We start from the raw sequence: 121,055 nt of genomic DNA, 5'->3' as shown, positions 1-121,055 counted from the left end.
GGACGCCCCTGCTTATTATAACAGCGTAGCTTCGTAGTAAAAGAGTGCGGGTACTAGACTGGCCTGCCTGTAGTCCAGACCTGTCTCCCATTCAATATGTGTGGCGCAATATGAAGCGTAAAATACCACAATGGAGATCCCGGACTGTTGAAGAACTTAAGCTGTAAATCAAGCAAAAATGGGAAAGAATTCCATCTGAAAAGTTTCAAAAATTGGTCTCCTCAGTTCCCAAAGGTTTACTGAGTGTTGTTAAAAGGAAAGGCCATGTAACACAGTGGTAAAAATGCCCCTGTGACAACTTTTTTGCAATGTGTTGCTGCCATTATATTCTAAGTTAATGATTATTTGCAAAAAAAAAATGTGGTTTCTCAGTTCGAACATTAAATATCTTGTCTTTGCCGTCCATTCAATCGAATATAAGTTGAAAAGATTTGCAAATCGTTGTATTCTGTTTTTATTTACGATTTAAACTGTGCCAAATCCACTGGGTTTGGGTTTTGTAAATAAAGCAGGGTTAAAAGATTTCAGTTAGGGTATAAGTAGTCTACGTTTTCACCATAACTGTGATTTTTTTATTGATTTTTTTTACAAAAACCTTGCTATCAAATTTTAATATTGTTTCATCCCTATTACATTGTTTCAGTTTTCATTCGGTTTGGTTTTGGAACGAATTAACACAACAAAACCGTATTGGACGTGCCTAGTTGTGGCCACCGAGCGCTGTAATAGGACAGTTGTCATGGTTACGGTGCCTCCCTCAACTGGTAGAGGCAGTAGCAGTCTCCACGGAGGCTCTGCAGGGAGGACTTTTAGGAAGACGAAAAGCACCGCAGACAAGACGGAGAAGGTGTGTATGTGCAAGTCAGTGGAGCGACGTCGATAGCAGTGGAAAGATTGACAAGCAGAAAAGCTGCATCACAACAACACTAAAAATACGGAAAAAAAAACACAATGAACGAGGGCGGTGAGTTCAAGGAGATAAACAAAACTGATAATATGAAGAAGATGCGGCACCACAGGGGAAATGGCTTCAATACTGCATTTAAAACTACATCTACACTTGTAGACCCGTGCCTGCTTTGAATGATGTCCAATACAAGAGCTGCATAACAAACTCAGTCCTTAGTTTGCAGCAGTGCACAAATGTTCTGCAGCATAAGGAGAGCCAATACCCTTCTTTTGATATTAAAAACGCTCCAAGTCAGTATTTTTCAACCTTTTTTGAGCCAAGGCACATTTTTGGCGTTGAAAAAATGCGGAGGCACACCACCAGCAGAAGTGAAGTGAAGTGAATTATATTTATATAGCGCTTTTCTCAAGTGACTCAAAGCGCTTTACATAGTGAAACCCAATATCTAAGTTACATTTAAACCGGTGTGGGTGGCACTGGGAGCTGGTGGGTAAAGTGTCTTGCCCAAGGACACAACGGCAGTGACTAGGATGGCGGAAGCGGGAATCGAACCTGCAACCCTTAAGTTGCTGGCACGGCCACTCTACCAACTGAGCTATGCCGCCCCAGCAGAAATCATTAAAAAAAACAAAACTCAGTTGACAGTAAAAATGTCACGTTTGGAACGCATTGTGATGCGCGTTGAGTCACCCCAAGATGCAAATGGACAAAGATTGCAGGTAGGAGCTTGGTTTAGTAAACAAATGAAAACACTGGTACAAAAACGACAAAGAAAAGGCGTGCCGAACGCACAGGGAGCTAGGCTAACACTTAGCAACGGGAACAGAGTCCAAAAATCACGTGCCGAGCGCACGAGAAGCGAAGACGAAACTTAGCACTAGAATATACAAAAGAAGAGATACCAACGTGAAAGTTGCGTGCAGCAAACAACGAACCAAGAGCGAACTGAGGTCGAAGGCAGACTTAAATACTAAAGTAACAATTACCAACAGGTGTGCGTAAGGACACAAGTAACAGGTGAACAAATAAAGTAACAACAACTAACAAGGAAGTGCACACACAAACTCAGCACCGGAAGAGTCCAAAACAATCAAAAAACCGAAAAGGACTCAAAAACCAGACTAAGGATGTGATCCGGGAAGCGGATCACAACAAAAAAATCGCAATTGTTGGATACGACTTCAAACCATAACCAAGCATGCATCCATATAGCTCTTGTCTTAAAGTAGGTGTACTGTCACCACCTGTCACATCACGCCCTGACTTATTTTGAGTTTTTTGCTATTTTCCTGTGTGTAGTGTTTTACTTCTTGTCTTGCACTCCTATTTTGGTGGCTTTTTTTGGTATTTTCCTGGAGCAGTTTCATGTCTTCCTTTGAGCGATATTTCCCGCATCGACTTTGTTTTTACCCTTCTTCATGGGGACATTGTCGATTGTCATGTCATGTTTGAATGTACATATGGACGCCATCTTTGCTCCACAGTAAGTCTTTGCTGTCGTCCAGGATTCTGTTTTCGTTTACTTTGCAGCCAGTTCAGTTTTACTTCCGTTCTGCAGAGCCTTCCCTAATCTTCAATGCCTTTTCTTAGGCGCACTTACCTTTTGTTTTATGTTTAAGCATTAAATACCTTTTTACCTGCACGCTGCCTCCCACTGTATCAGACATCTACAAAGCAATTAGCTACCCGCTGCCACCTACTGATATGGAATAAATGATAAATGGGTTGTACTTGTATAGCGCTTTTCTACCTTCAAGGTACTTAAAGCGTTTTAACTAGGGGTGGGCAAATTAATGCGTTATTTATGAGTTAACTCATCAATCTATTAACGCCGACAATTATTTTATCGCACATTTGCATATGTTGTTTACATGCTTTTATTTTGTTAACCCCTTTTCTTAACAAGATGGCGTGGAGGGGCTCTTGGTAAAGATGGAACATTTGGCAAAAATACCGGACAATTCTGCAAATGTCCTGGCTGGCTTACAGCGTGGTCACTCCGGGATCACTTACGACCGCCAGACAATTCTGGATGTGGATAGATCGGGCCGTTTTGGACTGAATGAGGCGTGCTTGCTAGACCGGCTAGCTAGCATGGGAATACTTTGCCAGCTACATCCAGCGGCCTGTGAAGCAGCGGAGTATATGTGTTGTCTGTCTATTTATGAATAATGCAGACCAGGAGTGTTGGCTGAGTTCTTAACGTTTACTTTCAGAGCGTGCATATCACAACATACAAGATGTCGTCATGGCGACACAACCTATACATGCTCCTCACTCCTGTTGCATGCTGGGTAGGGTAGTTCTTTTATTCCCTGGCTCATAACATCACAATATAGTACCATGTATATGATGCGTTCAGTTTATCAAAGCACCAAGCAAACAATCGGAAAATTCCCATCATATCAATTCCTAGATATGGTCATAATTATTTGAAGTGCACTACGCAGAATAAACACAACATTATTAATATTGCTACTACGGATAATTTGATCAAACATTCCCTAAAACAGCCCACTACCTATAATATAGGTTTTTTAAACTTAAAATCCCTGATAAAAAAAATGTTTCTGCTGTTACCTCAGAAATTGCCTGTTCAGATGTTATGATTGTGGCTCAGAGATTTGTATGTAGATGATATTTATTTTCCATAACAAACAGGATAACTTAAATACCCTGGCAGTGGCAATAAGCTTAAATGTTTGTATTTACATTTTTGGAGTTGATTTTCATCAAATATGCTATTTAACTGCTACTGTTTAACAAGGACTGATTTAAATTGTGTTTGCACAACAAATGTTTTGGCGCTTTTGTTCATGTGGGAGAATATTCCAATAAAGGTGCACTACACACTACTTTTGAATTCATTATTGGGCTTTGTGTATACAATGCAGTTAATCGCGATTAATCGGAGAAATAGTGCGATTAACTTCGATTAAAATTTTTAATCGTTGCCCAGCCCTAGTTTTAACACTACTTCCACATTTACCCATTCACACACACATTCACACACTGATGGAGGGAGCTGCCATGCAAGGCGCTAACCAGCACCCATCAGGAGCAAGGGTGAAGTGTCTTGCTCAGGACACAACGGACGTGACGAGGTTGGTACTAGGTGGGGATGGAACCAGGGACCCTCGGGTTGCACACGGCCACTCTTCCACTGCGCCACGTCGGTTGGTAGAGTGGCCGTGACAGCCACTTGAGGGTTGCAGGTTCGATTCCCGCTTCTGCCAACCTAGTCACTGCCGTTGTCTCCTTGGGCAAGACACTTGACCCACCTGCTCCCAGTGCCACCCACACTGGTTTGAATGTAACTTCGATATTGGGTTTCACTATGTAAAGCGCTTTGAGTCACTAGAGAAAAAGCGCTATATAAATATAATTCACTATTACACGGTTACTCTGCCGAACTCTAAACAGCACCGACACTCAACAACAACACATTTGCCGACTATAATTACGGCTTTGCAAAAAATATTTTTTACCCCAAATAAGTGAAATTAGATCATCTTCCACGGCACACCCAGGGGCGCCGAAAAGGGGGTGTAAAGGAGACGGATTCTAGGGACCCATGATGGGGGGGGGCCCAGAGAGGCCCCTAATGATGATGAAATTATAATACAGAGGGGTCCTGTAAACACAAAGAGGCCCTGTAAAGATTCTTTTCATGGGGCCCAAAATCCCTAGCGGCGCCCCTGGGCACACCAGACTGTATCTCGTGGAAAAGTGGTTGAAAAACACTGCTCTAATTAACAAATAAACTAAAGAAATCTGAAATAAAGCATGAAACTGAGCATTATTATTCAGTGAGGGCCCAAGTGTTGATTATTGGATGCCATTAGTCAGTGCAGGTGTACCTAATGTTGTGTCCACCAGAGTACCACCCGTGCGCCATGCATAGTGACGGAACAAAAATCTGCTTACTGCTGCTCAACACGGTGACGCGCGGTGTCACGTCGAGGTCCGGCGGCGGTCTGAACGGGTAGCCGGCGGCTCCGCACGCACAGCAGGCGAGCAGCAGGAGCCGCAGCGATGAGGAGCGGCCCGCCTTCATCTCCGCCGACACGCTCTCCTCCTGACCATGCACCGGGGGGGGGGGGGCTCACACAAACATGGTCGCACACAAACAGTGGGCTTGTGCAACCCAAGCACCGCAGAGACCTGGAAAAAAGAAAAAAAACTAACTTAGTCAACAGTCGCAGGTCTCTTTTCAGACAAGGAGGCTCCGTAAAGTGCTTCGGTCACTAGAGTTATGGCAGATCAACTGTGACACTTGACCCCGGTTGAAGCACAGCAATGTCGGATTCACTGGTAAGAACTCGGTCGTGCAGACATTTTAGAAGGCATGATTATAAACCGGTGACAAATGTGAACCACTCTGGAATGCCCTCCCGGTAACAGTTCGAGATGCTACCTCAGTAGAAGCATTTAAGTCTCATCTTAAAACTCATCTGTATACTCTAGCCTTTAAATAGACCTCCTTTTTAGACCAGTTGATCTGCCGCTTCTTTTCTTTCTCCTATGTCCCCCCCTCCCTTGTGGAGGGGGTCCGGTCCGATGACCATGGATGAAGTACTGACTGTCCAGAGTCGAGACCCAGGATGGACCGCTCGTCGGGACCCAGGATGGACCGCTCGCCTGTATCGGTTGGGGACATCTCTACGCTGCTGATCCGCTTGAGATGGTTTCCTGTGGGCGGGACTCTCACTGCTGTCTTGGAGCCACTATGGATTGAACTTTCACAGTATCATGTTAGACCCGCTCGACATCCATTGCTTTCGGTCCTCTAGAGGGGGGGGTTGCCCACATCTGAGGTCCTCTCCAAGGTTTCTCATAGTCAGCATTGTCACTGGCGTCCCACTGAATGTGAATTCTCCCTGCCCACTGGGTGTGAGTTTTCCTTGCCCTTTTGTGGGTTCTTCCGAGGATGTTGTAGTCGTAATGATTTGTGCAGTCCTTTGAGACATTTGTGATTTGGGGCTATATAAATAAACATTGATTGATTGATTGATTGATTGACTCACTCTTTACCTCAGAAGGTTGTCATCATTCAGGAGAAAAACATTCCAACAAAACATGATACAACTGAACTTTTAACATCTGTTCCAGGTAGGGGTGTAACGGTACACAACAATTTCGGTTCGGTACGTACCTCGGTTTAGAGGTCACGGTTCGGTTCATTTTCGGTACGGTAAGAAAACAACAAAATATACATTTTTTTGTTATTTATTTACCAAATTTGTAAACAATGGTTTTATCCTTTTAACAATGGGAACACTATAATAATTCTGCCCACGTTAATCACCATTAAACTGCCTCAAGTTGTTTAGTAAATAAAATGAAAAAAAACGTTCTTCTACATATAAAAAGTGCAACATTAAACAGTTTCCATTGAAACTGTTTCATGTCAACTCATCATGCTTAATTTATTACAGCATTTGGGAAGCCTGTAGTTGACTTTTATTATGTAAATGTTGTATTTTTATCAACATGTGATCGCAGGGACCCTGCTATTCAAAACTAGGCTGCTACATTACTAATGATTCATGTAACTATAGCTGAAAAATAGTACAATAGAAATAGGGGAGACTATTCATCCCTAAACACAATGCAGTTCAATGAAATAGACATAGTGCTTTGCTGCCTCTAACACACACACACACACACACACACACACACACACAGCAAAATGAGCTAACGTTACGCTAAAAGCTAATTAGCCTTCACCTCAAGCCTAAACTGTGAGCTAGCTGAGCTGCAGTTTAAGTCTCTAGAACAGGGGTGCCCACACTTTTTCTGCAGGCGAGCTACTTTTCAATTGACCAACTCGAGGGGATCTACCTCATTTATATATATCATTTATATTTATTTATTTATGAAAGAGACCTTTTTGTAAACAAGTTAAATGTGTTTAATGATAATACAAGCATGTGTAACACATATAGATGTCTTTCTTTCACAAAGACAAGAATATAAGTTGGTGTATTACCTGATTCTGATGACTTGCATTGATTGGAATCAGACAGTAATGATGATAACGCCCACATTTTCAAATGGAGGAGAAAAAAAGTTGTCCTTTCTGTACAATACCACATGAAAGTGGTTGGTTTTTGGCATCTAATTCATCCAGCTTCCATACACTTTACAAGAAAAACATTGGCGGCAAATTCCGTAGCTTGCTTGATTGACATTCACGGCACCCGAGGGTCTTGTGAGATGACGCTGGCTGCTGCCAGTTCATTATTATGAAAAAATGACAGAGAGGAAGGCGAGAAACACTTTTTATTTCAACAGACTTTCGCGCCGTCCCTTCCGTCAAAACTCTAAAGGCCGACTGCACATTTCCTATCTTCACAATAAAAGCCCTGCTTCATGCTGCCTGCGCTAACAAAATAAGAGTCTCGGAAAGCTGGCGTGCACAAGTGATGTGCACGCCAGCTTTCTGAGGGATCGCTTGTGCACGCCAGTTTTCCGAGACTCTGTATTTAGTTAGCGCAGGCAGCATGAAGCAGGGCTTTTATTGTGAAGATAGGAAATGTGCAGTCGGCCTTTAGAGTTTTGACGGAAGGGACGGCGCGAGAGTCTGTTGAAATAAAAAGTGTTTCTCGCCTTCCTCTCGGTCATATTTTCATAATAATGATCTTGCAGCAGCCAGCGTCATCTCACAAGACCCTCCGGTACCGTGAATGTCATTTAAGTGACGTCTTGGTGAAGATTGATGATCACTAATTTTTAGGTCTATTTTTTTTAAAAGCCTGGCTGGAGATCGACTGACACACCCCCCGCGGTCGACTGGTAGCTCGCGATCGACGTAATGGGCACCCCTGTTCTAGAAGGTCAGGGCTCATAGTGATGTTTATAATAGTTGTGACTGGGAAGTGTTTAGTATAATTTGGGTAGAGTTCGCTGCTCCCCTGCTAAACGAATATCTGCTCGACGCTAAAGCATGGACTACATCGCTCTGAATACGCACTGCTGATTGGCTTTGTATGTGACCAATCAGATGGTTGTGTGGGCGGGACAATGCTGGGTGCTCACTGCTCAGACAGAGGCAGAAAGCAGAGCAGCTTGTGAAGACTTCTGCTTCCAAACTCGTTCGGTACGCCCGCGTCCCAAACCGAAACCCCCGTACCGAAACGGTTCAATACAAATATACGTACCGTTACACCCTTAGTTCCAGGGTCAATATCATATGTGTCAATCTCAAGGCCCGGGGGCCCGACATGTAATTTATTGTGGCTCGCGAAAGCCTGGGAATAATGTGGAGACTTCATCTTTTTTACTAAATGTTTTCATTGTTTCCATTTTCACTTAAAAAGATGACATGAAATTTCATGTTTTAAACTTCGATATACAGTACAGGCCAAAAGTTTGGACACACCTTTTCATATCAATGTGTTTTCTTTATTTTCATGATCATTTACCTTGCAGATCGTCACTGAAGGTTTTCCAGTTGACACGTTAAGTATCTTGTCTTTGCAATACATCTGTTGAATATAGGTTGAAAAGGATTTTATAATTATTGTATTCGGTTTTTATTTACAATTTCCACTACGTGCCAACTTCACTGGTTTAGTGAAACAAGTTGTGTTATGTCTGTTGTCTGTTGACATTTTTGCGTTGGTTGGATTTTTTCCCACCATGACTAAGGAAGGTTGTTTGCATTGGGTCATACAAGTAAATGCTGCACTTACAGTCATACAGAGCATAAATAAAGTCAATTCACTTGTATTATTCACGGTGTCCACCAGATGGTAACATTACGGCAACATCGGAATTGTCAGACAATTCAAATGAATGCAATCTCCTTGTGGGTTAGAATCCTTATTAAACTCATGTTGTCTCGCGGGCCAAATTGAAGACGTCGGTGGGCCGCACTTGGCCCGCGAGCCGTAGTTTGGACACCCCTGTACTAAACAGCGGGCTTTCTAATAATTGGGAACAATTTGTCCTCTAACAAAAAACATACTAAAACAAAACAATTTCCCTCCCCATCTTTTTCCATTTTCAATCCTTTTTTTAAAAAAATGCTCCTTGGAGCCACTAGGGCGGCACTCAAGAGCCGCATGCGGCTTGAGGGCCGGATGTTGCTGACCTGCGGTATAAAAATAATAATAATAATAATAGATAAAATGATGATGATAACACTGAACAAAAACACACTTTTGGCATCCTTCGGCCCTGAATCACACGCGTGCGTAAAGGACAAAAATCTGCAGCTAAACGCTTGTTGCACAAATTATTCAAGGTCCTTCAGTCTTGACACCATGACAACAACCAGCTTGCATGTTGCATAATGTCATAGGCAGGTACGCAGGTGGTGTGTGTGTAAATATTGACTGTGCTCGTTTGACATTTCAATAAGCACAGGGCAGTGGAGTGGCGTACAAACCCATGTCACTGCGGTCTACACGTTGCTTTCGTTAAAAGTTGCTTCTGTTAAAAGTTTGCGTGTCAAACTTCAATACTTGATGACATCACTATTGTTGGGAAGAGACACCTCCTTAGATAATAGTCATCATGCGATGTTAAGTCTGGTATGCTTTGGGCACTTGTAGCTTTTCAGTGCAAAAACACTGAAGAATCACTTGAGTATCACAAATAATCCCTTGTTTAAAGTACAGTGTTTTATTTTCCTATATTCAAACAGTGTTACTGTTCAAACTGACTGTGACCGCACACGTCTCAAGTGGACGACCTGTTTGTCTTTTCAAACTGCTACTTCTGTCCCCTCTGACTGTCTTTTGTCTGACTCAGGGGTGTCCAAACTTTTTCCAAAACCAATACAATGTATATTGTAAATTTTAGGGCTTCCCTCAACTTTGGTAAATGTAAAAAGTACCAAGAACCCAAAAGGTTTTCAGTCTGTCGCAAAAAAATATTTTAACATGTTCGTTACTTTCAATGCTTAAATATATGTACCATATTTTGGGACGGCGTGGCGCAGTGGGAGAGTGGCCGTGCGCAACCCGAGGGTCGCTGGTTCAACTCCCACCTAGTACCAACCTTGTCACGTCCGTTGTGTCCTGAGCAAGACACTTCACCCTTGCTCCTGATGGGTGCTGGTTGGCGCCTTGCATGGCAGCTCCCTCCATCAGTGTGTGAATGGGTAAATGTGGAAGTAGTGTCAAAGCGCTTTGAGTACCTTGAAGGTAGAAAAGCGCTATACAAGTACAACCCATTTATCATTTATTTAAACTGTGTGGAATGTTGCAGTGGCCAAAAATATGAAATAAAGTTGTGAAATAAAACATCTGACTTGTTACTATTGATTTAGGGCTACATAAATAAACATTGATTGACCAAACAATTAAACAAGGCGACAAAAATCTGGGTATTATCTTCGACCCAACTCTCTCCTTTGAGGCACACATCAAAAGCGTTACTAAAACGGCCTTCTTTCATCTCCGTAATATCGCTAAAATTCGCTCCATTTTGTCCACTAAAGACGCCGAGATCATTATCCATGCGTTTGTTACGTCTCGTCTCGATTGCTGTAACGTATTATTTTTGGGGTCTCCCCATGTCTAGCATTAAAAGATTACAGTTGGTACAAAATGCGGTTGCTAGACTTTTGACAAGAACAAGAAAGTTTGATCACATTACGCCTGTACTGTATATACCTTTATATACATATATACATACATATATACCTATACTGTATATACCTTTATATACATATATACATACATATATACCTATACTATATATACCTTTATATCCATATATACATACATATATACCTATACTGTATATACCTTTATATACATATATACATACATATATACCTATACTGTATATACCTTTATATACATATATACATACATATATACCTATACTGTATATACCTTTATATACATATATACATACATATATACCTGTACTGTATATACCTTTAATACATATATACATACATATATACCTATACTGTATATACCTTTATATACATATATACATACATATATACCTATACTGTATATACCTTTATATACATATATACATACATATATACCTGTACTGTATATACCTTTATATACATATATACATACATATATACCTATACTGGCTCACCTGCACTGGCTTCCTGTGCACTTAAGATGTGACTTTAAGGTTTTACTACTTACGTATAAAATACTACACGGTCTAGCTCCATCCTATCTTGCCGATTGTATTGTACCATATGTCCCGGCAAGAAATCTGCGTTCAAAGGACTCCGGCTTATTAGTGATTCCCAAAGCCCAAAAAAAGTCTGCGGGCTATAGAGCGTTTTCCGTTCGGGCTCCAGTACTCTGGAATGCCCTCCCGGTAACAGTTCGAGATGCCACCTCAGTAGAAGCATTTAAGTCTCACCTTAAAACTCATTTGTATACTCTAGCCTTTAAATAGACTCCCTTTTTAGACCAGTTGATCTGCCGTTTATTTTCTTTTTCTTCTATGTCCCACTCTCCCTTGTGGAGGGGGTCCGGGCCGATCCGGTGGCCATGTACTGCTCGCCTGTGTATCGGCTGGGGACATCTCTGCGCTGCTGATCCGCCTCCACTTGGGATGGTTTCCTGCTGGCTCCGCTGTGAACGGGACTCTCGCTGCTGTGTTGGATCCGCTTTGGACTGGACTCTCGCGACTGTGTTGGATCCATTATGGATTGAACTTTCACAGTATCATGTTAGACCCGCTCGACATCCATTGCTTTCCTCCTCTCCAAGGTTCTCATAGTCATCATTGTCACCGACGTCCCACTGGGTGTGAGTTTTCCTTGCCCTTATGTGGGCCTACCGAGGATGTCGTAGTGGTTTGTGCAGCCCTTTGAGACACCAGTGATTTAGGGCTATATAAGTAAACATTGATTGATTACTATGCTATTGTATTATAATGTTGTTCGGTATGCTGATACTTGGAGAGACTAGTGTTTTCTGAGGTGGTACAAATTGCCAACTACTGTGTTTTGTGTAAATGTGTTGTGAAACTACTGTGGAACGAGTTCAAGCAGAATCACAAGACTGTGCTGTAATTTTGAAGTTCCACTTTTATATTTTCTTTTAAATTGCATCGCAAATACATTTTTCATACAACTTTCTTGGGCATTTTTCAACTGATCTCCTAGCGAGTGGGGTTTTTGACAGTTGCACCCACGGACCCAACAATAACCCAACAATAATAGACATTAGCTTGCATAGAAACAGGACTGTCAAAAGATGGACAACACTGGAGTTTACAGCAACTACCACATTTACAGCAACTACCACATTTACAGCAACTACCACATTTACAGCAACTACCACATTTACAGCAACTACCACATTTCGCAGCCATTATAACAACTGTTCTATTTTGTCCTTTTATCGCTTTGTGTTGCCTGCTGTGTGGCAATTATATTTTTCGGGGTTAGCGCCCATTACTGCACTAGTACACTCACCCTCATGACGAGCTCCTACTCTGAGAGCTGTCAAATACAATTAAAAAAAAAGCTGCCAGTTGCTTTTGCAGGCCTTTTTTTTTTTTAAATATACAGGTTGTGTAGGAGGCGCACTAAGGAGCACTTCAGGAGTCATTTATCCGACTCGTGCACACTCTAAATGGGCTGTCAAGGCCAAGAGGCTTTCAACCGGCCAGTCTGTCAGCCTGCCAAAGACCTCCTGATGTGGTCTTTCAAAGGGAACTTGGTTGACAGAATGACAAAGAGAAAGCGGAAGCTGTGAGTTGATACGGTCTAACAGCATCTGGTTTATGGCTCCAATTGTGACAAGCCACACTTTTCTGAGACAAATTATTTCTCACTATTATGCTGGATCCACTATGAACTGGACTCTCACAATATTATGTTAGATCCACTATGGACTGGACTCTCACTATTATGCTGGATCCACTATGGACTGGACTTCACACTATTATGTTAGATCCACTATGGACTGGACTCTCACTAATATGTTAGATCGACTATGGACTGGACTCTCACAATATTATGTTAGATCCACTATGGACTGGACTCTCACAATATTAAGTTAGATCCACTATGGACTGGACTCTCACAATATTAAGTTAGATCCACTATGGACTGGACCTCACACTATTATGTTAGATCCACTATGGACTGGACTCTCACACTATTATGTTAGATCCACTATGGACTGGACTCTCACTATTATGTTAGATCCACTATGTACTGGACTCTCACACTATTATGTTAGATCCACTATGGACTGAACTCTCACACTATTATGTTAGATCCACTATGGACTGGACTCTCACACTATTATGTTAGATCCACTATGGACTGGACTCTCACACTATTATGTTAGATCCACTATGGACTGAACTCTCACACTATTATGTTAGATCCACTATGGACTGGACTCTCTCACTATTATGTTATAGATCCACTATGGACCAGACTTTCACTATTATGTTAGATCCACTATGGACTGAACTCTCACACTATTATGTTAGATCCACTATGGACTGAACTCTCACACTATTATGTTAGATCCACTAAGTTAAAGCTCTACTATGCAAAGCGAAAGGCTTTTATCAACAACATCCAGAAACACCGCCGGCTTCTCTGGGCCCGAGATCATCCAAGATGGACTGATGGAAGGTGGGAAAGTGTTCTGTGGTCTGACGAGTCCACATTTCAAATTCCATCCATCCATTTTCTACCGCTTATTCCCTTTTGGGGTCGCTGGCGCCTATTTTAGCTACAATTGGGTGGAAGGCGGGGTACACCCTGGACAAGTCGCCACCTTATCGCAGGGCCAACACAGATAGACAGACAACATTCACACACTAGGGCAAATTTAGTGTTGCCAATCAACCTATCCCCAGGTGCATGTCTTTGGAAGTGGGAGGAAGCCGGAGTACCCGGAGGGAACCCACGCAGTCACGGGGAGAACATGCAAACTCCACACAGAAAGATCCTGAGCCTGGGATTGAACCCAGGACTGCAGGACCTTCGTATTGTGAGGCAGACGCACTAACCCCTCTTCCATCATGAAGCCCCACATTTCAAATTGTTTTCGGAAATATTCGACATCATGTCATCCGGACCAAAGGAGAAGCAAACCATCCAGACTGATATCGATGCAAAGTTCATAAGCCAGCATCTGTGATGGTATGGGGGTGCATTAGTGCCCAAGGCATGGGTAACTTACACATTTGTGAAGGCACCATTAAGGCTGAAAGGTACATACAAGTTTTGGAACAACATATGCTGCCATCTAAGCGCCGTCTTTTTCATGGACGCCCCTGCTTATTTCAGCAAGACAATGCCAAGCCACATTCAGCACGTGTAAAAAAAGAGTGCGGGTATTTTCCTGGCCTGCCTGCAGTCCAGACCTGTCTCCCATCGAAAATGTGCGGCGCATTATGAAGCGTAAAATACAACTGAAGCTAAACATAAAACAAGAATGGGAAAGAATTCCACTTTCAAAGCTTCAACAATTAGATTCCTCAGTTCCCAAACGTTTGAGTGTTAAAAGAAAAGGTGATGTAACACAGTGGTGAACATGCCCTTTCCCAACTACTTTGGTACATGTTGCAGCCATGAAATTCTAAGTTAATTATTATTTCCCCCCAAAAAATAAGTTTATGAGTTTAACCATCAAATATGTTGTCTTTGTAGCATATTCAACTGAATATGGGTTGAAAAGGATTTGCAAATCATTGTATTCCGTTTATATTTACATCTAACACAATTTCCCAACTCATATGGAAACGGGGTTTGTACAATAGGTTTTAGTATTACCAACTGAAAGTCTGGTAGCGTGACAACCCTAGAATAAAGAGTGCTAGTGTGTCTCCTACTACTACAAATCAGCCTGAATAAAAGAAGAGCCGAGATAGTACTAGCAACACACAAAACAGCCGTACCAAAAGGAACCCGGCACTCTTTGCTTTTAGGTTTAGATACATTATACTGGGACTCTATGAGAGTCAAACAGTACAAAAGATGACAGTCGAAGGCATTGAGCGGTGGGACACAGAACGCTTTTAATAAGCCTTCTTGTTTTACAAAGCCAAAGTTGCCGTAGTTTTTGTTCTACTGGTTCTATTGTAGCTGTGCACTTTGTAACACTGGGTTCTTTAACTTGAACCTTTCACACTAATCCAATTATTTTATAGACCAATGGTAATAAAAAAATTTGCAGTTTTGTTTATGACAGGAAGTATTGTTTGATTGAGGTGATATTTGCTGTTAAAGGTGGTTTACCAGAGGGCAATGACCTTTAACCACCTTGTTGGGTAACATGTAAATACAGTACCAGTACTATTATTTGAGATTTGTACCAAAAGCCTTCAGAAAACACAAAAATACTTAGATTTCAGTATGACAGAAGTGTTTTGTATCATATTGATTAGCTTGTTTAGTTAAATGTTCAGCGATCAGAATATACAAACTAGCTTTATTATGGCAGAGTTTGCAATGTTAAAATTCCTTAAATAGGTTTAAAGCAGGACATTTACTTTAACTATGCACACGTACCTAAAATTAGAAGAAAACTTTTAAAGCCTGTGTATCGGCTGGGGACATCTCTGCGCTGCTGATCCGCCTCCGCTTGGGATGGTTTCCTGCTGGCTCCGCTGTGAACGGGACTCTCGCTGCTGTGTTGGATCCGCTTTGGACTGGACTCTCGCGACTGTGTTGGATCCATTATGGATTGAACTTTCACAGTATCATGTTCTCATATGTTCTCATATGTTCTCATAGTCATCAGTATCACGTTCTCATAGTCATTATTGTCACCGATGTCCCACTGGGTGTGAGTTTTCCTTGCCCGAGGATGTCGTAGTGGTTTGTGCAGCCCTTTGAGACACTAGTGATTTAGGGCTATATAAGTAAACATTGATTGATTGATTGATTGAAGATGTATGTATGTTACGCATTACAGTGACTTGGGAGAGAGCCATTAGTCGCTTCTCTTTATTTTTCAGAAGCTTTTTGTGAAATTTAAGCTCATAAAAATAGCGGATTGTAAAAATAACCATTGATTGATTGATTGATACTTTTATTAGTCGATTGCACAGTACAGTACATATTCCGTACAATTGACCACTAAATGGTAACACCCCAATAAGTTTTTCAACTTGTTTAAGTCGGGGTCCACGTTAATCAATTCATGGTACAAATATATACTATCAACATAATAATATACTATCAACATAATATTTCCAAACATTCAGACAACTTTTTGTTTTGAAATACGGTATTTGAGTTTTATTGTGAAAGCTGCCATGGTGTCTTACAGTAAATGGGGTGTTGCCACAATCTAGTAAACAACATACTAGTATGCTAATTATAAGATGAATCAATCAGTCATCAACAGAGGTGGGTAGAGTAGCCAGAAATTGTACTCAAGTAAGAGTACAGTTACTTTAGAAATGTATTACTCAAGTAAAAGTAGGGAATAGCCATCCAAATATTTACTTGAGTAAAAGTAAAATGTTGTGAAAAAACTACTCGAGTACTGAGTAACTGATGAGTAACCTGTTCGTTTAATGATGACGGCAACAAGTAATGCACAAAAACATAAAAATAGCAATGAACAAATTCAGAGCCAGGAATATCTCTTAAGCAACTAAAACAATAATATACATCAAATAATATATATTTGGTTTTACACTGTATTGAAAAACAATTAGAAAATGAATTTTACCTTTGCAACCTCATTGTTATTATAATTATTACCTCATATATTCATAAATGTAAGTTTCTCAATACCCGACCTGTTTTTTGTGTTCAAAAGCCAGCATCTGTGATGGTATGGGGGTGCATTAGTGCCCAAGGCATGGGTAACTTACACATCTGTGAAGGCACCATTAATGCTGAAAAGTCCATACAGGTTTTGGAACGTTATCATGGACGCCCCTGCTTATTTCAGCAAAAAAAAATGCCAAGCCACATGTTAGGACAGCGTGGCTTCATAGTAAAAGAGTGCGGGTACTTTCCTGGCCCGCCTGCAGTCCAGACCTGTCTCCCATGGAAAATGTGTGGCGCATTATGAAGCGTAAAATACGACAGCGGAGACCCCGGACCGTTGAACTATTGAAGCTCTACATAAAACAAGAATGGGAAAAAATTCCTCTTTCAAAGCTTCAACAATTAGTTTCCTCAGTTCCCAAACGTTTATTGAGTGTTGTTAAAAGAAAAGGTGATGTAACACAGTGGCGAACATGCCCTTTCCCAACTACTTTGGCACGTGTTGCAGCCATGAAATTCTAAGTTCATTATTATTTGCAAAAAAAAAAAGAGTTTATGAGTTTGAACTAGGGCTGGGGGATATATCGATATATACAATACGATATATCGCGGGTTTGTCTTTGTGCGATATAGAAAATGACTATATCGTAATATTCGAGTATACGTTCTCACGCAGGACTTTTAGCTTCAGGCGTACACTCCAGGCTCTCTTCGCTCTTTCCTGTGTCTCCTTCTCACAGACAAGCAGGCGCACATTCTTACATACGTCACAAACTGTCACGTCATACGTCACATACACGCCCTCGCCCAGCAGAGAGGTAGCGCCGTGGCTAACGTTAGCTGCTAACGTAGCCGTACGAGAGAAAGATGGTGCGGATCTGGTAACAAATGAAGGAAGACTTAATTCCCAATAAAAACAGCAGGGGGTCCATCGTCTGGCGGTGGTTGGGCTTCAAGTGGGAACATGTCAAACAGACAATCGTAATTTGTCAAGTGTGGGGGGGAAAGCGTTGCTATAAAAAGTAGCATTACTGCTAATATGTAGCATCATTTGTAAAGTCACTCGCTAGAGAATGAAAATAATTTCATAACCTTAGTAACATACCACATAGTGAAGGACGAATACTATTCGATTTCCTATTATGCAGCTCATTTTTATTTGACACTTAAAATGTCTCTGACAATCTTTCAATTTATGTTTTGGAAATTACTTGAATGTTTGTGCCATTGCTTAATCCATCCATCCATCCATCCATCCATCCATCCATCCATCCATCCATCCATCATCTTCCGCTTATCCGAGGTCGGGTCGCGGGGGCAACAGCCTAAGCAGGGAAGCCCAGACTTCCCTCTCCCCAGCCACTTCGTCTCGCTCTTCCCGGGGGATCCCGAGGCGTTCCCAGGCCAGCCGGGAGACATAGTCTTCCCAACGTGTCCTGGGTCTTCCCCGTGGCCTCCTACCGGTTGGACGTGCCCTAAACACCTCCCTAGGGAGGCGTTCGGGTGGCATCCTGACCAGATGCCCGAACCACCTCGTCTGGCTCCTCTCCATGTGAAGGAGCAGCGGCTTTACTTTGAGTTCCTCCCGGATGGCAGAGCTTCTCACCCTATCTCTAAGGGAGAGACCTGGAAACTCATTTGGGCCGCTTGTACCCGTGATCTTATCCTTTCGGTCATGACCCAAAGCTCATGACCATAGGCGAGGATGGGAACGTAGATCGACCGGTAAATTGAGAGCTTTGCCTTCCGGCTCAGCTCCTTCTTCACCACAACGGATCGGTACAACGTCCGCATTACTGAAGACGCCGCACCGATCCGCCTGTCGATCTCACGATCCACTCTTCCCCCACTCGTGAACAAGACTCCTAGGTATTTGAACTCCTCCACTTGGGGCAGGGTCTCCTCCCCAACCCGGAGATGGCACTCCACCCTTTTCCATTGCTTAATAACTTTAATAAATACACTTTTGATCAATCAATTGACTTAGTTGGGATTTCCCTTTCTGCATGAAAGTTTAAAAGTAGCATATATAAATGCAGTATAAAGAAGAATCTTTTAATGTATACAACTGGAATCATCATACTGCTGTGATTATATGCATCAAGCGTTCGTTCAAGGCCAAGGCAAAATATCGTAATATATATCGTATATCGCGATATGGCCTAAAAAATATTGCGATATTAAAAAAAAGCCAATATCGCCCAGCCCTAGTTTGAACATCAAATATCTTGTGTTTGTAGTGCATTCAATTTGCAAATCATCCATTTTCTACCGCTTATTCCCTTTTGGGGTCGCTGGCGCCTATCTCAGCTACAATGGGGCGGAAGGCGGGGTACACCCTGGACAAGTCGCCACCTCATCACAGGGCCAACACAGATAGAGAGACAACATTCACACACTAGGGCCAATTTAGTGTTGCCAATCAACCTATCCCCAGGTGCATGTCTTTGGAAGTGGGAGGAAGCCGGAGTACCCGGTGTTAGTATTCCATTTATATTTACATCTAACACAATATCCCAACTCATATGAAAACGGGGTTTGTATGCTGATCGTATATTACGAACCATGAACTGATTAACGTGGAGCCCGACTTAAACAAGTTGAAAAACTTATTGGGGTGTTACCATTTAGTGGTCAATTGTACGGAATATGTACTGTACTGTGCAATCTACTAATAAAAGTTTCAATCAACCAATCAATCATTTTCGGCCGGTGCGACTTATACTCCCGAGCGAAAAATACGGTATTGTCTTATATTCGAGTCAACTTTCAACTGGTTAAATCGCAGGTACAAAACATTTATGTTTATTAGTTGACGGTCCAACGCTTGAAAAAAAGGGGTTTTATCAAGCTTCTTAATTCTCCAAATGATATTTCAGTGGCAGTTTATCCAACATTCTGGGGTTTGTATAATGGCTTAATGGACACCTGTAGGCTTTATACTGGTAGCAGCTGATAAGAATTATGACTGAATAAGTCTTTTTGAAATGTTACTATTTCAAAATGTGTGGTGTCTTTTTTTTCAAAGTCTTACCTGAATCGTCGAAAAAGCAGGAAATGTGCTTCCTTAATCCAAACATGGACTTTGGTCGCAAAGCGTCCACGCCACTAAAACAAACACTGCGCTGCCGCCACGGTTTTACATTCCACCTTTCAACCTCCTTCCTCCGCTTCTTCTCACTTTGTTCAGCCCCGTAAAAGCTGCCTGTTGTATGGTTTGAATCCGAGGGGAAAGATGCCGTTGGCGGGTCGCCGCTCGCCGGCAGAGTGTCGAGCTGGTGAAATATGCACGTGAGTCAACTGTCTCCTTTAAAATAATCGTCGGTGAAACAGTGACATCTGTAGGACACTAATGGAACTGCAGGGGTATTTCTATATACCAGGGGTCGGTAACCTTTTTGGCTCTCTCGCCAAATATTTGAAAATATATTTCCGTAAGAGCCATATACATTTTTTTTTAACACTGAACACAATTAAACACGTGAATTATATTTGTGAATTATATTTATATAGCGCTTTTCTCTAGTGACTCAAAGCGCTTTACATAGTGAAACCCAATATCTAAGTTACATTTAAAGCAGTGTGGGTGGCACTGGGAGCAGGTGGGTAAAGTGTCTTGCCCAAGGACACAACGGCAGTGACTAGGATGGCGGGAGCGGGAATCGAACCTGCAACCCTCAAGTTGCTGGCACGGCCGCTCAACCAACTGAGCTAAACCGCCATCTCGTGCATTTTTAAGTAAGACCAACATTTCTAGAGTATAACAGGTCTCTTATTTTTTGTGACAACATTGTTATTCTGAAGCTAACTGTGGAGGGGGCGTGGCCTGCGGGCCTGCAGCGACAGGTGCGTAGTTTCCCCACTTGGGCCTTGTTATCTAATCACCTGTCGCTCTGTTATAAGCAGCAGCCAGGAGGAGAGACTGGGTTTGGGCTGGAAATACTATTTCTGGAAAGCAACTAAAAGACTTATTTAATAATAAAAAATATATATTGTAACCCTGAAACAGGCTCTCATGTCGGTGCTTGAGGGTCTGAAAAACCCCAAGGAGGGCAAGCCCCACACTAACCAATAATTAAAAAAATAACTTCTTCGCATTAACGCAACTTCTTGAACAGGTGTGGTAGGAAACGGATGGATGGATTAAAAATGCATGAGAATGTTTTGTGATTTTAACATTATTTTTAACACTGTGATTACAAGTGGAATTATTCATTACTTATCGTGTTAACCCTTGTATTATGTTGGGGGAAATGACATTGATTATGTTGCGGGTCGTTTTGACCCGTACTGTGTAAATGCACTCAAAACAGTCAAGAAAATAGGTTAAACCAATAACAATTTTATTTTAGGCTGTATAAACATTTAGAAAAGTGACATACAATACATTTCACGGTGGCAGAGGGGTTAGTGCGTCTGCCTCACAATACGAAGTTCCTGCAGTCCTGGGTTCAAATCCAGGCTCGGGATCTTTCTGTGTGGAGTTTGCATGTTCTCCCCGTGAATGCGTGGGTTCCCTCCGGGTACTCCGGCTTCCTCCCACTTCCAAAAACATGCACCTGGGGATAGGTTGATTGGCAACACTAAATTGGCCCTAGTGTGTGAATGTTGTCTGTCTATCTGTGTTGGCCCTGCGATGAGGTGGCGACTTGTCCAGGGTGTACCCCGCCTTCCGCCCCATTGTAGCTGATATAGGCGCCAATGCCCCCCGCGACCCCAAAAGGGAATAAGCGCTAGTAAATGGATGGATGGATGGAAGGGTCAATTTGACCCATTTCAGTTTTTGTGTTGATCAAAGTACTGGTTATCCTTTCTTTTTCTTGCTGAAATCTGGTCACTTTTCCTCATCTAGGGTCATGAACTGGTGTGTAAATCTGGACACTTTGCTGTGTAGTGGAATGATTGCGCAGAGTTTGTATAAAAAGATGACGTTGCGAGTCATTTTGACCCAGGCGCTTTAATGTGGGTAAATAGCTCTTCAGATCCAAAAATAAACATGTCTCCTTGATGTACTTTTTACTTTGATGTACAATTGTTTGTATTTTGATTGTCTCTGAGACCCAGAGCCAGGTGTGTGAAGAGAGGGAACTTTCTCACACTTGTCCTTGTCTCCTCAGATGTCGTCCTTCTGGAGCTCATTTTTGGTGAGTTTGTCAAAGAGATGACATGAGAACAGTGACAAGGACAAGTTTTAGAAAGTTCCCTCTCTTCACACACCTGGCTCTGGGTCTCAGAGGCGATCAAAATACAAACAATTGTACATCAAAGTAAAAAGTACTATCTACCCACATTAAAGCGTCTGGGTCAAAATGACCCATAACATCATATTTGTATACAAACTCAGCAAGACATTCCACTACACAACAAAATGTCCAGATTTACACACCAGTTCATGACCCTAGATGAGGAAAAGTCACCAGATTTCAGCAAGAAAAAGAAAGGATAACCAGTACTTTGATCAACACAAAAACTGAAATGGGTCAAATTGACCCTCAACATAATAGAAGGGTTAAGCAACGTCAGGTGAGATTTATCAGAGAGTCAGATGCAGTCATCAAAAGAGCCATATCTGGCTCTAGAGCCATAGGTTCCCTACCCCTGGTCTATACAGCCGTGGTCAAAAGTTTATATACTTGTAAAGAACATAAACTCATGGCTGTCTTGGGATTCCAAATATTTCTTCAACTCTTATTTGTTTGTGATAGAGTGATTGGAGCAGATATTTGTTGGTCACAAAAAAACAGTCATGAAGTTTGGTTCTTTTATGAATTTGTTGAGGGTCTACTGAAAAAGTGAGTAAATCTGCTGGGTCAAAAGTATACATACAGCAATGTTAATATTTGCTTACATGTCCCTTGGCAAGTTTCACTACAATAAGATGCTTTTGTAAGACATCCACAAGCTTCTGGTTGAGTTTTTGACCACTCCTCTTGACCAAATTGGTGCAGTTCAGCTAAATGTGTCGGTTTTCTGACATGGACTTATTTCTTCAGCATTGTCCACATGTTTAAGTCAGGACTTTGGGAAGGCCATTCTAAAACCTTCATTCTAGACTGATTTAGCCATTCCTTTACCACTTTTGATGTGTGTTTGGGGTCATTGTCCTGTTGGAACACCCAACTGCGCCCAAGATCCAACCTCCGGGCTGATGATTTTAGCTTGTCCTGAAGAATTAGGACATCGTCCCATTTACTCTCTGTATAGCACCTGTTCCATTGGCAGCAAAACAGGCCCAGTGCATGATACTACCACCACCATGCTTGACCGATAAATATATATAACTTACCGTATTTCTTTGAATTGCCGCCGGGGCGCTAATTAATTTAAAACCTCTTCTCACTCCTGCGCTTACCAAAGGCATGCGGTAAAAGTAAGCGTGCGCTAATTATTTTAAAACCTCTTCTCACTCCGGCACTTACCAAAGGTATGCAGTAAAAATCTGAGTGTGATGTAAGCTTGGACCGTCTGTGGCGGCATGTTGAAATGATTTCACTGCGCTTGTTGAGGGATGACAGATCTGGAGGATATATAATAAACAGTTTCTCTTTTAAGCATAGGTTGCATCTTTTATTACCACTGTTGTAAGGTGTGCTGGACGCAAGAATTTGCCATGTTATTGAATATTCAACATCATTGTCTTTGAGGTTCCAAATGTGTTTGCTGAGTTCTGTAGAATTCCGCAAAGTCTGGTTTTTAAAAGAGGCCTTGTGATTATTCCATCTGGTTTCGAACACTCCTTCGGTTAATCCTACGTACGTGTCGGATGTGTTAATATCCTTGCGTGTTACCTTTGCTTGGTAAACGACTGTTTGTAAGCACCTTCCGTTGAGAGGGCAATCAGGTTTCTTACGACAGTTACATTCCTTAAATATATATATATATATATACATATATATATGAAATACTTGACTTTCAGTGAATTTTAGCCAAATATTTATTTTATTATGTATGTAAATAAAAACAATAGTTGAATTTCAGACGGCACCTATCAAATACACAGTAATGTAACTTAGATTTTCGGTTTCACTATGTAAAGCGCTTTGAGTCACTAGACAAAAGCGCTTTATAACGGCGTGGCGCAGTGCGCAACCCGAGAGTCCCTGGTTCAAATCCCACCTAGTACCAACCTCGTCACGTCCGTTGTGTCCTGAGCAAGACACTTCACCCTTGCTCCTGATGGGTGCTGGTTGGCGCCTTGCATGGCAGCTCCCTCCATCAGTGTGTGAATGGATTAATGTGGAAGTAGTGTCAAAGTGCTTTGAGTACCTTGAAGGTAGAAAAGCGCTATACAAGTACAACCCATTTATCATTTATTTATTTATTTATAAATATAATTCACTTCACTAATAAAAAAACAGTTCTACTAACTGTACTGTGCTTGCTGGTTACTTAAAAAAAAAAAAACACTTATCTTTCAGTATTTGAGTAACTTTTGTTCTGCCATTTGCGTACTGGCGAGTCACTTGCCGTCAGGTGCGAAACACCACAAAAATCGTTAGCCAATCAAAAAGCAACCCCATAGCGCTATAGCCAACATTCACCAGGAGATGGCAACAGACAACATAGATCACTCTATTACAGACGGTGTCGCCATGGCTGTAACTTCCTCGTTCTTCTGCTTCGTCTTCTTGTGTGTGCAGTTTTTTATTAAAATCCGTAGATGTTGTAACGTGATTGGGCAGGCAAGCTGTTTATATAACAGGAAAGCGGACGTGAAAACAGGCTGTCTCCACTCATGGAGCTGGAGGGGGCGTGGCCTCCAGCTCCGGCTGAATTTCGGAAGAAAATTTCTTCAGGGAGGTTTTCAGGAGAGGCGCTGAATTTCGGGAGTCTCACGGAAAATCCGGGAGGGTTGGCAAGTATGCCCGTGGTGTAAAGTTACACACTTTTGAGGATCGCTGTATTATATTTAGGAATTGATATGATAGGGGGCGTCATAATAACAAAAAAATGACCGTCCATGACAGAAAAATGCTTGGTACAAAGTATTTATTATAAATGTTTAAAATGCTACAGTACATTTGAGGTTATAGTTCATACAGAGGGCGTAAAAGAAAACAAACGGTAACAAAAATAAATATATCTGCACGGTGAGATGTGTTTTGGGGGAACTGGAAAGAAAACGATGTTAGATGTGACTGAGAAACAGTCAGTGGGTGAAGTAGAGAGTAATACATCTCTCATGGTCGTCAACCTGGAAGTCAAACTGCCCTGGGATCAGTTTCATGTCAGTACAAGTACAATCTGTGGCGTCTCAGCCCGGTGGTTAAGTCTTAGACGTCATGGGCCACAGACTGAAAACAACAATGGCTCAAACTCACCATTTTTGCACCCAAAGATCCATTAGTGACGCGCTTGGAGACATTACACCTCCAGTGTTCATAAACAGAGAGAAAGAGAGAGATTGTCACTGTAAGTCAGAATTGTTGACTCAGTTACTCAACATTACAATACTGCTTGTTCCGTTTATATCCACAGTTTCCATCACTTTAGGAAACAAAAAAAGAAAAAACAAAAGGGAGGGACAAAATAGTGTCGAATAAGGAGGGAGTCCCTCTGTTGATGGAGGAAAGTGCCAGTTGGGCCCCAAAGTTCGTCGTTGATCCTTCATAGTGTCTCGTTATTGCAGCAGTTTCCTTCTTTTTCCGGATTGTTAAAGCATGTCTCTGTGTGTGTGTGTGTGTGTGTGTGTGTGTGTTAATGCGCATTATGAAGTGTGCAGCGTTCTTCTACGCGAGGCTTCTCTGTCTGGGCTTTATCCTCGGGTACAGCTGCAAGACACAAGACCACTTGTAAAGCAGACTATCAAAATAAAAGAGTTACAGTGTCTCACAAAAGTCAGCACATTTGTCACGAGTTTATAACTTTTTTTTTTACAACAATAAATATATCTTTTCAAGGGACTACATCATACTCATAAAAATTGGACGTAAGAGTAAATAGTTATTTATTACTAATTTAAATAGGATGAAACCATTCATTTTCTACCGCTTGTCCCTTTTGGGGTCGCTGAAGCCAATCTCAGATGCATTTCGGTGGAAGGCGGGGTACACCCTTGACAAGTTTCCACCTCATCGCAGATAGACGGACAACGATTTCAGTGCCCTTCCCTGAAAATCTCCAGGGGCAACCATTCTGCCCGATTTCCACCCGGAATGAACAATGGGGGCGTGCCTTAAAGGCACTACCTTTAGCATCCTCTCTCACCTGAAAAGGAGACTATTATATATGTCTCCGTTATCCGTAGGTTTATCTATAACCCATAAAGTGTCACAGTTATGTGGTGACGAACCCCAAGATGCAGAGAAGGAGGCAGGCCTTGGGTAAGTAAACATGATTTAATAAAGGTACTGAGACAAAAACAAAACCAAAAGGGTACAAACAAAAAGCACGCACACGGGCTGATATAACAAACTAAAGGCTATGAACAAACTAATCGGAATCAGGGAACAAAAAACAGTGAGCTACAAAACATCTATCAAATATAGCTTACCGCTACGCTGCATTCACACGACCAGTAGGAATGACAAGTAGAAAACGACATTGACATGACAATACAAAACATTACAATGATCCAGCAACTGACTGGAAGACAAAGGAGGTACAAATAGGAGCCGGCTGATTGGCAACAGGTGTGGCCAGATGCCAATCAGCCACAGCTGAGTGAAAAGAGGACACAGGGAGACAAACAGGAAGCTGAACCAAAATAAGAGCACTAGACCGGAAATACTAAACAGCACTCAGGGAACAAGACAGGAAGCTGACAAATTAAGAGCACTTAACAGGAACTAAAAGACAGGAAATACTAAACACAGGAAACAGACAAATGCAGAGGAAAAAAATAAAACATAGACAAACTGTCAGGGGAAAGCCTGACATAAAGTAGGCAGGCACGGAGCTATTTCTCAGCGTGTGTTTATTCCAGCCGGCACGTTAATACACTGACACACAACATCCGGATCATGCATTGCTTCAAAACTACGGCAAGTAGTAATGTCCAAAATCATAACAGAGACGAAGCAGCAGAACGAAGAAGAGACATGGCGACGACGAGTAGGAAGAAGTACGCTTAAGTTCCGAAATGATTGGAAAAAATAATTTCAGTTCATCCAGGACAGCTTGAAGGGGTTTGAACACGGTGGACAAACGGATATACTCATTCATGAACGGATTATTTATGTATATATATTTATATATAAATGGTAAATGGGTTGTACTCGTATAGCGCGTTTCTACCTTTAAGGTACTCAAAGCGCTTTGACACTACTTCCACATTCACACACACATTCACACACTGATGGAGGGAGCTGCCATGCAAGGCGCTAACCAGCACCCATCAGGAGCAAGGGTGAAGTGTCTTGCTCAGGACACAACGGACGTGACGAGGTTGGTACTAGGTGGGGATTGAACCAGGGACCCTCGGGTTGCACACAGCCACTCTCCCAACTTACTATACATATATATAAGAAATACTCGAAAATATATACTCCCCATCTCCCGAATTCGGAGGTCTCAAGGTCAGCAAGTACGCCCAAGGACAGAACAGCAGTGACTAAGATGGCAGAAGCGGGGATCAAACCTGGAACCCTCAAGTTGCTGGCACGGCAACTCTACCAACCAAGCTATACCTCCCTGTACATTGGTATACTTCAGCAAAATTGTCCCTAGAGATAATAACAGCATGCTTACCCCGAGAAGGTTGCGAGGAATGTAGCCCTCGTTGTCTCCGAGGCGCGCCCACCACCACTCAATCTCATCCTCGTCCTCCCTGCGGATGACCGTCATGCAGTCGCCCTCGCGGAACGACAGCTCGTCTGGGTTTTCCCCCGCGAAGTCCCACAGGGCGTAGACCACCCCCCTGTTCATGATGCCCATCTTCTCTTGAACGCCTAGCCGCGGACACACACAAAAAAAACAAGCTTAAGTGGACACGCCCGTGCGGAATAATGAGTAGGAATGGAACCTTCCCACTGACCGTAGAGGAACTGGGAGCACTGGGTGTAGCCTTCCTCCATCTCCTCGCATTTGTCGGCCGCCGTCTGCATGTCGCTGTATGTCGTGTTGAAGACGGCGGCGGCCGACTCCACCAGGAACTTGCAGACTTGCACGTTGTTGCAGGAGGCGGCGCAGTGCAGAGGCGTCCTGATGAGTCCAAAAAAAGGATTAAAAAGGTGAGCGGGACAGAAATCCTTAAAAAAATGTTTCCTAAGTAGCACTTAAACTTAGAGGTTGAATTTTTTTTTTGCTTTTTCTTCTTTGTCATGAAAAAGGGAGGTTTTTGTGGTTGGTGCACTAATTGTAAGTGTATATTGTGTTTTTTATGTTGATTTAATTTAAAAAAACAAAAAAAACAAAAAAAATAACCTTTTATTTTAATTTTTTTTTTTTAATGAAAAATTCTTCTGCGGCCCGGTACCAATCGTGGTTGGGGACCACTGTATTATACTATTTCTTTGTCACCTGTAACACAAAAGCAATGTTTTTTGGGTTTTTTCTCAAATAACTTAGAATATACTGATGCATTGAATTGGTGTTACTATGCAAAATTAGGCTAGTCCCGGTACCAATATTTTGCTACCGGTACCAAAATGTATTTTTATACTTTTTCTAAATAAAGGGGACCACAAAAAATGGCATTATTGGCTTTATTTTAACTACGATGGCGGAAGCGGGGATCAAACCTGGAACCCTCAAGTTGCTGGCACGGCCACTCCACCAACCGAGCTATAGCGCCCCCTAATGATATAAATTAATTACGGAGGTATACTAGACTATTTTTTTGTCACCTGTAATACAAAAGCAATGTTTTTTTTTTTTTTCAAATAACTTAGAATATACTGATGCATTGAATTGGTGTTACTATGCAATATTAGGCTAGTCCCGGTACCAATATTTTGGTACCGGTACCAAAATGTATTTTGATACGTTTTCTAAATAAAAGGGACCACAAAAAATGGCATTATTTGCCTCATTTTAACTAGGATGGCGGAAGCGGGGATCAAACCTGGATCCCTCAAGTTGCTGGCAAGCCCACTCTACTAACCAAGCTATAGCGCCCCCTAATGATATAAATTCAGTATTGAGGTATATTAGACTATTTCTTTGTCACTTGTAATACAAAAGCAATTTTTTTTTGTTTTTTTCAAATAACTTAGAATATACTGATGCATTGAATTGGTGTTACTATGCAATATTAGGCTAGTCCCGGTACCAATATTTTGGTACCGGTACCAAAATGTATTTTTATACTTTTTCTAAATAAAGGGGACCGCAAAAAATGGCATTATTGGCTTCATTTTAACTAGGATGACGGAAGCGGGGATCAAACCTGGATCCCTCAAGTTGCTGGGAAGCCCACTCTAAAAACCAAACTATAGCGCCCCCTAATGATATAAATTCATTATTGAGGTATATTAGACTATTTTTTTGTCACCTGTAACACAAAAGCAATGTTTTGTTTTTTGTTTTTTTCAAATAACTTAGAATATACTGATGCATTGAATTGGTGTTACTATGCAATATTAGGGTGGTCCCAATACCAATATTTTGGTACTGGTACCAAAATGTATTTTCATACTTTTTATAAATAAAGGGGACCACAAAAAATGGCATTATTGGCTTTATTTTAACTAGGATGGCGGAAGCGGGGATCAAACCTGGATCCCTCATGTTGCTGGCAAGCCCACTCTACTAACCAAACTATAGCGCCCCCTTATGATATAAATTCATTATTGAGGTATATTAGATAATTTCTTTGTCACTTGTAATACAAAAGCAATTTTTTTTTGTTTTTCCCAAATAACTTAGAATATACTGATGCATTGAATTGGTGTTACTATGCAAAATTAGGGTGGTCCTGATACCAATATTTTGCTACCGGTACCAAAATGTATTTTTATACTTTTTCTAAATAAAGGGGACCACAAAAAATGGCATTATTGGCTTTATTTTAACTAGGATGGCGGAAGCGGGGATCAAACCTGGAACCCTCAAGTTGCTGGCACGGCCACTCCACCAACCGAGCTATAGCGCCCCCTAATGATATAAATTCATTATTGAGGTATATTAGATCATTTCTTTGTCACCTGTAACACAAAAGCAATGTTTTTGTTTTTTTCCTCAAATAACTTAGAATATACTGATGCATTGAATTGGTGTTACTATGCAAAATTAGGGTGGTCCTGATACCAATATTCTGGTACCGGTACCAAAATGTATTTTGATACTTTTTCTAAATGAAGGGGACCACAAAAAATGGCATTATTGGCTTTATTTTAACTAGGATGGCGGAAGCGGGGATCAAACCTGGAACCCTCAAGTTGCTGGCACGGCCACTCCACCAACCGAGCTATAGCGCCCCCTAATGATATAAATTCATTATTGAGGTATATTAGATCATTTCTTTGTCACCTGTAACACAAAAGCAATGTTTTTGTTTTTTTCCTCAAATAACTTAGAATATACTGATGCATTGAATTGGTGTTACTATGCAAAATTAGGGTGGTCCTGATACCAATATTCTGGTACCGGTACCAAAATGTATTTTGATACTTTTTCTAAATGAAGGGGACCACAAAAAATGGCATTATTGGCTTTATTTTAACTAGGATGGCGGAAGCGGGGATCGAACCTGGATCCCTCAAGTTGCTGGCAGGCCCACTCTAAAAACCAAACTATAGCGTCCCCTAATGATATAAATTCATTATTGAGGTATATTAGACTATTTTTTTGTCACCTGTAACACAAAAGTAATATTTTGGTTTTTGTTTTTTTCAAATAACTTAGAATATACTGATGCATTGAATTGGTGTTACTGTGCAAAATTAGGGTGGTCCCGGTACCAATATTTTGGTACCGGTACCAAAATGTATTTTGATACTTATTCTAAATAAAAGGGACCACAAAAAATTGCATTATTGGCTTTATTTTAACTAGGATGGCGGAAGTGGGGATCAAACCTGGATCCCTCAAGTTGCTGGCAAGCCCACTCTACTAACCAAACTATAGCGCCCCCTAATGATATAAATTCATTATTGAGGTATATTAGACTATTTATTTGTCACCTGTAACACAAAAGCAATGTTTTGTTTGTTTTTTTTTCAAATAACTTAGAATATACTGATGCATTGAATTGGTGTTACTATGCAAAATTAGGGTGGTCCCGGTACCAATATTTTGGTACCGGTACCAAAATGTATTTTGATATGTTTTCTAAATGAAGGGGACCACAAAAAATGGCATTATTGGCTTTATCTTAACTAGGATGGCGGAAGCGGGGATCAAACCTGGATCCCTCAAGTTGCTGGCACGGCCACTCTACTAACCAAACTATAGCGCCCCCTAATGATATAAATTCATTATTGAGGTATATTAGACTATTTTTTTGTCACCTGTACCACAAAAGCAATGTTTTTTGTTTTTTTTCTCAAATAACTTAGAATATACTGATGCATTGAATTGGTGTTACTATGCAAAATTAGGCTAGTCCCTGATACCAATATTCTGGTACCGGTACCAAAATTGATTTTGATACTTTTTCTAAATGAAGGGGACCACAAAAAATGGCATTATTGGCTTTATTTTAACTAGGATGGCGGAAGCGGGGATCAAACCTGGATCCCTCAAGTTGCTGGCAAGCCCACTCTACTAACCAAACTATAGCGACCCCTAATGATATAAATTCATTATTGAGGTATATTAGACTATTTTTTTGTCACCTGTAACACAAAAGCAATGTTTTTTTTGTTTTTTTTTTCAAATAACTTAGAATATACTGATGCATTGAATTGGTGTTACTATGCAAAATTAGGGTGGTCCCGGTACCAATATTTTGGTACCGGTACCAAAATGTATTTTGATACGTTTTCTAAATAAAAGGGACCACAAAAAATGGCATTATTGGCGTCATTTTAACTAAGATGGCGGAAGCGGGGATCAAACCTGGATCCCTCAAGTTGCTGGCATGGCCACTCTACTAACCAAACTATAGCGCCCTCTAATGATATAAATCAGTGTTAATTTTGACAGCAAAATTTGATTTAGTTTTAGTCATAGTCTTTTGACTAAAATGTAATTTAGTTTTAGTCATAATTTAGTTATTTAAATTGTTTTAGTTTTAGTCTAGTTTTAGTTGACGAAATATAAGATTATAGTCGGCGAAAACTACAGTAGATTTAGTCGACTAAAGGGTAATATGTAAACTTTCCCTTCAATTTCTGAGAGTCAAAGCAAAACAGCGGAAAAATCACCGATACAAGTCGTATTTTGATGAAAATCATGTCTCAAATTTAATATTTCACGCGTAAGCCGTGTAATAAACGGGATAACGTGGAGTGAGTTGTATGTTGTGGAAAATGCTGACCTGGGTGTGGATTTGGGGGTGATTGGACTGGAAATGTCGCTTCAAGTTTGTTGTGTTTTTCCCCGTAATCCTGGCGCTGCATTTCTTACACTGCGTCTTCTTATCTTTGAGGTCAAATATAAAATGTCCCCATATGTCCTCTCTCCTCTTCCTCCCCGCCGTTGACATGTTGTCTTCTTCAGTCTCAAACGCAAACTACGTTTACGTAACTTCCTCACCACGTCGCTCTGATTGGTTCTCTTCCCGACTCCTCCCGCCTTTTCCTAATGAAATGAGTTCCGATTGGATCTCGTCTCTGGCAGACATATTCGTCTCGTTTTTATTCGTTGACGAATATGTCGAAACACCTCGTCATCGTCTTAGTGAAGTGAATTGAATGATATTTATATAGCGCTTTTTCTCAAGTGACTCAAAGCGCTTTACATAGTGAAACCCAATATCTAAGCTACATTTAAACCAGTGTGGGTGGCACTGGGAGCAGGTGGGTAAAGTGTCTTGCCCAAGGACACAACGGCAGTGACTAGGATGGCACACGCGGGAATCGAACCTGCAACCCTCAAGTTGCTGGCACGGCCACTCTACCAACCGAGCTATGCCGCCCCACGTCAATTATTTTTTATTCAGTTATTGTCTCGTTTTAGTCAGTAAAAAAAAGGTCGTTGACGATAACTATGACGAAAAATTTTTGTCAACAAAATTAACTCTGATATAAATTCATTATTGAGGTATATTAGACTATTTCTTTGTCACCTGTAACACAAAAGCAATGTTTTTTTTTTTTTTTTTCAAATAACTTAGAATATACTGATGCATTGAATTGGTGTTACTATGCAAAATTAGGGTGGTCCCAATACCAATATTTTGCTACCGATGCTAAAATGTATTTTTATACTTTTTATAAATAAAGGTGACCACAGAAAATGGCATTATTGGCTTTATTTTAACAACAAACTAAAAAAACTGACGGTACATTAAACACATGTTTCTTATTGCGTTCCAAGAACAATTTTGTCCTTGAATAAAATAGTAAACATATAGGACAACAAAGGCTCCTAATTAGTTTGCTGAAATATGCAGTAACTTATTGTGTCATTTATTATTCCATTATTTTGTCAACATTGTAAAGGACACTCTGTAAAATGGACCTCTAAAGGTTTAGTGGCCACATGCGTGGACAGCACCTTTTAGCTCTTATTTTCAAAATTGTATACACGACTGAATTGGGGTCTTATGGCCGCTTATGTGGACACTTATACTGCCATCTGGTGGTGTCAGAAGAGTATAACATACAATGGAATTTGGGAAAAAAAAGTCTAAAAATAAGAATTAGCAACAATTAGTTTCCTAAGTTCCCAAACGTTTATTGAGTGTTGTTAAAAGAAAAGGTGATGTAACACAGTGGTGAACATGCCCTTTCCCAACTACTTTGGCACGTGTTGCAGCCATGAAATTCTAAGTTAATTATTGTTTGAAAAAAAAAATAAAGTTTATGAGTTTGAACATCAAATATGTTGTCTTTGTAGCATATTCAACTGAATATGGCTTGAAAAGGATTTGCAAATCATTGTATTCTGTTTATATTTACATCTAACACAATTTCCCAACTCATATGGAAACAGGGTTTGTACAATTAGTATGCTATCCCAATATTTACTACTACTGGCTATAATGCATGCAATTTGACACAATTAGAAAAGTACATTGATTATTAATGTTTTTAAATACTACATCCATATCTAAGTATTTGTTTTGTTTTAGTTGTCTTAGTTATTTTTTGTACTTTTTGATTACCGTTGCTATGCAGGATGACAAGAAAGCTCGACTCACCATCCGTCGCTGTCTGCCGCGTTGACGTTGACGCCGAACTGAACCAGAAACTTGACGATCTCGGTGTGTCCGGCGCAGACCGCGTTGTGTAGTGCAGTGATGCCTTCATCGTTGGGCAGGCTGGGGTCCTCCACCTGGGTATAGGGAATCAAATTAAATTGAATAACACATTAAATTAGAAAACAAATAAAACACCGTATTTCCCGGACCATAAGGCGCACTGCCGATGAATGGTCTATTTTCGATCTTTTTTTTCATATATAAGGCGAACCGGATTACATAAGGCGCATTAAGGGAGTCATATTATTATTTATTTTTCTTCTAAACATAAAAGACTTCCTTGTGGTCCACATAACATGTAATGGTGGTTCTTTGGTCAAAATGTTGCATAGATTATGTTTTACAGATCATCTTCAAGTCGCTTCAGGATGCGCCGTTTTGTGGCCGGTCTTATTTACGTGGCTCACTTTCGACAGCGTCTTCTCCCCGTCATCTTTGTGGTAGCCGTGTAGCGTGCAAGGACGGGAATTAAAGAAGTGTCAAAAGATGGAGCTAACTGTTCTAATGACATTCAGACAGTTCGAGATGCTACCTCAGTAGAAGCATTTAAGTCTCACCTTAAAACTCATCTGTATACTCTAGCCTTTAAATAGACCTCCTTTTTAGACCAGTTGATCTGCCGCTTCTTTTCTTTCTCCTATGTCCCCCCCTCCCTTGTGGAGGGGGTCCGGTCCGATGACCATGGATGAAGTACTGGCTGTCCAGAGTCGAGACCCAGGATGGACCGCTCGTCGGGACCCAGGATGGACCGCTCGCCTGTATCGATTGGGGACATCTCTACGCTGCTGATCCGCCTCCGCTTGAGATGGTCCCCTGTGGACGGGACTCTCGCTGCTGTCTTGGATCCGCTTGAACTGAACTCTCACGGCTGTGTTGGAGCCACTATGGATTGAACTTTCACAGTATCATGTTAGACCCGCTCAACATCCATTGCTTTCGTACCCCTAGAGGTGGGGGGTTGCCCACATCTGAGGTCCTCTCCAAGGTTTCTCATAGTCAGCATTGTCACTGGCGTCCCACTGGATGTGAATTCTCCCTGCCCACTGGGTGTGAGTTTTCCTTGCCCTTTTGTGGGTTCTTCCGAGGATGTTGTAGTCGTAATGATTTGTGCAGTCCTTTGAGACATTTGTGATTTGGGGCTATATAAATAAACATTGATTGATTGATTGATTGATTGACAGACTTTACCTAAATCAATAACGGAGCAGCATCTCCTCATCCGAAATTCCCGTGAAAAACCGACCGGAACTCTCTAATAACTAAAGTTCCTTGGGTGAATAACGTAAACTCACTACACCGGTATGTTTTAGAGCTTTTCATGACTCATATTATTATTTATTTTTCTTCTAAACATAAAATACTTCCTTGTGGTCCACATAACATGTAATGGTGGTTCTTTGGTCAAAATGTTGCATGGATTATGTTTTACAGATCATCTTCAAGTCGCTTCAGGATGCGCCGTTTTGTGGGCGGTCTTATTTACGTGGCTCACTTTCGACAGCGTCTTCTCCCCGTCATCTTTGTGGTAGCCGTGTAGCGTGCAAGGACGGGAATTAAAGAAGTGTCAAAAGATGGAGCTAACTGTTCTAATGACATTCAGACTTTACCTAAATTAATAACGGAGCAGCATCTCCTCATCCGAAATTCCCGTGAAAAACCGACCGGAACTCTCTAATAACTAAAGTTCCTTGGGTGAATAACGTAAACTCACTACACCGGTATGTTTTAGAGCTTTCATGACGAGTTTACTGACAGATATGAGTAAGAACTATACGCTACTTTATATTACAAATGGCAACAGCAGATGATGAAAGTCCCATAACAAGAAAAGAGACAAAAAGAAGAAGCTTATCGACTAGTTCAGTGGTTCTCAAATGGGGGTAAGCGTACCCCTGGGGGTACTTGAAGGTATGCCAAGGGGTACGTGAGATTTTTAAAAAATATTCTAAAAATTGCAACAGTTCAAAAATCCTTTATAAATACATTTATTGAATAATACTTCAACAAAATATGAATGTAAGTTCATAAACTGTGAAAAGAAATGCAACAATGCAATATTTAGTGTTGACAGCTACATTTTTTGTGGACATGTTCCATAAATATTGATGTTAAAGATTTCTTTTTTTGTGAAGGAATGCTTAGAATTAAGTTTATGAATGCAGATAAATCTCTATTGCAATCCCCAAAGAGGACATTTTAAGTTGATTATAGCTAAAATGCTAATTTCCATCTGCAGTCCCTGGCTACCTAAATTAAAGGGATACAAAAATCATGCAATAAAATTATGACAATAAAATCATACCATAGCATGTAGTCAAATTAAGAAAAGTCATAAAATGCCCTTTCATATACAATACAAGCACACCTCATTTACATCATCACACAAAGACAACACATGCTCTTGTTCACATCTGTCATCATTTGTAAAAACAACCATGATTTTAACAGACACACCTCACAATTTACAACAAAAATGCTGTCATGGAAAACATATAACACACATTACGTTGATCTGTCAAACATAGTGGCCACCTTATTGACCGTGTGAGCAGCTTTGATTCCTCCAGAAACACTTTTAAACTACAATTTTGACTTAAGAGTAATCTGGCGTTGTGTCCTTGGGCAAGACACTTTACTCACCTGCTCCCAGTGCCATCTACACTACACTGCAAAAAGTCAGTGTTCAAAAACAAGAAAAAAAAAAAAAAAAATGAGGGGTATTTTACTTAAACTAAGCAAAATTATCTGCCAATAGAACAGGAACATTTGGCTTGTCAAGACTTTTCCAAACAAGTAAAATTAGCTCACTTCAATGAACCCAAAAATACCTTAAAATAAGTATATTCTCACTAATAACAAGTGTACTACTACAGTATACGAGTACGTATTTTCTATTGTTTCAGTGAAAATAAAACGGCAGTCTATTTGGCTGTCATCTGTTTTAATATGAGAAACAATTGTGTCAAAGTCATGATTTTGTTTTATGTTCTTAAAATAAGAAATTCTTACTTTAAAAAGTAGTTTTATACTTGTGAGTGTTGATGACACAGCTTTGCAACATTTGATATTCTAGTTTCAATCATGTTTTACTCAAAATAGGTCATCAAATCTCAGCTACAAGCTGTAATATCTTATTGAGATCATTTAGGACCTAAACACTTAAAACAAGTATAAAATCTTATGTATGGCCGCGCAAGTCCCAGGATGCCCAAAATGTCCATAACACACCCAGCCGAGTCCCATGGAGAGGGGGGATCAAAGTTGGAAAAGTCAGCACAAGTCCCAAAAATGTTCAAAATACCTACACAGGTTCGAGTCCCACAGGTTCCGCCCAAAATGTCCAAAACGCACCCAGCAAAGTCCCACGGAGAGGTGGGGAGAAAAGTGAGAAAAGTCGGTGAAACGTTCAAAAGTCCCACCCGGGTTCGAGTGTGCACTCTAACTCAAACTCGAACCCGGTTGGGACTCGAACCTTGGTAGGTATTTAGAAAATTTTGGGGGACTTTTGCGGACTTTTTAAAAAAAAATTCCCCCCCTACTTCCCGTGGGACTTTGCTGGGTGCGTTTTGGACATTTTTTGTATCCCGGGATTTGTGTGTCCGGCGGGACTGGAACCCGGGGAGGTAGTTTGGACACAATTGGGACTTTTGAACATTTTGGCCGCCTTTTCCCCCTGTTCTTCCCCGCCTTCCTGTGCACCATTTCTGGGTGTGTTTTGGACACTTGGACAAAAACAGTTTCAAGCATATTTTACTCAAAATAGGTCATAAAATGTCGGAAACAAGCTGTAGTATCTTACTGAGATCATTTAGGAGCAAAACCCTTAAAACAAGTAAAAGACTCTAACATAAAATCTGCTTAGTGAGAAGAATTATCAGACAGAAAATAAGCAAATATCTCCCTTATTTGAGATTTTTCATCTTACTTAGATTTTAGTTTTTGCAGTGTAGTCAAAATGTAACTTCGATATTGGATTGGTCACTCGAGAAAAGCGCTTTATAAATATAATTCACTAATCCACAAAGTTTGACTAAAAAACATTTTCTTCAACCACCATTACTAAAATGTATTTAAAAACTGCTGTCAAAATTAACACTGCCCGAAAGACGTTCATAAAAAATATAAGCACCAAAAACAATCATATTAAAAAGTATAAATCCAAACAGAGGTTGCAGTTTTCCCCCCCAAAGTGAGAAAAAGGGTGGAGAAATGTTCACCTCGTAGATGATTCTCTGGACCAGGTCAAACTCTCCCTCCAGAGAGGAGTCCAGCAGCAGAGCCAGGGGGTTGAACTTCACTCTCATGCTGTGGCTGATGCGTTCCGAGCCGAGCTTGCGCAGGTTTGTCCTCTTCCCCTGAAGACACAACCATAAAACATGAGTACTGCAGCGAGAAAGAAAGCGTCCACGCCGCCTCGCGTTCCCTCTCGACTGTGAGGAGGGGGGATGTGATTTTTTTTTTCTTCGCATTGTTAATCCAAAGCTTTAGGAAACAATTTCACCTCTCGATTACACAACCCGATTAGGCACAGAGCTCCAGGTGTTTGCCGAGACAAACGGGCCATAACATTGATTTCTAATTGGTCGCCTTTTTGGGGTAAAACCTGCAAGCCTTATTGCAAATCCTCTGACGGTCGGATTAGGTGACGGTGTTAACTACTGGTGTTTATTTTTAAACACAAAGTCCGCCTTAGTGAATAAGACGGAGTGTGGAAAGTGGGGTGAACATGCACTTAGTCTAAGTAGAATTAGGCCCATTTTCCGCAAAACAACAATAGCAGTGTTTGATGGGGCTTATCCAATTATATAACGTGGACCCAGGTCACTATTGTGGGTTTGACAATTCATGGCCTGTCCCTGTGGAACCAACATGAGAACCGACATGTGAAAGGATTCAAAAACACAGTGTTTTTCCCATTAGTGCCACTTCATTGGTTTTCTGCACATCCATAAGTTGTAAAGTCCTAGGGCTGAACAATCAATCACATTTTGATTTTGATTCATGGCTTCTCACGATCATAAAAACCCTGTTTCCATGTGAGTTGGGAAATTGTGTTAGATGTAAATATAAACAGAATACAATGATTTGCAAATCATTTTCAACCCATATTCAGTTGAATATGCTACAAAAACAACATATTTGATGTTCAAACTGATAATCATTAACTTTAGAATTTGATGCCAGCAATACGTGATAAAGAAGTTAGGAAAGGTGGCAATAAATACTGATAAAGTTGAGGAATGCTCATCAAACACTTATTTGGAGCATCTCACAAGTCTGCAGGCTAATTAGGAACAGGTGGGGGCCATGATTGGGTATAAAAACAGCTTCCCAAAAAATACTCAGTCTTTCACAAGAAAGGATGGGGCGAGGTACACCCCTTTGTCCACAACTGTGTGAGCAAATAGTCAAACAGTTTAAGAACAACGTTTCTCAAAGTGCAATTGCAAGAAATTTAGGGATTTCAACATCTACGGTCCATAACATCATCAAAAGGTTCAGAGAATCTGGATAAATCACTCCACATAAGCGGCATGGCCAGAAACCAACATTGAATGACCGTGACCTTCGATCCCTCAGACGGCACTGTATCAAAAACCGACATCAATCTCTATAGGATATCACCACATGGGCTCAGGAACACTTCAGAAAACCACTGTCACTAAATACAGTTCGTCGCTACATCTGTAAGTGCAAGTTAAAGCTCTACTATGCAAAGCGAAAGCCATTTGTCAACAACATCCAAAAACGCCGTCCATCTGGGATGGACTGATGCAAAGTGGAAAAGTGCTATGTGGTCTGACGAGTCCACATATCCAATTGTTTTTGGAAATATTCGACATTGTGTCATCAGGACCAAGGGGGAAGCGAACAATCCAGACTGTTATCGACGCAAAGTTGAAAAGCCAGCATCTGTGATGGTATATAGGTGCATTAGTGCTGTATAAACATCCATCCATTTTCTACCGCTTATCAGAGGTCGGGTCTCAGGGGCATATCCCTTGTTCTTCAAAATTTTATTTAAACCTGCGTTATTGGCGGTGCAATAAATTTTCATGTTTACAAATTAAGGAATAATTGTGTAATTGATCGTGATGATCAAATAATCATCCAGCCCTCCCAATCAAACTTTTGACTGTTTTAAAACGGGCAGAGGGATTCTTACCGGGGGCAAAACGACTTGACCGGTGACCTCTGGCGCTTTCATATTAAAGGTGTCCTCTCCTAAGGTGTCCTGCTCTCCTCCTCCGCTGGGGTACGGAGGCGGTGGGTAAGGGGGGAACTCTTCCAGAAAGCCCTCCGGAGGTGGAGGGGGTATGTTGGGGATGGTGTCCTCCAGACCAGCAGATGGCAGCGGTGGGAAGAGCGTGTCCTCTGGCCTGGGAGCAGGGTGTGACGGTGGAGGAGGGGGTATGATGTCTTCATTGTCAAAAGCAATGATTGTTACTGGTGGTCTGGGTTGTTCGGCTGGGGTTGGAATGTGGACATGTTGTCCCTCCCCCAGAACATCTGACTGGTGGTCCTCCGCATCACTCAGAGGTCCTGGAACGTGAAGCCCCACAGATATCTCTCCTTCCTTCTCCGCCTCACCGGGAAAGATGGGAGTTCCCGGTGTGTTGACTGTGGTCTCCATAGCTGCCAGGGTGGTTTTCTGGTAGAGAAGCTTCTGGATGTTTGGCCCGGCAGGTCCCTCAGGCTCCGTAATGGAGCTGCGCTTCTTCAGGGGCCTTGGGGCATTGTAGAGCTTCTTCCTCAGAGCTTCAAGATCTCCATCACTCTGGTGCCGGTAGGGGTTGGAAATGAAGGGGAGCAGCTTGGTGGGGCTGAGGGGTCGGGGGATGCGCTCCGTCTCTGGTTGAGAGCCCTCAGGTGGACTGGGACCTGTGTAGTTGGTTCCAGTGTGGTCCACCTCAGAGTCCAGGGCAGGGGAGCGGCGTTCCATGTAGGGGTTCTCTGGGTGTAGAGATCCTCCGCTGGGGATCACTGGCTTTCCATACACTACAAAGACAAAATCCACATGTTAGGCCATCATACATATCTTCTGGGACTGTCCCTGTCTCCTTGTACTGGGATTGATTGATTGATTGAAACTTTGATTAGTAGATTGCACAGTACAGTACATATTCCTTACAATTGAACACTAAATAGTAGGGCTGCGAACCTTTGGGTGTCCTACGATTCGATTCAATATCGATACTTGGGGTTGCGATTCGATTATAAATAGATTTTTTTCGATTCAACGCGATTCTCGATTCAAAAACTATATTTTTCCGATTCAAAAGGATTCTGTATTCATTCAATACATAGATTTCAGCAGGATCTACCCCAGTCTGCTGACATACTAGCAGAATAGTAGATTTTTTTTTGTGAATTATTGTGAATTATATTTATATAGCGCTTTTCTCAAGTGACTCAAAGCGCTTTACATAGTGACACCCAATATCTAAGCTACATTTAAACCAGTGTGGGTGGCACTGGGAGCAGGTGGGTAAAGTGTCTTGCCCAAGGACACAACGGCAGTGACTAGGATGGCGGAAGCGGGAATCAACCTGCAACTCTCAAGTTGCTGGCACTGCCACTCTACCAACCGAGCTATGCCGCCCCACCAAAGCTTTAAAAGCTTTTATAATTGTAAAGGACAATGTTTTATCAACTGATTGCAATAATGTAAATTTGTTTTAACTATTAAACGAACCAAAAATAAGACTTATTTTATCTTTGTGAAAACATTGGACACAGTGTGTTGTCCAGCTTATAAGATGCCATGCAAGTGTAAGCCACTGTGACACTATTGTTCTTTTTTATTATTTTTTATAAATGTCTAATGATAATGTCAATGAGGGATTTTTAATCACTGCTATGCTGAAATTATAACTAATATTGATACTGTTGTTAAAAATATTCATTTTTGTTTCACTACTTTTGGTTTGTTCTGTGTGGTGTTTGTGTCTCCTCTCAATTGCTCTGTTTATTGCAGTTCTGAGTGTTGCTGGCTCAGGTTTGGTTTTGGAATTGCATTGTTTTGGTATTGCTGTGTATTGTTTTGTTGGATTGATAAAAAAAAAAATTCTAAATGTTTTATTTTTATTTTTTAAATCGATTTAAAAAAAAAAAAAAGAGAATCGATTCTGAATCGCACAACGTGAGAATCGCGAATCGTATTCAAAACGATTTTTTCCCACACCCCTACTAAATAGTAACACCCGTATAAGTTTTTCAACTTGTGTAAGTCGGGGTGCACGTTAATCAATTCATGGTAGATATTACTATCAATCAATCAATCAATCAATCAATCAATGTTTATTTATATAGCCCTAAATCACAAATGTCTCAAAGGACTGCACAAATCATTACGACTACAACATCCTCGGAAGAACCCACAAAAGGGCAGGGAGAACTCACACCCAGTGGGACGCCAGTGACAATGCTGACTATGAGAAACCTTGGAGAGGACCGCAAATGTGGGCAACCCCCCCCCCCCCACCCCCCGCCTCTACCGCAATTAGAGACATTATCAGAACTGAAATTATTTCAGATGAAGTAATTTATTGCAGATACTATTGTCTAAAGGTAATAACTACGAAAAAATAAATAAATAAACAACAAACAAATACATTTTGGATATTTTTACTTGATATTCTCACTAAGATATGCCACCAAAAAAAGGAAAAAAAGTACTGTAAAATTGGCTGTCGTATCAGAATCTAAAGTAATACATATTTTGTTTGTCCTGTCCTATTATAGATATGTGTATAAGTACTGTCTATATGTATATATATCAGGGCTGAAAAAAACAAAACCTAGTTTTTGGAAGGGGAAATTGTGATATATATCTTACCGGAGACATCAGTGGATTATTCATCGTCCTGCAGCAGCTGTCAAAAATAGCAGCTGTGAGCTTGGCTCCTCGGCTTCTCTCTGAGACACTGCGTGTTCATCGCAGCCATCTGACCTCAAGGTATGTCTTTACAATCTCACTAAAACACTATTAAAACAATAAGCAGATAAAGGATCTTCCAGAATTATTTTAGTAAATGTGTCTAATTACATCTGAAAGGCTCACACTCCCGCCGCTTTTTTTTTCTTTCTAGTCCTTCACTATAATATCCTCATCCACGAATCGTTCATCCTCGCTCAAATTAATGGGGAAATTGTCGCTTCTCGGTCCGAATTGCTCTTACTGCTGGTGGCTCCCATTACAAACAATGTGAGGATGTGAGGATCCCTGCAACTCGTGATGTCACGCGCACATCGTCTGCTACTTCCGGTAAAGGCAGGGCTTTTCTATTAGCGACTTAAAGTTGCGAACTTTATTGTTGATGTTCTGTACTAAATCCTTTCAGCAAAAATATGGCGAAATGATTAAGTATGACACATAGAATGGACCTGCTATTCCCGTTTAAATAAGAAAATCTCATTTCAGTAGGCCTTTAAGCATTAGATGAAGAAACAGTACTTTTAACAACAAGGTACGGCGATGAACGAGCAAAGGAGAGTCTCACCGCTGACGAAGCCGTTGGTACGGCTCTGACACCGGCTCAGGGCCCCCTGGATGCCGACCTGCTGCGTGTACATGGAGTAAATGGAGCTGGCGGCGACGGTCTGCGGCTTGCTCATGTTGTTGTCTTTGGAGGAGGGCAGCTCTGGGGTGAAGGGTCGCACGGCGGCAGCGGGCGGAGTGTCCTGCTTGGAGGGTAAAGGGAGCGTCTGGCTCTGAGAGGGTGGGAGAGGGCTGTGGGCGGCCTGGGGGTGATTGTTGTGAGGCTTGGCTTTAGGAAAGGTGCCCGTGTTCAGACCCGCTTTGCCGTACGGGACAACATTTGGGCCTTTCGGTTTTGTGGGGACAGGCGGCGGGATCTTGACTGGAGCTTTGGGAGCCGACTGAGAGGACAGGAGAGTGAATATTTTTAAATATGCATGTTTATTTGTTGCAGGGATAAGTAAAAAAGGGTTTCTTCTTACCTGGGCGTCCCTGACCAGGTCGTCGCTGCTCTGGTTTTTGCGGAGTGAAGCGGCGGGAACCTCTGTTGGCTCAAACATAGAAAATGGACGTACCTTCTTGTCCCTCTTGGGCTCCGTGTCATCTAATCACAGACCACATTAAAAGACAACGAAGTTTCAGCGTGACCTGGTTTTTTTCTTAGACAAGCACATCCTTGCTAAATGTGCATATTTCTTACCTTGGACTTTGTGAGAGGTCATTCGTGGAAGTGTTGAAGCTGGACCATGGCCGTTGGTATTGGACTCTGGTTTTGATGACTGGTTCCCTAAAGAGACACAAGAGACGAGGGGATGAATAAAACTCTGTAATTATCTTTTTGTTTTTGTCCTGGTTGCTTGACAGACGCCTCAGTTTTGACGTATAACAGGGGTGTCCAAATTGTGGACCGGGAGCAACACATTTTAAATACTATTTTTTTTTAAATAACATGAAAAAGTAGAAAAGTGAACACGGACAATTTGAACCCAAAAAAATTGCAATGTTGACTATGATAAGACGAATGCAGGCTGTTTTTTTTAAGCTGTTATTTCTGAAAAAAGAATTCATCAAAATCAGTAATGGTCTGAATTATTTACCTAATCAAGGCTCCAATTACTTCAAATTTAAAATTCCACCCCTGTGGTGTTGGGGTCTGTGGGACCCGTTTTCATTTTTTATTAAAATAAAAATGATACAATTAATTCATTTTTCAAACAGACTCACTTGACTTTGGCTTATTTTCTGTGAAGAACATATATCAGAATATATATTAAATGACCACACACCATACATATTACATATAAGATGTCCGGGTCCACTGGACCCAGGGATAATAGGAGTGTGAAAATTGATGTTCTGTCTACCACACACACACACACACACACACACACAGCAATCCAATCCACTTTATTTATATAGCACATTTAAACAACAATAACGTTTCCAAAGTGCTGCACAGCCATGTTAAAAACAATTGTAAAAAATAAATAAATAAATAAATAAAATAAAATAAAATAAAAGTATATATATATATATATATATATATATATATATATTATGCTCCACCAATGACTGAATAAAAACAAAAAATAAATGAATATAAAACCAATAAAAACAATATAAAAACAAATATGATTAAAAACTATTTTAAAGGGTAAAATCAATTAAAACAGTAAAATAGAAATCAAAGTGTATAAAAAACACAGAGGACCACACAACTCACGTAGTGTTAAAAGCCAAAGAATAAAAGTGGGTCTTAAGACGAAACTTAAGCAGGCCTAGACAGGAGGACAGAGTGCCGGTACACAGAACATCAGAGTCAAATGTGCGAGAAAATGAGAGCAGACAGTGTTGACAAACAATGTTGCAACCTTGTGTGGGAACCACAGGTGCAGAAACACAAAAGAAGAATCCCGGTGAGATGCAGAAACTGGCAGAGGAATTTACCGTGCAACGTTCATAATGTTAGCTCTTGTGGGTCTGATGGACCTGTTGCATTTTGTGGCTTTTAAGGCCTCACAATTAAACACTTTTAAGTTAAAATACTGAACAGATGTTTACCTTGTCAGAATAAACATCTGTTCAGTATTTTAACATAAAAGTGTTTGATTGTGAGGCATTAAAAGCCACAAAATGCAATGGGTCCATCAGACCCACACACGTTGGCTGACTAACAACAATATGAACATTACACAAGGGTTAAAAAAGCACAATTTTTTTTTTTTTTAACAAAAAAGGCATAAAACAAACCAAAAAAAACATTACAAATGAACAAAAACTTATAATCGACAAATAAATGAAGATCATTTAGAAACTTACTCAAGCATTGAAAGTAAAAAAAAGAAAATTAAACACTTTTATGAGTAGGCCCTTTTGGATCATTAAGAATTTTAGTGTTTTTTTATTAAACTGTCATTGCTCAAAAAAAAAATTCAAATCAATATTGCTATAAATTATTGACCTATTTAGGGCTCCAATTACTTTGCACCAAATATTCCCCTTGGAAATATTTTTAAGGTAAAATATGGCATATTTTCTTTGTTTTTGCCATAAAAAACAAGGTTTTGACAGAAAGGGCATACAACTTAAAAAACATGTTTTCAGCTTTATATGAAAAGATCTGAAGTTGATCTAAAATAATATAATAATAATATATGAATTGTTTTTAAAAATTTTATGACTGAGACCCTACAGCAGGGGTGCCCATTATGTCGATGGCGAGCTACCAGTCGACCGCGGGGGGTGTGTCAGTCGATCTCCAGCCAGGTATTTAAAAAAAAAATAGACCTAAAAATGAGTGATCATCAATCTTCACCAAGACGTCACTTAAATGACATTCACGGTACCGGAGGGTCTTGTGAGATGACGCTGGCTGCTGCAAGATCATTATTATGAAAATATGACCGAGAGGAAGGCCAGAAACACTTTTTATTTCAACAGACTCTCGCGCCGTACCCTCCGTCAAAACTCTAAAGGCCGACTGCACATTTCCTATCTTCACAATAAAAGCCCTGCTTCATGCTGCCTGCGCTAACTAAATACGGATTCTCGGAAAACTGGCGTGTACAAGCGATCCCTCAGAAAGCTGGCGTGCACAAGTGATGTGCACGCCAGCTTTCTGAGACTCTTATTTTGTTAGCGCAGGCAGCATGGAGCAGGGCTTTTATTGTGAAGATAGGAAATGTGCAGTCGGCCTTTAGAGTTTTGACGGAAGGGACGGCGCGAAAGTCTGTTGAAATAAAAAGTGTTTCTCGCCTTCCTCTCTGTCATTTTTTCATAATAATGAACTGGCAGCAGCCAGCGTCATCTCACAAGACCCTCGGGTGCCGTGAATGTCAATCAAGCAAGCTACGGAATTTGCCGCCAATGTTTTTCTTGTAAAGTGTATGGAAGCTGGATGAATTAGATGCCAAAAACCAACCACTTTCATGTGGTATTGTACAGAAAGGACAACTTTTTTTCTCCTCCATTTGAAAATGTGGGCGTTATCATCATTACTGTCTGATTCCAATCAATGCAAGTCATCAGAATCAGGTAATACACCAACTTATATTCTTGTCTTTGTGAAAGAAAGACATCTATATGTGTTACACATGCTTGTATTATCATTAAACACATTTAACTTGTTTACAAAAATGTCTCTTTCATAAATAAATAAATATAAATGATATATATAAATGAGGTAGATCCCCTCGAGTTGGTCAATTGAAAAGTAGCTCGCCTGCAGAAAAAGTGTGGGCACCCCTGCCCTACAGGTTTCCCAGAACCAAACGTCAGGTAAGCCCTAAAGGTAAAAAAAAATATCTATAAATCAAAAACCTTTAAAAATAGCAAAATGGCACCCGCATGATTACTTTTTGCAACTCTCAGTGGAACAAGTTTGGACACCCCTGACATAAAATGTCTGCAGACTTTCAGAAAAACAAAACACACGCACATTGCATCTTCACACTTAGCGCTGATAATGCAATTCAAAACCCATTTAAAAGGGGAAACTAGGAAAAGTGTCACAAAAGCAGGACAACAAAGTCAAATAAAAAGAAGAAAGCACGGATACACATCAATCATGTATTGTTTCTACCTTTTCTCTTGGCCCGAAGCTCTTTCAGAGGCTCGAGCAAGAACATGGCCTCTGTGGACGATGCATTTATTAAAGAAATAAAACAAGATAGCCTGAGAGGTTAAAAGGGGTCCACAGAAAGTGCAGGTCCCCTGTTAAATACTTTTACAAATAGAACATCCAAGAATGAAAATGCACACAACAAACTGGCTGCTTTAGAGAAAAAGAAAAACAACAATGTGGCTATAAAGGAAAGTAGTACATTAAATTAAAAACATAAATCATTCTTATTGTTTCCCTGGCTCGTCATCTACTTTTTCGAGGTTTTTATTTTTATTTATTTTAATGTTGCAAACCCCTTGATAAAATATATGGTGATTCTTCAGTTTTTTGGTAGTAACCTGTTCCAAAAGGCCATATTTGTTCCAAAATAACACAAATGCCGAGAATGACAACTGATAAATGAACATCTAACGTCACTTTTACCCTTTGCCAACTCTTGTTGACAAAAACGACGATGAGCATCACACATCCGTACTTCGCTATGACAACTTTCTCAGAATGTACCGTATTTCCTTGAATTGCCGCCAGGTATATGGTATGCGCCTGCCTTCAACTCGTTTCCTTTTGCAAAATAATTAGCGCAGGCTCAGTATTACCGCCGGCTCAGGATTAACGCTGGGTCTAACTTGTTTCGCAAAATAATATTTTTACTAGCGCAGGTCTAGAATTTCCGCCGGGTTAAACTCGTCAAGTCACGAGTGAAACTTCCCCTGTCAAAATTTTCAAAATGGAGGAGGATGATTTAAATAATTTGAAATCGCATAAAGGGAAGAAGATTAAGAGCTATTCAGTAGGATTTAAGGTCCAAGCTATTGAATATGCTAAAAAGAACAGTAAGCAGCTATGTTTTATTAATATACCATAGCTGCGTGTGTCAAATATGACTCATTAAATGACTCCCGCCTCCTGGTGGTAGAGGGCGCTGGTGATCCTTTTTGCGACTAACAGGCTGCAGAAGAAGTGACAAAAAGCAGCAAGAGTGAGTGAAGTGAAGTGCATTATATTTATATAGCGCTTTTCTCTAGTGACTCAAAGCGCTTTACATAGTGAAACCCAATATCTAAGTCACATTTAAACCAGTGTGGGTGGCACTGGGAGCAGGTGGGTAAAGTGTCTTGCCCAAGGACACAACGGCAGTGACTAGGATGGCAGAAGCGGGAATCGAACCTGCAACCCTCAAGTTGCTGGCACGGCCGCTCTACCAACCGAGCTATACCGCCCCGCAGCGATCGTTTATTTTTTCCCCTCACTTGCACTTTTAACATGGAGGATTACATATCTAAAATAAAACAGTTTTCTAAACTGGACTTTCAATCAAAGCACGAGTTAATAAAGGAAGATCCTCATCGAGACAGAGAGACTTTTAAAACTGAAGAAAGATAAGGAAGACTTCTATAAACAAGTTATCGATGCTTTTGATCAGAAGGAGCTGCGCATGGACTTCATTTATAAGTAAAGGTAAGACCATAATAACGTTCTTTTTACTAAATGTGCTTTTCATGATGGTATCCTTACATCACACTCAAACTTATAAGCACAGGCCTAAATTTACCGCATGCCTTTGGTAAGCGGCGGAGTAAAAAGAGGTTTTAAAATAATTAGCGCATACTTGCCTTTACTACATGCCTTCGGTAAGCGCCGGAATGAGAAGAGGTTGCAATTCAAAGAAATACCGTATTCGTGTTCATCACCATTTTCTATTAAAGTACTTCCAACTTTCTAAAGCTCCATGGTGGAGCAGTCATAGTAAATTAAAAATAAGGCAGAGAGTCGTATATTTTTTTTGTTGGGCACTAAATTCCGCTGGTCCCTCCACACAATGTTTGGGATATTCTAACCAGTGTCCTCTACAGTTGACATTTTATTTTGGAATATTTTTGTTTTGTCAGAGTTATAAGAGCACTCTGCTGTTTTTAAGCACCTCCTGCAAAAAAGATAGTCAAAGATCATCTCCGTGGCAACGTTCACACTGCAGGGTAGGATGTTCAATTCAGATTTTTTGGGTCAAATCCTATTTTTTGCATTGTGGTTTTACATTACAAAAAAATCTTTGTGACCTTACATATGCTGCAGTGTTTACGGTCGGGCAACACGATTCATCGACACCAAAGTTTTAATTAGTGCAATAAATAACTGCAAGAGGCATTTGAGTGACAGACATGTTCGGCGGTCAAAATTTCTGAGCCTCGCTTTTGTTTCAAACAGGGATGAAAGACATCTCACTCTGTTCATCGCAGAGTCAGCCCCTGAACGTGTTTATTTACATTGCATCCGGGAATATTTCACAGCGCTTTACTTTTATACTCATTTTGTTATCTTGCAGCCTTATTCTAAATTGGACCAAAAAAATCGTCCTTAAAAATTCTACAGACAAATAATAATAATAAAAATAATAAAAAATGACAATTAAGTTATTTTATTTTACCAATTTATTAAAAACAACAACAACAAAAATCATAAGTTTCTTTCTCACTGGCATTCATCGAGGGCGGACGCTTCCCTTTCCTCTCCCTTATCGCTCCTGCTTGCTTCTTCGTCTAGTCTGAACTTTTTTGTTGCCTCTTTTTGCACTGCTCCATCCATCCATCCATCCATCCATCCATCCATCCATCCATCCATCTTTTTAAGCTTATCCGAGGTCGGGTCACGGGGGCAACAGCCTAAGCAGGGAAACCCAGACTTCCCTCTCCCTAGCCACTTCGTCTAGCTCTTCTCGGGGGATCCCGAGGCGTTCCCAGGCCAGCCGGGAGACATAGTGTCCATAGACAATGTGTCCTGGGTCTTCCCCGTGGCCTCCTACCGGTCAGACATGCCCTAAACACCTCCCTAGGAATGCAGTTCAGGTGGCATCCTGACCAGATGCCCGAACCACCTCATCTGGCTTCTCTTGATGTGGAGGAGCAGCGGCTTTACTTTGAGTTCCTCCCGGATGGCAGAGCTTCTCACCCCAATTCTAAGGAGGTGGAAACTCATTTGGGCCGCTTGTACCCGTGATCTTATCCTTTCGGTCATGACCCAAAGCTCATGACCATAGGTGAGGATGGGAACGTAGATCGACCGGTAAATTGAGAGCTTTGCCTTCCGGCTCAGCTCCTTCTTCACCACAACGGATCGATACAGCGTCCGCATTACTGAATACGCCACGCCGATCCGCCTGTCGATAGCACCATCCACTCTTCCCTCACTTGTGAACAAGACTTCTAAGTACTTGAACTCCTCCACTTGGGGCAGGGTCTCCTCCCCAACCCAGAGATGGCACGCCACCATTTTCCGGGCGAGTATACAAAAAAACATGCAAAACCTTTAGAGAAAAAACAAATCTCACTTAAAGAAAAGCTTAAGCACTTTGTCCAATTTACATCTGCTGTGACAACTAGAAACACACGAGCCTCCACCAGGGGGCAGTGTAGCGTACCCAGATGTAAAACATCTTTTGCACAATCAGCCTTTTCATATAAAGCCATAAAGCAGGGGTGTCAAACTCAAATACAGAGTGGGCCAAAATTTAAAACTGAACAAAGCGCGGGCCAAGGTTGAACAAATTAACCTTTTAATAGGGACCCAAACAAGTTTTGCATTGAATATTGAACAAGCGAGACTTATATAACTTTATAATGACATGCGAAATCGAGTTTCAAATAATACTAATAATTTAAAAATAGCAATGGCATATCAAATCAAATTTAAACAGAAATTGAATCCCTATTTTCTATTTGCAACCTTCTCAGGTAAATATCAAAATAAACTTTTCCTACAGGCTAATAATACATTTTTATATTGTAGCGTCCAGGAAGAGGTAGTACTGCAAGGGGTTCTGTGTATTTGTTCTGTTGTGTTTATGTTGTGTTACAGTGCGGATGTTCTCCCGAAATTTGCTTGTCATTCTCGTTCAGTGTTGGTTCAAAGTGTGGCGCATATTTGTAACAGACTTAAAGTTGTTTATACGGCCACCCTCAGTGTGACCTGTATGGCTGTTGACCAAGCTTGCACTGCATTAGCGTGTGTGTGTGTGTAAAAGTCAAATATATCATGTGACTAGGCCGGCACGCTGTTTCTACGTAGGAAAAGCGGACGTGACGGAAGGTTTTAGAGGACGCTTGAGGCAGTGCCTTTAAGGCACGCCCCCAATATTGTTGTCCAGGTGGGAATCGGGAGAAATTTGGGAGAATGGTTGCCCCCTGTGATTTTCGTGAGGGGCTCTGAAATTTGGGAGTCTCCTTGGAAAATTGGGGGGGGGTTAGCAAGTATGAGTATTAGCGGTGAATGCGGTGTTACAGCGACACCGCCGCTGTAGAATACTGGCGGGCCAGCTCTAATGTTAATTTGATATTGCCTCAAGGGCCAAATGAAAATACACGGCGGGCCAGAGTTTGACACCCATGCCATAAAGGAATGGAACGACCTCACAACAAACTTGAAAAGTTTAACAGATTACTCTTCAATTACAATTGAAATTAAAAAGTGGCTTCGGAGCAACCAAAGCTGCTCACACGGTCAATAAGGTGGACACTATGTTTGATGGATCAAGTTAATGTGTATTATATTCATCCATGACAGCATTTTTCTTGTGAATTGTGAGGTGTGTCTGTTAAAATCATGGTTGTTTTTACAAATGATGACAGATGTGAACAAGAGCATGTATTGTCTTTGTGTGATGATGTAATTGAGATGTGGTTGTATTGTATATTAAGGCATTTTATGACTTTTCTTAATTTGATTAGATGATATGGTATGATTTTATTGTCATAATTTTATTGCATGATTTTTGTATCCCTTTATTTTAGGTAGCCAGTGACTGCAGATGGAAGTGAGCTAGAAAGCTATAATCTGGTAAAAAACCTATCTGTCTTTGAGCTTAATGTTTGTGTGCATTGTCCCTTCAAATAAAGACTAAACTAAAACTAAAACCGAGTCAATACTGTACTGGCTAAAACCGGAAAAGGGACATGTTGAAGAGGTTCATTTAGCCTACTGACGTGTAATTATAAATGGTTGATTTATATAGGCTAGTAAGGTAGAGTGTTGTACCTGACAAGTTTTCGGCTACATTGCTTCTGCAGCCTTCACTTGTCAGGTACAACACTTTACCTTACTAGCCTATATAAATCAACCATTTATTAAAAAAAAGGAAAAAGGGACAGCTTAATTTTCACCCTGGTACCGAAAAAAGAATGAGCCACTTCAAAACAAGGCAAGAAAAAAACACTCCGTAGCAAAAGTGCAAAAATGATGTGATGATATTCAGGCACAACACAGCACCCAGGAGTCCACTTTGCTACCTTCTGAGCTCAGAGTGACGCCACAACCAGTCAATGCATTGGACATCTTTGCTCCTGCTTGACAAACTTTAATAAAGACTTTGTTTCCACTAAGAAAATGCCCTAAGTTGTATGGAAATAAAGAGGAAATATTGGATCCAGGTCCTGGGTTCTCACCTGTTCTGGCCTTGTTCTGCAGATCGTGTGTGGGCAGGGTGGCAGTGCCGTCTGGGTAGGCTGGTTTTACAAGCAGCTCGTGTCTGCCAGTGCCGCCGCGGGGCATGGTGGACGACTGGATGTACGGGCCGACCGCCGCCACGCGTGATGGACCTGACTGTTGTTGACTGGTTGGGCCATCAGGGGGCGCCTAGAGACAAAAAAAAAAAAGGAATGTAGAGTTCAAAAGTGAAGTATTTTTGTTATGTTTCATTATTATTGGAGTAGAGCAAATAGAAAACATTGCTTGAACATGAACAAACACAATGACACCAGCTATTTTAGTTGTTTTGGGAAAAGTAGAAAAAGTATGGAGCCCTGAGTCAGCATAAGGGGATGAGTACAAAAAGCATTATGAACCAGGAAACAGAAAATTAGGAGACAATGATAAAAAATAACATATTATATGGCCTGCAGGTTGCATCCCCATGAAAACAAAGTATCCTGGTGAGTGCTGAATTGTGAAAGTTAGTTTTGAATCTTTCAAAAGAAGATATGAAGAGCAGAATGATGGAGAAGAAAGTGTGTAAAAGGTCAGGGGAGTCATTAGAATGTATGTTTTTTGCACAATCATTGTGACCTTTGAACCCACTTGACATGAGCTCACATGCCGTTTGGGAGCACACTTAAAGGCCTACTGCAGGGGTGCCCACACTTTTTCTGCAGGCGAGCTACTTTTCAATTGACCAACTCGAGGGGATCTACCTCATTTATATATATCATTTATATTGATTTATTTATGAAAGAGACATTTTTGTAAACAAGTTAAATGTGTTTAATGATAATACAAGCATGTGTAACACATATAGATGTCTTTCTTTCACAAAGACAAGAATATCAGTTGGTGTATTACCTGATTCTGATGACTTGCATTGATTGGAATCAGACAGTAATGATGATAACGCCGGTTTTTGGCATCTAATTCATCCAGCTTCCATACACTTTACAAGAAAAACATTGGCGGCAAATTCCGTAGCTTGCTTGATTGACATTCACGGCACCCGAGGGTCTTGTGAGATGACGCTGGCTGCTGCCAGTTCATTATTATGAAAAAATGACAGAGAGGAAGGCGAGAAACACTTTTTATTTCAACAGACTTTCGCGCCGTCAAAACTCTAAAGGCCGACTGCACATTTCCTATCTTCACAATAAAAGCTCTGCTTCATGCTGCCTGCGCTAACAAAATAAGAGTCTCGGAAAGCTGGCGTGCACAAGTGATGTGCACGCCAGCTTTCTGAGGGATCGCTTGTGCACGCCAGTTTTCCGAGACTCTGTATTTAGTTAGCGCAGGCAGCATGAAGCAGGGCTTTTATTGTGAAGATAGGAAATGTGCAGTCGGCCTTTAGAGTTTTGACGGAAGGTTCGGCGCGAGAGTCTGTTGAAATAAAAAGTGTTTCTCGCCTTCCTCTCGGTCATATTTTCATAATAATGAACTGGCAGCAGCCAGCGTCATCTCACAAGACCCTCCGGTACCGTGAATGTCATTTAAGTGACGTCTTGGTGAAGATTGATGATCACTAATTTTTAGGTCTATTTTTTTTTTAAAAGCCTGGCTGGAGATCGACTGACACACCCCCCGCGGTCGACTGGTAGCTAGCGATCGACGTAATGGGCACCCCTGGCCTACTGAAATGAGATTTTCTTATTTAAACGTGGATAGCAGGTCCATTCTATGTGTCATAATTGATCATTTTGCGATATTGCCATATTTTTGCTGAAAGGATTTAGTAGAGAACATCGACGATAAAGTTCACAAATTTTGGTCGCTAATAAAAAAGCCTTGCCTGTACCGAGAGTAGCAGACGATGTGCGCGTGACGTCACGGGTTGTGGAGCTCCTCACATCTGAATATTGTTTACAATCATGGCCACCAGCAATGAGAGCGATTCGGACCGGGAAAGCGATGATTTCCCCATTAATTTGAGCGAGGATGAAAAATTCAGGGATGAGGATAGTGAGAGTGAAGGACTAGAAAGAAAAAAAAAAAGACGAGGGCAGTGGGAGCGATTTAGATGTTATTAGACACATTTACTAGGACAATTCTGGAAAATCCCTTATCTGCTTATTGTGTTACTAGTGTTTTAGTGAGATTATATGGTAACTGAAAGTCTGAGGGGTGTGGACTCGGGTGTGGTGACCGCCAGTGTCTCTGAGGGAAGCCATGCAGCTGCCTCTTTGACAGCTGCAGGAAGAACGACGCAAGCTCCGCTCATGTCTACGGTAAGAGCCGACTTATTACCACAATTTTTCTCACAGAATGTCGTCGGGAACCATGTTCACTTGACCGCTCTGTTCCATAGTAAAGCTTCACCTTCGGGAATGTAAATAAGGAAACACAGGCTGTGTTTGTGTTGCTAAAGGCAGCTGCAATATACAGCTTCTCACCTACATCTTTCTTCTTTGACGTCTCCATTATTAATTGAACAAATTGCCAAAGATTCAGCAACGCAGATGTCCAGAATACTGTGGAATTATGCGATGAAAAGAGACGACTTTTAGCCGTGAACGGTGCTGGAAGAACATGTTCGCTCCAACCGGTGACGTCACGCGCACGTGTTATCATACGCGTCGTCATTCCGCAACGTTTTCAACAGGATACTTCGCGGGAAATTAAAAATTGCAATTTAGTAAACTAAAAAGGCCGTATTGGGATGTGTTGCAATGTTAATATTTCATCATTGATATATAAACTATCAGACTGCGTGGTCGCTAGTAGTGGCTTTCAGTAGGCCTTTAAACAAGCTTCTGATGGTAGAGGGCTTTACAGTCGCATTAAGGCTACATTTACACAAATAAACTCCACCCAAATACTGTCCATTAATAGGAGGTGTGTTGTGGTAGACATGACATCTGTAAAGCTGCATACTGTGAAGTTTTCACTGCAAGTGCCATTTGTATCTACTAACACAGGGCTGGTCAATTATTATACAGATTTAGATAAAAAAGTGTGTCTGGGGGCCGGTATGTCTATTTTTAGAAACACTAATACAAAACCCCACAATAATGATTGAAAGCTAAAAACGTTATGACAGACCGCCTTAAAACACGGAATGGAATTTGACTTTTTTTTTTTTTTACTGAATGAGACACCCAGAATGTACATGAAAATAAAGAATGTGAGATTTACAATATTAATTATGAAGGGTAAAACACTGAATATTGACAACATATTTTACAATCAAGAGAAACACAATCAAAATGCAACATAGTGAAATATGAACGCAAAGGGTAAGAAAAAACAAAAAAAACAACACCTAATATCTGAGGTATCTCATAGTGACCAAAGTAACTAATTAGATGAACATGGTTAACTAATTAGATGGCCATAGTAACAAGTATATCATGCAGATTCCAAGCATTGAAAGACTTAGTATAGTTGAAGACTTAGGGTCTGTAGAAAACATGACTGCACATCATAATGGCAGCTACACTGTCCATCTTAAACATCTAAAACAATAAACCTGGGCAAGATTGAAAAGCTCCACAGGCTGCATGCGGCCCCCCCGGCCCTAATTTGCCCAGGTTTGTACTGCAAACTCCGTTTCCATATGAGTTGGGAAATTGTGTTAGATGTAAATATAAACAGAATACAATGATTGGCAAATCCTTTTCAACCCATATACAGTTGAATATGCTACAAAGACAACATATTTGATGTTCAAACTGATAAACTTTTTTTTTTTTGCAAATAATCATTAAGTTTGGAATTTGATCCCAGCAACACGTGGCAAAGAAGTTGGGAAAGGTGGCAATAAATACTGATAAAGTTGAGGAATGCTCATCAAACACTTATTCGGAACATCCCACAGGTGTGCAGGCTAATTGGGAACAGGTGGGTGCCATGATTGGCTATAAAAACAGCTTCCCAAAAAATGCTCAGTCTTTCACAAGAAAGGATGGGGCGAGGTACACCCCTTTGTCCATAACTGCGTTAGCAAATAGTCCAACACTTTAAGAACAACGTTTCTCAAAGTGCAATTGCAAGAAATTTAGGGATTTCAACATCTACGGTCCATAATATCATCAAAATATTCAGAGAATCTGGAGAAATCACTCCACGTAAGCGGCATGGCCGGAAACCAACACTGAATGACCGTGACCTTCGATCCCCCAGACGGCACTGTATCAAAAACCGACATCAATCTCTAAAGGATATCACCACATGGGCTCAGGAACACTTCAAAAAACCACTGTCACTAAATATAGTTCGTCGCTACATCTTTAAGTGCAAGTTAAAGCTCTACTATGCAGAACGAAAGCAATTCATCAACAACATCCACAAACGCCGCTGGCTTTTCTGGGCCCGAGATCATCTAAGATGGACTGATGCAAAGTGGAAAAGTGTTCTGTGGTCTGACAAGTCCACATTTCAAATTGTTTTTGGAAATATTCGACATCGTGTCATCCGGACCGAAGGGGAAGCGAACCATCCAGACTGGTATCGATGCAAAGTTCAAAAGCCAGCATCTGTGATGGTATGGGGGTGCATTAGTGCCCAAGGTTAAATTTGGGTTGAAAAAAATTTGCAAATCATTGTATTCAGTTTATATTTACATCCAACACAATTTCCCAACTCATATGGAAACAGGGTTTGTAACAGGATAGAAGAAAGCAACTTATTATTACTATAAAACTGTACTGTACAATTACAGGCCCCTAATAGACAGACACCTTGTATGTTCTGCAGTTGAGTAAATAAACACAACAGAAAGGAAGTATGGTGCATCTTTTCTCCCAAAAAACATTCACTTTAAATTGGAGTGTAATATTACATCATCAACCTGAAAATATGGCCCCGGAACACCTTGCATTTTACAACCGTGATGAATTACAACATGCAATGTCCTTAAATAAAATGTGACTCACAATGGCTGTAACGGTCAACAGAAATTTAGCAGAGTGACCACAGAAGACATCAGACCTAAGAGGGAGTAAGGAACAGATGTTCCGCGCCGACGCTAGTTTTGGTTACCTGAGGATGTGTGTCTTTTGAAGCACTCTCTTTACCGGGATAGCCATTCTTGGGAAAACAAAAGCACAAACATGCAACAGCAGTTCAAAATAGCAAATAACTCCCTGACCTTCCTGTCAAGTAAAATATTAGCCACTTCTCTGACTCAGAGAGGAAAAAAGACGAGCTTTTCTTTAAGACGGAAGTGTGTGGGATGTATGTGAGCCGTGCACTTGTTGGTTGGTCGCAGATTCGATGGAGGACGTCTTTGTGCGGCTGTTTAAAAGCTTTGCTCATTATGATTCCAGGCAGGGTGTGTGAATCACTTCTTCACAAGAGTCTTTTCAGGCCCTCCCCTTTTGAATGTGTCACACTCCTAATTCCTACTTTTTTGTGCACTTTAGAAAATGACGGAAAAAATGACAGGCTTTCAAAAATAATAACATGCTTTTCCAAAGAAATAGTACTTGCTTTGTGGTTAATAACTATTATCATATAAAGCCCCTTCTTTCTGCATTTTAAAAGCTTAGCATTGCATTATAATTCTATGATCATTTCGGCCGATCAGCTGCTTTGATTAAATAAAATGACAAAACCTTTCTTCTACATATAAAAAGTGCAACATTAAACAGTTTCAAGTCAACTCATCATGCTTAATTTATTACAGCATTTGGGAAGCCTGTAGTTGATTTTTATTATGTAAATGTTATATTTTTGTCAACATGTGATAGCAGGGACCCTGCCATTCAAAACTAGGCTGCTACATTAGTAATGATTACTGTAACTATAGCTGAAAAAAATAGTACAATAGCAATAGGAGAGACTATTCATCCCTGAACACCATGGAGTTCAATTGAAATAACAGACTGACAGGGCTTTGCTGCCCCTAACACACACACACACACACACACACACACTAAATGAGGTAACGTTACGCTAAAAGATAATTAGCCTTCACCTCAAGCCAGAACTGCGAGCGAGCTGAGCTGCAGTTTAAGTTTAAGTTTCTAGAAGGTCAACGGGCTCATAGTGATGTTAGTAGTAGTTGTGACTGGGAGGTGTTTTTTATAATTTGGGGAGAGTACGCTGTCCGCTGCACCCCCTGCTAAACCCATATCTGCTTGACGCTGAAGCATTGACTCCATGCGCTCTGAATACGCACTGCTGATTGGCTTTGTATGTAACCAATCAGATGGTTGTGTGGGTGGAACAATGCTTTGCGCTCAGACAGAGGCAGAAAGCAGAGCAGCTTGTTAAGATTTTAGCTTACAAACTCGTTCGATACACCTCCGGACCGGACCTAAACCCCCGTACCGAAAAGGTTGAATACAAATACACGTACCGTTACGCCCCTAATTATTTGGTTTAAAAAATATTATAAAACCTTTTCAAAACAGGATACAAGTTCCAAAAGCTTTGTTTGTCTGTTGACGTATACATACAGCACAGGCCAAAAGTTAGGACACACCTATTCATTTCAATGCGTCTTCTTTATTTTCATGACTATGTAAACTGTAGATTGACACTGAAGGCATCGAAACTATGACACCTGTGAAGTGAAAACCATTTCAGGTGACTACCTATTGAAGTTCATCGAGAGAAGGCCAAGAGTGTTCAAAGCAGTTATCAGAGCTAAGGGTGGCTTTTGTGAAAAAACATGGGGGATCCCGAGGCGTTCTCAGGCCAGCCGGGAGACAGTCTTTCCAACGTGTCCTGGGTCTTCCCCGTGGCCTCCTATCGCTCAGACGTGCCCTAAACACCTCCCTAGGGAGGCATTCAGGTGGCATTCTGACCAGATGCCCGAACCACCTCATCTGGCTCCTCTCGATGTGGCTTTACTTTGAGTTCCTCCCGGATGGCAGAGCTTCTCACCCTATCTCTAAGGGAGAGCCCCGCCCCCCGGTGGAGGACACTCATTTGGGCCACTTGTACCCGTGATCTTATCCTTTCGGTCATGACCCAAAACTCATGACCATAGGTGAGGATGGGAACATAGATCGACGGGTAAATTGAGACCTTTGCCTTCCGGCTCAGCTCCTTCTTCACCACAACGGATCGATACAACGTCCGCATTACTGAAGACGCCGCACCGATCCGCCTGTCGATCTCACCGTCCACTCTTCCCTCACTCGTGAACAAGACTCGAGACTACTTGAACTCCTCCACTTGGGACATAGAAAACATGTTTTCAGTTATTTCACCTTTTTTTGTTAAGTACACAACTCCACATGTGTTCATTAATAGTTTTGATGCCTTCAGTGACAATCTACAATGTAAATAGTCACGAAAATAAAGAAAACGCATTGAATGAGGAGAAGGTGTGTCCAAACTTTTGGCTTGTACTGTATATATTTAGAAAAATTGATTCTTTAAAAAAACATTTTTTGTTGTGAATGGAATTTTTTGCGACGTTATTAGGCCTGTTTTTAGAGTTGGTGAACCTTTGAGAAAAACAGGCGCTCTCGCTCATTTCCTGTTTCTTTCAAGTGTGCTGCCTTGCCTGAGGAGATAACATCTCCCTTGTCTGCTTCGCCAGCCTGCACTTCTAAGTCCTCTCACATGTTACAGGAGCGGATTCTGCCAAATGGGACTTAAAAAAAAAAAAAAAAATCGCACAACTCAGCAAACTGAGATCCAAGACTATAATTGCAAAAGGAGCTCTCGATGTTTCCCCTGCAGAGTAAAGCAGAAAGTGCACGGAGTCTTGTATTGGCACTGGTCACCTCTTGAGGGCATCTGAGGCCTTGGGCCTATGTCAGGCACGACACTCCAGCTTTTCACCCACTAGAGGGAGCTACATTCTAACCTATTACAAAGTAGTGTAAAGAGTATGGCCAACTAAAAAAAGAGACGCCATGACTGCTACCAAGGACGTGTGCGGCTGAGCCCGGATGCATACAATTGCTGTCGTTTTAACAGTTTTTCTGATAAAGTCAACAAATTTAATACGTCTACATATAGTTCTAAACATACTCTAGCTTATAAATGACCATAAAACATGCTTTTATTTTGTGAAAGTAGAATGTTGCGACCGCATTTGACACAATATGCTGGTAACCTTCCTGCAGGATTTCCTGACCAGCAGGCACTTTAACACGCACCAGAAGCCTAAAGAAATACACAGAACGACCGAATAAAAATGTATGACGCTCATTTTGCCAAAATCATCATTTATTTTGGACCAACAATCACAAATTGTGACTTTTGTGTGAAGTATGTCAACTGTGGTGGTTGCCTCCAATGTATTTGTAATGTTGCACTTATTATGTATTATTATAACTACAGATGTCCGATGGCTTTTTTGCCGATTTCCGATATTGTCCAACTCTTAATTACTGTTTCTGATATCAACCAATACAGATATATACAGTCGTGGAATGAACACATTATTATGGCTAATTTTGTTGTGATGCCCCGCTGGATGCATTAAAAAATGTAACAAGGTTTTCCAAAGTAAACAAACTAAAGTTATGGGAAAAAAATGCCAACATGGCACTGCCATATTTATTATTGAAGTCATAAAGTGCATTTGTTTTTTTTTAACATGCCTCAAAACAGCAGCTTGGAATTTGGGACATAAGGTGGGGGTAGTAAGGGGTAGCGGGGGTGTATATTGTAGCGTCCCGGAAGAGTTAGTGCTGCAACAGGTTCTGGGTATTTGTTCTGTTGTGTTTATGTTGTGTTACGGTGCGGATGTTCTCCCAAAAGGTGTTTTTCATTCTTTTTTTGGTGTGGGTTCACAGTGTGGCGCATATTTGTAACAGTGTTAAAGTTGTTTATACGGCCACCCTCAGTGTGACCTGTATGGCTGTTGACCAAGTATGTCTTGCCGTCACTTTTGTGCGTGAAAAGCCGTCGGTATTATGTGATTGGGCCAGCATGCAAAGGCAGTGCCTTTAAGGTTAATTGGTGCTCTGTACTTCTCCCTACGTCCGTGTACTACTCCGTACAGCGGCGTTTTAAAACTCGTAAATATTACTTTTTGAAACCGATACCGATAATTTCCGATATTCCATTTTAAAGCATTTATCGGCCGATAATATTGGCAGTCCGATATTATCGGACATCTCTAATTATAACTGATCTTTCTTTTTTGTTACATGGTAAGTGAATAAGTGTAATTTTGCAGTTTTTCCCCCATATTTCTGCACAGTAACTCCGATATCGTAACACTTGCAAACAGTAGAGAATATGGAGTGATTTTTTTGGTCCAGAACATATTTTGCTTTACTCATTATTGACATACTTCTTGCCACATTATGTTGTATATTGTAATGAGATTTCCAGTTCATTTTCTCATCTAATTATAGATCCAATATTTGTTTTCCTTGCATAGTTTCAGTTTTTACTGAGATTCAAAGATAATCTATTTTTGGCAAACCCTCTTGTAGGAGCCTAAATGCTGTTTAAGTACATTTACACATTTTTAGAAGGTACTGTTGAAACTTATGGGTTATGTAGTTTATGTGTGATGATCATTTGTAATTTGCATACTTTGTTGCTGATACATTAATATATTATTATTTATAGTTAAAAAGAGTTAAAAGGGAATTGATTTGATTTATACATGTATTTGATTTGATTTATACATGTATTTGATTTGATTTATACATGTATTCAATATGGCTTCACGGTGGAAGAGGGGTTAGTGCGTCTGCCTCACAATACGAAGTTCCTGCAGTCCTGGGTTCAAATCCAGGCTCGGGATCTTTCTGTGTGGAGTTTGCATGTTCTCCCCGTGAATGCGTGGGTTCCCTCCGGGTACTCCGGCTTCCTCCCACTTCCAAAGACATGCACCTGGGGATAGGTTGATTGGCAACACTAAATTGGCCCTAGTGTGTGAATGTTGTCTGTCTATCTGTGTTGGCCCTGCGATGAGGTGGCGACTTGTCCAGGGTGTACCCCGCCTTCCGCCCGATAGTAGCTGAGATAGGCGCCAGCGCCCCCCGCGACCCCAAAAGGGAATAAGCGGTAGAAAATGGATGGATGGATGTATTTGATATTGATTATTTGAGAAACACTGACACTGAATTGAGTTGTTTCTACTTCATAGCCTAACAAAGGGTTAACTCAGATACTGCATGTTCAACAATTTATTTGTCCAAATCAGATGTTAAAAAAGACTGGGAGCAGGTGCATTGTGGTTGTGGAGATTGAGCATTACGAGCCCAAGGGTGAATGAATGAACAACCGATAAGAAGATAAGTTTTGTACCATTTTGTATGCCCATTTTTTTCTCATATAAAATACAACTTTATTTACACATTTCCGACGTCCTGTCCAATACTTTGATCGTAGTAATCTTCAGGTACTTTATGTTTATTCAGCCAAGTGGGACTATTTACTTGATTTGCACAATACCAAAATGTATATTTCGCATGCTTATGCTATAGTAACCTACATCATGTGTTGCCTTCATCATAACACTTGTATGAGACTTTTAATATTTTTGCTGGCTCCAGACAGATTTATTTATTTGTATTTTTGGTCCAATATGGCTCTTTCAACAATTTGGGCTGCCGAACCCTGGTTTAGGAGATCGCCTGAAACCGAATTGGCCATACTCTTTATACAACCTTTTCCTATCTATGGTCTGCAACAGCTTCATGTGTCTAGAACATATGTGTAATACTTACAGGCACGTTCTCCTTCTGCTGCAGCGCTGCCTTCTTCTTCCACAGCCGATCGCGCAGCTCGCCGATCCTCTTATCCATGGAAGCCACTTCCATGTTGCGCTTGTTCAGGCTCTCTCTCTGCTGCTGCAGTTTGGAATTTTGGTCCTGGTTCAGCTTGTTCCGCATCTGCAAAGGAAAACAGAAAGATGACTCCCACTGGAAATAAGATGCTTTATAGGCAACATGACATCAAAATGGCACACCTGCAACTCCTTGTAGAGGCGGTCGAGTTCAGCCACAGAGCCCTGGTTGTCGTGGAAGTTCTCCATTTTGCCATTTTTCAACAATTCCAGCTGCCGGTTAAGATCTTCCACCTTGGTGGCAGCCATCACCAGCTCTCGCTGCTTCTGCTGGAAGAGGTTGTTCATCTGCTCAATCTCCTCCACTGTAGGTGAAGAGAAGGGTGGGGAAGATGGCAACATTAGAATGTTGGGAAATAATATATATTATACAGCGACTCGGTGGCCTAGTGGTTAGAGCAGGGGTCTCAAACATGCGGCCCGCGCTTAGTTATGACAATTTATTGTATGTGCGGCCCGAAAATCTAATGTGAACAGAACTTGACAGCGTCATACTACCCATTAGTCCCGATTTTCACGGGACTATCTTTACAATATCACGCTGTTCATGGTGTGCTATAACGGCCCTCTTCTTAAAGGGGAACATTATCACCAGCCCTATGTAAGCGTCAATATATACCTTAATGTTGCAGAAAAAAGACCATCTATTTTTTTAACCGATTTCCGAACTCTAAATGGGTGAATTTTGGCGAGTTAAACGCCTTTCTGTTTATCGCGCTGGAAGCGATGACGTCAGAATGTGACGTCGCCGAGTTAACACAGCCGTCATTTTCATTTTCAACACAGTACAAACACCGGGTCTCAGCTCTGTTATTTTCTGTTTTTTTGACTATTTTTTGGAACCTTGGAGACATCATGCCTCGACGGTGTGTTGTCGGAGGGTGTAACAACACTAACAGGGAGGGATTCAAGTTGCACCACTGGCCCGAAGATGCCAAAGTGTCTGCCGCCAGACCCCCATTGAATGTGCCAGAGTGTCTCCACATTTGACCGGCGATGCTAAGGCAGACATGGCACAGAGATGTATGGATAACCTGCAGATGCATTTGCAACGATAGTCAACGAAATCACAAAGGTCAGTTTTGTTGATTTTGACTGCCAGCTATTCGATGCTAACATGCTAGGCTAATCAATGCTAACATGCTATTTACCGGCGGTGCTAAAGCAGACATGGTACAGAGATGTATGGATAACCTGTAGATGCATTTGCAACTATATTACGTTTCCTTCCACCCACATTTAATGTGAAACAAACACTTACTAATCGACGGATTTAAGTTGCTCCAGTGTCAAAAGATGCAAAAGTCCTGATCGTTTGGTCCGCACATTTTACCGGCGATGCTAACGCAGCTATTCGGCCATGCTATGGCTATGAATAGCGTCAATAGCTATTCGCTCAATAGCTTCAGTTTCTTCTTCAATATTTTCATACTCCAACCATCTGTTTCAATACATGCGTAATCTGTTGAATCGCTTAAGTCGCTGAAATCCGAGTTTGAATCCGAGCTAATGTCACTATATCTTGCTGTGGTATTCCCATTGTTTGTTTACATTGGCAGCACTGTGTGACGTCACAGGGAAATGGCCAGTGTCTTCGCAGAGAGCGAAAATAAGGCACTTTAAAGCTTTATTTAGGGATATTCCGAGACCGCTAAAATTTTGAAAAAAACTTAAAAAAATACAACAAGCCACTGGGAACTGATTTTTATTGTTTTTAACCCTTTTGAAATTGTGATAATGTTCCCCTTTAATACCCACTGAATTCTGTGCAGGCAATGTACAAGCCAAAATGTTTGTCACCTTTGGCTAATCAGTTCACATTTGTGACGTTGCAAGACATATTTGGTCAACAGCTACACAAGTCACACTGAGGGTGGCCGTAAAAAGAAACTTTAACACTGTTTCAAATATGTGCCAGACCGTTAACCCACACCAAATAAGAATGACGAACACATTTCAGGAGAACAGCCGCACTGTAATAGAACATAAACTCAACAGAACAAATACCCACAATTCCATGCAGCCCTGACTCTTCCGGGGTACAATACACACACCCACGCTACCACCGACCCTCCCTACTTGCGTCGGTTGAGGTGGTGTATGTACCCGGGAGAGATGGTGCTGCAAGGTGTTCTGGGTAGTTGTTCTCTTGTGTTTAAGTTGTGTTAGGGTGCGGAAATTCTCCCAAAATATGTTCGTCATTCTTGTTTGGGTTCAAAGTGTGGCGCATATTTGTAACAGTGTTAAAGTTGTTTATGCGGCCACCCTCAGTGTGACCTGTATGGCTGTTGAATAAGTACGTCTTGCAGCCACATACGTTGTTCTGCACAAATCTCATACAACATGTTACAGAGCCGGCACATTGATTGTGTGATGCAAAAGCGTGCGCGATGACACGTAGTGGAGCAGTAGTCCTCTATAAGGGGGTGCGCTAACCCCTGGAAGTACTTGAAGGTATGCCAAGTGAGATTAATTAAAAACATTTTTATAAGTAGCAGCAATTCATTAATTCGGTAAAGATATGTTTATTGAATAATACCTTATTGAAATATGAATGTAAATTCATAAACTGTGAAAAAACAATACAACAATACAACAATACAACATTCAGTGTTGACAGCTAGACTTTAAATGGACATGTTCCATAAATATTGATGTTAAAGATTTCTTTTTTTGTGAAAAGTGTTTACAATTAAGTTCATGAACCCAGATGGATCTCTATTGCAATCCCCAAAGAGGGCACTTTAAGTTGATGATTACTTCTATGTGTAGAAATCTTTATTTATAATTGAATCACTTCTTCACTTGTTTATTTTTCAACAACTTTTTTTGTTATTTTTATATCTTTTTTTCCACATAGTTCAAGAAAGACCACTGCAAATGAGAAATATTTTGCCCTGTTATACAATTTAATAAATCAGAAACTGATGACATAGTGCTGTATTTTACTTCTCTCTCATTCTCACAGACAGCAAGCTCACCTTCTTACACACGTCACATACGTATACGCCCTCGAGGAGCAGAGAAGTAGCAGCATGGGTAACGTTAGCTGTGGTGCGAGTGGTAATACGAGAGAAAGAAGGTGTGAATCTGGTAAAAAATGAAGGAAGAATTAATTTCCAAGAAAAACAGCAGGGGGTCTACAGTATCGTCTGGCGGTGGTTTGGCTTCAAGCGGGAATATGTCGAACACACAACCGTAATTTGTCAAGCGTGGGCCAAAAGCGTTGCTTCAAAAGTAGCATTACTGCTAATATGTAGCATCATTTGGAAAGTCACCTGCTAGAGACTGTAGAGTGCTTACTCCGCATGTCAACATCTCCGTTCGGTGCCACACCAACAAAATGCCGAGGCAACCATTTCCACATTAACACCGTATGAAATAAATAGTCAACAACATAAGGAGATAACGTCCGCAGTAACCTACCACATAGCGATTTGATTTCCTATTATGCAGCTCATTTTTATTTGATAGTTATTCAAATATCTTGTGTGACATCATGCACAAAAGTGCACTTTATTTGTTTTAAAGTATTGTAGTGGCGTTCTATACAAAAAGTGAACTTTAATTTAGTGTTGTTTTGATACCTCATCTCAGTGACATCATGCACAAAAGTGCACTCATAGCTTGTTTTAGAATGTCTCTGACAATCTTGCACTTTATGTTTTGGAAATGACATGAATGTTTAGTGCCACTGCTAAATAACTGTTTAATAAAAACACTTATGGTAAATTGTCTTAGTTGTGATTTCCCTCTCTGCATGAATATATCTACATGAAAATATCGAGACATATATCATGTATCTAAAAATATCGAGATATTAAAAAAAGCCCATATCGCCCGGCCCTATGCTGTAAATTGAATGATCCAGAGACGTTGGTTACTGGATACTTTCTAATACCGGTTTGCCTTGGAGGCTTTGTATGTGTGAGTATTATGCAACTATAATTATTTGGTACTTGTTTACATTGACAAGTGTGCGGTTTTATACTGCTATAGTGTTCGATTAAGGACACGTACAAAAGGTAGAAAAGCGCTATACAAGTTAAACCATTTACGTATTACATATGTTTGGCTTGTGCGCTATTGTGTGCTTAGCTGTTATGTAGCATATAGCCTACCAAATTTACCTTTTGTAAATGACTCGACTACAATACAAATAAAGATCAAAATAATTTCTGCTTATTGGAGGACATTTAGATTTTAACTGGGAGCCCAGCTTTGCACAAGTAAAGGCACCGACAGCTAATTCCCTCCAATATCGTATTTTTCAGATGATAGGGTGCACCGGATTATAAGGCGCACTGGCGACGAGTGGGTCTATTGAAGTCTAATTTCGTACAAACGGTGCACCGGATTATAGGCGCATTAAAGGGGTCATATTATGATTTTTTTATCCGACTAATCAAGGTGTCTCCAGCAGTGGAAAACACATCTTATATAGAAAAGAGGCGTGCAGACGTCAAGTCATATACTACAAGAAAAACATTAATTTCTCGTTTACAGTTAATAATAGCATGTTTTAAGATTCTTGGCACGGTTAGTTTGTTCTTTACTCGCAGTATTAACATTAGACGACAAGTTGACTGGTGGTGGTGATTAGCTTCCATCAAAGACAGGATTGAAAACGTGTCATTCATTAAACTTTATATCACATGTGGTGTCTGCTAATGTTTCTAGTAGTATTTTCCCAATTTGATGCAAGTTGCCCTGTTGCCTTTCTTTCCCGTGAATAATTCCAACATCTGTGCTGCAGGCATCAAGCGTGTATTAATAACAAATTTGTTTAAAAAACTGTAAAATGATTCCAAGGAATCAAAACCCTGGGAGTTTTCATTTCCCATCCCTAATTGTAACTCCTTTTAGCAGTACATTTGCCCAACGGGAGGATCTTACCCAGTTTGCCATTGCTGAGGCGTTTCTGCTCCACTTGTCCCTTGAGGGCTCGGACCTTTTTGAGCCGACTCTCCTGGTTGTCGATGTTGTCGCGGAGACGCTGGAGCTTCTCCTGCTCAGACGCCTGATGCTGCTGCCGCTGCTCCTGCTGCTTCAGGTAGCGCAATCGCTGCTCCTGGTGGAACAAGAAGAGACCCAAAAAGATTCTGAAAAAATTGTGCATTTTTGCAGAAGATTCCTAAAAAAACACTAGAGCACTGTCATATTGATGATATTTGACTAAGCTTTTATGCAGTAGGTCCTTAAAAACTCCTTTTGTATAGAACAGGGGTAGGCAACCCAAAATATTGAAAAAACCATACACTGTGAACCCACACCAAACAAGAATGACAAACACATTTCGGGAAAACATCCGCACTGTAACACAACATAAACACAACATAACAAATACCCAGAATCCCATGCAACATTGACTCTTCCAGGCTACATTATACACCACGCTACCACCAACCAGACTCTCGCATCGTACCTGCCGTCACAACGCTAAAGACCGACTGCACAGTTTCTGTCTTCACAATAAAGGCGCTGCTTCATGCTGCCTGCGCTAACAAAATAAAAGTCTCAAAAAACTGGCGGGCATGGAGTTTGCCGCCATTGTATTTCTTGTAAAGTTTATAAAAACGAGTATGGAAGCTAGACAAATAAGATGCCAAAAACCAACCACTCTCATGTGGTATGCAGAGCTAGCACTGAGCGCTGGGAATAAGAGGCTTCGCGGTGTCTTGACTGGGTGAGCAGGTGTCGGACACCTCAGTCTCCTTGGACGTATCATCACTCATCCATGCGGACTGGACACTGGCCGAGAGTGGAGTCTGCTGTCTTGGTTGCTTTGTTGGGTCTGCTCCTGTCTCTGGCCATGGTCCCTCCACCCCAGCGGACGATGGCGTGGAACACCGCAGAGGCCACCACAGTGGATATGTTTCTTTTACTTTTTATTCATAGCTGTATGTAGGAGTGTCTGGTTGTATCTGCTGCTTTAATGTCTTTAATGTCCTCTGTGTTCTTTGATGTTTGATGTTTCCCTCTTAAACACATGTAAGAGGGATGTGTACTATGGCTATGAGTTGTTGTTTTTCCCTTGGCCTCAGTCTGCACCCCCTCTCCAGGGCCCAGGCTAAGACCGATTTTTTTATTTTATATTAACCTGTATCTCATCTTTTTTGTAAGGGGCGCTGGAAGCCGGCAGACCCGTCAGCGATCCTGTTCTGTCTCCCTGTAATGTTTGTTTGATCTTGAATGGGATTGTGTTGAAAATTGTAATTTTCCTGAAGGAACTCTCCTGACGGAATAAATAAAGTACTATCTAATCTAATCTAATCTAAGAAAGGAGCACTTTTTTTCTCATCCATTTGAAAATGTGGACGTTATCAGCACTACTGTCTGGTTCCAATCGATGCAAGTCATCAGAATCAGGTTATACCCCAACTAATATTCTTGTCTTCATGAAAGAAAGGAATCTATATGTGTTAAACATGCTTGTATTATTATTAAACACCTTTCCCTTGTTAACAAAAACGTCTATATAAAGTAAAGTAGCTCGCCTGCAGAAAAAGTTTGGGCACCCATGGATTTAGCAATTAGGAGTGACAGATTGTTTGGTAAACGTATAGCATGTTCTATATGTTATAGTTATTTGAATGACTCTTACCATAATATGTTAGGTTAACATAGCAGGCACCTTCTCAGTTGGTTATTTATGCCTCATATAACGTACACTTATTCAGTCTGTTGTTCACTATTCTTTATTTATTTTAAATTGCCTTTCAAATTTCTATTCTTGGTGTTGGGTTTTATCAAAAAAAAATCCCCCAAAAAATGCGACTTATACTCCAGTGCGACTTATATATGTTTTTTCCTTCTTTATTATGCATTTTTGGCAGGTTCAACTTATACTCCGGAGCGACTTATACTCCGAAAAATACGGTAAATGGTATCTTGCCTACAGGACTCAGGCTAAATCAGGTCCTTAAAATGTCCCAGGCTTCTCAAATTTTAAACACTACACCTGCTGCCACCATTCCACCATTATTGCACCTCTATCTCTTAACAATTTGAGGCATTTTCTTTTAACTCTTCCCTCCTTTAATCTCCTTTAATTATTTTTCCATCCACTCGATGTTACTTTTATCACCACCACCACTTAAGCTCTTCATCCTCTACATCCTATCATCTCTACCAGCTCCTGTCTGGACTTTCATCTTCCTCCTGTCTCACTCTCTCTCTCTCTCTCTCTGTACCTTGGAAGCCAGGAGTTGTTGTTGAGCTTCAATCTGCTGCTGCTGTCTGGCAGCCATCTCCTGTAGCTCCGCCAAAGTCATGTCCATTCTGGGTGCTGCCACCTGGACGGGTATGCCATGGACAAAATGAGTCATAACAGAGTCATACAAAAAAAAATGCATTCATTAAATCTCAACTATGTAAATGCACAATAAAGTCTTTGTATACAATGCATGGCCTGTAAAAAAAAAAAAAAAAAAAAAAAATTTGCATTTCTATACCGTGGAGAGGAAGCTGAACTGAATTAATTGGTTCCCTTCTTGTGCAGTATAGGGGAACAAAATAATGGGTCACATACTTTATGTTAACATAACAGCACAACAGGATAGTCATCAAAGGTCTAATTAGGCAGTGGGGCTTATGTGGTTTTAATGAGGGACAGAGCACAAGTGGTATTCTCTAAGGGTGGCCAAAAATATCACTTCATTGATTTAAGAATTTAGTGTACTGTGTGGAATTGATTGTTGGTTAATTGAGGAAATGGGGCGCAGCACTTGGCTGTAACCAGCAAAGGCCCTTTTGATTCAGTCTAATTTCATGTTCAATAATGCTCTGGCACGGAAATAGGAGGTGAGAACATTCAATTCCAATTCCTATTTTCAAAATAGCATGTTGAAATACAATAGTGCCACAGGAGATTTAAGGTACCGTATTTTCCGGACCATTGGGCGCACCGGATTATAAGGCGCACTGCCGATGAATGGTCTATTTTCGAGCTTTTAAGGTGCACGGTTCATAAGGCGCGTTAAAGGAGTCTTATTAGTATTTAATTTTTTCTAAATTGATAACACTTCCTTGTGGTCTACATAACATGTAATGGTGGTTATTTGGTTGCACAGATTCGTCACGGCGGGGAGGGGACGGTTGGGTCGCAGCTTGCTGCGAGGTTTGTTCTCCCGGGATGCAAACGGACTATTTGTCCTCAGTTAAATCTGTCCTCAGTTAAACTCCTCCTCCACATATAAGAACAAAATAATTTTGTTTGCAGGTAGGAAAATATTTAATAATCTTCACTCAAAAAAGGTACAAAAACGGACAACAAGGCTGATAACACTTGGAGTTAAAGTAAATACTTAGCATAGACTATGGACATTGAGAACTTATAAAACTGTGGCATGAAATAAACACGTCTTACATAGTCAAAGGCAAGAGACAAACAAAACTTACAGAGACAAGGCATAAAGCGAAAAATCGATGAATTGTCTATTTTCGAGCTTTTTTCATATATAAGGCTCACCGGTTTATAAGGCGCAATAAAGGAGTAATATTATTGTTGTTTTTTTTCTAAATTGAAAACACTTCCTTGTGGTCTACATAACATTTAATGGTGGTTATTTGGTTGCACAGATTTGTCACGGCAGGGGGGGTCGCAGCTTGCTGCGGGGTTTGTTCTCCCGGGATGCAAACGGACTATTCCGGACAAAGTTTGCAGGTAGGAAAATATTTAATAATCTTCACTCAAAAAAAAAAAAAACGGACAACAAGGCTGATTGCACTTGGAGTTAAAGTAAATACTTAGCATAGACTATGGACATTGAGAACTTATAAAACTGTGGCATGAAAAAAACACGACTTACGTGGTCAAAGGCAAGAGACAAACAAAACTTACAGAGACAAGGCATAAAGCGAAAAACCGATGAATGGTCTATTTTCGAGCTTTTTTCATATATAAGGCTCACCGGTTTATAAGGCGCAATAAAGGAGTCATATTATTGTTGTTTTTTTTCTAAATTGAAAACACTTCCTTGTGGTCTACATAACATGTAATGGTGGTTATATGGTTGCACAGATTTGTCACGGCGGGGAGGGGGGGTCGCAGCTTGCTGCGAGGTTTGTTCTCCCGGGATGCAGACGGACTATTCCGGACAAGGTTTGCAGGTAGGAAAATATTTAATAATCTTCACTCAAAAACAGTACAAAAACGGAAAACAAGGCTGATCACACTTGGAGTTAAAGTAAATACTTAGCATAGCATATGGACATAGAGAACTTATAAAACTGCATGAAAAAAACACGACTTATGTAGTCAAAGGCAGGAGACAAACAAAACTTACAGAGACAAGACATAAAGCGAAAAAACGATAAATGGTCTATTTTCGAGTTTTTTCATATATAAGGCTCACCGGTTTATAAGGCGCAATAAAGGAGTCATATTATTGTTGTTTTTTTTCTAAATTGAAAACACTTCCTTGTGGTCTACATAACATGTAATGGTGGTTATTTGGTTGCACAGATTTGTCATGGCAGGGGGGGGGGCGCAGCTTGCTGCGAGGTTTGTTCTCCCGGGATGCAAAAGGACTATTCCGGACAAGGCTTGCAGGTAGAAACATATTTAGTAATCTTCACTCAAAAAAAGTACAAAAACGGAAAACAAGGCTGATCGCACTTTAAGTTAAAGTACATACTTAGCATACACTATGGACATAGAGAACTTATAAAACTGTGGCATGAAATAAACACGTCTTACATAGTCAAAGGCAAGAGACAAACAAAACTTACAGAGACATGGCATAAAGCGAAAAACTAGCATAAACTATGGCGCAGCAAGAAACAAACAGCTTGAACTATGGTATTCCATGAAACAAGCATGAAACTGTGGTCTGAAACAACTAGCATAAACTATGGCATAGCAAGACACAAACATGAAACTGTGGCATGAATCTACTAACCAAACTATGGCATGGAACAACTAGCATAACTATGTAATCAGACTTCAAACGAGCAATGACGCCAGCCAGACTGACTGGCAAAGACAGACTTAAATTATGTCTCTTGATTGGAAGCAGGTACGCGGTCCGAACACCAGAGGCAGGTGAAAATCATACGTCGCCATGGTAACTAAAACAAACAAGGGTGCACAAAAACAGGAACCAATGCCGAGTCTAAAACTAACAAAACAAAATGAGACCATGATCCGGACCATGACAAGATTATGTTTAACATATCATCTTTAAGCAGCTTTCTGACAGTCGTTTCCAGATGCGCTGTTTTGTTGGCAGTCTTATTTACGTCATATTTGCTGTAGCAGTGTAGCGTGCAAGGACGGGAGTCGTAGAAGTGTCAAAAGATTGAGCTAACTGTTTTAATAGCATTCAGACTTTACTTAAGTCAATAAGGGAGCAGCATCTTTTCATCCAGAAACAACAACAACTCTCTAGTAACTAAAGTTCCTTGGGTGAATAATGGAAACTCACTACATCGGTATGTTTTAGCGCTTTCATGGTGAGTTTACTGACAGATATAAGTAAGAACTTTACACTACTTTATAATACAAATGGCAACAGCGGAGGATGAATGTCCCATAACAAGATAGACCAAAAAAAAAAAGAAGCTCACCGACTACTGTGTCGGCACAGACTACAAAGGCGGGTGTGCACAATTTTTCAGGATTTATGCAGATCCCAAATAACGATCAGCAGGTACCAGAAGGTAAGAAAAGTTGCTTTTGTATAATATTGACACATAAAACGCCAAATAATATGTCTTACTTTATACACACACCGTAATAACACTCGTATGTCGAAGGCTAGTACAATTCATCAAGTACAATTCATAGCTTACCAAAGTCGTACCAAAACATTTTGATAGATTTTTGAGCGCCTTGTATAATGTTCCATAATTTCAATGGAACATATAAAATGTTAGTGTTGTTTACTTGAGTCATATTGTCATCATATTCCAGTCGACATGTGTCTCTTATGTTTGACTGCCATCTACTGGTCACACTTATCATTACAGCATGTACTAAATAAAATTGCTTCGAGGTCGGTAAGCAAAACCAGAATTATTCCGTACATTAGGCGCAACGGGTTACAAGGCGCAATGTCGATTTTTAAGGGAAAAAAAGGATTTTAAGTGCGCCTTTTAGTCTAGAAAATATGGTACGCTTTAAAGAACTCACCCCGTTCTCCATTCTTCTGTCTGGTGGACCCTTCACTCCATTCCTCTTTGGCTCCGAGCCTCTGGACACACCTAAAGGAGCAAGGCGGTACAAGACCCGATCAGACATGGCGTGGAGTAACAAACAATCTTAACTGCTCCCCTTTACGTGCCAGCTATGACAGTCTCTATCAAACATGGCTACAAAGTAACGGCTCTTTCTGCTCTCTCTCTCAGGTGCTGCGGCAGCGGATATACATCAGTGTAATGGAAGTCAAAGGCTCCTCTGGGAAACAACACCATTCTTTGTGCCTCCTTGCAACAATAATCTCAGGGTTTGGCTTCATACATAACCAAGCACCGTGTGGGAGGGGTCCCGCAAGCGTAGGCCCGCCCACATTAATCTGTGACTGAACAGGCTACTATTGCAGTCCAGAGCCCATAAAGCCCTGCCCCGTGACCAAAGCCCTTTAGCTTGTATAATGGGGTTAGACGACCCTTGGCCTGCAATTATGTGTGTTAAATAGGCAGATTGCTGAACAGAAGACAATGCACCAGTGAAAGACGACATTTGAACTAATCTGGAAAAAGGACACAAATATAGGATACTCCATCAATGTGTATGTATGCACATAAAAGCCCAACTATAGGTTTCAACTGTAAGATTGTAGTCTGGGTAATCACAGTTCCACGATTAGTACTGTATTTCCTTGAATTGCCGCCGGGTATATATATAGTATGCGCCTGACTAGAATTACTGTCGGGTGAAACTCGTTTCGCAAAATAATTAGCGCATGCTAAGCATTACCGCCGGCTCGGGATTAACGCCGGGCCAAACTCGTTTCGCAAAATAATTAGCATATGCCTAGAATTTCCGCTGGGTCAAACTCGTCACGTCACGAGTGACACTTCACCTGTCATCATTTTCAAAATGGAGGAGGCGGATTTCAATAATTTGAAATCGCATAAAGGGAAGAAGATTAAGAGCTACTCAGTAGGATTTAAGGTCCAAGCTATTGAGTATGCTAAAAGGAACAGTAAGCAGCTATGTTTTATTAATATACCGTAGCTGTGTGTGTCAAACATGAGTAATTAAATGACTCCCGCCTTCTCCCGCTAGTGATCCTTCTTGCGACTACTCGGCTGCAGAAGAAGTGACAACAAGCAGCAAGAGTGAGCAGCGATCGTTTATTTTTTCCTCTCGCTTGCACTTTTAACATGGAGGATTACATATCTAAAATAAAATAGTTTTCTAAACTGGACTTTCAATCGAAGCAGGAGGTAATAAAGGAAGATCTCCATCGAGACTTTTAAAACTGAAGAAAGATTAGGAAGACTTCTATAAACAAGTTATCGATGCTTTTGATCAGAAGGAGCTGCGCATGGACTTCATTTATAAGTAAAGGTAAAACCATAATAACGTTTTTTTAATTAAATGTGCTTTTCATGATGTTATCCTTACATCACACTCAAATTTATAAGCGCAGGCTTAAATTTACCGCATGCCTTTGGTAAGTGCCAGAGTGAGAAGAGGTTTTAATTATTTAGCGCCCCGGCCGCAATTCAAGGAAATACGATATGTATAATTAATTTCACAAAATAACTGTATAAAATCGTATACATTTCTTTGAGATTTTTATGGGTTACTGTCAGAACAGCAATCAAATACCATTATAAAAACAGTACATAATAAATAAGCACAAGGTTTTATTAATAATAAATTAATTTATAATTGTATTAATATATAATTAAATAAAATGTTATGTATGTATAAACGCAAGTGTTACTGTCATAAAGTGTCATCCATGCCTCTTTATTAATTTTTTATTATTTATTTTATGTTGTGTGAATAATACTGCAATGCACATAATTACATGCAATGGTATAGTGCAAGGGCAGCACGGTGGAAGAGGGGTTAGTGCGTCTGCCTCACAATACGAAGGTCCTGGGTTCTATCCTGCGCTCGGGATCTTTCTGTGTGGAGTTTGCATGTTCTCTCCGTGACTGCGTGGGTTCCCTCCGGGTACTCCGGCTTCCTCCCACTTCCAAAAACATGCACCTGGGGATAGGTTGATTGGCAACACTAAATTGGCCCTAGTGTGTGAATGTGAGTGTGAATGTTGTCTGTCTATCTGTGTTGGCCCTGTGGTGAGGTGGCGACTTGTCCTGGGTGTACACCGCCTTTCGCCCGATTGAAGCTGAGATAGGCTACAGCGCCGCCCGCAACACCAAAAGGGATAAGCGGTAGAAAATGAATGGATGGTATAGTGATATTACACATTTTCAATGGGAGACAGGTCTAAACTACAAGCAAGCCAGTCTAGTACCTGCACTCTTTTACTATGAAGCCACGCTGTTGTAACGCGTAGCTTGGCATTATCTTGCTGAAATAAGCAGGGGCGTCCACGATTAAATTGCTTGGATGACAACATATGTTGCTCCAAAAGCTGTATGTACCTTTCAGTATTAATGGTGCCTTCACAGATGTGTAAGTTACCCATGCCTTGGGCACTAATACACCCCTATACCATCATACATGTGTAAGTTACCCATGTCTTGGGCACTAATACACCCCCATACCATCACAGATTCTGGCTTTTCAACTTTCGCCTGTAACAATCCGGATGGTTCCTTTTCTCTTTGTTCCTAAGGACACGACATCCACAGTTTCCAAAGACAATTTGAAATGTGGACTGATGTTGTTTATTGATGCAGTACCGCCTGAGTGATCGAAGATCACAGGCATTGAATGTTGGTGTTCAGCCTTGCTGCTTCTGTCCAGTGATTTCTACAGATTCTCTGAACCTTTTGATGATATCACGGACCGTAGATGGTGAAATCCCTAAATTCCTTGCAATAGCTGGTTGATAAATGTTGTTCTTAAACAATTTGCTCACGCGTTTGTTCACAAAAGTGGTGACCCTCGCCCTATCCTTGTTTGTGAATGACTGAGCTTCTTTTATACCCAATCATGGCACTCACCTGTTCCCAGTTAGCCTGTTCACCTGTGGGAAGTTCCAAATAAGTGTTTGATGAGCATTCCTAAACTTTCTCAGTCTTTTTTGCCACTTGTGCCAGCTTTTTTGAAACATGTTGCAGGCATCAAATCCCAAATGAGCTAATATTTGCAAAAAAAAACTACGTTTTCCAGTTCGAATGTTAAGTATCTTGTCTTTGAAGTCTATTAAATTGAATATAGGTTGAGGGCTTCACGGTGGCAGAGGGGTTAGTGCGTCTGCCTCACAATACAAAGGCCCTGCAGTCCTGGGTTCAAATCCAGGCTCGGGATCTTTCTGTGTGGAGTTTGCATGTTCTCCCCGTGAATGCGTGGGTTCCCTCCGGGTACTCCGGCTTCCTCCCACCACCAAAGACATGCACCTGGGGATAGGTTGATTGGCAACACTAAATTGGCCCTAGTGTGTGAATGTTGTCTGTCTATCTGTGTTGGCCCTGCGATGAGGTGGCGACTTGTCCAGGGTGTACCCCGCCTTCCGCCCGATTGTAGCTGAGATAGGCGCCAGCGCCCCCTGCGACCCCAAAAGGGAATAAGCGGTAGAAAATGGATGGATGGATAGGTTAAAAAGGATTTGCAAATCATTGTATTCTGTTTTTAATTCCAACTTCACTGGTTTTGGGTTTTGTAATTGAGATGCACTGACTTGGACTGACTTGATATGTCTCATACAGCTTACAGCACTCTACAATACAGTACATCCACTGCAGCTTTATGGTGTTGATTCGGATCATCGCAAAAGTTGGTACACACTTTTAGGGGACTAACAAGTCATGTGTGCCCATAAATCATCAGCAATTTGTCTTGTGATACGTAAAGTTATTAGGGGTGTGGGGAAAAAAATCCATTCGAATTTGAATCGCGATTCTCACGTTGTGTGATTCAGAATCGATTCTCTTTTTTTTTTCTTTAATTGTTTTTTTTTTTCTAATCAATCCAACAAAACAATACACAGCAATACCATAACAATGCAATCCATTTCCAAAACCAAACCTGACCCAGCAACACTCAGAACTGCAATAAACAGAGCAATTGAGAGGAGACACAAACACCACACAGAACAAACCAAAAGTAGTGAAACAAAAATGAATATTATCAACAACAGTATCAATATTAGTTATAGTTTCAGCATTAAAAATCCCTCATTGACATTATCATTAGACATTTATAAAAATTTATAAAAAAGAACAATAGTGTCACAGTGGCTTACACTTGCATGGCATCTCATAAGCTGGACAACACACTGTGTCCAATGTTTTCACAAAGATAAAATAAGTCATATTTTTGGTGCATTTAATAGTTAAAACAAATTTACATTATTGCAATCAGTTGATAAAACATTGTCCTTTACAATTATAAAAGCTTATTTTTTTTAAATCTCTGCTTGCATGTCAGCAGACTGGGGTAGATCCTGCTGTGTATTGAATGAATACAGAATCTTTTTGAATCGAGAATCGTGTTGAATTGAAAAAAAATAAATAGATTTTGACCCCAAGAATCAATATTGAATCGAATCGTGGGACACCCAAAGATTCGCAGCCCTAAAAGTTACCTATATTACATGTATTCTCCCATGTCATCCACAGCTTTTTGTGCACAACCTTTACAGAAAAATATAAGCCACCCCAAAGTTCAGTTGGTAGAGGGGCCGTGCCAGCAACTTAAGGGTTGCAGGTTCGATTCCCGCTTCCGCCATCCTAGTCACTGCCGTTGTGTCCTTGGGCAAGACACTTTACCCACCTGCTCCCAGTGCCACCCACACTGGTTTAAACGTAACTTAGGTATTGGGTTTCACTATGTAAAGCGCTTTAAGTTGCTAGAGAAAAGTGCTATATAAATATATACTTCACAGCGCTACATGAGAAGCAAATAATCACTTTTTTTAAATAACATAATATGCATTTGTGCAAAGTGAAATCAGAGAGGTGAGCCTACTGTGGGAAAAAAGAGAAGGGGTAAGATAACAGGAAGGGAAAACAAGCGTCTAATCTCTAGGCCAGACTCAAGCTGTGAGGGGCAAAAGGGGCTTAGTTACGCAACTGAGACGCTGAGAGGATCGCACCCAACCAGAAATACTTGCGTTTTCCGCGTTGTTAAGAAAAGGGAAAAGTAATAAGCTTATGGCGACTTGACTGGAACACTTTGTGCTACGTGGTGACGTGCGGCGGTTGCTGTGGGACTTTCACGTTCCCCACTCACCTGAATCCCTGCTCGGGGCTCGGCTGTGGCGCAGGAAGAAGCGCACCTCAGGCCTGTGTTGTCCCCATCGCTGGAGCACATCCAGCATCCTCTCGCCGTCCCCTACAGCTCGCTCTGTGGAAGCAAAGTGGACTTCAATCAATCAATCGATGTTTATTTTAACGTATTTTTCGGACTATAAGTCGCAGGTTTTTTCATAGTTTGGCCGGGGTTGCGACTTATACTCAGGAGCGACTTATGTGTGAAATTATTAACACATTACCGTAAAATATCAAATAATATTATTCAGCTTATTAACGCAAGAGACTAGACCAGGGGTGCCCACACTTTTTCTGCAGGCGAGCTACTTTTCAATTGACCAACTCGAGGGGATCTACCTCATTTATATATATCATTTATATTTATTTATTTATGAAAGAGACATTTTTGTAAACAAGTTAAATGTGTTTAATGATAATACAAGCATGTGTAACACATATAGATGTCTTTCTTTCACAAAGACAAGAATATAAGTTGGTGTATTACCTGATTCTGATGACTTGCATTGATTGGAATCAGACAGTAATGATGATAACGCCCACATTTTCAAATGGAGGAGAAAAAAAGTTGTCCTTTCTGTACAATACCACATGAAAGTGGTTGGTTTTTGGCATCTAATTCATACACTTTACAAGAAAAACATTGGCGGCAAATTCCGTAGCTTGCTTGATTGACATTCACGGCACCCGAGGGTCTTGTGAGATGACGCTGGCTGCTGCCAGTTCATTATTATGAAAAAATGACAGAGAGGAAGGCCAGAAACACTTTTTATTTCAACAGACTTTCGCGCCGTCCCTTCCGTCAAAACTCTAAAGGCCGACTGCACATTTCCTATCTTCACAATAAAAGCCCTGCTTCATGCTGCCTGCGCTAACAAAATAAGAGTCTCGGAAAGCTGGCGTGCACAAGTGATGTGCACGCCAGCTTTCTGAGGGATCGCTTGTGCACGCCAGTTTTCCGAGACTCTGTATTTAGTTAGCGCAGGCAGCATGAAGCAGGGCTTTTATTGTGAAGGTAGGAAATGTGCAGTCGGCCTTTAGAGTTTTGACGGAAGGTACGGCGCGAGAGTCTGTTGAAATAAAAAGTGTTTCTGGCCTTCCTCTCGGTCATATTTTCATAATAATGATCTTGCAGCAGCCAGCGTCATCTCACAAGACCCTCCGGTACCGTGAATGTCATTTAAGTGACGTCTTGGTGAAGATTGATGATCACTCATTTTTAGGTCTATTTTTTTTAAAAGCCTGGATGGAGATCGACTGACACACCCCCCGCGGTCGACTGGTAGCTCGCGATTGACGTAATGGGCACCCCTGGACTAGACGTATAAGATTTCATGGGATTTAGCGATTAGGAGTGACAGATTGTTTGGTAAACATATAGCATGTTCTATATGTTATAGTTATTTGAATGACTCTTACCATAATATGTTAGGTTAACATAGCAGGCACCTTCTCAGTTGGTTATTTATGCCTCATATAACCTACACTTATTCAGCCTGTTGTTCACTATTCTTTATTTATTTCAAATTGCCTTTCAAATGTCTATTCTTGGTGTTGGGTTTTATCTAATAAATTTCCCCTAAAAATGCGACTTATACTCCAGTGCAATTTATATGTTTTTTTTCCTTCTTTATTATGCATTTTCGGCAGGTGCGACTTATACTCCGAAAAATACGGTATATAGCCCTGAATCACAAGTGTCTCAAAAGGCTGCACAAGCCACAACAACATCCTCGATGCAGATCCCACATCAAGGCAAGGAAAAACTCAACCCAGTGGGATGACAATGAGAAACCTTGGAGGACTGCAGATCTCTAGGGCGACCGGTGCAATGGACGTCGAGTGGATCTAGCATTATATTGTGAAATTCAAGTCCATTGTGGATCTAACATAATAGTGAGAGTCCAGTCCGTAGTGGGGCCAGCAGGTTAGAGTATACAAAGGAGTTTTAAAATTAGACTTAAAGGGGAACATTATCACAATTTCAAAAGGGTTAAAAACAATAAAAATCAGTTCCCAGTGGCTTGTTGTATTTTTTGAAGTTTTTTTCAAAATTTTACCGGTCCCGGAATATCCCTAAATAAAGCTTTAAAGTGCCTTATTTTCGCTATCTTCAAAACCACTATCCATTTCCCTGTGACGTCATACAGTGCTGCCAATACAAACAACATGGCGGTTACCACAGCAAGATATAGCGACATTAGCTCGGATTCAGACTCGGATTTCAGCGGCTTAAGCGATTCAACAGATTACGCATGTATTGAAACAGATGGTCGGAGTATGGAGGCAGATAGCGAAAACGAAATTGAAGAAGAAATTGAAGCTATTGAGCGAATAGCTATTGACGCTATTCGGCCGTAGCGTGGGTGTACCTAATGAAGTGGCCCATAGCATGGCTGCCTTGTTAGCATCGCCGGTAAAATGTGCGGACCAAACGATCAGGACTTTCGCATCTTGTGATACTGGAACAACTTAAATCCGTCGATTGGTAAGTGTTTGTTTCGTATTAAATGTGGGTATCTAGTTTCAAATGTACATACAGCTAGCGTAAATAGCATGTTAGCATCGATTAGCGTAGCATGTTAGCATCGATTAGCTGGCAGTCATGCCGTGACCAAATATGTCTGATTAGCACATAAGACAACAACATCAACAAAACTCACCTTTGTGATTTTGTTGACTTAATCGTTGCAAATGCATCTGCAGGTTATCCATACATCTCTGTGCCATGTCTGTCTTAGCATCGCTGGTAGACACTCTGGCACATTCAATGGGGGTCTGGCGGCAGATTTCTTGCCAGTGGTGCAACTTGAATCCCTCCCTGTTAGTGTTGTTACACCCTCCGACAACACACCCACGAGGCATGATGTCTCCAAGGTTCCAAAAAATAGTCGAAAAAACGGAAAATAACAGAGCTGAGACCCGGTGTTTGTAATGTGAAAATGAATATGGCGGGTGTGTTACCTCGGTGACGTCACGTTCTGACGTCATCGCTAAAAGACCGATAAACAGAAAGGCGTTTAATTTGCAAAAAATTCACCCATTTAGAGTTCGGAAATCGGTTAAAAAAATACATGGTCTTTTTTCTGCAACATCAAGGTATATATTGACACTTGCATAGGTTTGGTGATAATGTTCCCCTTTAAAGCTTCAACTGAGGTAGCATCTCGAACTGTTACCGGGAGGCATCCCAGAGTACTGGAGCCCGAACAGAAAACGCTCTATAGCCCGCAGACTTTTTTGGGCTTTGGGAATCACTAATAAGCCGGAGTTCTTTGAACACAGATTTCTTGGCGGGACATATGGTACAATATAATCAGCAAGATAGGATGGAGCTAGACCGTGTAGTATTTTATACGTGAGCAATAAAACCTTAAAGTCACATCTTAAGTGAGTGCAAGTGAGCCAGTATAGACGTAATATGATCAAACTTTCTTGTTCTTGTCAAAAGTCTAGCAGCCGCATTTTGTACCAACTGTCCTGTTTTACTGCTAGACATGGGGATAGAGGTGGGTAGTAACGCGCTACATTTAGTCCGTTACATCTACTTGAGTAACTTTTGGGATAAATTGCACTTCTAAGAGTAGTTTTAATGTAACATACTTTTACTTTTACTTGAGTATATTTGTAGAGAAGAAACGCTACTTTTACTCCGCTCCATTTATCTACATTCAGCTGGCTACTGACTTTTATCGATCTGTTAATGCACGCTTTGTTTGTTTTGATTTGTCACAGACCTTCAAAGTAGGATCTATCACATACCTGCGTTTCACCAATCAAATGCAGTCACTTGTGACGTTTGACTCTGTTTCACCAATCAAACAGAGACAATATTAACTGCACTTTAAAAAAAATTTTTTTTTAGAAACCTTCATTTATAAATTTCAACATTTACAAACAGTTGAAAACAATAATCAAAGTAAGTACAAAAACAGTACAAAACAGCGCCAGGGGGTTGTTAAGTCAAAGTAACTAAAATAAAATGCAAAAAAAATATATATCTAAAATAAAGTGCAAAACCATAGGCTCACTCAATCTCCGTAAATAACTTAAATTTGGAACACAGCATCATCGATTTCACAGCTTTTTGGTTGTTAGAGGAAAAGTGTTTTAATGTAGAGTTCTAAATCTTTTTAAAAGGCACAAATAACATGTCGGGTATTGAGAAACTTACATTTATGAATACAAAACTTAGCCAATAGTATAATGAGGTTGCAAAGGTATAATTAATTTTCAAATGTTTTTCAATACACTGTATTGAAAACCCACGCATTCTCCCCGTGAATGCGTGGGTTCCCTCCGGGTACTCCGGCTTCCTCCCACTTCCAAAGACATGCACCTGGGGATAGGTTGATTGGCAACACTAAATTGGCCCTAGTGTGTGAATGTGAGTGTGAATGTTGTCTGTCTATCTGTGTTGGCCCTGCGATGAGGTGGCGACTTGTCCAGGGTGTACCCTGCCTTCCGCCCGATTGTAGCTGAGATAGGCGCCAGCGCCCCCGAAAGGGAATAAGCGGTAGAAAATGGATGGATGGATGGATGTAAAACCAAATATATATTATTTAATATTAGGGGTGTAACGGTACATGTATTTGTATTGAACTGTTTCGGTACGGGGGTTTCGGTTCGGTTCGGAGGTGTACCGAACGACACGGACATATTAAGTAGCGCACCTCACGTTTTGTAAACAATGCACACCGAGGCACCATGAATTAATTTATGTGGACCCCGACTTAAACAAGTTGAAAAACGTATTAGAGCAGGGGTGTCAAACTCAAATACAGAGTGGGCCAAAATTTTAAACAGAACAAAGCCGCGGGCCAAGGTTGAACAAATTAACCTTTTAATAGGGACCCAAACAAGTTTTGCATTGAATACTGAACAAGCGAGACTTATATAACTTTATAGTGACATGCAAAATGGAGTTTCAAATAATACTAATCATTTAAAAATAGCAATGGCATATCGAATCAAATTTAAATAGAAATTGAATGCTTCTTTTCTATTTGCAGCCTTCTCGGGTAAATATCGAAATAAACTTTTCCCACAGGCTAATAATACATTTTTATATTGTAGCGTCCAGGAAGAGGTAGTACTGCAAAGTGTTCTGTGTATTTGTTCTGTTGTTTATGTTGTGTTACAGTGCGGATGTTCTCCCAAAATGTTCTTGTCATTCTCGTTTAGTGTTGGTTCACAGTGGGGCGCATATTTGTAACAGTCTTAAAGTTGTTTATACGGCCACCCTCAGTGTGACCTGTATGGCTGTTGACCAAGCTTGCATTGCATTAGTGTGTGTGTGTGTGTGTGTGTGTGTGTGTGTGTGTGTGTGTGTGTGTGTGTAAAAGCCACATATATCATGTGACTAGGCCGGCATGCTGTTTCTACGTAGGAAAAGCGGACGTGACGAAAGGTTTTAGAGGACGCTTGAGGCAGTGCTTTTAAGGCACGCCCCCAATATTGTTATCCAAGTGGGAATCGGGAGAAATTTGGGAGAATGGTTGCCCCCTGCTATGCCGAGTAACCGTGTAATACTCTTCCGTATCAGTAGGTGAAAGTCGGAAGCTAATTGCTTTGTAGATGTGGGAAACAGCGGGTGGCAGGGTGCAGGTAAAAAGGTGTATAATGCTTAAATCAGGGGTAGGGAACCTATGGCTGCATATGTCTCTCAGATAAATCTTAGCTGACATTGCTTAACACAATAAATAATGAATAATTCCGCTGGTAATCACAGTTTCAAAAATAAGGTTCAAAATATAAAACATTCTCATGCATTCTAATCCAACCATCCTTTTTTTCTACCGCACCTGTTCAAGATGTCGCATTAATGGTAAGAAGTATTATATGTATTATTGGTTAACTTTGGGGCGGTATAGCTCGGTTGGTAGAGCGGCTATGCCAGCAACTTGAGGGTTGCAGGTTCGATCCCCGCTTGCATCATCTTAGTCACTGTCGTTGTGTCCTTGGGCAAGACACTTTACCCACCAGCTCCCAGTGCCACCCACACTGGTTTTAAAATGTAACTTAGATATTGGGTTTCACTATGTAAAGCGCTTTGAGTCACTAGAGAAAAGCGCTATATAAATATAATTCACTTCACTTTTATAATAACAATGTTGTTAAAAAGAATAAGACTTATTAAACTCTACAAATGTTGGTCATACTTAAAAATGCACAAATGGAGTTGTATTTAGTGTTGAAAAATGTTATATGGCTCTTACGGAAATACTTTGTGAAATATTTGGCTTTCATGGCTCTCTCAGCCAAAAAGGTTCCCGACCCCTGCTTTAAATAGTCAGGACACAATTTATTCAACCTGCTCCATCATATAAATGGACTTACACGTTCGCAGTCAAGCAGACGTCAATGGATTATTATCATAAAAAGTGGTCCTACAAGCCATACATCTTTAAAAAGAGAGTCTGCGACGTGAAAAAGGCTTCCCAGGACCGCCCCTTCATGGTACTTGTGCGAGTACTCGAACATAATAATTGGTACTTTTCTTCACTGTAGTAGGCAGCGTCGCCGTGGAAACAGACGCCGTTCCCTCCTCGAGTTCCCAATGTGAACGCTTCCAGACGGGTCTGGGTGCTTGAGTTTGTCACTGGGATTACGGACTCGATTTGCATTTGAGACCGTCAAGAGGCCTTCGAAAATAAATTGCCATGCAAGTTAAAACAGCTAATCTCCATTTGGGCTCCATTTCAGAGAAGCTATGTTCTTCCAGTATCAACTTCTAAAAGCCATTTTCTTTGGACGAGATCGCATCAAGAGCCGCTCACCAGATCCACGCCACATCTCTGACAGGTGGCAGTCGGCCTCTCCTGGCTCCTTGCACAGGTCCACCACGTCTCGGCATAGCGTTTCCTGGGTGATGGGAACCTCAGTGAAGTGTTGGTCGTTGTTACTGAGGTAAACTGTCAGGAACATCTGCAGGGGAAGTACAATAAACAAGTTCAGCCATGATAATAAAAACAACAGAAATGTTCGATGTAGAAGAGCCGAGAGGACAAGATAATTCCCTGTAATTACCATCCTGTTTCCGAGCGCTTGTGTGTGCGTTTCACTGATAATAGTATCAGTAGGCCGGGCTTGCATTCCTGTGAGTCAACACAGAAATCAGAGGCCAGCTCCCAGAATTCCATTGCCATGTACAGTATCTGCTAACTTGTGTTGGATGCACCCGCCCCTGAGATCTTCTCAACACAATAAATACAAAACTATGTATACCAAACTATATAATTGAAGATAGTGATCCACGTTTCCCCTCCACAGCCCTGATAGAAATGGAATGTGACAAAATAAACTTATCGTCTGGCAAGTTATGTTTTTTTTCCTCCCACTCTGCACTCTAAATATCTCCCTTTTAAAGGCCTACTGAAATGAGATTTTCTTATTTAAACGGGGATAGCAGGTCCATTCTATGTGTCATACTTGACCATTTCGCGATATTGCTATATTTTTGCTGAAAGGATTTAGTAGAGAACATCGACGATTAGGTTCGCAACTTTTGGTTGCTAATAAATAAAGCTTTGCCTGTACCGGAAGTAGCAGACGATGTGCGCGTGACGTCACGGGTTGTGGAGCTCCTCACATCTGAACATCGTTTACAATCATGGCCACCAGCAGTGAGAGCGATTTGGACCGAGAAAGCGACGATTTCCCCATTAATTTGAGTGAGGATGAAAGATTTGTGGATGAGGAAAGTGAGAGTGAAGGACAAGAAAAAAAAAAGACTATACAGTGGGAGCGATTCAAATGTTATTAGACAAATTTATAGGGGTGTAACGGTACGTCTATTTGTATCGAACCGTTTCGGTACGGGGGTTTCGGTTCGGTTCGTAGGTGTACCGAACAAGTACATGCTAGCAGCTAGCAGGCTAGGACAACATGTTAAAGCCAGAGCTGGAAGACCATCCTGCCTTGTTAAGATCTCCCGTTTGGGAACACTCTGGCTGCGCGATACAACAATGGAGGGCGGAGGTTTGCCAAGATTGTTCAGCAGCTGCTTCTGACAACACGTCAAACATGTGTTGCACTTTTCCTTCTTCCGGCTCCCATAGTGTCTCCCTTGCGCGCACAACCCTTCACTCTACCCGGCAGTGGGTCTCCACAGCTCCGGACTCCAGGGTAAATGAAGAGTCCAGCTATTAGTTGCAAATCGTGGCTTTATTGAAGTCTTGCACACAGCCAATCCAACAAAACACCAGCCGCACTCGTGCTAAGCTCCCTCACCTCGCTCGCTCACACACACACTGACTGGCGTCACATGCGTCACATAATAAAGGGCCATACACACACACACACACACACACGCTACTCTCATAACACAGTGGTTCACAACCTTCTTTCAGTGATGTACCTCCTATGAACATGTTTTTAATTCAAGTACCCCCTAATCACAGCAAAGCATTTTTGGTTGAAAAAAAGATAAAGAAGTAAAATAAAGCACTATGTCATCAGTTTTTGATTCATTAAATTGTAAAAAAGTGCAAAATATTGCTCATTTGTAGTGGTCTTTCTTGAACTATTTGGAAAGAAAGATATACAAATAACTAAAAACTTGTTGAAAAATAAACAAGTGATTCAATTATAAATAAAGAATTCTACACATAGAAGTAATCATCAACTTAAAGTGCCCTCTCTGGGGATTGTAATAGAGATCCATCTGGATTCATCAACTTCATTCTAAACATTTCTTCACAAAAAAATAAATCTTTAACATCAATATTTATGGAACATGTCCACAAAAAAAGGCGGGCGGTGTTGATTAACGTGGACCCCGACTTAAACAAGTTGAAAAACATATTGGGGTGTTAGCATTTAGTGGTCAATTGTACGGAATATGTACTGAACTGTGCAATCTATTAATAAAAGTATCAATCAATCAATCAAAAAAAGCACTTTATATGTAGAAAAGTTTTGTTAAGAAACCATTCTGAGCCTTAAATTATTTAGTTTTTATTTTATATGTTATATATGTATATGTTATATATGTATTTAGTGTTGCCAATCAACCTATCCCCAGGTGCATGTCTTTGGAAGTGGGAGGAAGCCGGAGTACCCGGAGGGAACCCACGCAGTCACGGGGAGAACATGCAAACTCCACACAGAAAGATCCCTTGCCCGGGATTGAACTCAGGACTACTCAGGACCTTTGTATTGTGAGGCACACGCACCAACCCCTGTTCCACCGTACTGCCCCTCAAACATTTAATAAAGTCAAATGAAAATAAGGCAACAAAAGAGCCATCCCACACTTCTAAACATCTATAGCAGCAGGACAGGACAGATTAAAAACAATAACGAATTAAAAAATTTTATTTTTCTTTAAAAAAAAATCTATTTTTTTCTTTTTTTTTTAAATAAGTCATTTTCCATTTTATTATTTTGTCAAAATTATAAAGGACAAGCAGTAAAAAAATATTTATCAATCTACTTCTTAATTTACTGTTAACATCTGCTTACTTTCTCTTTTAACATGTTCTATCTACCCTACAGTTAAAGTGTAATAATCACTTATTATTCTTTTGTTCGATTCTTTACATTAGTTTTGGATGATACCACAAATTCGGGTATCAATACGATACCAAGTCGTTACAGGATCATACATTAGTTATATTCAAAGTCCTCATTTGTCCAGGGACGCATTTCCTGAGTTCATAAACATAATATACATTTTCAAAAACGAAAGAAGATGTTGTGATGCCAAAAAATGTTGACTTAATCATAGTACTATCAACTAGATACGCTACTGTACTTGGTATCATTACAGTGGATGTTAGGTGTAGATCCACCCATGGCGTTTGTTTACATTTTGACGCCGGTGAGCTACGGTGTGTAGTGAAGCATGTTTAGCTATTCCTCGCAGGGATGATACTTTTAAGAAAATGGCGAACCGGTACTTTTCAGAGGCGGTATAGTACCGAATATTATTCATTAGTATCGTTGTACTATACTAATACCGGTATACCGAGACTGAAGGTAAGCAAAAAAAATGGAACACTGCAGCAATGTGAACAATATGGCATATAATGGAATATTATTTTGACATTACTTTCATTAATGCACAATGTAGATTTTGAGCATTTATTGGAAAATGGATCCAATATATGGTTAACAGAAAAATCAATTTTGCTACTATTTTCCCAAAAAATACGCAATGGGGTTATAAAGTATGTTTCAAAAAATTACAAAATTAGCCCAACAAACTAATTGATGGATTACTCGATTACTAAAATAATAGATAGTTTCAGCCCTATGGTATAGTGAGGCAATACAGATATCATGCATCATTCAGGTCTAATTTGCTGCCTTAATGGGCTCCTTTAATTATTTTTTTTTAACCCTTGTGCGCTGTTCAGGTCTGTGGGACCCATTTTCATTAAAAGAAAAATTTTACAATTGATTGATTTTTCAAAATTGACACTTACTGACTTTGGCTCATTTTCTGTGAAGAACATATATCAGAATTCATATTTAATGACCACACACCATACACCCCCCCCCTACATGTTTCTATTACATATAAGATGTCCGGGTCCACTGGACCCGAGGCTAATAGAAGTGAGGGAACTGATGTTCTGTGTACCACACACACACACACGCACACACGCACACACACCAGGCCTAGACAGGAGGAGGACAGAGTGTAGGTACACAGAACACCAGTGGGTCTAATGTGCGAGAAAATGAGAGCAGACAGTGTTGACAAACAATGTTGCAACCTTGTGTGGGAACCGCAGGTGCAGAAACACAAAAGAAGAATCCCTGTGGGATGCAGAAACTGGCAGAGAAATTTTCCGTGCAAGGTTCATATTCTTGTGACTCAGCCAGCGTTTGTGGGTCTGATGGACCCGTTGCATTTTGTGGCTTTTAATGCCTCACAATCAAACACTTTTATGTTAAAATACTGAAAATATATTTATTGGGATACGGTAAACATCTGTTCAGTATTTGAACATAAAAGTACAGGACGCAACTACAATAGTTTAAAACAAATAAAGTGCACCTTTGTGCATGATGTCACACAAGATATTTCAATTTTATTTATCAACACAAACTGCACGAGGACTTCCCTGTTGTGCTGTCTTAACTATACATGTACATCACTATTTGTGCACTTTTAAAATGGCCTTGTGCATTTATTTCTAGGTTAGACATCCAGACTGGCTTTAATGGTATCGTGCAATGCCAACAAAGCAAATCTAATCTAATCTAGTCTAATCTAAATGCTTAAGAGGCTTTTGGGCCAACACTGGATGGAAAATGCTCTCGGGTGTAATCTGATCACACGGTAGGAGCGACAGCTTTGATAAGGCTCAAGTAAAAGCAGCGTTGTACCGCACCACACCGATGGTGACCTCAAGATTGTTGCAGTAGAAGTAACATCATTAAAAGTGGAAAAGTTCATGTTCTCAAATCTCTACAACCAGGTCGCAGAGTGTTACATGTTTCTATTCCTGGCATGGTGTATTGCCGCGAGGGGCCATGGTGGGAATATCAGGTCGGCGAGGTCACAAATACAAAGGCTTTGTGGGAGTGGGTATGCAGAGCAGCCCATTAACCAGAAACAAAAGTAATTGGCTGGCTATTATCATCCAAGACAAACCAAACAGTCCAGTTGCGATCAATTGAAGGCGCTGAGATTACCATGACCTGGATGAATGAGAACATTCATAGACATACTTGGCTGGCTTTTAAAACAGTGTCGAAAAGAGAAACTGTGTTAAAAAAGGGACCTCTGATGATTTTAATCGACATTTAAAACTCCTCCACGTGGTCTAGATCAGACCCGGGCAAATTATGATGTGCAGTGATGTTTTCTAATGACCCTAAGTCTTAAACTATACTAAGTCTTTCAACGGTTGGAATCTGCACTTTTGCATGATATACGTTAGATCCACTATGGACCTTGGTCTCACTATTATGTTAGATCCACTATGGACCAGAGTCTCACTATTATGTTATATCCACTATGGACCGGAGTCTCACTATTATGTTAGATCCACTATGGACCAGAGTCTCACTATTATGTTAGATCCACTATGGACCGGAGTCTCACTATTATGTTATATCCACTATGGACCGGAGTCTCACTATTATGTTAGATCCACTATGGACCAGAGTCTCACTATTATGTTAGATCCACTATGGACCGGAGTCTCACTATTATGTTATATCCACTATGGACCGGAGTCTCACTATTATGTTAGATCCACTATGGACCAGAGTCTCACTATTATGTTAGATCCACTATGGACCAGAGTCTCACTATTGTGTTAGATCCACTATGGACCGGAGTCTCGCTATTATGTTAGATCCACTATGGACTGGACTCTCACAATATTATGCTAGATCCACTCGAAGTGCATTTCACCGGTCACCCAATGGGGGGTCCCCAAATCTGTGGTCCCCTCCAAGGTTTCTCATTATCCCATTGGGTTGAGTTTTTCCTTGCCCTGATGTGGGATCTGAGCAGAGGATCAATCAATCAATCAATCAATGTTTATTTATATAGCCCTAAATCACAAGTGTCTCAAAGGGCTGCACAAACCACAACGACATCCTCGGTTGAGCCCACATAAGGGCAAGGAAAAACTCACCCCAGTGGGACGTCAGTGACAGTGACAATGATGACTATGAGAAACCTTGGAGAGGACCGTATATGTGGGCAAAAACCAACTTAAACAAGTTGAAAAACTTATTGGGGTGTTACCGTTTAGTGGTCAATTGTACGGAATATGTACTGTACTGTGCAATCTACTAATAAACGTCTCAATCAATCAATCCCACATGATCATTGCTGGATAAATAATATACAAAAACACATTTACTGGGCATTGACAGTGTACAAAAAAAGGGTTATTTTCTGGCGCATTTAAAAACCAATAATCCCGCATCAGCAATTAAAACATATCTTCTGTGGTACTGTCAAAATTAAATTTGCAACAAAAAAAACAAAACATTTTAGACTTGAAAAAAATAAGAAATACCATATCTGAACTATGATTTTCTGATTGATTGATTGATTGAAACTTCTATTAATAGATTGCACAGAACAGTACATATTTTGTACAATTGACCACAAAATGGTCAATCAATCAATCAATCAATATTTATTTATATAACCCTAAATCACAAGGGTCTCAAATTTTGTACAATTGACCACAAAATGGTCAATCAATCAATCAATCAATATTTATTTATATAACCCTAAATCACAAGGGTCTCAAAGGGCTGCACAAGCCACAACGACATCCGCGGTACAGAGCCCACATAAGGGCAAGGAAAAACTCACCCCAGTGGGACGTCGGTGACAATGACTATAAGAAACTTTGGAGAGGACCGCATATGTGGGGAGACCGAAAGCAATGGATGTCGAGCGGGTCTAACATGATATTGTGAAAGTCCAATCCATAGTGGATCTAACATAACGGTGAGAGTCCAGTCCAAAGTGGATCCAATATAGTAGCGAGACTCCCGTCCAAAGTGGAGCTAGCAGGAAACCATCCCAAGCGGAGGCGGATCAGCAGCGCAGATATGTCCCCAACCGATACACAGGCGAGCGGTCCATCCTGGGTCCCGACTCTGGACGAGCGGTCCATCCTGGGTCCCGACTCTGGACGAGCGGTCCATCCTGGGTCCCGACTCTGGACGAGCGGTCCATCCTGGGTCCCGACTCTGGACGAGCGGTCCATCCTGGGTCCCGACTCTGGACGAGCGGTCCATCCTGGGTCCCGACTCTGGACAGATGTCGTTGTGGCTTCTGCAGCACTTTGAGACACTCGTGATTTAGGGTTATATAAGTAAACATTGATTGACTGATTGATTCTTTGAGACTAGAGCTATAGTGATGAATGCTTGGTTTTGGTTTTGGTTTAAGTTCATATCCAACAAAGCTTATTTATTTTGAACAAGGTTAAGTATAGTTTTCCATACAACACAATGAGAATGTTATATTGCTCAATTATTCTACTTTATTTCAATTATTGTGCAGAAATATGGGGAAATACATATCATAGCAACATAATGCCTTTATTTATTTTACAGAAAAGAGCAATTTGAATCATTTTTAAAGTAGGATATAGAGACCACACAAATCCACTCTTCATTAGGTCAGGATTACTAAAACTAAAAGACATTGTAGAATTGAATACTCTATTAATGATGTTCAAAGCGAGAAATAAAGTTCTTCCGAAGGACATAAAAAAGTTATTTGTGTTCACATCTGAAGATGAGAACCACAGAAGGCCGTATGATTTTAAACATCCAAGAGCGCGAACAAATTTGGAACAAATGTGCTTGTCTGTTGTTGGTGTGAAAGCATGGAATTCTCTAAACAAAGACCTAAAAAGGTGTAAGAATATCTTTGTATTTAAAAAGAGTTATAAAAAGAGAAAACTGAAATTATATTAACTGGGTTTTGATTTAGATTGAACCTGCAGTCCTGGGTTCAAATCCAGGCTCAGGATCTTTCTGTGTGGAGTTTGCATGTTCTCCCCGTGAATGCGTGGGTTCCCTCCGGGTACTCCGGCTTCCTCCCACTTCCAAAGACATGCACCTGGGGATAGGCCCATCCCACCTCCAAAGACATGCACCTGGGGATAGGTTGATTGGCAACACTAAATTGGCCCTAGTGTGTGAATGTTGTCTGTCTATCTGTGTTGGCCCTGCGATGAGGTGGCGACTTGTCCAGGGTGTACCCTGCCTTCCGCCCGATTGTAGCTGAGATAGGCGCCAGCGCCCCCCGCGACCCCGAAAGGGAATAAGCGGTAGAAAATGGATGGATGGATGGATGGACGTGTCATTGTGAAAGTGCTTAAAGGAAAATGGAAAAGTATGTTGGAGTTTGGGTGTTGGTGGAGGGAACAGTTATAAAGTCATCTAAAATACTGTAATTTGTGTTAAAAAAGGGGCAGATAAATATAAGAATATAATTCTTCCATCTGCTCCTTTCTGATCATGGAAATGTATAAGAAAAAAAAACAAACAAAAAAACAATGAAAGTGTCAATTGTACGTGGCTTGTAAATATGCATTTTCATGAAAGGAATAAAAATAAATGATGATGATGATGAACAATTGAAAGAACGACTTTTTATTGTCAATATCGGCCCCAGAGTTTCCTTTTTTTAAATGATTTCTGCTTGTGGTGCGCCTCAGGATTTTTTCAATGAAAAAAATGTGCCTTGGCTCAAAAAAGATTGAAAAACACTGATGTGAACCACAATCCAATCCAATCCACTTTATTTATATAGCACATTTAAACAACAATAACGTTTCCAAAGTGCTGCACAGCCATGTTAAAAACAATATTATGCTCCACCAATGACTGAATAAAACAAAGAATGAATACAAATAAAACCAATAAAAACAATATAAAAACAAATATGATTAAAAACTATTTTAAAGGGTAAAATCAATTAAAACAGTAAATGATGTGTTTAAAAAAAATCCCAATATGACTTATTTAGGATTTTACGGTTTGGCATTGTTTAACATGACCAAGACCAAATTCAAAAAGGTGCTTTTTTTTTCCTGCATTGAAGGCGTCATGTTTTCTCTTCTTAGCAACACATGGAGTGATGCAAGACAGAAGGCTATGACACACAACCTGACTCAATTGCTCTGCTACATTTAGGCTGTACATAAAAGCCCCCCATTGATAGTGTGAACCAGCAGTGAGTCATCCTTGAGTAATATAACTAGTGGTGGAAAATATAAACAGCTCTCATTGTATCATTTTGTCTCCTTGTGTCACTGAATGCTACAAGAACACCATGCAAATCCCAATAGTTGACAACAATGAATGACTTCCTGTGTTACGTGTTAATCAGTGCTCAGAACTAGCAGAGCAGCTGACATCATGCAAACTTCCCAGCAATGTAGGGCATTCAAATGAACCTTGTTAATATTTGGATAGTGGAGGACAGACAACATAGCGAGGGGGTGGGGGAGGTAAGGGTGAGAGGTTGGAAAGGGTGGCTGCGCTTTGCTGGAAAGACAATTCTTAACATTCAAGGACAAACATTTCCTGGTGTTATGTAGGAGTGAATGTTTGACCCACTTAAGTAAAAAAATTTTAGCACATTGCACGCACATGTACTATGTACATAGTCAAATAACACCTCCACACATTTAAATATATGGCTTTCGGGAACAATCAAGATGCAAAAAAAAAAAAAAAGGGACAGGCGTAATATCAATATTGGTGCTCTATTATTGACTTTTTCCCACGTAACAGTATTAAGTCGGATCTACTTGCCTCAATTTAGGGTGGCAAATATTTCACGACAAGCACTAAAGGTGTCCGATTTTTTTGCCGATATTATCCAACTCTTAATTACCGATTCCGATATCAACCGATATCAATATATACAGTTGTGGAATTAACACATTTTTATCCCTAATTTTGTTGTGATGCCCCACTGGATGCATTAAAGAGGAACATTATCACAATTTCAAAAGGGTTAAAAACAATAAAAATCAGTTCCCAGTGGCTTGTTTTATTTTTTGAAGTTTTTTTCAAAATTTTACACCTCCCGGAATATCCCGAAAAACTGCTTCAAAGTGCCTGATTTTCACCATCGCTATATCCACCCGTCCATTTCCCTGTGACGTCATACAGTGCTGCCGATACAAACAACATGGCGGTTACCACAGCAAGATATAGCGACATTAGCTCGGATTCAGACTCGGATTTCAGCGGCTTAAGCGATTCAACAGATCACGCATGTATTGAAACAGATGGTCGGCGTATGGAGGCAGATAGCGAAAACGAAATTGAAGAAGAAATTGAAGCTATTGAGCGAATAGCTATTGACGCTATTCGGTCATAGCATGGGTGTACTTAATGAAGTGGCCCATAGCATGGCTGCCTTATTAGCATCGCCGGTAAAATGTGCGGACCAAACAATCAGGACTTTCGCATCTTGAGACACTGGAGCAACTTAAATCCGTCGTTTGTTTCGCATTAAATGTGGGTATCTAGTTTCAAATGTACATACAGCTAGCGTAAATAGCATTTTAGCATCGATTAGCTAACAGTCATGCCGTGACCAAATATGTCTGATTAGCACATAAGTCAACAACATCAACAAAACTCACCTTTGTGATTTCGTTGACTTAATGGTTGCAAATGCATCTGCAGGTTATCCATACATCTCTGTGCCATGTCTGTCTTAGCATCGTCGGCAGACACTCTGGCACATTCAATGGGGGTCTGGCGGCAGATTTCTTGCCAGTGGTGCAACTTGAATCCCTCCCTGTTAGTGTTGTTACACCCTCCGACAACACACCCACGAGGCATGATGTCTCCAAGGTTCCAAAAAATAGTCAAAAAAACGGAAAATAACAGAGCTGAGACCCGGTGTTTGAAATGTGAAAATGAATATGGCGGGTGTGTTACCTCGGTGACGTCACGTTCTGACGTCATCGCTAAAAGACCGATAAACAGAAAGGCGTTTAATTTGCCAAAATTCACCCATTTAGAGTTCGGAAATGGGTTAAAAAATACATGGTCTTTTTTCTGCAACATCAAGGTATATATTGACGCTTGCATAGGTTTGGTGATGATGTTCCCCTTTAAACAATGTAACAAGGTTTTCCAAAATGACTCAACTCAAGTTATGGAAAAACATGCCAACATGGCACTGCCATATTTATTATTGAAGTCACAAAGTGCATTTTTTTTTTAACATGCCTCAAAACAGCAGCTTGGAATTTGGGACATGCTCTCCCTGAGTGAGCATGAGGAGGTTGGGGGGTGGGGGGTAGAGTGGGGTGTATATTGTAGTGGTGCAAGAGGTTCTGAGTATTTGTTCTGTTGTGTTTATGTTGTGTTACTGTGCGGATGTTCTCCCGAAACGTGTTTGTCATTCTTGTTTGGTGTGGGTTCACAGAGTGGCGCATATTTGTAACAGTGTTAAAGTTGTTTATACGGCCACCCTCAGTGTGACCTGTATGGCTGTTGACCAAGTATGACTTGCATTCACTTGTGTGTGTGAAAAGCCGTAGATATTATGTGATTGGGCCAGCACGCAAAGGCAGTGCCTTTAAGGCACACCCCAAATACTGTTGTCTGAGTGAAAATCGGGAGAAATTCGGGAGAATGGCTAAAGCTAACGAGAGCCAGACGTTTGTTCCAAAGAAAAGAAAAGTGTTGTCATTACTTTGGTTTTACGGCAACCGACGTGGAACAAGTCATACTGCACGGTGCAAAGTTAGTTTCAAAAAGGCATCAGCACAACAAACTTGTTCCAGCATCTGAAACCGAAGCCACCAGCCAAGTGTGGGAAATGCAAACATGACACGACAAGAAACACACTACAGGCTAAAAATCACCTTAGTATGGTGGAATGATTTACACAAGGTATGTACTGTATGTTGAGAAAGAAGCACGACGCGTATAGCGATCGCTAAAGCAGTTGCTTTACATACCGCCAAGACGTGTGAATAAAAAAAGCCGGGGTTTACTTTATCTACTTAGAGCAGGGGTCACCAACGTGGTTACCGCGGGCACCAGGTAGCCCGTAAGGACCAGATGAGTCGTCCGCTGGCCTGTTCTAAAAATAGCTCAAATAGCAGCACTTACCAGTGAGCTGCCTCTATTTTTTAAATTTAATTTTACTAGCAAGCTGGTCTCGCTTTGCTCGACATTTTTAATTCTAAGAGAGAAAAAACTCAAATAGAATTTGAAAATCCATGAAAATATTTTAAAGACTTGGTCTTCACTTGTTTAAAAAAAAGCATTTATTTTTTTTACTTTGCGTCATAACTTTTAGAAAGACAATTTTAGAGAGACAAATACAACCTTAAAAATGATTATAGGATTTTTAAACACATATAGCTTTTTACCTTTTAAATTCCTTCCTCTTCTTTCCTGACAATTTAAATCAACGTTCAAGTACATTTATTTTGTTTATTCTAAAGAATAATAAATACATTGTTATTTAATTATTCATTTCAGCTTCTATTTTTTCGACGAAGAATATTTGTAAAATATTTCTTCAAATTATGATTAAAATTCAAATACTTATTCTGGCAAATCTAGAAAATCTGTAGAATCAAATTTAAATCTAATTTCAAAGTCTTTTGAATTTCTTTTAAAATTTTTGTTCTGGAAAATCTAGAAGAAATAATGATTTGTCTTTGTTAGAAATATAGCTTGGTCCAATTTGTTATATATTCTAACAAAAGTGCAGATTGGATTTCAACGTATTTAAAACATGTCATCGAAAATATATATTTATTGTGAGAAATCATTACGATGATCAGTGTTTCCACAAAGATAAATATCATTAATTATTAATAATAACATAGAGTTAAAGGTAAACTGAGCAAATTGGCTATTTCTGGCAATTTTTTTAAGCGTGTAACAAACTGGTAGCTCTTCGCATTAATCAGTACCCAAGAAGTAGCTCTTGCTTTCAAAAATGTTGGTGACCCCTGACTTAGAGAAACTATAGTCAACTCAAGGTTTTACTTAATTATAGATTTGGATACAATGTAAACATTTTTATTTGCATAAGTATGTTATTCAAGAAAGAAGTTTGAAGCTTGCCCTTTATTGATCTCAATGTTTGAGATTGTTAATTTGCATGCAATATGCAATTCTACTACATTTTTTTAAAACAAAAGTATTCCATTCAAGCAGAAGTATTTCTTCCCAAAGGAATCTCTTAATCACATTTTTTGAAAATGATTCCATAAAAGGTACAATTTATATCTAGTCTAAAAATAACAGCATTACACATCGGGGATTAAATTTATAGGCCATATCGCCCCAGCTTACTTTGATAATACATGGTTTGTTTTTGCCCACTCTACCGTGGTCTCTTCTATCTGATTAGGAGGGAAAGGTTTGCAAACAATCGTCTCATTCTGAGCTTTGACTTGGCACAAACAACCTGAGTGTTTATGCAACATTCATCCGAACAGGACGTATTATCTAAAACACTTACGACAATACACCCAAAGCCTTAGGTAACCATCTGTAGCGACAGAGTGGTACTTCGTCCAGACCTTCTGTGGCGTGGAGTTGTGTCTCACAGGGCTCGAGAGCTTGAAAAAAATCACAAACTCGCAATTACGCCGCAGGGATGTGGTCATAAAGTCACTGTAGATATCCTCAAAAGTAGGGTCGCGATAAAGCTGAGGCACTGGGACCACATCTCTGGGATTAAATTAATCCGAGCTATAAAAACGTAGCCGTTCACTGGAACACTGACTCAGTATTACAACAGTAAGCTTAAATTGTGCTATGAGCACTTCGCCAACAGCTGATGCCATGAGTATATTCCAATGTAGTTTCAACGATTACCAACATTGACCATGTACAACCAAAAAAGATCAATAGATAAGAGAGCCGACATCTTGCTTGAGAGAACTCGGTTCACTTGTACATTGATTGCCCTGTTAGACGCAACAATAACAGGAAAGTGTCTCTCCCAGATAAAAGGCTGAAACATCAAACCGTCAGGCCATAAGACCCTGTTGGAAGAACACATCTAAGAGGGAAAAAACACCTGCAGCTGGCAGCACTCACTTGATTTGGCATGTTGAAAAGGGAGCTGAAAATGGGAAAGGAGTGTCCTTCCATATACACACTAAAAGTTCTCATTCGATTTGGACAATATATATATATATATATATATATATATATATATATATATATATATATATATATATATATATATATATATATATATATATTTAATACATCTCAGATGTCCCACGCCAGTGTATTGGAAGTGTGCTGGACAAAATGCCGGAATTTAAACCATTTAACCTGTGTGTGGTGTTTGGGTCTGTGAGACCCGTTTTCATTTTTTATTAAAAGAAAAATGATACAATTAATACATTTTTCAAACTGAGACTCACTGACTTTGGCTCATTTTCTGTGAAGAACATATTTCAGAATACATATTTAATGACCACACACCCCCTACACATTTCTAAAAGAAGTGTGGAAATTGATGTTCTATCCCACACACACACACACACACACACACACACACACACACACACACACACACACACACACACACACACACACACACACACACACACACACACACACACACACACACACACACACACACACACAGAAGGCCTAGACACGGGGAGGACAGAGTGTAGGTACACAAAACATCAGAGGGTCAAATGTGCGAGAAAATGAGAGCAGACGGTATTGACAAACAATGTTGCAACCTTGTGTGGGAAACTGGCAGAGAAATTTTCGGTGCAATATTCATATTGTTGTTACTCAACCAGCGTTTGTGGGTTGCATTTTGATGTTTATTGGAATAAGGTAAACATCTGTTCAGTATTTTAACAGAAGTGTTTGATTGTGAGGCATTAAAAGCCACAAAAATGCAACGGGTCCATCAGACCCACAAACGCTCACTGAGCAACAACAATATGAACATTACACAAGTGTTAAAAAGGTGCTTTTGATACGCTCTGCTGGAAACACACTGTCTGATTATTTATCACAGCCTGTGAAAACGTATAACATTAGAACAATTTAAATTTAGTGTACACAAACTCTCTCACTGTACTGCATAATGGGCAGGCGATTCCTAGGTTTTTTTTAAGGCTTTTCAAAACATTTTGTTAAGTAGGGCAGGGTATCATGGCCAATTTCTCCCAATAAGTCAACTAATCGTTACGATAATTATCAATATCAATAAGTTATAATTAAATGATAAGAAAACAAAATGTATGATGTTTAGTGGTACAAGGACAAAATGTGATGCACAATTAAAATGAAATTAAGTGGAAATTGATTGAGTATATGAAACTAAGTTCTTGGGAATAATAATTGATCATGAAATATGTTGGAAACTGCAGATTGAATATATAAAGGGAAAATATCCAAATCTATTGCTATTCTTTATAAAGTAAGACACATGCTGAATAAGAAATGTCTGCATATGTTATTGTTTCATTTTTCCATATCTAACATATTGTGTTGAAGTTTGGGGAAATGTTTAAAACAAACATAGACTTCAAAAAAGGGTAATTAGAATAATACACAAAGTGTCCTGCTATGAACCTACCAACCCATTATTCATAACTTTTAATGTGTTAAAATGTTCAGATATTGTGTTTTTAAAGACAACGGATGGATGGATGGATTATTATTATTATTATTAATTTCGAGTAAAGAAAAACAGCCTTGCAGCTTGCATTCTTCTTTTTTCAAATTATGAGAAAACTATAATTTACGGAGGGTATTGATTTTTGAAATATGTAAAGTAAGAACAAATACAAAATATAAATGTAACAAGCTCAGTGATGAGTTGAAGACATGTAGTTATTTGTTAAGGTTTAAGTAAGCCTTGAAAGGTGAAATAATGTAAAATTATCAAATATACCAACAATTACTTTCATCCCATTGATATTTTTGAACAATGATGTTCCAGACAATCAAATTTTTTGTGAATGTATATAATATAATAGGCAAATATAAGTCCGCTTCAGCCTATTCCTTGTTCGGTCATTCTTTTTATTTTTGTATGTGTATGATTGTTAATATGTCCAATGTGTGCTGTTAAATTGATCACACAAAATGGTTGATTACATGACCGAAATACACTCTTTTAATTCATAATCGATGACTAGTCGACTAACAAAATAGTATTAAGTTGCAGCTCTAAAGCCATCGATTGTGCGCCTCAGGGAACAGGCTCTTCAAGGATTCCTGACTTGTTTTGACTGTGAAATGATCTGTGTTTTAAATATAAACAATGCAAACATTGCCGATCACCGGAGAGAATGTTCTGTACCACTGCAGTAGTTCTCTTTAGTTATTCAGATTGTGCAGCGGAGCATAAGAGCAGTGAACATGTACAGTGCAGGCAGCAGATTGATGATTAATGAGCAGATGACTTTTGTAACAGAATCAGCGGAGTTTGAAAGACAATTACAATGGTTAGCTTTACCAAAAGGTGGTGTAAAGGAGCAGACATCAATCCTAATAATAGCATCAATCCGATTGTCAAGCCTTGAAGACCACACTCTCCTCGTCAGGGTCAATTCCACCGTATTCAGCATTCTCAAGTCCGCAATTGGTGGCATATTGAGTTAAGAGTCATTAAACCTCTCTGACACTGCAGTTTCCCCATTTGCAGGAATAGACAGCTCATAGAGGATTGTTCTGTAATTGAGTTACTCTGCAAAAACAGGATAACGAGCAAACGAAAGGTCACCCACTGTTAGTAGTAGGAAAAAAAACAACGTCAGGTGTTCATTGTCTTCAACTGACATTTGAAAACTGGTCCAAGTTAGATAGGATGCCTTGGTAGTTGATCTTTGCCTACATACGTAGAGAGTTTACATCCTACGGTATTATCACGGTGTTTCCCCCAGAATATTTCTTAGTTAAGGTGGTGTCGGGTAATAGACTACAGACTGTGGTGAAGTAGGCCGGCTTCGTCGCATGAAGAAACCTACAATTTTTGCTTATGCTTTCTCCGCTCCGTATGCTGAATGGAAATTTACGATATACGAATACGCACGGCTGATTGGTTGTTACCGCTCTGGTGTAAACAATCAGATGGTTGTGTGGGTGGGACAATGCTGGGTGCTGCAGAGACGTACTGACAGGGGCAGAGGCAGTACGAAGTGCAGCAGCTTGTTCAGACTTTAGTTTAGCACCAAATGATAATATAAATATATTTAATAAAGTCAAATACAAATAAGGCAACGAAAGAAGTATATTACACTTCTGAACATCTACATCAACTATATGATTTACCTGAGAAGCGGGACAGGACAAAAAAAATATATATATTTTTTTTAATTATTATTCTTATTTTTTTTTGTAGTTTAGGCGGTTGCTCTTTGTTGTTAAAGCGGTAGCAACAGAGAATCGGACAAAATCAAAATGTCAGTAAGTTGAGCTAACTGCTGCACACATGCTTCATTCTATAGCCTGGGGGGAACAAGGGGGCAATGAGAAAGTCACATCCTTGACGGTTCCTCGGGGGGCTAATCTTCAGGTTGCAGTCGTGGGCCTGTATTCCCTTCTAAATCTCGCTGAGGTAGGCAAATTAATCAAGTTGGCCCTTTGCTGAGGAAAGTCACCTCTGAAAGTGATTACTTCACGTCAGTGAGATGCTTCTGCAGCATCATTTCCCCCGGGTGGCTATGGCAGCTGCCCCTGTCACTGCTTCAAGAATTGACACAGTTCCAACACATCATCATGAGTCCGTCAAAAAAGCCGGAAAGCATAAATGGTACTTTTTGTCTGCACCAATCTTGTTTGAGTCGCACAACGTAGCATTCGGAAATGAGGGTAAAATGGAAGAAAGGTCAAGGGCGACAAAAAGGGAAATGTTTTCATTTAACTTTTGCACATTAGCACTATCTCTCCTGATTTGTATAAAACAGCACTTGTCTGTGTGGTATAGGCATGTGATGATATGAAAAATTTAGAAACATCCGATAATATCGGACTGCCGATATCATCGGCCGATAAATGCTTTAAAATGTAATATCAGAAATGATCAGTATCGGTTTTAAAAAGTTAAATGTATGACTTTTTAAAATGCCGCTGTGTACACGGACGTATGGGAAATACAGAGCGCCAATAAACCTTAAAAAGGCACTGACTTTGCGTGCCGGCCCAATCACATAATATCTACGCTTTTTACACACACAAGTGAATGCAACGCATACTTGCTCAACAGCCATACAGGTCACACAGAGGGTGGCCGTATAAACAACTTTAACGCTGTTACAAATATGCGCCACACTGTGAACTCACACCAAACAAGAATGACAAACACATTTCGGGAGAACATGGGGCGGCATAGCTTGGTTGGTAGAGTGGCCGTGCCAGCAACTTGAGGGTTGCAGGTTCGATTCCCGCTTGTGCCATCCTAGTTACTGCCGTTGTGGCCTTGGGCAAGACACTTTACCCACCTGCTCCCAGTGCCACCCACACTGGTTTAAATGTAACTTAGATATTGGGTGTCACTATGTAAAGCGCTTTGAGTCACTTGAGAAAAGCGCTATATAAATATAATTAATTTCATTTCATTTCACATCCGCACCGTGACATAACATAAACACAAAAGAGCAAATACCCAGAACCCCGTGCAGCACTAAAAAATGGACAGGCATCCAGTCATTTTACACCCCACCCTGATGAGTGGATAAAGTTAGACTAAGAGACAGTAAAGCTGCATAAGAACATGTTCCAACCTGGATCCACCTACTGTGACATACCACTATTTAAAGTTCTACATTAAGCACAAGCCAAAAAGTCATTCACAGAATAGTGAAGTTGACCGGTAAATAAACAATCTTAGATCTAGCTGTGCTTATGTTTGGTCTGGTGCGCTGCTTGGCAGTGACCAGCAGAGGTGCTATTGACTCAGTCAACATGTTAATGGCCTGATGAAGAACAACTTGTGGTTGTCTTTAAAAAATTGAACAAAGTGGTTGTGTCGAGTTCTTGACTAACACAGATGACTACCTGCTGACATAACAAACACCACACAGACTGCAAAGAAAAAAGCCTGCTCGGGTTTCTGTTGACACAATCATAGCAAACTCAGGCTTCCCACAGTCGCCTCATTTTCTCACCGACATGACGCACGGTCACTAAGTCGAGGAGATATGTCGTAGTGTCACGGCAAAAAGAAAAGGACAAAAATGTGCAAGGAGAGGGAGGCATATCTACTTTAGAATCTACTCGATAAGCAAATGTTTTCATGACGAAGGAACGAAGAAGTGATAAAAGATTGGTGAATTTACAAAAAACCTGCATGTTCTATTGATTTTAAATGTACTCATCACAATTTAAAATATATGATCGGAAGAGGGTTTAAAGAGGCACTATTGTCATGACTGATGGCACACAACACAGACATCGCAGACAATTTGGTGTTCCGTTAGGGCTGGGCGATATGGCCTTTTTTTAATATCTCGATATTTTTAGGCCATATCGCGATACACGATATTAATCTCGATATTTGCCTTAACCTTCAATGAACACTTGAATGCATATAATCACAGCAGTATGATGATCCTATGTGCTTACATTAGAGCAGTATGAACATTCTTGTTCATACTGCATTAATATATGCTCATTTCAAACTTTCACGCAGAGAGGGAAACAACAACTAAGTCAATTGACCAAAACTGTATTTATTAAACAGTTATTAAGCAGTGGCACAAACATTCATGTCATTTCAAAACAGAAAGTGCAAGATTGTCAGAGACATTTTAAAACAAGCTATGAGTGCACTTTTGTGCATGATGTCACTAAGATGACGTATCAAAACAACACTAAATTAAAGTGTACTTTTTGTACAGAACGCCACTACAATAGTTCAAAACAAATAAAGTGCACTTTTGTGGATGATGTCACAAGAGATATTTCAATAAGTGTCAAACGAAAATGAGCTGCATAATAGAAAATCAAATAGTGTTCGTTCTTCGCTATGTGGTAGGTTACTGCGGACATTACCTCCTTTTGCTGTTGACTATTTTTTCCATACGGTGTTGATCTGGAAATGTTTGCCACAGCATTTTGATGGTGTGGGCGTGTGGCACCGAACGGAGATGTTGACATGCGGAGTAAGCACTCTTCATTCTCTAGCAAGTGACTTTTCAAATGATGCTACATATTAGCAGTAACGCTACTTTTTGTAGCAATGCTTTTGCCCCACACTTGACAAATTACGGTTGTCTGTTCGACATATTCCCACTTGAAGCCAAGCCACCGCCAGACGATGGACCACTGCTGTTTTCCTTGGGAATTAATTCTTCCTTCGTTTGTTACCAAATTGGCACCTACTTTCTCTCGTATTACCGCTCGCACCGCAGCTAACGTTACCCATGCTGCCACCTCTCTGCTCCGCTAGGGCGTATACGTATGTGACATATGACGTGACAGTATGTGACGTATGTAAGGTGTGTCTGTGTGAAGGAGACACAAGGAGTGGGAAGAGCCTGTAGAGTAATACCAGCAGCCAAAAGCAACTGCGTGAGAACGTATATTGAGATATCACGATATAGTCATTTTCTATATCGCACAGAAACAAACCCACGATATATGAAGTATATCAATATATCGCCCAGCCATAGTTTGTGCCACTGCTTAATAACTGTTTAATGAATCCAGTTTTTGGTAAATTGCCTTAGTTGTGACGTCCCTTTTTGCATGAAAGTTTAAAAAGAGCATATATTAATGCAGTATGAACAAGATTTTTTTAATGTAGACACAAAGAATCATCATACTGCTGTGATTATATGCATCAAGTGTTAATTCAAGGCTAAGGCAAAATATCGAGATATGTATTGTGTATCGTGACATGGCCTAAAAATATCGAGATTAGGGATGCACCGAAATTCAAATTTGTGGCCGAAGCCGAATAAAATTTAAACGCTTTGCCGAAGGCCGAATACCGAATACCGAATAATGAATGCAGTTTTTCACAACTTTTTAAATATTGCATAAATAGCCTAGAATAAATATTTAGACATGTTTTTCAAATAAAGTAATTTTTTATTGAATATTTTAATATTCCAGTAATCTTTGCTTTTCGAAAAAAGCACAGTTTTTCATTTATATTAGGCCTTCAAACAAAACATGCATTCTAAAAAAAAAATAAAGTGCATTAAAGTGGATAAACCCACAACAAATGATTTATTGTCCTTTTGGCAAAAGTCTGCTTAGCCACAGTAGATATGCTAATAATGTAAACAGAAGGCTCAAGTAAATCTCAATTAAGTGTGTGCTTGTAACCTCATACACTTATACAGGTAGCCTACACAACAGGCTAATAATGTAAACAGAGGCCCCACTAAATCTCAATAAGTGTGTGCTTGTAACCTCATACACTTATACAGGTACACAACATATCCCAACGTCACCGCGTCAAAAAATTGCGTCACACGCCACTATTCGGCCTTGTTTTTAACTCATTCCACCGAAGACCGAATGTGGCTTTTTTTGCCATATTCGGCCGAATATATTCGGTTACCGATTAATCGGTGCATCCCTAATCGAGATATTAATAGAAGGTCATATCCCCCAGCCCTAGTGTCAGTGTTTTACGCTTGTATAACCATTACAAACATTAAAACATGGCCTGTAAGAATAACAACAGGTTTTATGGTGGTGACAAATATACCTTGTTATCTATAATTTATATTTACATTATTATTACATCAATTTATATTGGAGCAAGAAATTAAAACAGAGGCACATGAGTAATGTTGTAAAGCAGTGTTGCGATCTGCTGCTCAGATCTTCACATATTTGTTTTTTCATTTTCAGTCTGACCCGTTTATTTCCTGTTTTTGTCCATCACTATGGTTACACATCAGTTCACCTGCTGCTCACGCCCCGCACACCTGCTACAGATAATCACCGTCACTTTATAAGCCGTCCTCTTTTGTTTGTTCAGCCTGGGTTCATGATTTGCTTTTCACGCAAGTTACGCCTGCACTCTATATCGTATGTATATTCTCGCTAAGCTTTTCACGCTAGCCATTCGTTGTTCATTCCAGTTCTCATGCTGAAGTTTTTGTTTTACTGTTTTATGTGCCTACGTGCCAGTTTATTTCTCATTGTTGTATATCCTAGCTTTTATGCTAGCGTCCTTTGTTTGTTTTATTCTACTAGCTCTAGCATTTTTGTTATATAGCTCTTTTTGTTATTTAAATACATTTTGTATATCTTACCTTTGCTGTGTTCACTTGACGCATCCTCGAGGGAATCGAACCCGACATCACAATGCCGAACAGGCGTAACACAGTGGTTCTCAAATGGGGGTACGTGTACCACTGGGGGTACTTGAAGGTATGCCAAGGGGTATGTGGGATTTTTTTAAAATATCTTAAAAATAGCATCAATTCAAAAATTCTTTATAAATATATGTATTGAATAATACTTCAAGAAAATATGAATGTAAGAAAGATACAACAATGCAATATTCAGTGTTGACAGCTAGATTTTTGGGGAAATTTTTTGGGATGTTAAAGATTTCTTTTTTTGTGAAGAAATGTTTAGAATTAAGTTCATGAATCCAGATGGATCTCTATTACAATCCCCAAAGAGGGCACTTTAAGATGATGATTACTTCTATGTGTAGAAATCTTTATTTATAATTGAATCACTTGTTTATTTTTCAACAAGTTTTTAGTTATTGTTATACCGTTATTTCCTAATAGTTCAAGAAAGACCACTATAAATGAGCAATGTTTTGCACTGTTAAACAATTTAATAAATCAGAAACTGATGACATAGTGCTGTATTTTACTTCTTTATCTCTTTTTGTCAACCAAAAATGCTTTGCTCTGATTAAGGGATACTTGAATTAAAAACATGTTCACAGGGGCTACATCACTGAAAAAAGGTTGAGAACCACTGTTGTAAAAAGTAAAGAGTGCACGTTACTTATCAGAGACCATATACAAACTGCTCTCTATATTACTGAAGAGTCTTTGCAGCTCATTGTGTCCACTAACAGCCCCGACCAAACCCCCCCCAACCCCCTATTTACCGCCATCCCAGGCCAGCAATTACAGCACTGCATTCTCTTCAGCCTCCAGTCCCTTGGCCTGCACAAGCAGGACCATGGGTTATACGGCTGTCATTACCAGACAATACACGACATCAGTCTTGGCCATATAGATGACATTTTGCTTTTTATCAGCTCACAACCAGAGGCTGTATCTTATTTAAACACACATAAATAAATTCCACGCTGACGGCATCAAGGTAAACATGCCGGGCAATGAAACCAATTCTGAAAGGGTGACAATCTTTATTGCCGTCCACGCGGTGCCGCACGCTCGGCGATAACAAACGATGTGTAGGCGCAGCGGAGGCCAGGTCATTTGCCAGCAGAAGTCGTCCAGCAAACACGACCTTGTTGCCCCTTCTCTGATTGAGCTGTTTTACCGGAAACTCCAGTTTGAGTGGAAAATGTAATCCTTACAAATCCACGGCATGTGAGTTTACTTCAGGTTTTGCACCAGGTATCTGTCTAAATTGCGTTAAAAGACACATTGTTTATACAATCCAGTGTTTCCTAAAAATAATGTAAGAAATACACATATGGCTCTGGTTTTATTGGAAACTACTGTATTTTTCGGACTATAAGTCGCAGTTTTTTTCATAGTTTGCGACTTATACTCAGGAGCGGCATATGTGTGAAATTATTAACACATTACCGTAAAATATCAAATAATATTATTTAGCTCATTCACGTAACAACTAGACGTATAAGATTTAATCGGATTTAGCGATTAGGAGTGACAGATTGTTTGGTAAACGTATAGCATGTTCTATAGTTCTATAGTCTATAGTTATTTGAATGACTCATACCAAAATATGTTACGTTATCATACCAGGCACCTTCTCAGTTGGTTATTTATACCTCATATTACGTACACTTATTCAGTCTGTTGTTCACTATTCTTTATTTATTTTAAATTGCCTTTCAAATGTCTATTCTTGGTGTTGGGTTTTATCAAATACATTTACCACAAAAAATGTGACTTATACTCCAGTGCGACTTATATGTTTTTTCCCTTCTTTATTATGCATTTTTGGCAGGTGCGACTTTACTCCGGAGCTACTTATACTCCGAAAAATATGGCAATATGAAAGCAAACATCCCTCTTCTCAACAAGCAGCGGATTTGCATAATTTTGTTTTTTGGGAACCGGAAACCAACATTGACCTTCGATCCCTTAGACGGCACTGTATCAAAAACCGACATCAATCTCTAAAGGATATCACCACATGGGCTCAGGAACCTTTCAGAAAACTACTGTCACTAAATACAGTTTGTCGCTACATCTGTAAGTGCAAGTTAAAGCTCTACTATGCAAAGCGAAAGCCATTTATCAACAACATCCAGAAACGGCGCCCGATATCATCTAAGATGGACTGATGCAAAGCGGAAAAGTGTTCCGACGAGTCCACATTTCAAACTGTTTTTGGAAATATTCAACATCGTGTCATCTGGACTAAAGGGGAACCGAACCATCTGGATTGTTATAGGCGCAAAGTGTAAAAGCCAGCATGTGTGATGGTATGGGGGTGTAATAGTGCCCAAGGCATGGGTAACTTACACATCTGTGAAGGCACCATTAATGCTGAAAGGTACATACAGGTTTTGGAACAACATATGCTGCCATCTGAGCGCCGTCTTTTTCATGGACGCCCCTGCTTATTTCAACAAGACAATGCCAAGCCACATTCAGCACGTGTTACAACAGCGTGGCTTCGTAAAAAAAAGAGTGCGGGTACTTTCCTGGCCCGCCTGCAGTTCAGACCTGTCTCCCATCGAAAATGTGTGGCGCATTATGAAGCGTAAAATACGACAGCGGAGACTCCGGATGGTTGAGTGACTGAAGCTCTACATAAAACAAGAATGGGAAAGAATTCCACTTTCAAAGCTTTAACAATTAGTTTCCTCAGTTCCCAAACGTTTATTGAGTGTTGTTAAAGGAAAAGGTAATGTTACACAGTGGTGAACATGCCCTTTCCCAACTACTTTGGCATTTGTTGCAGCCATGAAGTTCTAAGTTAATTATTATTTGCAAAAAAAATAAGGTGTATGAGTTTGAACATCAAATATCTTCTCTTTGTAGTGCATTCAATTGAATATGGGTTGAAAAGGACTTGCAAATCATTGTATTCTGTTTATATTTACATCGAACACAATTTCCCAACTCATATGGAAACAGGGTTTGTATATATATATATATATATATATATATATATATATATATATATATATATACACACACACCTGCATTTTTAGTATTTTTCATCTGCTCCATGTACCTTGTACTGAAGGGCAATCGCACTAGTGAAATTATTATATTTTGACTTTGTGGGGGGGGATTTTGCAGTCTTTCAAGTCAAGTGCTTTTGTAAGATATATCTGTGGAGCGGACTAACAATTGCAATGCAGTCGACTAGGAAGTGTGCATGCACATGTTTCTATCTGTGCACGGCTTTTCAGACCAATCCCAAAAATGGCATCCTGCAATCACACAATTAGATGTGTGACGACATAAGTGCCAGGCATAAGACACTGCAAACGAATTTGGCCAAAAATAGATTCTGGATTTTTTTTTTCTAAATAACTCCATTTCTGATTACAATTTAGATTGTTGGGTAAAAACTACAAAAGACAACTAATAGGTGAGAGTCATTGATGTCACTGTGGTGTAATAACATGGGCTAAAGAAACATTATCCGTACATTTAAAGACAAATCTGTGTCTTCATTCATTATTTCAGTCAACATTTCAGCTTTTCCTCACAGCATTATCTTTGATACATTTTGTTTACTTTATTTCTACATCTTAGAGGTCCATAAAAAGATGTTTTCCACAAATAGAACACATAGGAGCAATATAATCTTAGAAGGAGAAATATAAATATAATTGTATATCTTCAATGGAACATATAATATTTTGGTGTTGTTTACTTGAATATTGCCATTATATTGCAGTCTACACGAATCTCTTATGTGTGACTGCCATCTACTGGTCACACTTATTTAACCATCTACCAAGTAAAAAAGCTTCAAGGTCGGTAAGCACAACCAAAATTATTCCGTACATTATAAGGCGCACTGTCGAGTTTTGAGAAAATAAAACAGGGATTTTAAGTGCGCCTTATAGTCCGGAAAATACAGTAATTTACACAGGGGAAGTCTCGCCTCTTACCACCGCAGAGGCCGGAAAACTACCTGGCCTACTTCGGCCTTCTCATTCAGTGTCATTAACACAGAAGAGCAAAAACCCAGGACATTTTCACAGGCAGTGTGTAATGACATTGGTGCAAAACATCAATATGGAATATTTAATGTAAATTACTGCACTATCAATCCAACAACCACAAGAAGCCTTACATCCACACTCTCGTTTGCTTGCAAGAAGCCCTTGACAACAAATCTCCCACGGACATTTATATTAAGGAACTCAACAGCAAAGCAAAGACAACACTGCAGCAAAACGCACTGGACCCTTCATGATTATGATAATGCTGGCAAGGTTGTGAACAAGATAGAGCGGATTATATTTTGCATGACATTGCACTGGAGACCAGTGTTTTTCAACAACTGTGGCACGGTGCACTAGTGTGCCGTGAGATACAGTCTGGTGTGCCATGGGAAATTATGTAATTTCACCTAATTGGGTTAAAAATATTTTTTGCAAACCAGTAATTCCATCCATCCATCCATGGGACAGGCGGTAGAAAAATGTAATTATAATCCGCAAATGTGCCGTTGTTGAGTGTCTGTGCTGTCAAGAGCTCGGCAGAGTAACCGTGTAATACTCTTCCATATCACTAGGAGGCAGCAGGTAGCTAATTGCTTTGTAGATGTGGGGAACATGGGTTGTTGTGATCACAATATGCGGGAGGCAGTGTGCAGAGAGATGCGCGGATAGGCAATTATATCATCCGCGTCATCAAAATCGTCATCCACCCGAACCATCATTTTATCAGGACCGTACCCGCCCGCTGAATTACATTAGAGGTTGGTCACCTTTACCACTCACAGAGCTATTTAAACCTGTTTCACAGAGTAATGAAGTGAATTGGAGCCGCTAACGTTCTCGCGACTTTTCAATAGTGTTCGTCCTGATGACAAGAATATGGGCGAAGCCATTGCCTTAGACACCTTCAACAACATGTACGAACCGACTGTTGAACCAGCAACATGTTGTGTGCAGCTTCCGCAATCACATGTATGAGATTGAAAGGCATACTGGTTGATACAAAGCACACTGATGGTTGTGATATAAAAGACTTTAACACTTACTAATATGCGCCACGCTATGAAGCCACACAATACAGGATTGACAAACACATTTCGGGAGAACATCCTCACAGTAACACAACATGAACGCAACACAACTAATACCCATAATCCTTTGTATTCATCACACATCCTGAATATATTTTAAACCCCCGCGCCCCCAACCCCGCCCACCTTACCGACGCACGGGGGTGGAGAAGTATAGTCAGGAAGTATCATGAATACAAAGGATTATGGGTATTTGTTGTGTTGCGTTTATGTTGTGTTACTGTGAAGATGTTCTCCCGCAATGTGTTTGTCGTTCTTAATTGGTGTGGCTTCAAAGTGTGGCGCGTATTACTAAGAGTGTTAAAATTGTTTATATCACAACCATTAATGTACTCTGTGTCACCCAGTATGCCTTGTGCGTGTTGCCGCAGAAGCCACACACAACATGATGCTGGACTGACAAGCAGATCGTACATGTTGTAGTAGGCGACAAAGCCAACGGCTTCATAGCACGCACTAATACTTATTATCTGGGTGACTGCCGGCAGTCATTCAAGAGATTAATAGCATCTCCTATTGACTTCTTCGCTTTATGACACGGGTCTTTAATGGCTCTTTGAATGGCAAAGGATACCGATCCCAGAACCATGTGTATCAAATATCTCCGGATGGATGGTTCGAATCTAATTAAAATCTATTTTTTCGTCATGTCCACCGCCCGACCCGCTGTTTACCCGCGGACTCTGCGGATGAGACCGCGAACCGCGCATCTCTAGTGCGCAGGAAAAAAGGTATCTAACATTTAAACCAAAAACAAACAAAAGGCGAGTGCCGCTAACAAAAGGCATTGAAGCTTGGGGATGGCTATGCAAAACAAAACTAAAACTGAGCTGGCTGCAAAGTAAACGAAAACAGAATGCTGGATGACAGCAAAGACTTACAGCGTGTGGAGCAGATGGCGTCCACAAAGTACATCCGCACATTACATGACAATCAACAATGACCCCACAGATTTGGAAATTGTCTTGGATTGCGAAAACAAAGCAAATGCGGGGAGTAACGTTCAAGGAAGACAGGTAACTGCTACAGGAAAATACCAACAAAAGAGGAAAAGCCACCAATACAGGAGTGCAAGACTAGAACTAAAAAACTACACAGGAAAACAGCAAAACATTCAAAATAAGTCATGGCGTGATGTGACAGGTGGTGACAGTACACCTACTTTAAGACAAGAGCTATATTGATGCACGGTTGGTTATGGTTTGAATTCATATCCAACAATTGCGAGAACGACTTTTTATTGTCAATATCAGCTGCTGAGTTTGATTTTTTTATGTTTTCGGCTGGTGGTGTGCATGCACATTTTTTCAATGAAAAAAAATGTGCCTCGGCTCGGAAAAGGTTGAAAAACACTGCTGTAGACACTGGTCAAACTGACAGATTCACTTAAATACAACATTAGCATTTTACAGAAGTTTTGATTGACACTCTGAGAGAAGTACTAACCTATTACAAACCCTGTTTCCATATGAGTTGGGAAATTGTGTTAGATGTAAATATAAACGGAATACAATGATTTGCAAATCCTTTGAAAGTTAGAGTGAATCACACACAAAAAAATAATAATAATAATCACACACGAAAAAATAATAATAAGGCGGCGGGAGTGGGAGCTTTTCAGATGTAATTAGACACATTTACTAGGATAGTTCTGGAAGATCCCTTATCTGCTTAGTGTGTTAATAGTGTTTTAGTGAGATTATAAAATCATACATGGGACGGCGTGGCTCAGTGGGAGAGTGGCCGTGCGCAACCCGAGGGTCCCTGGTTCAATCCCCACCTAGTACCAACCTCGTCACGTCCGTTGTGTCCTGAGCAAGACACTTCACCCTTGCTCCTGATGGGTGCTGGTTAGCGCCTTGCATGGCAGCTCCCTCCATCAGTGTGTGAATGTGTGTGTGAATGGGTAAATGTGGAAGTAGTGTCAAAGCGCTTTGAGTACCTTGAAGGTAGAAAAGCGCTATACAAGTACAACCCATTTATTTGTTATTTAACCCATATTCAGTTGAATATGCTACAAAGACAACATATTTGATGTTCAAACTGATAAACCTTTTTTTTTTTTTTGCAAATAATAGTAAACTTCGGAATTCGATGCCAACAACACGTGACAAAGAAGTTGGGAAAGGTGGCAATAAATACTGATAAAGTTGAGGAATGCTCATCAAACACACTTATGTGGAACATCCCACAGGTGTGCAGGCTAATTGGGAACAGGTGAGTGCCATGATTGGGTATAAAAACAGCTTCCCAAAAAATGCTCAGTCTTTCACAAGAAAGGATGGGGCGAGGTACACCCCTTTGTCCACAACTGTGTGAGCAAATAGTCAAACAGTTTAAGAACAAAGTTTCTCAAAGTGCAATTGCAAGAAATTTTGGGATTTCCACATCTACGGTCCATAATATCATCAAAATATTCAGAGAATTTGGAGAAATCACTACACGTAAGCAGCATGGCCAGAAACCAACATTGAATGACCGTGACCTTCGATCCCTCAGACGGCACTGTATCAAAAACCGACATCAATCTCTATAGGATATCACCACATGGGCTCAGGAACACTTCAGAAAACCACTGTCACTAAATACAGTTGGTCGCTACATCTGTAAGTGCAAGTTAAAGCTCTACTATGCAAAGCGAAAGCCATTTATTAACAACATCCAGAAATTTCGCCGGCTTCTCTGGGCCCGAGATCATCTAAGATGGACTGATGCAATGTGGAAAAGTGTTCTGTGGTCTGACGAGTCCACATTTCAAATTATATTTGGAAATATTGGACATTGTGTCATCCGGACCAAAGGTGAAGCAAACGATCCAGACTGTTATCGACGCAAAGTTCAAAAGCCAGCATCTGTGATGGTATGGGGGTGCATTAGTGCCCAAGGCATGGGTAACTTACACATCTGTGGAGGCACCATTAATGCTGAAAGGTACATACAGGTTTTGGAACAACATATGCTGCCATCTAAGCGCTGTCTTTTTCATGGACGCCCCTGCTTATTTCAGCAAGACTATGCCAAGCCACATTCAGCACGTGTTACAACAGCGTGGCTTTGTAAAAAAAAGAGTGCGGGTACTTTCTTGGCCCGCCTGCAGTCCAGACCTGTCTCCCATCGAAAATGTGTGGCGCATTATGAAGCGTAAAATGACCCCGGACTGTTGAACGACTGAAGCTCTACATAAAACAAGAATGGGAAAGAATTCCACTTTCAAAGCTTCAACAATTAGTTTCCTCAGTTCCCAAACGTTTTAGTGTTGATAAAAGAAAAGGTGATGTAACACAGTGGTGAACATGCCTTTTCCCAACTACTTTGGCACATGTTGCAGCCATGAAATTGTAAGTTAATTATTTGCAAAAAAATATCGTTTATGAGTTTGAACATCTAATATCTCAATCAATCAATGTTTATTTATATAGCCCCAAATCACAAATGTCTCAAAGGACTGCACAAACCATTACGACTACAACATCCTCGGAAGAACCCACAAAAGGGCAAGGAAAACTCACACCCAGTGGGCAGGGAGAATTCACATCCAGTGGGACGCCAGTGACAATGCTGACTATGAGAAACCTTGGAGAGGACCTCAGATGTGGGCAACCCCCCCCTCTAGGGGACCCAAAGCAATGGATGTCGAGCGGGTCTAACATGATACTGTGAAAGTTCAATCCATAGTGGCTCCAACACAGCCGCGAGAGTTCAGTTCAAGCGGATCCAAGACAGCAGCGAGAGTCCCGTCCACAGGAGACCATCTCAAGCGGAGGCGGATCAGCAGCGTAGAGATCTTGTCTTTGTAGTGCATTCAATTGAATATGGGCTGAAAAGGATTTGCAGATGATTGTATTCCGTTTATATTTACATCTAACACAATTTCTCAACTAATATGGAAACGGGGTTTGATTTAGGGGAGTGTGTTGCAGAGGAGTACAATTGCCTTATTTTGCAACAACAAAAGGCAAAACATTCTGACACGGCTCTTGGTGTGTTATTACGTAATTTTGTCAGGTGCATATATACTACATGCAAGAAGACAATGTCAACATTACGTCAGAAAACAAATACACCCATCCATCCATCATCCATTTTTTTACCGCTTATTCCATTTGGGGTTGCGGGGGCCGCTGGTGTCTATCTTAGCTACAATCGAGCAGAAGGCGTGGTACGCCCTGGACAAGTCGCCACCTCATCGCAGGGCCAACACAGATAGACAGACGACTATCACACTCGCATTCGCACACTAGGGCCGATTTAGTGTTGCCAATCAACCTATCCCCAGGTGCATGTCTTTGGAGGTGGGAGGGGCCTATCCCCAGGTGCATGTCTTTGGAAGTGGGAGGAAGCCGGAGTACCCGGAGGAAACCCACGCAGAAAGATCCCAAGCCCGGGATTGAACCCTGACTATTCAGGACCTTCGTATTGTGAGGCAGACGCACTAACCCCTCTTCCACCGTCCATCCATCCATCCATTTTCTACCGCTTATTCCCTTTTGGGGTCGCGGGGGGCGCTGGCGCCTATCTCAGCTACAATCGGGCGGAAGGCGGGGTACACCCTGGACAAGTCGCCACCTCATCGCAGGGCCAACACAGATAGACAGACGACTATCACACTCACATTCGCACACTAGGGCCAATTTAGTGTTGCCAATCAACCTATCCCCAGGTGCATGTCTTTGGAAGTGGGAGGAAGCCGGAGTACCCGGAGGGAACCCACGCAGAAAGATCCCAAGCCCGGGATTGAACCCTGACTACTAACCCCTCTTCCACCGTAAAGCTCAAAAAACAAAAACAAATACATAACGTCAGATAAGGTAGACAAGTATACAGGAGAGTAAAATTGCCTTATTTAGTGACACTAAGAATATTCTGATACAGCTCTTAGTGTGCTATTACGTAATTGTGTCAAGTGCATATATCCTACATGCAATGTCAAAAGTACGTCACAAAACAAATAGATGACGTCACATACAGTAGATAGGCACAATAGTAGCCGGCAACTCAAACCTGTGTTTACAGTCAGCAGATTCGCCACGTCTTATGCATTCAATAACATTGTAGGTGTGCTTAAATAACCCAAAAGGCAAATACTACGAATAAATGTGAAGTTTAAAGTCTTGAACTCACCGGCATCATTTTTTTAGCTTCGTACCGCATTTAGCTAACAATCTGGCATGAATCCGCACGACTGGCAGTTTCGACGAAAGCGGAGCGACTTTAATCCCACAGCCCGTGAAGGCGACTTTCTCCTGGCTGGCTGGATCGATCCCTCGTCCTACCATGAAAACACAAACACAACAAATGTTATGGATAATATATTCAAAACACTTCATCGCGGCGGGACCTGTTGCAAACACTAAACAAGGCCTATGAAAGTTTCCGCTGTAGTTTTGACGTCGCCTCGCTTAACAAGTTTGCGCACATTCGTTACCGTAACAACAAAACGCTTTAAAAAACAACGTGTGTTCGATTCAGCAACACGCCACACGTTACTGAAAAAAATGTGTGGTTATAGCGTGGATGTGTTATAATTTGCTTACCCGAAAGAAGGCGAAGGTAAAGAGGCGTAAACTCCGCTGGTGGATGGCGATGCTTGTTAGCCCGCAGCCGATCCCAGAGTGACGTAAAGGGAAGGAGGGCGGGAAGAGGAGGAGGCCACTGTGGAATTCTAGCTCCGCCCCCTTCTCAGCTCCGTAACAGCTCCCTCTACTGGTGATGTGTATTGCTACATATTGAAAACATACATAATATGTAACAAAAATACAGACTTAGTGAAGTGACTTATATTTATATAGCGCTTTTTCCTCAAGTGACTCAAAAACAGGCTATCCTTGAATCTCAGTAAAACTAAAATAATGCTATTTGGTAACAGAAAAGAGCATCAGACACGAATACAAATAGATGGAATAGATATCGAAAGGGTAAAAGAAACCAGATTTTTGGGGAGTATTAATAGATGATAAAATGAACTGGAAATATCATATACAAAACATACAACATCCATCCATCCATCCATTATCCGAGGTCGGGTCGCGGGGGCAACAGCCTAAGCAGGCAAACCCAGACTTCCCTCTCCCCAGCCACTTCGTCCAGCTCTTCCCGGGGGATCCCGAGGCGTTCCCAGGCCAACCGGGAGACATAGTCTTCCCAACGTGTCCTGGGTCTTCCCCGTGGCCTCCTACCGGTTGGACGTGCCCTAAACACCTCCCTAGGGAGGCGTTCGGGTGGCATCCTGACCAGATGCCCGAACCACCTCATCTGGCTCCTCTCCATGTGGAGGAGCAGCGGCTTTACTTTGAGTCCCTCCCGGATGGCAGAGCTTCTCACCCTATCTCTAAGGGAGAGACCTGGAAACTAGTTTGGGCCGCTTGTACCCGTGATCTTATCCTTTCGGTCATGACCCAAAGCTCATGACCATAGGTGAGGATGGGAACGTAGATCGACCGGTAAATTGAGAGCTTTGCCTTCCGGCTCAGCTCCTTCTTCACCACAACGGATCGGTACAACGTCCGCATTACTGAAGACGCCGCACCGATCCGCCTGTCGATCTCACGATACATACAACATAAGGTGGCAAAAAATATTTCAATAATGAATAAAACAAAATACGTCCTGGGCCAAAAATCACTTTATATTCTCTACAGTAGGCTCACCTCTCTGATTTTACTTTGCACAAATGCATATGATGTTATTTTAAAAAAGTGATTATTTGCTTCTCATGTAGCGCTGTGAAGTAGTGAAGTATATATTTATATAGCGCTTTTCTCTAGCAACTTAAAGCGCTTTACATAGTGAAACCCAATATCTAAGTAACATTCAAACCAGTGTGGGTGGCACTGGGAGCAGGTGGGTAAAGTGTCTTGCCCAAGGACACAACGGCAGTGACTAGGATGGCGGAAGCGGGAATCGAACCTGCAACCCTCAAGTTGCTGGCACGGCCACTCTACCAACCGAGCTATACCGCTCGCTAGTGTTACCATATCTGAGTTATAGTGCAGAAATGTGGGGAAACAACTAGAAATGTGCGCTACATTCGTTAACTGTGTTACAAAAAATGATGGATTAGAATAATACACAATGTTGGATATAGAGAACATACAAACCCTTTATTTATTGAGTCAAAAATATGAAAGCTCGATGACTTGATAAAATTGCAAACAGCTAAATTGATGTACAAAGTCAATTATAACCTGCTACCAAAGAAT

At 40.6% G+C, this 121,055-nt stretch overlaps 2 protein-coding genes across 6 annotated transcripts in view; both read right to left on the bottom strand.

Moving 5' to 3' along the window:
• Positions 1-19,930, bottom strand: part of LOC133558917 (semaphorin-4G-like) — a 96,014-nt gene extending 76,084 nt beyond the window's left edge. For all 3 annotated transcript variants that reach the window (XM_061910082.1, XM_061910084.1, XM_061910083.1), the window contains exons 1-2: positions 19,639-19,930; positions 4,838-5,074 (exon numbers count right to left, since the gene is read on the bottom strand). In XM_061910082.1, the coding sequence (XP_061766066.1) occupies positions 4,838-4,967 (130 nt within the window). In that variant the 5' untranslated portion in view covers positions 4,968-5,074; positions 19,639-19,930. The remainder of the gene's footprint in view (positions 1-4,837; positions 5,075-19,638) is intronic.
• A 4,648-nt stretch (positions 19,931-24,578) lies between these two features.
• LOC133558916 (apoptosis-stimulating of p53 protein 2-like) lies at positions 24,579-119,501 on the bottom strand. 3 transcript variants are annotated; one of them, XR_009808059.1, is made up of 21 exons: positions 119,391-119,501; positions 118,978-119,125; positions 86,778-86,925; positions 79,961-80,074; positions 74,771-74,841; positions 70,830-70,931; positions 68,533-68,707; positions 63,760-63,941; positions 63,518-63,682; positions 57,903-57,950; positions 52,892-53,081; positions 44,034-44,120; positions 43,816-43,937; positions 43,356-43,734; positions 40,019-40,851; positions 38,070-38,207; positions 33,793-33,926; positions 27,580-27,746; positions 27,294-27,493; positions 24,926-25,375; positions 24,579-24,810 (listed from the first exon to the last, which is right to left on the bottom strand). XR_009808059.1 is itself a non-coding variant. In XM_061910079.1 (20 exons), the coding sequence occupies exons 2-20, from the start codon at positions 119,005-119,007 to the stop codon at positions 25,334-25,336; spliced, it is 3,327 nt and encodes a 1,108-aa protein (XP_061766063.1). In that variant the 5' UTR covers positions 119,008-119,125; positions 119,391-119,501; the 3' UTR covers positions 24,579-25,333. The 3 variants fall into 3 exon arrangements, 2 of the variants coding, with proteins under 2 accessions (XP_061766063.1, XP_061766065.1); XM_061910079.1 differs by having other exon boundaries at positions 24,579-25,375; XM_061910081.1 differs by lacking the exon at positions 57,903-57,950 and having other exon boundaries at positions 24,579-25,375.
• Positions 119,502-121,055: the final 1,554 nt, after the last annotated feature.

Source organism: Nerophis ophidion, linkage group LG09 (assembly GCF_033978795.1).
Source record: "Nerophis ophidion isolate RoL-2023_Sa linkage group LG09, RoL_Noph_v1.0, whole genome shotgun sequence".
In the NCBI taxonomy this organism is placed as follows: Eukaryota; Metazoa; Chordata; class Actinopteri; order Syngnathiformes; family Syngnathidae; genus Nerophis; species Nerophis ophidion.
This window is presented reverse-complemented; position numbering and strand designations above follow the sequence as displayed.

Excerpts from the sequence above, each read along its gene's own strand:
- LOC133558916 (XM_061910079.1), bottom strand. The coding sequence starts at position 119,007 with ATGCGGTACGAAGCTAAAAAAATGATGCCG. Across the intron at positions 40,852-43,355 it reads TACCAACGGCTTCGTCAGCG|TGTATGGAAAGCCAGTGATC; the intron begins GTGAGACTCTCC and ends TTGTCTTTGTAG. Across the intron at positions 38,208-40,018 it reads GTCAAGTCGTTTTGCCCCCG|GGGAAGAGGACAAACCTGCG; the intron begins GTAAGAATCCCT and ends TTGTGTCTTCAG.